Source organism: Gymnoscopelus microlampas, assembly GCF_963454915.1.
Source record: "Gymnoscopelus microlampas genome assembly, chromosome: 14".
NCBI lineage: Eukaryota > Metazoa > Chordata > Actinopteri > Myctophiformes > Myctophidae > Gymnoscopelus > Gymnoscopelus microlampas.
Genome location: NC_139951.1, coordinates 15,792,821 through 15,936,999, shown reverse-complemented (window position 1 = coordinate 15,936,999; position 144,179 = coordinate 15,792,821). Strand labels below are relative to the sequence as shown.

Here is a 144,179-nt window from a genome sequence, read left to right as displayed (position 1 = left end):
GTATTCTTTGTTTGTAAAAATGTGTGATGCTGTCGTCCAGTGTAAGAGTGACGTTAAGTACATACAAATACAGTACACAAACAGATGGATAGATAAACAAAGGGGGCGGCAGTGGCTCAGCTGTGGGAAACGGATTGATCCCTGGCTACCTCATTGTTTCATGTGAAAGTCTATTAGCAGGATTCTGAACCCCTAGCTGCTCCCGTGGAGCAGGTGGATGGACGGGTGGTTGGTTGGAGCTGGGGAGACCTCTGTTACTGAACAAACACTCTATAGCAGTAATTATAGAGTTTTGACTTTTTTTTTACAAAAGACTTTAACCGAGCAAGACCTGGAACGCATCTGTGTCACTTTTTGATTTGAGCTAAAAAGCATGATTTCACACTTTGGCTATTCAGAAATAGCAGATCTACAAGCTCGTAGCGCGGCACCCGCTACAAGCTTGCACATCTGCTATTTTTGAAAAATCATGAAAATGTGTGCAAATCTTTGAATATATATATTTTTAAAGCGAACATTTTTAACTCAAATATTTGCTCCTGGAGGTCCCTGGAACAAAATATTTTGAGATGGGGGTCGGCAGCCAAATACTTGGGGGTCCTTGACATGAAAAGGTTTGAGCACCACACTGATAGAGAAACATATGTTTTTCAGAAAAGTGTTGAGATTTAGAAGACATTTGTAGAATCGGCTTCAGGTCTTAATGGGTTAATGATTATAGAGCTTGAACTTTTGAACAAAGGACTTTTTACAAAAGGAATTCACCAGGATAGATTATTCTCCCATTGCCGCTGTGTTTGTTCGTCCATCTGTCTGTCTGTGTACCACCATGTTAAATATAGGCATAATTACTGTATCAGTGTACAATCGATCACCAGTAATATGGACATACAGTATGGGTAATAATGATGTGAGGCTGATATATGTACAGTATAGTGTCAGCCAGCTGCACAGTGGGAGTATGGAATATATTTACAGTCAATCTACAGTGAATATAATGAGGAAAATGAAATCGATTACGGCAATTAATTAACCGGGAGCTGGCCCCTGGTTAATTGATGTTTCGGATGTTAATTAAAAGATTAGGACGTTTGCTTATTTTATGTATTATTTATGTTCTGGCTTGTGACTCGCATGCCTACTCATTCTGCACTTTTTCTAGCCATCTGGTTTAAACCCCAACCCCACTAGCTCATCATAGAGGGGCTGGGAGGATAGCTTACATCTTCTGTCCACTTCAACTTTTGTGTGTGTGCGTGTGTGCGTGCGTGTGTGTGACCCGCATTGTAAAGCGCTTTGGATAAACTAGAAGCTCGGCCCTGCTACGCAGGGCCTCGCGTCTAGCCCGCCGCCACGCCCACGTAGCGCCCGCGGCCACTTGGCAGCGCATATAAGTGGCGTAGCGTCATGAGAGCCAGTGGGGCCGTGGCTCGGTCAGTGAAGACCCTGTAGCGCGGATGATATGTGGCATAGAGGGATAGATTTTAAATCTCCAGAGGAAACATCCGTGGGCTACTATTGGTTCAGCGATGTGTGCGGTCGCCCTGCGGCCCCTCCTCCTCCACCAATGTGCAGTATTGAGAGCCCTGACGTTGGCCTCCTGGTGGCGCTATAAAAGGTAGATGTGAAAAATGCAGTGCAAAGGTTTTTCCTTGACCTGTAGAGAGTGCACATACAAAGTTTTACACAGATTGGTGATGTTATAGGTAAAAAGACAAATCGGGCTGTTATAGCGCCACCATGAGGCTGATTAGAAAAATCTCAAGTGGAATTTCTTCCTCGGCATACAGGGAATGTGGGTGCAAAGTTGCACGGAAAGTGCATGCTGTGTTCATAATGTGAGGCATTTTGGTCAAAACGGAGCAGTCCTGCAAACTTTGGAAGCCATTTTTAGCCAATCAGGATGGAATATGAAAAATCTGAAAGACCCGTTTTTTGTAATGACTATAGAGATACTGTGTACCGATTTGCGTGATGTTTGGACAAAATATGTAGGAGTACAGTGAGAAAATGTGTTTTGCAAAAAGCGGCCTCCTAGTGGCACTATAACAGGGCCATGTGGAAAAAATGGGGCAGAGGTTCTGAATTGGCATCCAAGGAGTGTGTGTGCACAGTTTGGCTGCGATCAAGCCAACGATGTGGGAGATTAGCTATCCACAGACGCACGGACGGACGGACGGACAGGGGGTAAAACATACTCTCGCGCCATGCCTTTCGGCCTGTCGGAGACAATAAAAATACGAAAGTAAAGGAAAAGACCATTACTGCAACAAAAGTAGTCAACAAACTATACTATAAAACAGGGTTCTTCAACGTGTTCAGGCCAAGGACCCCCTAGCTGTGAGAGAGATGAAGCAGGGACCCCCTCTATATTGTATGAAATTGTGTTTCAGATAAACGTTTGCTGCTCTTTTTTCCCTCTACACCTATAACTGTATGCCAAAAATAGCCGATCTACAAGCTCACAACGTCTTGCAGCGCGAGGCGTTGTGAGCTTGTAGATCTGTTATTTTTGGCTAAAGTTCTCCTCAGAGAAGGGATGCTTGGGTTGAAATGGTTAATGTAAAAAAAAAAAATCATATCACAAAGATTTGGCGGACCCCTGTAGTAACTCTGAGGACCCCCTAGGGGTCCCGGATCCCCTGTTGAAGACCCCTGCTATAAAACATTGGCCAAATTGTCAAATAATATAAGAGAGAGGGCAACATGTTGAAAATAGCCGATCTACAAGCTTACAACGCCTCTCAACGTGAGGCATTTTGAGCTTGTAGATCTGCTATGTTTACAATATTGACTTGTGGAACGGAGTGAAACAAAATGTGGGGATCCCCAGTTCAAATATGATTATTTTGGGGGGGGGGGGGGGCGGGCTGAAAAGGTTGATAACCACTGCCCTAATCGGGCCGAAATTATCTGAAATTACTATACCATAATGCAGCCTAAAGATGCGTTGCACAGGGCGGTCCTGCCATTACGTTAGTTACTGGAGTTGCTGTGGAGCTACACAGTTCTCCAGAAGACACACAAGGCCACAATATACACCATCTACAATGGACTAACTGAGCAGCAATAATAATTCACCACACGAACGTGCATTGTTGACAAAGTGATTGCACAGCCGCTGCAGGCATGACAACAACCACGTTAGCGTTAGCTACATGCCAACTATCACAGCGCCCTGTCCGTCGTCACCGCGACTGACTCTGATGGCTACAGCAAGCTCTCTGCGATGCCATTGTCTGTAAGCTGCTCCTGGCATGACACGACCAATGAGAGTGAGCGCTGTCGTTGTTGCTAAGATACGGTGGCGTCTCCGCCCCATAGCTTGTAGATCTCTCACGCATGATTGGCGTAGGCTGCGTTGCCAGGTCTGACTGTTTGTATAAGCGATTTTGGGCTTATTTGGGTGCACTTTTGGGCTCGTTTCCATAGACCACGGCAGTGCTTATTTCTTTCCCGTGACCGATGTGGCAAAAAAAGGTGCAAAACGAACCATCCGGAAGTAAATTGCGAGATGAAATATATAGCACTTTTTGATTATTAGAGAAGGAGACACATGTGAAGGTGGAAAATGAAATGTAGGAGATTATATAGTTTTTCATGAGGGATTTTTGTAGCAAGTTGTGAGAGAATTGGGCCACTCTTGTGGGCGGGGGGCTGATTAGAACCATTGGGGTTTGGGAAGGAGACGCTCTCTGTTTGAGTGGTAGGATGTACTATAGAAATGCAGACCTCCAAACAGCCTCATTACAATCGCTTTGCATGAGCTTTGTGCGGCTCAGCTAATACATTAAAATGTGTTTGTGTGTGCACGGCTGCGCACACGTGTGTATGTGTGCGCACACACGCCGGTTCCGCAGGTGCCACTATTCCCTATTCTATTTAACAATAATGACATGGCAAACACCTTTCCATATAGCAGATGGTTTCAGTAAACCGATAATGAAAGGTGCCTGCTGGATTAGTTGATGGCACAGTGTTGTTTTCATTACACACGCACGCGCACGCACACACACACACACACACACACACACACACACACACACACACACACACACACACACACACACACACACACACACACACACACAGAGACACACACCAGACATGAATCGGTGTCTCTTTAGTAGACTCTCTGTTGCAGTCAGATAAACAGTATAATGGGCCTGTGTGCATGTGTCTCGATCAGAGCTCTCTGTTCAAGGGTGATTTATACTTGACTGCGCGCCGTGTCACACACACGCCGCAAATAGCAGATCTGTAAGCTCACGGCGCCTTGCGCTGCGACGTGTTGTGCGTTTGTAGATCTGCTATTTGCGGTGTGTGACAAAGGTGTGCAACAACTAGGTATAAATCATCCTTGAACAGAGAGCAGACAATGTGTCCTGGAAGGACAGATGCCCACTTTTCTAATAAAAGAGACTTGCTCACACACAAACACACACACACACACACTCTCTAACCGTACATGAACTTTGTTCGGCTAGGGCAGGTCAATAAGGACAAAATTACGTCATTCAGAACTCCGTAGTTCCTGCACCTCCAAGATGTTCTAACCAGCCGAACAAAGTTCAGACAGAACATTGTGTCTGATCGATCGGACACTCGATGCGCTTGTGATTTATATTGTTTTATTTCTGCAGTCTTGTCAGCAACGTACCATTTACTGTTTTGAAGAATGGTTGGCTGTCTGGCTGAGGATAATCCCTCTGTGTGACTGCAAATTGTTATTTTCGTTGTATTTTTTCATAAATTAATGCCCTACTTGTCATACTACAGTGTCACACAAATGCAGCAAAAATAGTCGATCTACAAGCTCAAAATCCGTCGCACTTGTCGATTGGCAATTTTCGCTATTTTTGAAATGTTTTGAAAATAAAAGTGTTTAAGTGTGTCTGTGGCTTTTATAAATATTTAACCGATGCTATTAACAAGAGCTTGTGACTAAGTAAAAACTACATTTGATCCATCGGAACACTTCCATTTTCCATTTCCTGAAAAGGTACGCTTTTGGGCATAGGAGGTATCCACCCGACAGCCACGAACGGTCACGTTATGTGGTTTTGCTTTTTGTATTGAGCATCCGTACATATACAGATGTGTCTGTAATTGTCCCTCGTTGCTCTTCCGCCCCGTTGTTACACAATCAGAAAATAAACAGTGTACTCTTCTCATCTGTGTCACTATTACATAATACATAAATGACAACAAACACAACCAGATGGCCAAGTAACTAATGGAGAGGGATAGCACACACTTTGACCACTGTATCTGTCGCCAGAAATTCAGAGACAGATTATGTCAAAGCACGTCAGAGACTGATGAAAATAAACAGCAGAGATCCAGCCAGATGATGCTGAGTTGGCGGGGTCGGAGGCATTTGAGTGAGCATTCTTGGTGTGCGTGTTTGGTGTGTGTGTGTGTGTGTGTGCGCGCGTATGTGTGTATTATGACTATGCCAAATTCACACCATGTCCGGAATTCCGGTTACGCGTTCTGAGAAAATCTTCGAGGTTTCGTGCGTTGTCTACTTGTGTGTGGGAAAAGTTGAGGGAAGTTCAACGTTTTCACTGAGGTTTGTGGTGGAGTGAATGACTATGAATAGCTGACTATTTCCTCAGCAATTTCTCAACAATGACTTGCTCACCTTTCATTATCCCTCGCATTATATTCAGTTGTCTATTTTACATTACTGTAGAATTGGATTCTTTCCTGTTATTTATTCTGGCTGTAGAATGTCACTTTTCAATCTCATGGAGGGTTTTTAGGAAGTTCTCCTTCACATTCACTTGCAAATCATTTTGCATTTTTTTACATTTTAAGTAAAGGCATAAAATGAAGCTACGCACGCACACTCGCGCACACACACACACACACACACACACACACACACACACACACACACACACACACACACACACACACACACACACACACACACACACATACACACACACAGTACCTCCCTCTCTCATTCAGTATTTGATCGAATACACTTTTTCCACTTTTTATTCATTCCTTTGTTTTCCCTCTCCTCCACATTATCATCTCTCTCTTTCACTCTGCATTCCAACAATAATAATCTCCATCCTTGAAGCTGGAGTTTTATCTACAGGTTCAGACTTCTATTTGCAGACGAAATGTGTTGTCGGCTGGCATAAAAAAATCCGATATAATGTCACCCAATATAATATACTGGCCAAGTAACCGCAGTACCAAATCATTTTGTGTAAAAAAAGGGATCTTTAGTGCAAGACAGCATGACTGAGGTGTTTTGCTGTGAGTGATGAATCTTTAATGAACCTGACGATGCACTTAGAGAAACTCTTTTATCATGTCTGCTCACATTAATGGTTTTTGTTGCAGGTGCCAACACCTAGGCTATTGTCACAGTACATGATGTGCATTGTGCACTAAGCTTTTTAACACTGCGTGCGTGCGTGTGGGGGAGAGAGAATTTTCACTGAACTTAAATAGCTACTATATCGGATACGTGTGTGTGTGTGTGTGTGTGTGTGTGTGTGTGTGCGTGCGTGTGCGTGTGCGTGCACGTGCACGTGCACACCTCAGGGGGTTGATGACACCAAGGAAATTACCCATCAGTTCTTTCTGTCTGCATTTGCCATCACGTCTGATTGTGACCATTTATAGAGAGAGAGGTGCCACAGGAAGAAGAATAACAACGAGAGAGGAGAAAGGAAGAATGAGGAACTGTGTGTGTGTGTGTGTGTGTGTGTGTGTGTGTTAATGGCGGAACGTTGCGTCATGATGCAGGGTCTCTTAACTTGTGCCTTGGGGGTGTGTCCGCGACAATTTTACAATTTACAGGGCGCATTATGTGGGTGCGATGTGATGGCGGCTGGCTCAACACGCCCATTAATCAGAGTGTCGGCTGCCATCACCGAGCTGCGCCCGGTGTGAGGCACAGCGAGTGAGTAGCTTGCTCATTCTATTCACTGTTTCAAATGGGAATTTCTTTGATTGGAGGCCTGGCCTCGTGAGGCTGACAAGCTCTCAATGCACCACATGACGATGCGTTGCAAGATGGTCGATCAGCAGTGGAGGTGGGTGGGGGAGCGGAATGTCTACCCTGAAGTTTTCCAAGTGGACAGGAGCCCAAGTGTCCCGGATTTGAACTTCATCTCTCACACTCCGGGAGAGGAGTGTACATCTCCCGAAATGTTTACTTAAATCGTTATCGGATGTCTGCAAATCATCATCCATGACAGCTAAACTATGGCACCCAGTCCAACGACTCCCTCATCCTCAACCAATAATTTAGTGAATGTCTATACTCTCTTTTAGATTTGAAAATGAACGGGCGAGAGTGTGTCCATTATACAGTAGGCGGATCAAACCATGCCTTATCATAAATGTATTGTATGCATATTGCAAACTAGGGTGGACACTGTTTCAAGACTGGCTTTGTACGATATTGGGACCAAAAGTAAGGAGTTGGCAAATATCCAATGAGGTGTGCAGATTGTTTTATTTTCAACCCCCAAAAAGGAAAACAAGCAGATTTATCCAAAAGAGTAGCAGTCCACAAATGTGCAATAATATGAAGAACGTGTCTTATCACAAACAACAACTGTACATCCGTTAACAACTTAAAAAAAGGTTTTTGGTGTCTCCTACTCCTACACCTTTAATTTAAGTCGGAGGCAAGTTGTGAGTCAGAGACAGATACCTGTTGATGGGTAGATGAGAGAGAGAGAAAGAGAGAGAGCAAGAGAGGAAGAACAACTGTGGTAGACAGTGATAGGTGGGCGACTTCTTCTGTGAGAGCGTGGGGTGCAGTGAGAGTGAAGTGCAGCGGTTGTGCTTCCTTGATATGCACAATGAGTGAGTTTGTTTATCAGAATTGTTGATTTATCGTCCTGTTGTCTGTGAATATTTATTTTGGCCCTAGATAATGTGTTCTCTGTTGTCCACTGTTGTATACAGTATGATGTGTGCCGTCTTAATCGAGGTAAGAGTTTGACTCAATGGTGATATTGATATTCGTCGTATGTGTCCTGGATGGAGGACACATACGCACATCCACTGATGTTTTCATGACCTTCTGCAAAGCTTTGTGGTTGAGGTCAGTCCAATTCCCAGTGATGCAACCAGTGATGCTCTCCCTGATGCCTCTGTAGAAGGCCTGTAGAACCTTGGGCCCCATGCCAAGCTTTCAAAATGTCCTCACTTTCTGTCATTTTAATCATCTTTCTATCCTTGAGAGGACATTTAGTTCTCACACAAATGGCAGTACAAGTACACACACACGTTGGCCCGCACGTGCACACACACACACACCAGTGGTGTGTTCTAGATTTTTTTGGAGAGTATACTATAACTATTCCTCATAGTTCCTCCCACACGCATGGCACGCGTGTGCGTATATAATGAATTAATGTAAAAAAAATTGCACGCGCTCCGCATGCGTTTCTGGCCTGCACAAACTCGGCCAGGCCCACTCAGGCCCAGTTTCGCAGTAACACTGAGTACAATTACAATATGCTTTATACTGATTTCCTACTGTTTCTAATTTTAATCACCCTGTATCTCAACCACTTCGGAGCTGCTTTTAGCCTTAGATACATTTTCAATGCAGCGAGCAGTCCTGTATCTACTATTACAGAATAGTATTAACTGAAGCATTGAAGACACAAACAGTATTGAAGATTCAAGATGTTTTGCTGTGCTATGATGCGCAGTTTGAATACTAATGAAGTTCTCACTTCAGTGACCTGCCGTTCAATGAAGTGAACGGCAGGTCGTTGAGTTAATGTGTGAATTCCGTCGCCAGCAGCCATTCATTATCACCTCAAGAACAATAGCCACACACATGATAAGCCATCAACTCAGAGTTAGACTAGTCAGACCACATTCTTGCTGTTTGTATTGCTGTCCCCCCCCCCCCCCCCAGTCCAGCCACTCCTGGGTGCAGCGTATCATTGCGTATCAGATACGCCGTTTCGAACTGTTTTTGGATGTATACGGTGGCGACGGAAAAAATCCGCAGGCCACACGGCGTATACAGCGTACCACGGTAGAACACACCACTGATACACACACACACACACACACACACACACACACACACACACACACACACACACACACACACACACACACACACACACACACACACACACACACACACACACGCCTAAACACAGCTATCATGTTGTCTCATTTCAATGTGTAATTCCCTGCACTGTATATTTTATGTATTGCTTGTGTTGTGTTGCATGATGCCAGCTGCAAACTTTTAATTTCCCATTAGGGATAGGAATGTGTTGAACTTGAAGTTTGAAGAACGAGTCGACTTCGGTATCAACATACTGAGGGTTTGAGAGTTGCCACAGTGGGGGAGTGTAGTCACTGTCGGGTGGAAACCTTGTATGTCCAAGGCCTTGTGACTAAACACATTTCATTGGTTAAATATTTATAAACCCACATACACACTTACACTTTCACTTTGAAAATATTTTTAAAAATAGCAAAGATTTGCCATTTTTGCGTGACACTCTTGTACGACGAAGGGTATAAATTAGGGGGAAAAAACGTAAAAGTTAGTTGACATGTTTGTGCCTGACAGCAACGATACTGTAGGCTCAGCGCTGTGTGCATGATAAGTAACCCTGTGTGTGAGCTGTAGCCTTGCTTGTTAGAGTTTCAACTCAAAGAAACAATGCCTCAGGCTTATGGATGTGGGAGTCAAGACTTTTCTGTAGAGTCGAGACTCTTCTGTACTTCTGTACTTGAATCAGAGTCTTGTATACTTGACATCTAGGAAGAATTTGAACCCCATGAACCCTAGCATCCGTATTGTGGGCATGATGATACATTTTTTATAAGTGTGTGTGTGTGTGTGTGTGTGTGTGTGTGTGTGTGTGTGTGTGTGTGTGTGTGTGTGTGTGTGTGTGTGTGTGTGTGTGTGTGTGTGTGTGTGTGTGTGTGTGTGTGTGTGTGTGTGTGTGTGTGTGTGTGTGTGTCCGTCCATCCGTGTCCACAGTTAATCTTACAGACTACGAGGCCAATCTGCGTCATATCTTCATGACGTCAATCGTTGCCTTGCCTGTCTGGGATCTATACTACTGATTTCCCAATTACAACACGCCTGTACCTCCGGCTTATGGGAATTACCGGTACTAGCCAATCACAGACATGCAAATACGATAACGAAAAAGACAGTAATTAGATTAACACCAAAATGTATTAACATGACAACAAACCCCAAATCACAAGTCTTAATTTCTTTGCATATTCAAGTCAGTCCGGTCTCCGAGCTGTCTTAAATCAGTCTTTAGCCTCTTGACACAGTTTAGAGAAAATTGATACAGTAGCACCATCTTCAAATCATAGTAAAGCTGCCAAAATAACATGTTTTGGGTGATTTGATCTGAATCTAACGTTACATATGGGTTGAGAGACCAATCTGCCTGTCTTCTCTCACACAGGTCCGAGATCTCTTTCCTGACACCATGATGGCATGGTCTGCCACCTTTCTGATACAGTACATCATAGCTGTGTACATCTCATCCTACATGCCATGACAACATTTCTACACTAACTGTTGGAGGGGTTTCTGTCCACAGATTTGTCTCCATACAGCCTGTCTGCAGACAGTCTTTAATGTATTATATCCGTTCCCCCCATCTCCCCATGCCTTTTCATAGTCGTGCACAACCCCAAAACATTTTCATCACATGCACCACACAGACCGTAAGATGGAGGGAGGGAGGGCATGTCTCCTGCGCTCTACTGATCGCCCCTTTCTAGTTCCAGGTATGCAGTGTATAAAAACTGGACTTTACGCTTGAGTCTTAACTCTGGGTACGGAAAGCAGACTTGCCCCAGAAGATCAGAAATGTACTTTGGCCCTAAACCCATTCAGTCCTTTATAAACCAGCAGTAGTATTTTGAAAATCAATTATTTGACAAATAGGAAGCCAGTGTAAAGACCTGAGAACTGAATTGATATGATTCACTTTCTTGGCATTAGTAAGGACCCGATTATGAATCAACTGCAGCTGTCTGATCCGTTTTTTAAGGGAGACCCGTAAATATTCAAGATTCAAGAGGGTTTATTTATTGCCAACTTAAAAAATGAAGTTGGCAATAGTACAGGTAAAACCCATAGAGGTATAATATAACTAGAGGGCGGATTGCCCCGCCCCCAGCTATTCATTTCAATGAAATTGCTCAGTGGCGTTTTGAAGCACCCGGAAGCCTGCAGGAAGTAGAATTATTGAGACGTTTTTGAGGACATTTCGAGCAGCCATAGAGTTATGAGCATGCGCACTATTGTCCTTTTTGCGTCCTACGGCAGCCCGTGTGTCAAGGAATGATCGCGAGATATTTATTAAATACACTCGAGATGCATATTTATATGTAAATGCATATGTATTTATGTATAATATGTTTACATATTTATATTTATGAATATCTCTCAGTATGTTTTGCTCGTGCATGTATTTCTCCCCGCCTGCAGTTCCAGCTTTGGCCACTGGGGTGGCTGCTTCAATGTTTCTCAGCAACTCTGGGGGCTTTGTAAAACCTAGCCTGATTATCAGACTGAAGCTTGAGGAAGCAGTCCACTCAGTGGAGTGGGCGGGGTCCTTGGAGCCAGGCTAGGTAAACCCACTTTAGCAGCAATGGTGAATGTGCAGAACATGGGTGTATCTGGATTGATGCAGTAGAATGTGCAGTAAGGTATTACACATCTATAAATGCATTTACCGCATATACAGTCGGTGGCCAGTGACTTTGGGCAGTTTGACTTTCAAAACCTTTGCATCATGCATCTTGCGTTTTGTTGACAAGTTAATATGGAGTCCTGGCCACAAATCCACCATTTAACTTCCACAATCCACATTATCAAAACCATTGGTGTTGTGTGCTGGATTCGAACCAACATCATCTCTGGTCACACACTCCATGCAGGAGGTGTGGAAGGAAAATGGCCAAAGTCACTGGCCACCTATTGTAGCCTAATGTATGTCCATTAATACAAGTAACAGTGTGGGCAAAGGCTGCAATGCTGCATTTACATAGACACAGTTACAGCAGTCTCATTTACTGAAGATGAATGCATGGATACGTTTTCCAAATCCTGCTGAGACATAACTCCTTTAATCCTTGATATATTCTTAAAGTTGTCTCAATGTCGCTGTTGAAATTCAGGTCCATGACTACACCAGGACTTGGCTTGTGTTGTCAGCTTTCACTTCTCTGTTATCGAGAGAAAACAGACAGACAGACAGACAGACATAGAGAGAGAGATAAGGTCAAGCGAGGAAGGTTTTGACATCTAAATAGCTTGGGGTCAGAGGTGCTGTGCTTCTGTCACTTTCTGATATTCCAATGACGTGGCACCACTGTGGTCCCCATGGTAACCGACCGACCTGGTCAGATGACAGGTGACTACCTGGGGGGGGGGCCTATGTGTTTAAAAGTATGGGGTGAAAAGTGAATTTCAATATAGGGGATCAATGAAGGTTCAATTATACATTTTTCATGGGCTGCAAGCTGTGTGTGTGTGTGTGTGTGTGTGTGTGTGTGTGTGTGTATTCGTGCGTGTCTGTCTGTCTAATCTCACAAGTCTGGGCCCATGGATGGAGATTATTATTGTTGGAATAGAGAGTGAAAGAGGGCGATGAAAATGTGGTGGAGAGGAAAACAATGGAATGAATAACAAGAGGGGAAAAAAATGTATTCGAGGGCATACTGAAGGAGAGGTAACCTGTGTGTGTGTGTGTGGCACTAATCTCACAAACCTCTAGTTTGGACCCATCAACACCTCATTTCTTCTGCATGCCAGTAGACCAACTTGGGATATACTAATCTCTGGCCTGAATATTTGTGAATTCATAATCTCAGATCCACCTTCCTGCCATCCTGCAATATTTGGGCACGTCTGACGTCATCAACATGACATCATCAACATGAGGTCAGAGATCCACATTAAAGACATGCCGTTATTAGACTCTGTCTGCATAAAAAGAGATCATTTCTCTCAAACTATGATTTAGTCTTATAGATATCCTTGTCTGCAGTGGGCATTCAGGGCAAAGTGAAGATGCATTAAGGCAGATGGCAAGGCCATTATGAACAACAGGGGGAAATGATCTCTTTAGCGTCTCCCTTGATGACAGAGCAGTTGATGATTTACTAATTCAGTGATGCTCAGCCCTTTTCATTTCAAGGACCCCCAGTTTGATTTGCATATACGGTATATGTATACTGTAACATATATATCTCTGGGACCCCAATCTACACTGTAAAATCTTAAGTGTTTATTAAACTCTGAGAGTTTACAAATGGAACCAAATGGACCCGTGAGGGCCCATTTGGTTCCATTTGTACACTCTCAGAGTTCAGACCTATGGGTCGATTTGGTTACACCCGTGAGGGTCCATTTGGTTCCATCTGTACACTCTCAGAGTTCAGACCTATGGGTCGATTTGGTTACACCCGTGAGGGTCCATTTGGTTCCATCTGTACACTCTCAGAGTTCAGACCTATGGGTCGATTTGGACCCTTGGTGGTCCCCCGACCAGAGGTTGGGTACTAATTCACTCTTGAGAACGTGGTCACATTCGCTACACCTTGACGTACGTTTTCACCCCCTTATGCAGTACATGCTTGAGGGGCTGAGGACCCCATTGGTAACGAGTGTTTCACGATGCTAATGTATTATCCTGGGTTAATTATATTGTTATATATTGATATACTTGTATATCTTTTACCAAAATCAAATCAAATCAATTGTGCTGTTTTCTAAGAATAACAAAGTATTGCCCCCACACAACTCATCAAAAATAAATGAGATATAGCTATTTTTATAGCACCTATGGTACAGTACACTAGCCATTATGTAATCCTGCAATATTGGCTTCTGTAATAAAATGTTTTAATGGTATGCCAGCTGCCTTTTGGAAAGTTTGGCATTGCACCATGGCAGTTATTACAGAGGATAATGTCACATAGAGTCACATATTTTACAGCCAAGTCTTCTATCTAAGCCAAATGTTTTTTTTTGTTCCAAATTGTTCCATCATTTTCAAAATGTTATCTGGTTTGATCTATTCCAGCTTGGCTGAACCGCGGGGGTCCACATGGGCCTCTGAATGCCAAATCATCAATGCTTTTTCACACAGAATGGCTTATTTTCATCAAGCTTAAAAGGCTCCAAAAGGGCTCTGCTGACCAGACGTGCGCCGCTCTGCACCAGCTCGGCTCTCAGTATGCAAATTGCCATATAAAGTATTAATTCAAGTATCAATTCATTTTCAGAAGCAAGGACAAACATTAGCAGGTTGTCATACTGTACTCAGCTGTGATAATATATTTACTTAACATTGCCAGACGTTGAATTCCTCTTCCCCCCCGCTGACTGCAGAAAAGTCTCTCTCTAAAACATTTTAGAAATCTAGCTAAGTCTGTGGTTCTCAAAGTGGGATCCAAGGACTCACAAGATTCCTTGAGGAGGGGTTCTAATTTGACCCTTACAAGTCTGTAACTCTGAGTTACAGATAGGTCCTTGAAAATGTCAAGTTTGAGAACCACTGAGCTAGGTCAATTTAAATACACTGTGCTGTATGTCTGTAAATTCTGTGAATGTATGTACTCAACACTATCATCACACATGGAGTCTAAATATTTAGTCGGCTTGTACTGTCTGTCTCTTTCTCTATGTCTCTATGCTGTACATGGATACATTTATTTTGACAGGATGTTCAAGACACAGCTGAAACCTTTAATTGGGGGGCGTTTATGGGATACCTGGATATTGGATAGGGGGGTTCTCGCCCCCAAAAAGGTTGAGAACCATTGCTCTAGCGCAGCGGTTCTCAAACTATGGTCGCGACCCAAACTGATGGGGTCGCCAAAACAAAACACCCTCATAATATGGGGTCGTGGTTTGAGAACCCCTGCTCTAGCGTCACCCTTTGGCCAACATTTCCAGCTGGGTGTAAGGAACAGCACGGCATCTAGGGGTTGCTAGCGGGACTTTTAGATGCCTAGTCTTGTTTCCCCACCCACATTTACCCAGGATTCAGACTTTGCTTTCTTTCAGCCACCAACCCAACTTTTGTAGAGTTTAGGACACCGCAGGGAGCATAAAGCCCTTGATATGGCTATAGCAGCATCTGGCAGTTTTAGAGTGATGTTCTACAGCCATTGTTTAATACTTATGGTGTTAAATTAGGCAGAAGATGTGAATTGTTCAACAGCCACTGTCTGCAGTAAAACGTTATTTTTTAACCGCAATTAAAATGCAGCTGTTGAAAGAGGGACAGGAGTACTTGTCCAGCTGCAGCCTAATTTACAACATTGCAGACCTACAAGCTCGTAGGTCGGGGGGGAAAAGAGCTTTTAGGTTGTCCATTATTCAAATAAGTACCGAAAATACACAACTTTACATTGGTTGCACCGTCGCAGGGATGTCAACCATTAACAATCATACAGTACGTACGTACAGTACATACATACACACATACAGTTCTGTATACCACGTTATAGTGGCTGCTGTGGAGATACTTGTTGTGGAGACATCAGTTTGGTTGAATGTATCTATTTATCAGCCTAAGGGAAACCACAGTATTGCACCTACAGTATTTATTTACAACTAAATAGAGGCAGCAGTGGCTCAGGAGGCAGAGCGGCTGCTTTGATCCCTAGCTCTGCCTTATGGATTAGTGTTGAAGTGTCCTTGAGCAAGACACTGAACCCCTCAATGCACCCGATGAGCAGGTCGGTGCCTTGCATGGTTTTCCTCCGGCACCGTTGTGTGTAGGTTTGTGCGTATGTGATAATAGCGTAACAATCATTTTAACCACTTTAACCATAATTTAATTTTGGCTATTCAAAAATTGCAGATTTACAAGCTATAACTTTGTGCCGCGCTATGAGCAATGAAAAGGTTTTGTGCCAGGAACAATATGGACAAAGTGGTTGAAAGGATTGTGTTGCTATGTTAACTACTTCGGCTGGGGACCCCCTCAAGGACCCATACGTCTTTGTGCCTGTTGGTGATTGGATGATCGCTTTCGTGGGTGTGTGTGTGTGTGTGTGTGTGTGTTGGTGATTGGATGATCGCTTTCGTGTGTGTGTGTGTGTGTGTGTGTGTGTGTGTGTGTGTGTGTGTGTGTGTGTGTGTGTGTGTGTGTGTGTGTGTGTGTGTGTGTGTGTGTGTGTGTGTGTGTGTGTGTGTGTGTGTGTGTGTGTGTGAGTGTGAGACACGCGTGCGCAAAGTAAAAATCAATGCAGTTCATTTAAGAGTGTAGGTAGGATAATGTCCAAGCCCAGTAAGGGTCCGAGGACTGAGACACAAGTGTCTCAGTCCTCGTTGAAGAAGCTTCATAGTCTTGTCTTTTTTCTGTCTTCATACTTCTTCTTGTCTCTGTAGACCTACGTTTACATATTGAAGCAGGTAAGACATATTTTTTGTGTTAAATATTTCTATATTTTGATAGGCAAGGCGATTTTATTTGTATAGCACATTTCAGCAACAAGGCAATTCAATGTGCTTTACACAGAACATCAAGCAAAGGAAACACAATTAACAAATGACATTAGGATGCGTATAATTAGGACATTAGGATGCGACGGCACAAAAGAAGTAAAAATAACGGATACTGTACACTTACAGTGCAGAAGAGAAAGAAAAAGGGAAAAAGAAAAGTAACTTGATCAAAAGCAACAGAAAGGTCTTTAGTTGTGTTTGTAAAGAAATAAGAGCGTCAGCAGACCTGCAGTTTTCTGGGAGTTTGTTCCAGATATGTGGTGCATAAAAACTAAACGCTGCTTCCCCATGTTTATTGTTGGTCTTAGGAACAGAAAGCAGACCTTTCCCAGATGACCTGAGAGATCTGGATGGTTCATGATATCGCACTCTATTGATATTAATCAATAACAGTGTTTGTTCAGTAACAGGGGTCTTCCTGTTTCTACAGCTCTTGAGTAACTGTTACTTGACCTTATGAGCCTATATACAATGCGTATAATCTGTTTTGATTATTGTTATAAAGCATTATGGGTTTTTATGCATGCTTAACTATATATATTTTATTCTATATCTCTCTCTTATAATATAGACATAGGCTTCATAGAAAGTGTTAAATACATTTGAAATTGGTATGTAAAGTTGTTGTTGGCTGTTGACAAAGCACATTTGTTTGTTTGACACAAACTGTCGTGCCAATAATTTCACTCATAACTTAGTTATGAGTCAGTATTATGTCACACCAGAGTCTAAATGAAATGATCCAGTTTCCTTTTTGCATGATCAATGCTTTTGTGGAGGGGAATACAAATCATGTCGGGTGGGATGGGTGGGGGGGTGGGGGTTGTCCCCGATATCTTGAAATGGATTTGAATTGTTCCTTCCCAAAATAAATTGGACCGTCTGAGGTCAAATTTATTACCTGCGTGGTACAAATCACTTTACTTTACTAGTCTGTCAATTTTCACAAAGGGTTTCTTATAGGAATTATGATGAGATAATAAATCTATAGCTACTCTGCGTGCATGGTGCTCAATTAACTTTTCCAACTTACTAAAGATCAGACTGACAGTGATTTGTTGCCGTTAGCTAATCAAGTACGAGGTAGTCATGATGCCAAAGGGTTATGGGCCATTTTTGTTGCATCATACTGGGATAACTAATGTTGTTCCCTTTAGTTGTTGTTGGGGGGTTTATCTCTGTACATTTGCACATACCTGTACGTGAAATAAGTCCACCGTTACGAATTAGTCTTGCTCAGGGACACATAGAGGGGGAGGCGGGGGGGGGACGTCACCCCCCGGGGACCAGGGATTCCCAGGCTGTGTGTGTGTGTGTGTGTGTGTGTGTGTGTGTGGTATTTGAAATGATCTTATATATTTTGTTTGCAAACCTTATGCCACAACAATTCAAAGCACACTACTTTTTATTCTTTTGGACTCTATAAATAATATGATGGGAATGGATCTACCACTCATCCAAAAATGATGGTGTTGAGAGTAAATTAGGTGAGACAATGTTGTCCTCCCACTGAGTTACATCAGGCTTATGACGGTGCTGTGTGCCACAAATACCCGATCTACAAGCTCACAATGCATTGTGTCGCAGCCCGCCGTGAGCTTGTAGATTGGCCATTTTCTTTGGATCAATAGACCTTCATTCGAGCATGTCTTTGATGAAGGTCTATTGATCCAAAGCGAGGTGTATTGACCCATAGCTAGGTAAGATATTTTGAACCACAGTTAGGTAAGACACATTGACCCACAGTTAGGTAAGATACATTGACCCACAGTTAGGTAAGATACATTGACCCACAGTTAGGTAAGATACATTGACCCACAGTTAAGTAAATTAATTCACTGACAGGTAAGATATATTGACCCATAGCTATGTAACATTTCTATTGACCCACAGTTAGTTCATATATATTGGCCTACAGTTAAGTAAGATAATGAACCTACAGTTAGGTAAGATATATTTATACACGGCTAGTTATCCCATTCAATCTGGGAACGCATCTACAAATGTCTTCTAAATCTGGTTTCTGAAAAACGTATGTTGCTATATCAGTGGTGCTCAAGCTTTTTCATGTCAAGGACCCCCAAAATGATATGTATTTGGCCACGGACCCCATCTCAAAATATTTTGTTCCAGGGACCCCCCAGAAGCAAAGATTTGAGTTACAAATGTTTGCTTTAAAAAAATATATATATTGAAAGATTTGCACAACTTTTCATGATTTAAAAAAAATAGCAGATCTACAACCTCATAGCACAGCACTCGGTGCCGCGCTATGAGCTTGTATATCTGCTATTTTTGAATATCCAAAGAAATCTAAAATGACACGGATGTGTTCCTGGATTGAATGGATTAAGATATATTGACCCACAGCTGTGGTAAATAAATGTTAAATGGGCTGCATTTATATAGAGCCTTTCTGACCCTTCAAAGCTCTTTACAATGTACTTCACATTCACCCGTTCACACAACCGATGCCGGGGGAAACCATGCAAGGCACCAACCTACTCATCGGGGGCAGTTAGGGGTTCAGTGTCTTCGACACGTAGATTGATCGATTGATTTTTTTATTGACAACAAGCATAATATGCACAAAATAGATGATTGCACATTTTGGTTAAAAGGATAACACAAAAAAGCCTGAAGGCTTATTTATATTGGTCCCATCTGTCCCACCTTTGGATTCGGATTCCAAGACGGCCGCTCTACCTCCTGAGCCACTGCCGCTCCTAAGTAAGGTGTACTGACACAGAGATGGGTTTATTAACCCAACATGTTGCATCGTGATGCGCTTTGAGCCTCTATTTTTCTTTAGGTCAGTAGACCGTCTTCAAAGCATGTCTCTGATGGAGGTCTATTGACCCATTGGTCAATGGGCCATTACTTGGAATTTAGCATTTGATGGAACTCTGCAGACAGCATCACATTTTTCCTTTCTGCAAGACCTTGACTGACTAAGATGGAGGTTTTTCATGCAAAGCTTTAAAAAAACAGAGGAGAGCAGCCAGAGGTCAAGGCGGGTCAGGGTCCATAAAGGCCGAAGCTCGGTATAACCAGCCCCTAGGGTGATCCATGGCAAATTAATGGATTGTGTTTATAATATCATATATAATTGATATGCTATGGAACGCAAAAAAGGAAAAACAGGTCCCAATAAAGGACTTGAAGGATTTTGACTGACACTTAGAATTAAATATTTAGATTTTGGTAGAATTTATGGGAAAGTCTGTTCTTTTCTTCTCTCTCTTCTTTATAATGTTCATAAATAATGTATTATTATTATTATTATTATTATTTATTCATACTCACGTCTCAGGTAATATTATGCGTTGTGTGTGATGTTCTTAGGTCTTATATCTGTAAGTTATCGTTCAGCTTTTATGATTATTAATTATTATTTGCGTCTTTTGTGTGACAGTTTATGTCATTATGTTTGTCATTATGTGTGTTAGTTTGTACTATACTTTTTAGAAAAAGGTGAAAGTGCTTTATAAGCCAGAGAGAAGTTAGTTGGAATGAGTATCTGAGGCTTGATTTAGGCTCAAACCTTTTGAAAAACGTTTGAGGGACATAAACAATATGATATTAAATATTATTTTTTTAATTCATGGTGTAGATCCTTTAAAGTAGATACAAGGTTTATAAGGGAAAAAACTAAACCGCAAACATGTTTTCATTAGTTTCGAGAACATAGTGTCGCGCTTGTTTTTTTGCCGCGTGGGATGGCATTTAGTACATACAGTATGTACGTGTATACGGTCAAAGAGAATGGCTCCCTAAAGCTTATGGAAATGCATTTTCCTGCTTTCTTTTCATATTACCCCCCCCCCCCCCCCCCACACACACACACACACACACACACACACACACACACACACACACACACACACACACACACACACTTTCACTTGTCTCATCCACTATGAAAGGAAACTTCTGCCTCCATTCTGCCTTCCATCACCCACACTGCTTTTATTTATTCATTCATCTTTAACCCCCCCATCTCACACACACACACACACACACACACACACACACACACACACACACACACACACACACACACACACACACACACACACACACACACACACACACACACACACACATCTCACTCCCTTTTTCTTGCTCTCTCCAGTCAGTGCATTCCGAGCCCATTTCTCTCTCTCTCTCCCCCCCCCCCTCCCAACCCCCCTGCACAATAGAGGAATGAAAGTGTATGACTTTGATATCTTTTATGTAAACCTGGCACACTTCACCTGAGCCCTGTCACTTGGCGTATATGCTCCTTCTATTTATAGTTCCATTTGGCAGCCCCGCGGCTTCAGAGTCAGCAGTCTCACCAGAAGAGAGGATATGCTGTGAGACTGACCATGGACTCATTCCCGGCCAAATACTAAACCTTTTGTGAAAGGTCATTTAATGAGGAGGGTTTTAATTTATTTTATTATTGACATTTTATACTGACATTTTAGACATTTAGGCTGATGTTCCAATGAGAGCAATTTGGAATTGAAAGTGGTTCTGTTGGGGTTTTTAGCGTTTTTCATCAATTTAGTCAACCATAGTCCAATATGAGGTTCATGATGATCATGCATGAATTCTTAGAAGCCTGTAAAGAAATGTGATATTTTGATATTGATCATTCTCTTTGTTCTCTTGTTAATCCCTTCCCATCCCTTCAAATAATTGTATCTGTTCCATTTAATTTAACAAAACAATGTTGGATTATTGGTCAATTATTATTATTTTAATTTTTCTAGATATCTAGGACTCACTCACTTGTTACTGCCTGCTTGCTGTGGACATAATACAGTCCTTGATATCATTCCCACTGTGAGAAAAGCCTTCATCGCTGAAATGCCACACGATTCATTTTCTTATCATAAGAGATTGCATTGTTGACATATGGAAACATGTCAAACTATTGCTCGACCCGAGTAGGAAATGTCCCTTGTCCCTTGTTACAGATAACAAGTATAATCTAGTCCGCTGAGAGATATGTTCTGTGTTCTGTTAATTTTACACAAGTGCATAAAATAATCTGTTACTGCAGTACGAACCATGGATTCAGGATTTACCCACTGTATGATAACTCCCAATATACTTTTACAATACTGTATTAAAGTCTGTCATCTGCCTATTCTCCAGGAATGTTTATTTAACTGGACACAAGGAAATGGTACAATCCATGGGTGGTTTAAGGTTAGCCATAAGGTAATTCTCTAACTTGACAGAGCGGACTTGTGTGTTTATTGTATGTTACTTAACTGTACGTCCATAACACTAACTCCAACTTTAATGTGCCAGCTCCACCACTTACACGTTCACCACTTGTCGTGTTACATTGCGACAGATGTTCTTCTACAACAATTACAAAAGCAATAATTAAGAATAACAAGTGGTAAGGTAAATTATGTGCATTCATTATAGCACACTTTGCTTTGAAGTTACTGTGTGCATGGGTCCTACTTCTAAATATGATATACATGTGTGCGCAGTAAGCATCCATTTACAGCATATTGCATTTGTGTATTTTCCAAATGAGATACACGGATGTATAGAAAAATCAATTTCAAATGCTTGTGGTGAATCATATTCTGCACAGGTTCATGTATAACACTGTAGCATACCTCTGTCCATGAATTATTACTGTGTGAATTAATGCTGTGCTGATGTGTGGAAATATAAGCACACGCTAAGCTCACTATTTCAAGAGGAAGAGTCACACATGAAGGAACACGGCGTGTCAGTGTTCAATTTAAAACACAGCATCCCTTGAGTGCTCCAATGTCAAACTTTGGAGCAAACATATGTCTGGAAAATGCATTGGCTTTGCGGCACAAGCTTTACATAATGTGTACGTCCGATCCACATGAGTGAAGATGCACAAATCCTTTTGTATTCCCTAAATTCTCCTCTCGCCTCTTCTCATCTTGTCTTCTCTCGTCTTGTCTCCTCTCATCTCCTTGTGTCTCCTCTCCTCCCCCTTTTCTCTCTTCTCCTTTTCTCTCCTCAGATATCTTCCTGGACTATGCCTTTTGGCCACCATGAGCCTCAACTCCAGCTCTGAGCCCGGCCTTTTCCTCTCCAACAGCTCTCCAGGAATGAGAGTTCACCCTGACACTGCCATCTTAGCTGTGGGCAACCACCCGGAGTCTGCCATCTTAGGTACAACTAGGCGCGTCGCAATTCTGGGAAATTGCAACGTGTGGTAGCGCCGACGCCGGTCGCGGGTCGTGGCCGCCGGGACTCGAGGAATACGCTGGGACGGCGGAGGCTGCGGAAAATGACATTGTCACGTCACTCCTGAGATCACTTGCGTTTCATTTTGAGAGGATTGATCCCCACAAAATGAGTTTTTTGCATCAGACGGTTACGTTTTGAGCATTTGTGGCGCCCCCTATGGATCAAAGTGGAAATGCTTTTGGTGATTTGTTGAGCCACCCTTGACATGTGATCTAAATTTGGGATTGACCGGACGTTTCGTTCGTGATTTTTGGCCTTTTTTGTAAAACGGGCCCCTCCCGCTAACTTTGAAAGCCATTTACGGACGAACGGTATGGACTATCATCTCCGCTTGGAGATGCTTATCGCATGGGTCCAGAGATCATGTGTATCGATTTTTATGAGATTTGGAAGAAATATGTGGGAGGAGGAGCCTAAAAGTGTGTTTTGAAGAAAATTCAAAATGGCGGAAAATCTATCCTGACGCAAATGGGCGTGGCCTATATGTGGAGTTGCGTCGTGACCCAAGGAATCCAGGGAAAAATCAAAAAGATTTTGATTCTACGACCTACGGTTCAAGAGTCATAGGCCAAAACGTAAAGTGGGCGTTTATAGCGCCACCATGAGGCTGCCTGGTATAATTATTTTTCAAATAATTTTGCAATAATGTATGAACCTCCCCTCCAAGTCTTGTAACTCTAGCCCCTAGGGTGTCTGAGAAAAAAATACTTGAATGGGAGTTTTTTCATTTTACCATTAAAGTGGATGGGGAAATTTAATGCACTAATAAATCAATATCAATTAAACTATGTTACCAATCTCTTATCAAAATGATAGCACACTATTCCCGGTGAGGCCGGTCATTTTGACATGTGGCACAAAATTGGGGGGGGAAAAACTGTGGGAGGAGTAGCGTGCCAAAATAAAGTTTATCTAGAAAGAATAATAAAGTGTATAGAGTACTATTAGTCTGGTTGCCCTGGGGTCGCGCCGCCGGGACTCGAGGGATACACCGGTCGGAATACCGGTTAGGGCAACCACACTAATTAAAGGAAATCTCTCTCTAGGATTCAATTATGTTAAGAGAAGTGCTACACAGTAAAATCCTCAGTATTCATTTAACATTGACGGGTCCATTTGTTAACATTTACACGTTACAAATGGATATGTAAAATGTTGTATAGACAGTGTATAGACAGTTATTATCACTACATTTAAAAACGCAATATACCCAAACATGTTCACATAATGGCTAATAGAACTGCATATTTAATAGATTTATTTTTGCATGTTAAACACGTGTAATCTAATGAGAACACAATTACCATTATTTCAGTACATCTTATTAAAGGTGGTTGATTTTCCTGTTTAATTTCTCATCTGAACATAATTTCGTTCACAATTTTAGGCAGCCCATTCCAGGAGTCCGCCATTTTATCCAGTAGTTCGGGTGGATGGCAGCAGTACAATGACAGCCATGTACCAGGGCAACGAGGGAACTTCACAATATCGCCAGTCAACGGGACTCTAATGCCACCAACAAAAGAGTACGACCCTTTGGGAGGACACACTATATGGCAGGTAACAGTAAGACTACCATGCTGCTTTGAAATGGCTTCATCAGAAAGTGCTTTAAATCCATGATTTTTATGTCCTATCCGGTGTGATTTGAACCTGAGCCTCCCACCAAATTTCATCCACTCAGTCAAGACATTCCCTGCTTGATCAGGGACGATATTGCACTTCCATTTTGACCATACTGTATGTCTTAAAATATTGAACATATGACCACCATACTGATTGATTCAAAGTATGTTTTATTTAGTACTTTTTTGTGTTATCCTGTTCCCCTAAATATTTCACTGTACCTACTGGTACCACTGTACCATTTAAATTGTTGTACTTATAAAGTATTCAGTCAATTCAAATTGTTTTAACAGAGAACAAGCATTGCACATTTTCTTATCCGTGTGTGTGCATGCATGTTTAATTCTCTACATTGCATTGCATTTAAAAAATATCTAAAATGTCCCAACATCCCATCTCCTGCATTATGATACTCTCTTTTTCTTCCTCCCTCAGGTGATAATCATCATCTTCCTCACCGGCTCTCTCTCCCTGGTCACCGTCGTGGGCAACATCCTGGTCTTGGTGTCGTTCAAGGTCAACAAGGCGCTGAAAACCGTCAACAACTACTACCTGCTCAGCCTGGCGTTTGCCGACCTGACCATCGGCACGCTCTCCATGAACCTGTACACCACCTACATCATCATGGACCAGTGGGCCCTGGGCCCGGTGGTGTGTGACCTGTGGCTGGCTATCGATTATGTGGCCAGTAACGCCTCGGTGATGAACCTGCTGGTCATCAGCTTCGACAGGTATTTTACTTTGCTGCTTGTCGACTAATACAGTGGTTCTCAAACCTTTTCATGTCAAGGACCCCCAAATTGAGACTTATTAGCCCGCGGACCCCCTATTTGAAAAGATATGCCAGGGACCCCCATAAGAGAATGTTTTTTACGGCTCTAGCAGTGATTCTCAACCTTGTAAATTTCAAGGACCCCCAGTTTGACATGTATTAGGGCTACAGACCCCCATTTAATGGCATTTCTATCTCTTGGACCCCAATTTATATAGTAAAATCTATGTTAATTTAACTCTGAGAGTGTACAAATGGAACCAAATGGACCCGTTAGGGTCCATTTGGTTCCATTTCTACACTCTCAGAGTGGAATGGAACCAAATGGACCCACAAGGGTCCATTTGGTTCCTAATCTATCATTTAGCTGGGGACCCCCTGGAACTCCCCCGGACCCCACTTTGAGAACCAATGGACTAATATACTGTGGAGCCGCTATGCATCAGACAGCACAGCATCATAGTTTGTTCTGTAACAGTGATTCAGTGGTGGAAGAAGTACTCAGATATTTAAAAGTAGCAATACCACAATATAAAAATACCCTGTTACAAGTAAAAGGCATGTGTTCAAAATGTTACTTGAGTAAAAGTGCAAAAGTATTGGCGTCAAAAAATACTAAAATGTTTGAAAAAAGCAGATCTACAAGCTCACAACGTGTCGTGATGCGACGCGTTGTGAGCTTGTAGATCGGGTATTTTCAAATAGCCTACGTATAAAATATGGCTGAAGTGGTTAATGTATGTTTTATAATATAATAATTTATATCTGCAAAGTAACTAGTGACTATTAAAAAACAAAGTTTTCAAATAATTGTAGTGGAGCAAAAGTACAAAATTTGCCTCTGAGATGTAGTGCAGTAGAAGTAAAAGTATTGAAAATAGGCCACGGACCCCCATTTGAAGCAGTATTTTTTTTATCTCTGGGACTCAAAACTACACTGTAAAATCCTCAGTGTTTATTAAACTCGAAGAGTGACAAATAAGATAAGAGTCCATTTGGTTCCATTTGTACTCTCTCCGAGTTACAGACCCTGTAAGGGAACCAGTGCTCTTTAAGACAAAAGTTAGTAACCTTTTTAATGTATACAAATTCATAATTCATGTATTAATGAATTAGTGTCTTTGCCATCTGCTGGTTTTAACTCTTTTATTTTGGGTGGCCCCAGGACAGTGAGATGACCTGCTCATCTCATCTCCGTCTTGTCTCCTTAGATACTTCTCTGTGACCAGGCCGTTGACCTACCGCGCCAAGCGGACAACCAAACGGGCCATGACCATGATCGCTTTGGCCTGGTCCATCTCGTTCATCCTCTGGGCCCCCGCCATCCTGTTCTGGCAGTACTTTGTGGGCAAGCGGACGGTGCCGCCCGACGACTGCTACATCCAGTTCCTGTCGGAGCCCATCATCACGTTCTGCACGGCCATCGCCGCCTTCTACCTGCCGGTGACCATCATGACCGTTTTATACTGGAAGATATACCAGGAGACGGAGAACCGCTCCAAAGACTTGGCGGGACTCCGGGGATCCGGGTCGAGCAACCGACACCAGTGTCAGAACCAGGCCAGCGGAGGCAGTCAGGCGGAGTCTTCGGCCATGCTCCCCCAGGCCGCCAGCCCCCGCCGCTGCAGCAGCTACGAACTGAGCCAGGCGGCCGCGGGGAAGAGCCACAAGTCCAAGGCGGAGCTGGTGGGCGGAGGTGGCGGCGGGGGAAGGTGGGGAGGTCTCTGGCTCCGCCTCTCGTCGCTGCTGCCAGGCCGGCATTCGTCCAAGAGGTCTGTTGCCACGATGGCGACGACGGTCGGGGAGGCGGAGCACAGCAGCAGCGACAGTTGGAACAACAATGAGACGGGCGCCTCCCTGGACCAGCTGGACTCGGAGGATGAAGCCGAGGGGTCCACCAAGGCCATCTACTCGATCGGTGGGAAAAGTCAAATGTCAGGGGACGAGCCACAGCTGACCTCACCGGGGGACCGGGATGTAACAGAAGAAGACCTGTTACGGCCGTCTATAGGTTGAAATAATAATACAAATAATAATGCCCTGTCTGTGTAATATTGTGTTCAGTAGGCCATATTGTATGTCAGTGGTTCTCAAACTTTTTCATTTCAAGGACCCCCAGTTTGATATGCATTAGGCCACAGACCCCCATTTGACACCATTTGTATCTATGGAACCTCCATCTACATAGTAAAATCCTTAGTGTTATTTTAACTCTGGGAGTGTACAAATGGAACCAAATGGACACCTAAGGGTCCATTTGTACACTCTCACAGTTAAAGGCCTGAAAGGGTCCATTTGGTTCCGAACTATCAATAATTTAACTGGGGACCCCCTGGAACAACCTCAAGGACCCCTGGGGGTCTTTGAGAACCACATTGATATGTAAGAAAATACCTATCTATGTCTACGTCTGTTTGTTTTTGTCTAGATGGGAAGAGGTCCGGAAAGGTGAAGAGGAACCGGGACAAAGCCCCGTCGCCGTCCAGCAGAACTCCAACGGGCTCCAAACTGAACACCACCGCCTCCTCAGCCTCCTCCTCCTGGTCCGCCGAGGCCGCCGCCGCGGCCACCGGGGACACCGCCGCGGCCAAGCGGCTCGCCTACAAGACCAAGACGCACGCCGTCAACAAGCGCAAGAACGAGAAGAAGGTGAACGAGAAGAAAGCGGCGCAGACGCTCAGCGCCATCCTCCTGGCGTTCATCATCACGTGGACGCCGTACAACATCATGGTGCTGGTGAACGCCTTCTGCCAGAACTGCATACCCGCCAAGCTGTGGATGCTGGGCTACTGGCTGTGCTACGTCAACAGCACCATCAACCCCATGTGCTACGCCCTGTGCAACCAGAACTTCCGCACCACCTTCAGGGACATCCTGATGTGCCAGTGGGACAAGAACAAGAAGAAGAACCTTCAGAAGAACGTTCAGTTCCAGCAGAGGCAGGCCGTGGCCTTCCGCAAGAAGGACCCGCTGTAGTGGAGAGAGAGGGGAGATCATGGGATGGATTTAAGCTTTAAAAGGTGGATTATTTCCTGATCAGAACTGTGTGGAGCTTGTAGTATGCTCGTTTGCAGGAAATGCTGGAAGTACAGTATACTGTATGTTTATTCAGGAAAAGGATGCTGAGCTGCAGTGAATGGAAAGCACCCCTAAATAGTGTGATAGCCTTTCAGGATTTTGTCATAAGGACAAATAAGGGGCTTGGGCAGAGCTTTTATTAGTCCGAGTTTGGTGTCACCCATCGTGTTTCAGCCTCTTGTCTTGTCCTTGTCTTGAAAGGTCTTATGATAGGGTGCTGCAGTAGCCTTTTGTCAGTCAGTGAAAATGACTGTCTTTACACTTACAGGAGCCTTATCATGTTATAATATGACACTAAAACGTAATCAAACTGATCTACACTGAAAGTGAATGCGTCGACTTCAACTGCGGCGTATTCAGTTGAGTTCACACAATCCCACGTTACACAAACGCTGTGACTCCTGGGGATTTTTTTAAATGAGCTGAGCTTGCGGAACTGATTTGATCCAGGCTCACCTTAAATGTCAAGTGGACATGAACTGAGATGACTGCGACGGAACTAAAGAAAATCTCTTGTGGTGAATAAAGAATTTTCTGGCAGCACTTCAGTGCAGGTCGGGGTTGGTATTATAGCACTATAAGAACAATGCTATCTGAATTTGTCTAAAAGTGTTTCTTTGTGTTTCTACAGAACTATGAACAAATCGTATTGTATCTGTGTAATGCTGGTATTGTAAGTCATTAGGACAGTTGAAAAAAAAAAAAAAGCAAGCCTGAATTTCTTCTGTCATTTCAACACTTCAGTGAGGTTAAATTTCCGTGAGAACTGTTGTTACCGTTGCTACACATCCACTATTTAAAAGAAGAACGCCAGCCGCATGAAATCAATGGAAAGTGGGGAGTCTCCTAACACATGAGAATATCATTATACTGTCGACGTGGTGCAGATCTGCTCGGTTTCTGATGTGAGGATTACACGGTGGAGCAGTGGTTCTCCAACTTTTTCTACAAGGGATACAGAGGGAGAGGATTAAGTCTCTGTACCTCGGTCTGTAGGTTAAGAAGCACTGCTCTAAAGGTCAGGGATTCAACTTTTAAAACCCCACAGATGATTCAGCCCTTTCCTTAGCACATACTCTAATAGCCTACTTCATCCCAGACAGTGATGAAGGGACAAAACTGATGAAAAACAACGATTTATCCCTATGGACTTAGTATAGTATTAATAGTATTTCGTTAAGTTTATGATCAGAGATGAAAGGGCTATTGAAAGTATGGTACATTTGTGTTATTAAGCCCAGTTTGTTAAATATTCATTTGTTACATAGCTGTCGTGTGGGGGGTGCATGTGTGTATAGGTCGGCACACATAAAGGGCCCATGTGCAGTTATTTTTACACACGAGGACCATCATAATGGTCTTATACGGTCTTTGCAGCTACAGGTCCCTAGTGCTTCTTTAAGTCCTTTCCATTTTCGTGCTCTGCTGATTTTGCCTAATTGAACAAAAGGCAAAAATCCCTCATGCAGTAGTAGATAACTCAACCTGGATGGCTCTGCTGCCATGTGACATCACACACAACTGTCCATATAACCATGACCAGTGACCACAGCCCCTATTTTCTACTTTGTTAGATACGATGGCATCACATGAAAGTAGCAGGTTTACAAGCTCGGCTGTTCGCTTGTAGAGCTGCTATTTTTTTTGTGCTATTTTAGAACAATTTTGAAAAATGAATGCTCATCTACTGCTAGATGGCGTTGTGAGCACTGACATTGTGATGAGAACCAATTCTATCCTTTGACAGAGGGAGTTTGTACTTATAAGTATAGTACATGTTATTAAATATGTTTATTAAAGTGTGTGCACTTTGAATTGATGTGTTTATCATGCGTGTGACTCAGTGTTTCAATAGAAAATGATTGTCATTTTTTAAAATCAATTGTGTCTTTGAAAGTTTCACATGCAGATGAGTTGAATTGCAATAAAAATGTATAGCCTTGAATATCATTTTATCCAGGGATGAAGGTATCATATTGAAATGTTGAAACAAGAAAAATGTTTGAATCTAATATTGAGATCAATTAAACAGAGCTTTGCTCTGTGGAAACAGTGATGGTATGATAGCGCCATCAAGTGGCAGAAAAATAAAAGTGCAAACCCAGATAGATTTTTGATATTTCTTTATTCAGGTATTTCAATGACTTATGAGAACCTGGTGGTTTATTTACATTTTTGAAACACGACAACCTATGAAGTGCATTGATATGATTTGGGTCCAGACCAGAACAAATTTGCACAAAGGTGTGTCTCTCACACACACACACACACACACACACACACACACACACACACACACACACACACACACACACACACACACACACACACAGCTTAAATGATATACATACTGTAGGTTATAAACACAATACTGATTTCCAACATAGGTCACACATTCTCATGAACTGGACATAGTTCTCAGCCTCCTCAGCTTTGAGATTGGCATTAGCCCGTTTTATTTCAAACGTCTTTTACATTTTGAACACATTTATGGTTAACTTTGCGTTTCTAAAGGCAAGTTCAGTTTGTATTGCTTTATCACATACAGCTGACTGACACAGACTGCATGATGGATTTGAGGGAATTATGATTTTACTGTTGACAGAACAAAGGGAGTTTTTAGAAGTGTTGTGTATTAAAGGAAGAATAAATAAATGTCTCATTCGATATTATTCCTGTGTGGTGTTTTAACTGGCTATTTGGCATCTCTCTATAGTATCTCTTTTTCACTCTCTCACTCTCTCAACACAAGACACGTAGTTCCAATAAGTGGTCCTGCTGATTTACCTCCAAAATAAAGATGTGATATTATAGCTGCACTCTGTAACTTTCACTGATCCTACCTGAAATTCAAATCCAGGTCCACCACTTTAGTGGTCAGACTCAGATGCTATCACAGGATCTAGCCTAAATGTCTCAGTAGAAGAGCAGGGAGGGAGACAAAATACAACCATTGCATGATTCGTGGTAGTTATATTAACATACTCTACCATACAGATTGGTCAAAATAACAATTTATTCACTCAAAAAAGTTACATAGTGTAGCTTTGAATTGATAGTCACTTGACAGCAGGTTGTAATTTGAAGTTTGAACAGCTTTTTCAAACCTGTCATCATGTCAACCAATTCATGGAAGATGTAAAATGTCTATAATGTCCTATCATTTTCAAAAATGCCTGTTATCTAGAGACTGCAGACTCAGAGATTGTAGATCCGTTACCATGGTTACCACCACAATAATGGTTCAGACAGAATGCATTCTGTCTAACTGTCGCTAGATGTCGCTGTTCTTTAAAAAATGATGAGCATAATCGTTCTGATTTAGCAAGTAATTTCTCTTGGAACTGTGTTACTTCGACCATATTCATTTACAGCCAACATGTGTAATTAGACAACAAGCATACTATTTCAGGTTAATAACCTGTCAGACTAAACGATATGTCCAGTGTAATATGGATAAATAAACAAACTACCGAGTTGATAATACATTGAATATTCAAGATGTTAGACACAGGGTTCAAAGTTTGGTACATAGAGCTACAGTAATATCTGGGGATGATGACATACTTTGTTGCGTGAAAATAGCAAATCCACAGGCTCACACGTGGTAGTAGTGTAAATAAGTAAATGTACAGAAGTACCGTCCTTGTTCTAAGGTACTTTTAGTTTACTGGAGTATTTCCAATTTTCAGTACTTTTACTTCTATTCCACTACATCTCAGAGGCAAATATTGTACTTACTCTACAACAATTATTTGAGAACTTTAGTAGTTACTTACTACTATGCATAATAGCTTTAAGTACATTTTGATGCCAATACTTTTCTACTTTTACTGAAGTACATTTTGAATTCCGGACTTTTCCTTGTACCAGAGTATTTCTACATCGCAGGCAGTATTGATACTTTTACTTAAATAAGTAAAACATTTGAGTACTTTTTCCACCACTGGATAAACTTTGTTGCGCAAAAATAGCAAATCTACAAGCTCACAACATGTCAAGGAGGTGCAACGCCGTGTGAACTAAGCTGAAATGTCTCATTAGATATTATTCCTGTGTGGTGTTTTAACTGGCTTACATATCTGCAATTTTTTTCTACTAGTTTAATGTGATGCGATCATTGGGTGTGTGACACAACGCTCTGGTCCATCGCGTTATCAGGTGCGGCTTGGCCTTTAGAAGGAGTTCTCCTTAACGCCGTGTTACTTTCGATCCGTTGCCGCACACCCCCGGTAGCACAGGCTGCGCAGCTTCTCGTCTGTAGTCAAAATAAAAAATACACTTTCGCTACTCACCAAAACAAAGACGGTTTTAAGATTTTGAAAGCCTACTTCTCTTAGTGGGAACACTCTGACCCCCCCACCTCACGTCTAAAATACACTTTTTGGCCAGAAAAGAAAATATTTCACCGGATGGAAAAATGTTTTAGTTACTCCACTGCGCCCCCTACAGATCTGGTCAATGTTTTTTAGAGCTCACACAGCACGCGCGCACACACACTCCTATTTCCGGCCTCACTAGGAAGACCAGGTGCGTTCAATGAACGCCACGAACCGTGTAAGTGTTAGAATATATCGGTAAGTATCCACACACGAGTTATACCTAACACACTAGAAACTTCAAAAGTGAATAATAAAAGACCATACTAATAGGCGAACGGCATGCACTGAATATTCTTTGTCATAATGGAGGAATCGTTTGTTGTCATAATACTTGTTGCAGGAGCTACACAGCTTTCTGGTTAATTGACAACAAAATACTAAACCACTGAGGCCTGGTTTCATCTAGTGCAGTGGTTCTCAACCTTGTTCAAGTTGTAGGAGGCAAATGTCATGTGCACTCTAAGGCTAGCTGGTTTGACCATGGAGGTAGGGTGAGCTGGGAGAGCTATATTTTGTTGACTGCATTTGTATTATTGGTTATAGGCTCTATCTATGCACAGCAGCCATACTGGAAAGAAATCGGGCCTCTTCTTACTTCCTTCACAGCCGTTACCAATGATACTAATGAAGGCTCTGTTCCATTCTGGTCAAACAGAGTCAGGATGCTGATATTGTGCATGTTGGCTCACTAGAAACACTCTGCTACCCCAGTGGGTCTGAAAGTGTGGTCCAGGGACGCTCATGGTTCCTTGAGGGGGTTCCAAATGGCCCCTTACGGATGTGTAACTCTTAAGAGTGTACAAATGTAACCAACTGGACCCTTACGGGTCCATTTGGTTCCATTTGTACGCTCTCAGAGTTATGGGGGTCCTTGAAATTAAAATGTTTGAGAACCACTGTGCTACATTAAATGGAGCAGAGCCTTCATTAGAATCATACTCCTGTGAAGGAAGAGGCCCAATTTCTTTCCAATATAGCTGCTGTGCATAGAGCCTATTGCTCACTGTTTAACTTATTCGATTTCTTGGCACATATTTATTACATTATTTATTTATTGTAATACTTGGTGACACTGAACTTGAAAGTAAAGCATTTTAAACTTGAGCATTCGTTTGGAACGGAATCTTTTAATGCGCGTCATACAGTTTTAAATCTCCCAGGCTTAGCCTGCCGGCTGAACTTTCATTGGGACTGTTATCAGCCGCAACACAAGTCAACTCAAGGACCCCCAAATTGATACGTATTTGACGGCAGACCTCCATAAGAGAAGATTTTTACCATTTTAATTTCAAGGACCCCCAGTTTGACATGCATTGGGCTACGGACCCCAATTTAATGGCATTTCTATCTCTCGGACCCCAATTGTTATTGTTAATTTAACTCAAGAGTGTGTACAAATGGAACCAAATGGACCCTATACTCTGAGTTACAGACCCATAAGAGTCCATTTGGTTCATAACTATCTATCATTTAGCTGGGGACCCCCTGGAACTCCCTGAAGGACCCCTGGGGGTCCCCGGACCCCACTTTGAGAACCACAGCTGTAGAGGATGTTATGTTATGTCATAAGGTCAAAAACTCAGAAAGCTTCAGTTATGGATTGAAAACTTAATATTTCCAATGCTCCCATCCAGTTAAAGTTTGACCTGACATAATGTTATGTGTATAATAAAGCCAATTATTGTAGTAGTAGCTTACTTTATTAAATACATAACGTACAATATCATGTAGAGCAGTAGTCTTTACTCTGTGACACACACAAGTTATCTAAATAGTCTACAGGTCAGTCTGTAGGTCAGATTTCCAAAAATGTTAACCCTGAAGGCAAATCATGTTAATTGAGGGCTTACATGTTTTTAAGGGGTATCAAGGGGTGCTGAATTAAATATAAGTTGGGCATGAAGCAGGTTTGGATTTTTGAGCTGGACCCCAGCTCAAAAATGGCTGATAATGCCTCAGAATTGACCATTTAAAGATGGTGGCCGCACACCGCTATGCTGAAATATATTAAAAACATATACTTTTGACTACAAGGTAGAAACTTCATAGAATTCTGCCCTCAGGTTTTCATGTACAGTATGGGGAATCCAATGCCATATTCTGATTTGACATCAAATGTGAGGAAAGTGCTTAAAACATTGTGAAAATGGTCATTTACAGGGGATATTACAAAGAACTTGGGACAATGTCTTCACTAATACAGAAGATTTCAGCACTCTAAATAAGCACATTTTCTGAAATTCTGCCTAGACTAAAGGTAATCTACCAGCATCTCTAAGAGAATTTGATTTTGTTTGCAGCATGATACTGATGTTGGTATAAAACAATTTAGTTATGGGTTTAAATTTGTAATAAAAAAACAAAAGTGAATGGACCTGCAATACCTTCCATTGTTGTTAGCCACTCTGCGGTTTTATCCACTTAAGCCCTATTTGTCACTTCTCAAAAATATCTGCAAGCTCACAGCGTCTTCCGACACAATGTGAGATTGTAGATGGGCTCATAATTGTAGATCGCCCATTAATGACATGCCCAAAATAGGGACGCCAGTGTCCAGGGTGAAAGTGGTTAAACAACCAGCTTATGTCACATGACTAGTGTTAACTGTTAATGTAGTATTCTCTTTCTAAATGACAGATTTGACAGATTATCAGCCCTGATGTCAGAAGATGAAGACGTTTCATACAATCGAGACCCCCAAGGCTTGTTTGAAGGAGACCTCCGTCCATACTCCTTTTACACACAGGGCGTCCTTCAGAGACCGAGCGATAAAGGGGGCGCTCCACACCACAACACGTGCTCTGGGAGGTGTAAGCAAGAGCCTAAAGTTCATGGGAGATGCGGTGAGGAAACATATCCTTGAAAGCTGCAGCAGCCCCAAGGATGACAGCAGCGGCACGCACTCCCAAGAGAACGATCCACAGCCACTGTCGAGCCCCCACCCCCACCCCTGGGTCGCCTCGCGGCCCCCTCCCCAGCCCCACCCCCTGCCACAGCCACACACGCATCACAATAGCGGCGGTAATCATTATTCCTATCAGCCCCTGATGTCTCCCTTTGAGCCTCTGTCTCCCTGTCAGCCTCGGCCCCAGTACCAGCCAGGCTTCTCTCCTCTCTGTCAGTCCATGGCAAACATGTCTATGTTTTTCCCTGAGCCTCAGTCCACACGATTGAGCTTGCCCCAGCATCATCAGCCCCTGCCACTGTCATCCCAGCCCCCCTCCATCTCTCCCTCTGTGTCACGCGCAGCCGCACACGGCCCCTGTCCGCCGGAGAGCTCTACTGAGCATGCCCCGGAGGCACGCGCTGCAGCCTGCGTCACACCTCCAGGAGGAGGAGGAGGGGAGGAGAGCGAGACAGACCAGTGGAGGAGGAGGAGGAGTAGAGAGACCAGGGCTCCGAGGCGTAGTAGGGTAATCAAAGCATTTTGCATTAGAAAAAACAAGCAGGAGCGGCAGCCGTACGTCTCGTACGCATCGGCGTCCCCATCACTGCTGCTCGGGCCCCCGTCACAGGAAAGCGACAGCGGGGGAGAGCAGGAATTGCTGCGCGTTGCACACAAAGCCAAACGACAACAAGAGCATCATCATCATCCTCCCCCCCACCTCCTTGACTCCTGTGCACAGAAGCGGCGATTAGAGCACAGCGATACAGGCTTCTGCGGGCACAAGCGCCTGCGAGCTTGCCCAGACAGCGGCACATCGGCCAGCCATGGCCTGAGAGGAAGGGGAGGCACCTCTCACAAATCCTCCGCCGACATGGGCAACCAGGAGGCTAAGCTAAGGAAGGCTGCAGCCGCCGCTGCAGCGGCGTCGGGGGACGGGAGCAGCGCCGACGAGGGATGGAGAGATGGGGCGATGGAGAGCACGAAGAAAGGAGGGAAGAAGTCCCACGGTAAGCACGGGGGCAAAGGGGACGACGCCGGGCCACTGCCGACCAAGAAGAAGAACAAGTCTGAGTCCAAGTCCTCGGTCTTCTCCTCTATACGGAAGCGAAAGAGCAACCTCAAGGGGAAGGCGGGCGCCTGTTCCTCCACCAACGGCTCCAAGGAGGATGTCCTGGCGCCTTCTCAGCGCGACGAGCTGGACAGCACGCACTCGCAGTCTATGGGAACCAAGACGCCGGATCTGTCCGCCGACGAGCTGGGCCAGTCGGACACGGAGGCCGACAAGCTGACGAGGAGACGGAAGAAGACGGACGGAGAGAAACAGAACGGAGGAGGGTTGAGAAGAGGCGAGGGCCGGCCGCAGCTTCCGGTGCCGGTGGCAGCCACCGCCACGTCCCCCGCAGAGTCAGGAGGTCACAAGGGAGGCAGCTCGGGGTCGGACACGGACATATACAGCTTCCACTCGGCGGCGGACCATGAGGACCTGCTGGCGGACATCCAGCTGGCCATCAGGCTTCAGCACCAGCAGCAGGGAGGTATTGTTAACTCCATCACGGGAGGAGCAGCACCAGGGGTGAAGTTGACCCCTCCTGAGCCACTGCCGCTGACCCCGGAACTGGAAGAACTGGAGCTGGGATCGGACGCGCTGTCATTCCTGGAGACCGGGCAGCAGTCCGGCTCGTCTCGGCAGAACGGCCTGGCCCCGGCCCTGCGTCTCTCCCTCGGTGGAACAGAGGAGGTGAGGGGCAGAGAGACGAAACAGGAGGAGGAGGTGGGCGCGCGCGTGAAGCAGCTAAACGGAGCGAGGGAGCAGGGCCAGCACGGAGGGCCAGAGGAGCACACTTCCGAGGCCTCTCTTTGTGTTGCCACGGGGACAAAGGACCAGCATGCTCCGGTGCTGCAGCGGCCCCTATCACCACCACCTCCTCATGCGGCCATTACCACGGTGACCAATGGGGTGTTGGTGGCTGTTAGTCCTGTTGCCACGACGACCAGCATTAACAGCTTCCCCACAGCTTCCCTCTCAGGCTCGTTCGAGAGTGCCGTGGAGCCCCCTGACGAGGAGGAGAAAGGAGGTGAAGAAGAGGGGGAGACGGAGGGAGGAGCTCCTGCTCCTTCTATAGACAGCCCCATCGGGAGTTCCGGGGGTCATGAACCGAGAGTGGAGGTGATCTCGCAGACGTCTGAAGAAGGTGAGGGCGGGCTGGACGACGGCACCAGCGCCGAGTCCCTGGAGGACTGCCTGAGTGCCGAGTCGGAACCGGACCACTCGAGCGCCACCAGTGCCTCCCTCGCCGTCCCCCCGCACAGGAGGAACAGCGTCACGTTCAACCAGTGGCCGCCCCAGGACAGCCCCACACTGGCCACGCGCCGCCTCAAGTCTGCCCTGTCCTCCACGGCCTCCACCTCTTCCTCCAGCCCCACGGTGAAGCCCTACCCGCCCATCTTCCCAACCTACATCAAGACCACCACGCGGCAGCTGAGCTCGCCCGGACACTCCCCTTCTCTCTCCCCCTCACTGAGCCCCCGTTCCCACCACAGGGTGCACGAGCAGGTTTACAGGTAAGAGTGTACCGACATAGAACATTTTCATTTTACTGAATCATAAAACTTACATTCGTGAGGGCAAAGGGCATGTTGGAATAATGCTTGACCTTTTTTAACCCATTAAGACCGGGAATGCATCTGTGTCATTTTAAGATTTCTTTGGGCTATTCAAAAATAGTAGATATACAAACTCATAGCTTGTAGATCTGCTATTTTTTGAAAAATTGTGAAAATGTGTGCAAATCTTTGAATGTATATATTTTTATAGTGAATATTTGTAACTCAAATCTTTGCTTCTGGCGGTCCCTAGAACAAAATATTTTGAGATGGGGGTACGCGGCCAAATGCATATCATTTTAGGGGTCCTTGACATGAAAAAGTTTGAGAACCATTGATATAGCAACATAGGTTTTTTCGTTAAAAGACATTTTCTAGAATCGGCCTCAGGCCTTAATGGGTTAAACATAATTTTAATCATTCCTATTCTCGACTTTCTTCTGTGATGCACATTTACTGTACAATGCGCTTAGTAAAGAAACCAAACATTTTATTTTTAATCCGTCAGAACCGTCGCCGAACATCGGCGGCGGGCGCGGAGACATCGGTCTCAGAGCCTCGGCGGGTCCCTGGTCCGGCCCCTGAGCCGCTCCGCCGACTGGACGGACGAGCTCGAGCCGGAGAGGAGGCTGCGGCGCAGCAAGGAAGAGGACGACGGAGGATGGTCGGGGGGCGAGTCGAGGGAGTTCCTTGGAGGCTCCGAGGACAGGTTGAGAGGAGGCAGTCAGCCCATCTCTGCCACCAGGAGATCCTCCTGTGGCTTTCAAGACGTCTTCACCGGTGAGTAGAGAGAGCACGCTCATCTCCCGGCTCACTCTAAACGATAACTGCAGTTTACGTGTTAGGGTTATTGGAAATCTGCCTCCTGTGACTGGGGTCCCCCAGGGCTCTATACCAGTGGTTCCCAAACGTTTACATTTCAAGGTCTCCCCTTAACTCTGACGGTGTACAAATGGAACCAAATGGATCCGTTAGGGTCCATTTGTTAGGGTCCATTTGGTTCCATTTGTACACCGTTAGAGTTACATACCTCTAAGGGCCAATTTAGACCCCCCTAAAGGAACCCACAGAGTCCCTGGAATCCACTTGGAGAACCACTGCTCTATACCACTCTCCTCCTCTCCGCTCATTTTTTCCCTCTACACCAAATATCTTCTAAAAAAATGCTTGTAGATCTGCTATTTTCACCAAATGTTCGTCCCAGAATAGGGACGCCTGGGTTCATGTGGTTACATTGAAACTGAGGTAACCCCAGCCCCAGTGGCGAGGTGGAGGACCATCCTCATGTTCATCACATCATAGTTGAAGTGAAGGTGATAATGGCTGGAATTTTTACTACAATGTGTGAAAAGGGGCAGCAGCACCATGGCATTCTTTTGTATAAGGCAACCTGGACAAGAGCTATGATAGTACTGTAGCATGATTGCATAGTTAGCACCAGCTGTGCAAGGTGAGGCCATAACAGTATGTAAAACAGTAACACTTGTTAAGTAACACTCTGTGGCCTTGGTCTTGTTATTGCCCACTTTGCAGTTTGACAACAGAGCAAGACCTTGTCCCTGTCTTTCCGTCTTTGTTGTGCTCTCTCTTTGTCTCTGTCTGTCTTGTGTCAAACGTGTGCCACCAAACTGATTCAGTCTCTTAATGTTGTATTCCATTGTAGAATTAGCACTGTGTTTGACATGGGGCTGTCTATTTCTTTTAACTTCCCATGTACTATCTGTGGCATTTCACTTTAGTTTCTTGCTGTTTTAGAAACGTACTGTATTATCTTCACAACTCTGATCAAGAGTGAACCTGGCAGTTTCTTTACCCAACTCGGCCCATAACAAGTTATACGAGAAAACAGAGTTACTTAGCTTGTGAGGAGAGTTTCTGGCTCGTTTTTTAATAGCGAGCATAATCAGTCGACATTAGTCAGCAGTGATGTTTATTGAGCTTAGCGTGAACTGGCTGAAAAAGAATGCACTGTTTTGTTTCAAAGCCTCTCACACCAAGCGAGACAGAACAGCTTTTCTCTCTCATGGACAGAAAGAGAAACAAACACATTGACTGACTCATGAGTTAACAGTGGCCGACTTACTTCTGAAAGAGGGACAAAAGACAAGGGGCATGGGGTGCAGGAAATGCAAAGGAGGCAAGAAAAAGATGGAAGGCTATGGGGGAAAAAACAAACCAGTTAGGAATAGAACCATGTGAATATTATTTTCACATATTTGTCAGAGAGAATGAAGGAGATGGATAAGAGATACAGTAGATAGAAAGACAGCTATAGTGATGGCATAGACACAGAATGAAAGGCACAGAGGGCAGAGAACAGCTGTTTCAGCTTTCAGGTCCATACTCTATTCAGCATTGTCTTCTGTGAAACAAGCCTAATTTATACTTAGTTGCGTGCCGGTGTCATGCTCAGGAAATGGCAGATCTACAAGCGTAGATCTGCTATTTACGGCACGCAACACCATTGTGCAACTAAGGATGAATCAGGCTTAAGAAGACTGTTTTGGGCCTAACAAGTATGGTACAGTACACATACTATACACACAAATTGAGATGTACAAATGCGTACATAGTGTGTGAGACGTGAGAGGAAAGAGAAGAGAAAGACACTGAGGGAGTAAAGATTGTGGGAGATACACAGTAAAACAAAGGAGAGCCAGAGGACAGATAACGGCTCCCAGACACTCAACATTCAGACAGGCCACAGCTAAGAAACACAGAGTGGACTAATAGCCTGATTTATACTTAGTTGCACGCCGGTGTTGCATGATGTTAATAGCAGATCTACAAGCTCACAAGGCATTGATTCACAAGGCACAAGAATGTGCATGCAAAAATAAATAAATAAATCAAGCTAAGCAGTCCCATAAACCTTTATATTTAGTCGTAAAGTGGCGTTGCTCACCAAAAATCTGACGCATTGTGATCCTGTAGATAGCTATTTGTGCATCTTTAGACTTGCAATATAGTATACATTAAACATTACATTAGTTCATTTCTTTCTTTCCTCCGTATCATGCATCTCTAATAGAAGTATGTTAACTGTTCCTGTATTTGTTGTGATTCCTTCTCTGTGCAGTAGCCGTTCCTTCCCCATCTCTCGCTGTCTGGCAGGCTAATAGTAGAAGCAGGTTGGAAATCTATAGAACAGCGTTTTTATTTTTAGTAGCAGCTCCAAGAGTGGCATTGCTGAACTGTGCACGCAAGACCTGCCAAAGGATAGTGTTTTCTGGAAACAGAAAACGGAAATCTGCTAACCAGAGATGAGTTAAGGGATGGGTGCTACAGAAAATATAGATTGTTACATGTATTATATAATCTTCTAGAGATGTGTATAATCATTGCTGTGTATAGATTTAATTAAATCTAAATCTAGTTAACTTGCAGAGTAATAACCTCCACTCAACTCAAATGGAAAATCAATGAAAATATCAATGTTAGGAAAAAGATGAAATAACTTAGGAAAAATGCATAATGACAAAAAACAAACGAACTACAGCACTGGAAATTAACATTTAAATGAATTTGAATTAGATTTTGTTTAGAGGTGACTTTAAAACGCATTGCCTACTGATTTTGTAGTTAGTTTTGGTGTCATTCAGCTGTTCATTGAGATGCTGACCTCAGGCAGTGCTGTCTGATTGGGTTTGGCTTGACAGTGATGTAACAGTCGATTGTACTGTAACTGTCCTGTCTGTGTACTTGGGTGTTGACAGCCCATCACGACCATGAGGTCAGACAGACACAGTGCAGAGCACACATGATACACCCCCCCCCCCCCTACAGAGCGAGAGAGTCGCTCCATTGCTCTACCCCTGTCAGATGGCCGTTTTCTGAGCATGCTCAGCGGATCTCCTCTCTTTAAGCCTAATTACACTTCATACAATGGTGTCGCTTGCCGAAAGCAGCTGATCCTGTGTAGCTGATGTTTTCGGCGCACAATAAATTAACCAATCCTACTATAATTCTAGTAACCTCTGTCTGTAGTGGGTCTGTAGTGGGAGTAGGTGAAGCTACCCGTTTCTCCTCAGTGGCTGGACCAATTGCTCTGATTTTGCACACAGCCATTGACCATTACCATCTGAACTTAACTGTGAAGCCCGTTTTTCGATTTCAACAAATCTCAGCTTCTTATTAGCGTTTATGTGTAAAACACTGTCGCCATGGTTACGGGGCTGCCCAGCTATGGGACGAACTGCCTCCCGGGTTGCCAGATCATGTGCGCATATCCCCCCACGGATGCGTCGACCGGGTATGGTCTAGTTATTTATAATTAACCAAGCATTACAGTAGATCCTTTCTTTTCCTTTTTTTCCCCCGTTCTGTATCTGTTGTGATTCCATCTCTGTATTAGCCATCTCTTCCCCATCTCTCGCCGTCCTGCAGGCTAATGGTTGCAATAATAATAGTACACTCTTGTGTACTATAACCGTGCTGTCTGAGTACTTGGTGTTGAGAGCACAGCAGGGCCATGAGGTCAGACAGACACAGTACAGCACAGACACACAACCCCCGAGAGGGAGGGGGAGGAAGGGAGAGACGCGCCATTCCGCTACCTCTGTCAGATGGCCTCTTCTGAGCATGCTCGGTGGATCTTTAGGTATTGATTCTAATTCCCCAGCCACCCATGAGAGGTGGGACACGTTAATATTTCAGAGGGGATCCACGGGTAGAAAGGCATTAGTGTCTGCGTTGGTTTTGGACAAGGATATGCTGCTACTAGGCAAGAGGCAGGATGCTGTGGGAAGATTGCCATGGAAACCTGCTTAATGCAGAGAGGTTGTGATGGGGGAGGGGTGCCAAACACACAGCATCTCATCAATAGACATTGAGCTTAACCTTACACACAAACACCCTCTCTCTTGCACGTACGCGTGCACTTAACTCAATAGCATAACAAATAGATTAGATACTGTACGTTAGTACACTGTGAAAGTGTTGAGGTTTCACATCTAGACAGCCAGGCTGCTTTGAAGGCTGCCAGGCTGTGAATCTGTATACACAATGAAAGCACATGTCACGTTTAATTTAAAACTACTAATGTAAAATGTGTCTGCGTATAATTTGGTTGTAAGATAACATTTTAGTATTACTGTGCATGGAGTAAAACTTCTATTAAACGTTATAAGAACCACTAAGAATAACCCAAATGAGAAATGTTGCATTATCTTGCACTTGGGCTGTTTATTATGTTGATACTTTGAAAAGAGAAAACCAGGAACTTGATGGTCAATGAAGGGGATTTAAAAACTTTTTTTTTTCAACCAATATACAGTAGAGGCAAAAGAGCTGTTCAGTGAAAATAGGAAATGCATATTCCCTCAGGGTGCTGATTTTCTGTTTTTCCTATAACACCCTGTTGGCAGGTATGCTGTGGTCTTTATGCCTACACTCTGCAGAAAACCGCTTCCCTGGAAAGGAACAACATCTTTGTGCATGATTGTCTCATTATAAGTGTGCGTGAGGGTGAGAGACAGTGAGTCACTTCCCTCCAGGGCCTGATATAAAACTGGCCACATGGAATCATTGAGATGCTTTTCACCTCATTTCAACTCATTTAATCTCAAATGCCCTTTTTTTTTTTAGGTAAATAAGGATCCTGTGATCTCGACTTTTGACATTGATTCCTTGTGTATCTGATCTTTTGTAATCAATATAATGTGAGCAGCAGTATACTGCATTATATACCAACGAACAAGCGTTTGCACCAAGATAAGTGCACTTCACGCCACGTTGCATTGCACTTGTCATATGGCCGTGGCCAAGCCCCACTCGGTTTGCAGTGGTGTTCAGATTATAACGACTGTTAATACTAATCTCCTGCCTAGTGAGCCGCTTAACTCCACTTCTCAGCAGATAGAGGAAATTGACACCATTTTAGTTTTTTGCTATTTGGCTGAGAGCGAGACTGTTTGGGAGATGTTAACAGATGTTACATATTTCAGACTTTAATCGTCACTGGGATCCCAATAGGCGTGCAACAGTTACTAATCAATTTAATTGAATATATAATATATATCATTTTAATAAAAGAATACATTTTGGGGGAAAGAGATTGATAATTTTTCAGATATTTTCACAAATCTTTAAAAATACTGAAAATAGCAGATCTAAAAGCTCAATACGTCACTGAGAGCAATACGGTTGAGTAGGCTATAAAATAGGGCGTAAGTGGTTAATCAGACTTGATAAGTATATTACTTTTTTTAAACTTTAAAAAAAAGCGCTTTAAGATTATTTGATTGAAAAAGTAATCGATAGAATATGTAAATAAAATAATTGGTAGTTGCAGCCCTAGAAGCCAATCAGTCTCCTTAAAAAGCATACATTCCTAAGTAATGTTTGGTGCTTGATAACTAATGCAGTTGTTTCCCCTCATTTTCAGGCCCTTTCCTGACATTGTCCTCTCAAACTCTCATCAATAAAATCTGACCTGCTTCGCTCCACTGATCCTTGTTAACTCGTATCGACTAATGATACCAATGGAGCGAAAGCCTGTTCAACTGAACACTGTTCAGTTGAACGGGCTTACGGTTTTAATTCTATTGGCTAGGAATGGAGGTGTCACACACAGTGTAATGGGGGAGAGAGAGGCTTCAACTAGGAATGGGGTTACTCAATTACCTAGAGGGTACAGTTAATTGAGTAACTCAGTAACTCAATTACCTACACTGGGCATTTGACAGCTATAAGTGACCTCTGCCAAGAAGGCTATGTTTTTGTCCATATACATTTACCCACTTAGACACTGGAGTAGTATTTTGGTGCCATCGGCATTACACTAAATTACAATATAGTAATGATCAGTGGTGTGTAAAGTAACAAGTACATTTACTCAAGTACTGTACTTAAGTACAGTTGTGAGGTATTTTGATTTACTGGAGTATTTCCAATTTCCAGCACTTTTACTTACTTAGTTATTAGTTACTTTCAGATATAAATTAACCACTTTAGCCCTATTTTATACCTAGGCTATTTGAAAATAGTAGATCTACAAGCTCACAACGCGTCGCGATGCGTATTTTCAAACATTTTAGTACTTTTACTTTTGGTACTTTAAGTACATTTTGATACCAATACTTTTGTACTTTTACTCAAATACATTTCGAATTCCGGACTTTTACTTGTAACAGAGTACTTCTACATAGCAGTATTGATACTTTTACTTAAGTAAAACATTTGAGTAATTTTCCCACCACTGGTAATGATGAATTGATAATAACACAAAGCATTTCTGCAAAAGCGCTGCAAGCAAGCGGAGTAGGAAAACAATCCCTCTAGGTAATTGAGTGTTTCACAGGGATATTTAAAACCCCTCGTCTGACAGTACTACTGTAGACCACATCAGTCTGTTGCAGTTGCCTTAAAATAGTCTATTGAAACCTTTCACACGGCAGTCCGTGTCTGGCCCTACGGCCTATGGCCCAACGCCTCATCCAGACTGTAGACCGCACACTTATACTCCAGTTAACCACCTGTCAAGTTGATGGCTCACAGGATGGAACAGAGTGTGCGTATGCAAGGGGGAGATGATGGACAGGGAATGAGAGATGGAGAGAGGAGGGTGGAAAGGAAAAGCAAGTGGATAAAGCCACGGTCATTAAGGAAGCGTCAAGCCCGATTTATACCAATAAGTAATAACATAAGATGTTTATTGTCATTGTATTCAGAATACAACAACATTTTGTTTAGTGCACCCACCTCAAATAGCAGCATTATGCAATAAACTGTTAGGACCGTCATAAGTCATGCCACAAGTCATAAAAGTCTGTTGTCAAAGATAAGAACATCATAATACATACAATACATCTAAACTAAGAAGTTAGAAAACCAACCAAAGAAACCAACCACTGGATGTGTGTGTGTGTGTGTGTGTGTGTGTGTGTGTGTGTGTGTGTGTGTGTGTGTGTGTGTGTGTGTGTGTGTGTGTGTGTGTGTGTGTGTGTGTGTGTGTGTGTGTGTGTGTGTGTGTGTGTGTGTGTGTGTGTGGTGGGGGGGGGTTTGAGTCCACCAATGCTGTCACAGTTCTTGCAAATATTAAGCTGTTTTTCAGTCTCTTAGTCCTGGTGCGTATCCGGTGAGAATAGGATTCTGAATCCAATGATATGTGTCTGTGTGTGCATACGTATGTATATATGGGTGTATGTGTAATTAGTATGACGGCATCACAAACCGAAAATAACCAATCTATAAGTACACGAAAGGTTGTGAGCATTATAGATTGGCTATTTTTGGTCCACAACGCCATCATACAGTGGTGCAAAATAGGCCATTGGAGTGGTTGTGAGAAGATTCAGTGTGATTCTGTATTACTGTTGGATAGGGTCCTGTTAACACATTAACAGAATCTACAAAGATGCTTGCAATGTTAACACAGTTAATTACAGTACCTCGCTGGCTTGTACCGTCTCCAGGGCAATGCTTTATAAATGTGCCATTTCTGTGTGTCCAAAGCACCACTTTGCATGAGATAATTGCATAGCTGGACAGTATGACTTGATGCTATTTCTGGACTGGACAGTGATATTCATTATTTCACAATATTTTCATATTTTAACATTTAATATTTTGCAGCAGAGGCAGGGCAGGAGTGGCATGTAAAAGAATACAAAAAAGCTAAGAAAAAAGAGCGATGTGAGAACTAGAGAGAGAGAGATGGGAGAAAGATAAGACTATGACTCATCAGTGGTGTCAAAAGAAACCAAAAGACTGTTAATACTAACACTCAAGAGACAGAAAGACAAACAGACATGCACATACACATGCAATGGAATACCAACATAAATAGATTGAAGTGGTTGCGGTTTATCTTCTATAATGGTTAGAATGAATTGCTTCATTTAGCCAAAGGGTCGTAAAAAAAAAAATCTAGTCTAATTTTACCCACCACAGACCAGGAGCCATCAGAGAGTTCTTTATGTTTAGAATGAATTACTTTATGTCCCAAAAGGTCATGAAAATGTAGTGTAACTTTACCCACCACAGACCTGGAGCCGTCAGTGACATCTGCTGTTCAACGACTGGCTTAGAGGCTGCAGTAATAAACTCAAATGCAGTGGTGATGAATGGGAAGTAGGAGGCTGTGACGTACCTCACTGCAGTGGAGAGGATTCTACTCCGTGCACAGTATCAAGACTACTGAGCCAAGTTTAAGCCTGATTTATACTTATACACCAAAAATAGACCATCTATAAGATTCATAATGCATGTAGATCAGGGTTCCGTGTTCTATATTGTTTTTACATCTTGTGTGCACAGGTACTAGTAAAAGTTGTTTATCGCTGCTGTCTGTCAGAAAACTCTTATCTCCATATTTTAATTAATGCCCTACTTACCTTACCTATCACAATTCAGCGTCACACAAAAGCATCAAAAGTAGCCGATCCACAAGCTCGAAACACGGCGCGGCGCGTTTTGAGCTTGTAGATCTGCTACTTTGCCATTTTTGAATTTTAATCCTGAAAAGAAAACGTTTCATTTGCATTATGAGGTTTCCACCCGACAGACGATATGTAGATGGGCTATTTTCAGTGCGTGACACGATGCACAACAAAGTATAAATCAGGCACACCTCTCTATTTACATGCTCTGTGGACGGGTAGCTGAAAGGGTAACACACTGACCAGATACTTATTACCTTTACTGGAAAATATATATATACTGTACATGCAGAAGATGAATGCATATCTTGGAAGTTTATTCAGAAGAGTATCAAGCACACCAACAGCATTTCTTTCTCCCTCGCAAGGCGAGATATTCTGTTGCTTGTTGATATCTTCTTCTAAAAATAGATACCAGTCCACGTAAGAGCAGCCCATTCCATCCAAAGATCTCTCCATGTCTCTTACAGTGAACGAATGAATGAATTTATTTGGTGATGAAGAAGAAAGAGCACTTCCCACAACATATACAGACACAATATCACAGAGGATAAAAACACAATAAAGCCCTAAGGCGTATTTCTATTTTTGTCCTCTAAAAGTCACTTTATATTATATACATTTCTTACCAGCAGGAAACAACGTGGGCTATGCAGACACCCTCGCTAGGCCAGGACAGTTTTGTCGCCAACATCTTGGTCAGAACAAAGGAATCACCTAAGGCCGTTAATCAAAAGGGTTTTCAGTTGATTGAGTTATGTAGCTGATGTTTTTAGATTAAGCTTGATTCAAAAACTTGAATCAAGTCGTAATCAAAAATACAGATGTCGTCAGAAATAGCCCACCTAGAGCGAAATGGTGGAGCTTGTTGATCTGCAAGAGTGAATATAACCTAAATTGGGAATGCCAGTGCAAACGTTTTTGAAATTAGCTTAGATATTTTTCCCACAATCTCGGTCAAAACATCGGTGAACAGTGGGCTTACGACTATCCAAAATCAGGATCAGCATCGGTGTTAAGTAAGAGACATCTGGCTCTAGTATAAATTAGTCATCTGTCAGCTCACACAGCTTGAATAATGCCGTGTTGACATCCCTAACATCTAGTATCTCTCCTCCCTCCGTGTCTTGGCCCAGGTCGCACCCTGTTGGAGAAGCTCTTCCTGCAGCAGGAGGAGACGGAGCCAGAGGAGGCGGAGAGGTTGTGTGGCAGGATTCTGGCCATGGGCCTTCTGCTGCCGTTCACTGACTGCTTCAGAGAACAGCTGGGAGGCAGCGCCGCCCAGATCACCAACACAGCAGCTACAGCTAAGTTTGACGTAAGTATCAAACTATACTTATATCACCAGCAGTGGTGGAAAAAGTACTCAAATTCTTTACTTAAGTAAAAGTACCAATACTGCAATATAGAGATACTCTGTTACAAGTAAAAGTCCAGAATTCAGTGGAGTAAAAATACAATATTTGTCTCTGAGATGTAGTTGAGTAGAAGTAAAAGTATTGGAAATACTCAAGCAAATACCTCAACATTTTATTTAAGTACAGTACTCAAGTAAATGTACTTGGTTACTGTCCACCACTGATCACCAGTCCTTATGTTGTTGGTTTGCGACAGCACTGCAGCAGAGAGTTCTCTTTGTTTTGTACTACAGTAGCAGGTTTGTCAGTTTGTTAAGTTATTTAGATGGATGCTAAGCATGGTATTTAGTCAGATGCTAGGTTTATGTCTACTTGCTATCCTAGGTACCACTCAGCCCATTGTTGGTTGACTTGGGGTCATGGAGCTTATTCTGACCTTGCACTTTGTACAGTAAGTTGCTCTGGATAAGTTCATGGTGTTTGTTATGAGACACCCCATAAAAGAAGATTTGTGTTAATCATTTTCCAAAAAATGTAAAAATAAATAAATTGCAGATCTATAAGCCTGCTGTGCATCACATCACAATGCATTTTGAACTTGTGTGAACTTTCTGTATAAATCCCTCTCTTTCAGCATGCTCTGTAATGGTACGTTTCCATGGAAATAGGGTACTGATGTGAGAGATGTTTGAGATCACATGATGCTTGTTTCAGGAGATGATTGGTCAATCTGTTGTTAGGTGATGAGTGGCTCTTTTGGCTTGATGTAATTTGCTTCTTGGCAACACACCCCTCAGTTGTGTGTGCTCCATTGCATGTGCGTCTCCCAGTGTGAGTTGGCCATCTGTGCATTGTGCAAGATTCTGTCCAGTTTGCATAGTACCTTTCCCATTAGCCCTCACTGTGTTGTCATACTGTAGCTGGAACTGGTCTTACAGACTAGCGTCAGGGATTTTAAATCAGTGGGTTTCAAAGTGGGGCCCAGGGACCCCCATGGGTCCTTGAGGGGGTTCTACAGGGTCCCCAGCAAAATCAGTTCAGTGTGTTCCCTTAAAGAGAACCACTCATGCTGTTGTGTTGATGTGCATTTCAATTCATTGTTGATGATAATCGTAGTCTATAGCAGGGGTCTTCAACATTTTTCAGGCCAAGGACCCCTTAGCTGAGAGAGAGATGAAGCAGGGACCCCCACTACATATTGTATAAAATTGTGTTGCAAATTAAACTTTTTCATAGATTCCATACATACGGTAGCTTCATAGACTTGTTTGACAGTTCAGACATGTATTTCTTTAGTGTGTGTCGATAGAGCTCTCGCCTTTGGACCATAAGGTCATGGGTTCGATCGCGGGCATCACCAACTCAGCTTATGAGTAGGGGGGGCGAAATGGGGGGGTGTGACACGCAGCAAAGGTCGTCGGGATCGGGAGTCGAACCCGCGACAGGCTGGATTACGAGCCTAGGTGCCCCGATGGTTACGCCAACCGTCCGGGCCCGTACAACCCATATTGACAGAGAATATTTCCCCTTTCTGGCTATTTTGGGAACAAGGACAATATCAGGCAAATTAGGCTAGCAGGTAAAACCAGAAAGTAAAGAGTTATTTTCACATTCTCAAATTTCACCCCAGGGAGTTCACTGTATCACTGCGATACATCTTTCAGCACAACTTGGGTGTAGTTTCAGAGATGCACAGGAAACCGCTCAAACGTTTTCTGGGACATAATAGGCGAACATTTGGCAGCTTGTAGATCGGCTATTTTCGGCGAAGATTGTTGAGGCGGGGGGGGGGGGGGGGGGGCTCGATCATATGTTTGTGGTTAAAACTCTTTCCTGTATTCCCATGTCGGATCACTGTCTGCAGGAACAGTAGCCCAACTCTGAGAGGTGTACAGTATGGCAGTGGTTCTCAAAGTGGATTCCATCGACTCTCTGGGTTCTTTGATGGGGTTCTAAATTGACCATTTCAAGTCTGTAACTCTGACAGTGTACAAACCGAACCAAATGGACCCGTTAGGGGACCGTAGAATTTTAAAGTTAGTGAACCACTGCAGTATGGTGTTGGAATTTGATAAAGTCATGTAAATGCAGGATTGAAGATCCAGCATAAATGTTGCAGGCCTCTGGGCTGAGGTTAAAACTGTTGACTTCAGCACCTTTCTGGTGTCACCTGCGTCACATGACAGCCCACGGAGAGAGAAACCTGAGACGGTGCATGTGTGTTTGGAGCTAAAACAAGCTGCAGACGTTCTACAAGGCAGACTAGCCCTGCCAGCCATCGACCTGACTGTCCTCTGCCACGGACATATTCTCTCATCTATATCACGTACCACCTGCTCACTTATACATTCTAGCCCAAACTCTCTCTCTCGCTTATAGGTTCTACCCTAAATGCACTCATTCTCTCTCTCGCTCTCGTGCTCGCTCTCACACAAACACACACACACACACACACACACACACATTCTGATTATAGATTCTAACCCAAACCCACTCATTCTCTCGAACGCAGTCAACGCACACAGACACAGTGGTCCCAACACAAACTCTCACCTGGCCTACACCCAAGTTTGCCTGCACACATACACACACATGTGCACACACTTTTCCCTCCATCCTCCTCTCTCTCTCTCTAGCATCTCTGTCCCCACCCGGAGCCTGTTCCTCGTCACCACAGCAGAACCCGATCTGACTGCATACTGCAGCCTGTTAGAGAAAGCTGCAACCCCAGCATAGAGAGAGAGGGAGAGAGAGAGAGACAGAGAAAGAGAGAGAGAGAGGGAGGGGGGGAGAGAGATGCAGGCGGAGCAAGGGCTGAAGAAGAGGAGGAGTCGGTATCATGGGATGAAGGCTTTCAGGACATGCAGGACCGGACAGGGCTGATGGCTCGGTGAAGGCCTGAGGAAGAGGAGCAGGGGACACAGTTGTGATCATTTTTGTGACGAAGGACGCAGTGAGTGGCGGAGGGAATTTAAGCTCTTTTCACACAGGACACAGGATATCAGTGCTCAGATCAAGGATAGATGAATGGACAGGATGAAAGAAAAGATGAATGAGTGATGGAGACATAATTCACAGAGGGCCAGGAGAAATGGAACAAATCACGGGAAGACGTCCCGCTACAGAGAGGCTGAGTGACGAGCCTCAACAACCATGAGACATCTGCATGGATACAGGACTTTTAATTTGATAGAAAAGATGTATCAATCATTTAAAGAGGCGGAGCAGGGAAGAGAGAGAGGAAGAGACGGGGAGAAGTATCAATATCTGAAGTCGAGACACTACATGCATACTGTAACTATGGAGAAATCTTGGATGCTATTTTGCTGCTTTGTCTACCCCTACAGTATAATGGATTATTTGTTGACTGCCTTGATGTGTTTAAATTAATTTGACTCGCCAATGGATACGCGTATAGACACAAAAACACCGCTGATGCATAACGGAACAAATCTACATCTGCATACATCTTATGCTCTGAGTCTGTATCTCTTTTTGTGGGGAATGTGACAAGACATAATGCATGGAAATGAACTAACCACTGAATTCTGCATGGAGTCAATGGAATATATAATGCAGTGTTTTCAGTGTAAGGGGCTACCATACATACCGGGGTTCATCAGCATGGGAAATCATGCAGCATCGGTCAGCCAAAAGCGGACCTGCCTGGACAGAGGAAGATATCTGGATAATTTCACACTAGTGAAAGCCACATAGCTGAGATGTCAGTTCCCTCCTTTTAATGCGTTTTCGCGTGTACGAACATGGCATCATTTGGTGGGTGGAGCCCCGCTTTTCGTTTCATGTTGAGCATTTCATTCACTGATACAAATATAATTCAGTGTACAGTGTGGTCACACCCTTTAGATTTTGAAGATACAGTATCCAGATATACACAGGGTTTCAGTCCAGCCCTATGTCTTGACTAAGTTCCAAGAAACGACTGCAAAGCAATGAATCTTCCTTGACATTATTGCGGAGGTCTGGCGACTGTTGGCCCCGACACTGGAACTGGAATTATTGTCCCTTGAATGAGTAAAACTTCAGTGTAGCTGCTACTCTATCATGTGGACTATAGTCCACAGCAGCTGAGAGTGCTTATTTCATGTGATTCCATTTACTTTGCAAAAAAAGAAAATCTCATAATCATTGGACCTAGAGACATGTTTTCAGCCTTTAAAACGGCTATTGCAATGAGGCTACAGCATATTTCCACTATAGTAGGCCAGTCACGATGATGCACGTAATCTAAAGGTGCCGTGCCAAATCTAACCGAACCATGGATACGTCTGAATCAGATTCGGACACAGACCCAGACACTGAGTCATCCACCACGTTGATGGAAGCCACATCACCGGACGATGTGCCCACACCCACAGCTGCGTGCACCACCGGCATCCTGACGGCGGCAGCGGCGGTGGCCGGCACCGCGTCCTGCTTGCTTTCACAGCTGCATGTGGATTGCATCTCCAGGCTGCTGCCGGCGCAGGAGCTGGCTCCCACCGGTGCGTCACAGGCAGAGGAGGACATGGTGCAGAGAGGCGGGAGTGTAACCGTGGCAACGGGGCATAACACCACCGCCGCTGCTGCTAACTTGGCACCAGACCGCGGTGTGAAAGACTCTGCAGGCTTCGAAAATGGCTGGGATGCGTTTGTGGGTTACGGGCACAGTTGCACGGAGAAGGGAGATGACGAGGAGGAGGAGCGGGAGAAGGGGAGAGACCAGGAGCGGGAGAAGAGGGGAGACCAGGAGGAGGGGAGGAGGGACGGAGGCAGGCGGAAGAGCGACGGTCGAGGAGAAGTAAAGGAAAAGAGGGTGGACGGATGGGACGTCACCGACAAGCAGACGGACATGGTGCCCCAGTTTGTCCAGGAGCTGCTGGAAGTGATCGGTCACTGTCACGACGAGGACAGAGAGAAGCTGTTGGACCTGGCCTGGCTTAAACTTACACAGACTGTCCGCAGGAATTGCAATCTCTTTGAATACCTGCAGGTGGACATCTTCTCATTTAGTCAAACGCTTTAGTGCCTCTTTGAACAGTTGCAGGTACACACACTGAACGCCACTGTCATAGAATTAGGCCTGATTTATACTTTGTCTTGTGCCGAAAATAGCCGATCTACAAGCTCACAATGCGTTGCAATGCGATAAGTTGTGAGCTTGTAAGTTGGCTATTTTCGGCATGGGACTCTATATCGTACGATTGAGTATAAATTAGGCATTAGAGTAGACATAAATGGAAGTGTTTGTGGCAATCTCACTCACAGTTCTGTATATCCATAGTTAATCCTATAACTGGTATCGTGATTATGTTTTTGTACATTTCAATGTTCTTTGTACTGTTCCTCAAAATCAAGACTTAAGCCTAACCCTAACCCTAGGTTTAAGAGCTGAGATTCATCAGTACTTTAGTGACCTATCAACAGATAGAAATTTATGTCGGTGCAAGTAAGATTGAAAATAAAACCATTTAACAGACTCCTCTCTTTTTCCTCATCTGTCCATTTCTTCCTCTATTTCTCTCTCTCAATTCCTGCCTATTATCTGTCTCTCTCTTCTGTTCCTGTCATCCCCCCTCGCTCCCTCTGTCTCCGCAGCAAGATCAGCTGTACACATGGGCAGCAGTCAGCCAGCCTCCCCACTCCCTGGAGCCATTTGAGGGCAGACTGCCAGGGCAGATCAGGGGCCTCTGGCCTCCAACGAAGGTTGGAGTAGAGGACCGGTCTGGACTCAAATACACTGAGGCTGGTAAGAACAGAACCACAGGTGCAGTAGAAAGACAGAGGGACACAGACACACACACATAGAATTCTGTTAACGTAAACATAAGCATGAATGAGTCCCTGCATCCAGGCTGGTAATAAAGGTGATAGATAGATGGATAAATACACAAACACTGGACAAATGGACACATTTTTTTGTTTACAGGAACACATTTAGAGGCACACAAATCCACTGACATTACGCATAAATACATGATGTGAAAATATGATAGACATGCAAATATGTGCACACAAAGTGACATAACAGGGAGACTGCCCACTTTTTGGTTGTTGATGTTCAGAGTTTTGCTTGGGTCTTAAAGGCCAAGTTATAGTACATGTACGTTGTCCAATTACCCTTTAGACTAAATGTTCAGGAGCTCTATCGTTACACTACAGAATGGATTGGCCCAGTTACCACTTCTCCTCTGTGCTCTCCCTGGAAAACAATTGGAGATTGTTGGGATTTATATCCACTTAAACTGTATGTCGTACCATATCCTTGTGATTAGAACGCACTGGAGTCTGGAAGGTAAGGGGCGAGGATGAGAGGCTTTAAAAGGCATTTAATAGTCTATGGATGTCTTCCACTATAGACCTTTTCACACCGTTTCCTGTTGCAGTGTTTGCGTCGATACTGTAGAGGGCAGGAAATATAGTTGGACTGAAGCGGTTTCCTGGCAATGCAATTCTACTGACAAGGTCTATGGGATTTCAATCTATAGTCGATCCTACACATGGAATGAAGGGCTTTGTGCAAGAATCCTATTGGATTTAGAGACTGAGCTTGACTTGCTTTATCATTAAATGTATTAACAAATCCTATTGGATTTAGACTGAGCTTGACTTGCTTTATCATTAAATGTATTAACAAGACGAGTATAACTTATATGGTTTCTAATTTTCACATGGGGACATATAATAGAATGAATAATAGAATTATGAGTCATTCTTATTTATCAGGAAAGCTGCAGAAATCTGTGAACTTAGAGTGTGATCAAACTTAAATATAATAATATTTTTTAACATGTAACAATGTATGTTGGCCTTGACAAATTAACAAACGAATAATAATAGTACAGAAATAGTAAGGGCGTAACTACCAGATACCTGGGGAAAGACTTTCAGTGTTAAGAGTTCTTTAGGATTATTTATTTTCCTCTGCCTTGAACAGAACTCTTTTTCAAAACATCCACACAAGCCCATGGCAACCCAGAACTGCCTTCTGTTTGATGAGTTGTTCATTATAGTCCTTAATCTTTCATAACTTCCCTTTTCATTACTATTACTAAGCAGCTTAATACATTTGTGCCTGAAATACCAAGATAAGATGTTATATTGACTTTTTATTCCATTTCCAATGTGGAATTTATTCCAACTTGTTCAAATGAATCCAGTTTATCAAGCGTAAAGCATGCATTAAGCAAACTATCATTAAAGGAAATGTACTTGGGAATATTTCAAATGTTGTCAAACCTGCTTGTATCTTCACTAAACAAAGGTGCGAGTTGATATTCCAAATAGCGTAGAATTTAGCAGTAAAGTGGCCGAGAGATTTCCATAACTTTCTAATTTGGTGAACAAACCTAAAAGCACAGCCATGATGTCACCCAGTCCCAGCTACAGTACTGCTGAGCATGGCATCAGGCTGTGTGGGAAAAACATCCCCTCTCGCTGTCGTCAATGTGCTTTCTCTCTCTGGCCGTTTGTTTTTTGCTTTGATGTCTTCCTTTTCTTCCTACTCGATTAACCTTGTTCTCTGGAGCCCAAGAGAGTCCGGGGCGCCCTGGCCCTTTTTTTGTTTCCTCCTAGATTTATGCACAAAAGGGAGAACATGGTGCTAATATATGCAGGGACTGTTGTACCTCGTCTTCTCTAAAGCAAAGGACTTAGAACCAGGATGCAGGCAGGCTTCAGGCTGGATGAGATGTGCAGATGCTTCATTTTTTTGCTACACATATGTTATGCATCCTCCTGGTTTAGGATGGTCTACAGGGAAAAGGAAAGGGCAATTAATGACGGCACACACATACGCTCCCTTTTTTTAAATCAAAACAAGTCGTGGCTTGGCATCAAAGACAACATAATATGGAGACTAGAAACTGTAATGATCACTGACTTCCAGTGAATGTTGTGCAAGGACTTTTATTTATTCACACGTTTTCTTTTTCTTTTGTTCTGAATGGAATCTCTCTTTCTTTATGCTGTGACATGTTTAGAGGACAGTGAAGGTGAGTAATAATTTGTGTTTGCTTTTGTTTGTTTGAATTTTTACTCCATTGAGCTTTGGATATCTCATCTTTATCATTCATTCAAACTGTGTGTGTGTGTGTGTGTGTGTGTTCAAGTGTCTGCCTTGTGCCACAACATTGTATAAAAGTGGGCATGGTCGCATAGCAACAGTGAATGAGTCACCAACAGGGCAGCTAAAGATGGGTTCAAACACTCGACAACATTTTGTTCCCTCATTATCCCCCCCTGCTGTTGTCAGTGAGATCCTAACATCCATCCGTCTGTCTGCTAAAAGCAAATAGCTCTGGCATGCCATCTCATTTTAAGATATCTTAACTGTTTTAACCAGCCAAATACATTACATTTTTTTGTACTCTGTGAAATCATGAAACATTGCAGTTCGGTTTCTTTCTGTGAGTGAAGCATGATCTGTTCGCTGTTAACAGTGTCTCACCAGAGTTTTTCCTCAGTAAATCATGTTCATTGTCAACTAGGACTTGTCAGCATCAAATGTATTCAGCATTAGTGATTAGGTGTTAGGCAATCATACATTTGATTTGATGCTGCTGAGCAAAAAGGAAATTGCATTTGAGAGTGTATAAATGGATCCAAATGGACAGGTCCATTTGGTTCCATTTGTACACTCTGGTGATGGTGCAAAACCTAACAAGAATCCTGGGTGTTCAGAATGGTGCCTGTGTTACTGTCCTTACACAGTCTCTCCATATATTTATCTAGAACACCAGTCAGCCATCCTGGGTCTTAAACGGCAACAGAAAGAAGACATCAAAGAACTACAGGTCAGTCTTTTTTTTCATTTATTTGTTTATGAAGATGGCAGAGGGATACACTAGTGATCAATTTGCGAGGGGGGGGGGGGGGGGGCTTTTTGATGGATGAAATTGGTATCCCGACCAGAAAATCTATTATTTTCTGTTTATTAAAGAGCTGGGGAGATGGGAAGACCCCTGTTACTGAAGAACACTCGATACCAATGATTGCTCTCCGAATATAGGACTATTTATCACATATTAAATTCATTTTAATTTGTAAATTTACAAATAATATGTATATATCACTTACAGGACTTTAAGTGGTTAATACAATGTGTTCTGTGTGATTTGCGGTCCTTTATACTTACTCCTACTAAAATGTAAAGTCTACCATGTGTCGTCCACTGTCTAACCAGCAGGTGGCAGCATAGGCACATATTTGTTAAGCGAGGTGGTGGGCTGATAAGCAGTCATGTTGTAGATCAAGTGCTGTGGAAAAATGTAGTCACACCACCATGACCCCAGCTTGTAAATCAACACCAGCGCTTTATTGGCAACACAAATTATGACCCAAGTGTTATTGATCTTCCTGTTTTTAAACCTTATTTAAGCGGACAAGTTGACCTAACATACCATGGTATTTATTTATCCAACAGCCTGGAGGCATGGCTTTGTGATTGATTCAAATCAAACATCACAATATTCTTTAGCGATTGCCTATAATATCGATAATGTTACAAATGTTTTTTAATGACTGTTGGGGTTTTCCAAAGATATTCATCAGGCACACTATCATAAGTAATCATTCATGTGGATCTGATGAGCCAACAGACATTTGTTGTTTCACTCAGGTAGGCCTACAAGTCTAATATGAGTTAAGGAAATAATATAACTTAACTTTAAGATCAGTTAAAGACATAAGATCAATTAAGCCATCACAATATTATTATAGCCAAAGTCCAAGATGATCGAGTGTAGGGCTGCAACTATTGTTTATATTTTAGCGATTAAGCTATTGATTACTTTTTTATTAATCGATTAATGGAGAAGCGCGGAATTTTCAATAAATCGTTTAACCACTTAAGCGTGGTTTTATGCTTCGTTGCACGTCTTTGTCAAGTACAAATTGTGAAAATAGCAGATCTACAAGTTCACAACGCCTTGCATTGTGATCTTGTAGATCGGCTATTTTCACTATTTTTTAAATATTTTTTAAAGCTTTTCGCCTATAGTGACATGCCCACAAAAGGGATAAATTATTTTATTAAAGTATTGATTTTCGAAGATTTCTTTTATTGATTAATCGATCAGATTGATTAATTCGATTAACTGTTGCCCCCTATATTAAGATAGTAGTATAGATCACCCAGCTCTAGTTGCAGGATGAGGATTTTACAGGTCCAGATTTTCCAAGCCGCTGTGAAGGATTCAAACTGGTGACCAGGGTTGAATTCAGCTTGTATTCCTGTGAAACGTCATGTTTGGACGGATTTAAAGAACAGAGGGGTATTTTTTTTCAAAATGGCAGAAAGAGCAAGAACGTTTTTATGACTGATTACTTAGTTTGTTCCTCGTTGTACCCCAGTGCTTCTCACGTTATGAGTCTACGTCCAAAATTTGTCACAGCACGCTTGTTTGCTGATGAATGCGGATGTAAAAAAAAAATGTAAGACTTAACGATTTGGTTCATGGTTCATGGTTTTCATTATGTTGAGCCCCAGAATTAAGGAATACATTTATAAAAGTTTGGTCCTGGACTGAAGAAACCATGGAATGCCCCCTTTTCAGATTAGCTTCATGGTTGCAAAGTGAAATTTCATAGTCTTGCAAAAATGTAGTTGATTTTCCCATAAATCCTTTGGGATGTTCTACAAGTACGGTACATTTGTATTCCAGTGGCTTGGCCCTTGGGCCTTAAAGCGTTTCTTACAACTTTCCAAAAAGGCAAAATTCAAGATCATATTATCCGTTTTTTTGTCTGCTCATGTTATTCCTTTTGAAGAGGTTATTGTTATATGTATTACGTAAGGTTTTAAATAAACTTTTCTTATGCAAGTTCTAGGGCTAAGAAATAAAAAAAATCAAAACCGATAAACCGACGATCAACATGAAAACATTTTAATAGATTTTTTATAATCAAATAAATCGATTAGTCTGATTGACCACTTATACCTGTATTAAACTTTGTTGTACAACGGTAGTGTAGTAGTGCAATTAGCCGATCTACAAGCTCTCAATGCATTGCGATGTGACATGTTGTTGTTGACAACTTGTAGATCTGATATTTTCACAATTTTTCTTTTTAACAATTGTTCACCAACTGTAATCGAGGCAAAATATTTGAAATAGTGATATCTTTCAGCCCTAGCAACTTGTCTCTTTTTCTGACGATGTCTCTCAACATCCCCTCTTTCTTCTCTCCTTGGCGTCTCTCTCGCTTTCTCTCTCTCTCTCCATTTCCAGGACGACTGCTCGCTAAAGACGGTCAAACTGAAAGTGGAACACATCAACGTCATCCAGCAGCTAGAGCAAACCATAGAAGACCTGAGGACCAAGATCGCCGAGCTCGAGACTCTGCCCCCTCTGCTGGACAGGGAAAGCGCTGCGACCGCCAGCACCCGGGACCAGGAGTGCGGCGGCGAGGATGGCCTCCTCAGGGTCGTGTGTGACGTGCACCTGCAGACGGAAACGGCCGCGGCGGACTGCCTGGAAGCCAAGTCGGTCCAGACCTCGCCCATGGACGAGCGCTTCATGTTCAGAGTGCCTTGCGCGGACGCGGCGGATCGGACCGGCGAGCTGAGCGTCCCCGTGCCCGTTCCCACCTCGCCCAAAGCGGTGCAGGCGGAGTTTAAATGCGCGTGCCAACAGCAGCCGCAGACTTATGCGACTCCGCCCTTCCCGGGAGGGATGCCACCTCCTCCCCCGCCACCACCGCTCCCCGGAGGAGCGATGATGCCACCTCCCCCTCCTCCGCCACCGCTTCCAGGACACGCGTTACCACCTCCTCCTCCTCCATTACCAGGAGGTGCGATGCCTCCCCCTCCTCCGCCGCCCCCCTTGCCCCCGGGCTCGGCCCTGCCGCCTCCTCCTCCTCCTCTGCCAGGCATGCCGGGACCTCCTCCTCCACCCCCGCTACCTGGGATGGGGGGCCCGCCGCCTCCTCCCCCGCTACCTGGGATGGGGGGCCCACCGCCTCCACCCCCGCTACCTGGGATGGGGGGCCCGCCGCCTCCCCCCCCGCTACCTGGAATGGGGGGCCCGCCGCCTCCTCCCCCGCCGCCTGGCTGTGGGCCCCCGCCGCCCCCTCCTCCCCCGGGGGGTGCCTTCGGAGCGCCCGCTCCACCCGGGGCCCTGGGCTTCCTGGTTCCTCCTCTGCCGCTGGGCCTCTATGCTCTGGGCGGCGCGGCGCACGAGAAGCCCCCCAGGAAGGCCGTGGTGGAGCCGCCCAGGCCCATGAAACCACTGTACTGGACCAGGATACAGCTGCACACCAAGAGGTGAGCATCATGTATGCAGTGTTGATTTTGACAGTAGATTTTGATTTAGTTATAGTCATAGTCTTTTGAATAAAATTCCATTTTGTTTTAGTCATATTTTAGTCATCTGAAAAAAAAATGTTTTAGTTGTTGTCTAGTTTTAGTGAACTAAATATCATAAGATTTGAGTCGACTAAATCTACAGTTGATTTAGTCGACTAAAATTTATTTTGGCTGATTTTACACTTGGTTGCATGCTGAAAATAGCCGATCTACAAGCTCACAACGTGTCACAGCACGACGTGTTGTGAGCTTGTAGATCTGCTATTTTCAGAGCGCAACACCTGAGCGCAACCAAAGATAAAATTACTTCTTTTAGTTCTACCGGATCTCTTCTCCACTCGTCCCTCACTAACATTTTTGTCTAGTTTTTATTTGTTGACGAAATTGTCAATATATTTAGTCTTAGTTTTAGTCATCGTAGCTTAGTTTTTATTTAGTTTTTGTCAGTGAAAAAAGGTGATCGACAAATATGTTTTGTTATAGTTTTAGTTGACGAAATCAACACTGACTGTATGCACACGCACCATGTTGCTGTGTCTGGGGACATGTGACGTCCGCACTGATTGATAATATTATGCCGTGTTCAACTACACGTCAGAACTGGGGCGACGATGGCCAGTGGTTACCCGTTGAAGTCATGGAATTTGTTTTTGTCGGATTCCTGAGCCAATAATTCTATATTTGCGGTGTCTGCTGCGGTAGGAGATCAATGCAAAACTATATTAAAGAATAATATAAACTCCAAAACAACTCTCTCAGTGTAATCACTGTTGAGCCTACTGGTGATCCAGGTTCAAACAAAGAGAATGTTTTAAAGATTTTGCTCTTGTTAAGATTGGTCTCCTATTAACTTCAATTAGTCAAATATTGGATCATTGGCTCAGGAATGCGACAAAAAAAATGTCTATGAAATCAAGGCTTCATGAGGTGAGTAATTGATAGGAAAAAAGTAATTTATTTATTTAAGGTGCGTACCGCTTAGGCTTTGACGCCTGACAGCGTGTCCCGGTTTCGATTCTCGAGCCTGTCGGTGGATTTGCTGTGTTTCTCTCCCCAACTCTCTCCCCCGTTTCCTGTCTCTCTACACTGTGCTATCCACCAAAGGCAATAAGACAAATCTTAAAAGAAAGCTATAATTCAGAACTTGGGTTTCACCTCTTCAAACTAGGAAAAATGACATAAAACAGTCCTGTAGATCGGAGATCTCAGTTTGTGACTCAGAAAGTCATCAGATTTTTATAACGATTAAATTGATTATCTCAATTAACTGTTGCACCCCTAATAAATTATTATTAATAATATAGTAATAATTATTACTGCTCCTACTACTATTTGAATGATATGTGGCCCAATCCTCATCCATAATTATTACATAGCATGTTCTGTCTATCATGGCTACTTTTAACTTCTATTTCTGCTTGTGAATGCTTTGCTTTGTCTCAGGGAGGTGTCGTCTTCGTTGGTGTGGGAGGCCATTGACGAGCCAACGGACATGGACTTCCAGGAGTTTGCGGAGTTGTTCTCCAAGACGGCGGTGAAGGAGAAGAAGAAGCCGCTCTCGGACACCATCACCAAGTCCAAGGCCAAGCAGGTCCGCATGTGTGAGAACTTGCTCTCTGTTCCAACTCCTTTCAACTTCAACTTCCCTCTTCCCTTTCTCCTCATTCTTTCTTATTCCCTTAATTCAGAAGGGAATAAGAAATTCCCTTCCCCTCTTTCCCCTCTCCTCCCTTTCCATCTCCATCCTTTGTCAGCCTCTCGTTGACTCTATTGACATGATGTGCATATTGTTGCTGTCGGGTGGAAACCTTATCTCCAAAACCGTTCATTTTTTATTATCGTTTTAAAAACATTTAAAAGTATAAGCTCACGACGCGTGGTGTTTTTTACTCTTGTATGATGAAGTGGGGCATTAATTTACGAAAACGCAAGTTAAAGAGGGAATAACAAGCGTTTAGGCTGAGGGGCAGAATCTTGAAGGAAGGTAATTTATGCCCAATAAGATATGAACTTGGACTTTGCAAAGATTTTAATGCATCTAATGTCTATCCTGCTCTCGAAGGATCCTGTGAAACGCCACAGCAGTGTTGAATCCCGTTATTGTAAAGGAAAATCTCCCAATAGAAAATAATATTTATATGGTCTCTGTGACCTGAGTTGTTCTGGTTGTATAGATGAACTAGACTGAACTTGCAAACGTATATATTTTCAACCTATTTCATGTCACGTGTGTGTGGGGTTTTTGTGTATGGATGCACTTTTGCAGGTCTCCTATTTGTCTGCTTTTCTCTGTGTATGTCCGCATGTCTGTGACCGAGCAACAGGAGGAGGGGGGGGGGGGGATGCTGGCTGTTTCGGAGGTGTTTTGGCGTCTATGGCTTTTTGCTACACAGAAGAAAGTCTTCCATCCGTCCCGACACCCCCCCGCCCCCCTCCCCCTCGCTCTACAGCTGCATCCTCTCTCGCTCGCACAGGGACGCACATCAACATGCACGCATTGGCATAAACTCTGAAACATTGCTTTCATATCAGCCATGCACTCCTAATGGAAACAATATAACGGTTATGGGTTTTGAAGATGGGATCGCTCTAGTGACACTGTGACTCCGGACAGTTTTTTACTTTAGCCTCTCACCTATCTACCTAGCGTGTTAACACTTTCAACCTGGTGTCTTCCTAATTTTGGGCATGTCATAAATTAGGCGAAACCTCTTTCAGAAATGTTCAAAAATGGTACCAAACATGTTTACAGATCTACATACTGCGATGCATTGTGAGCGTCTATTTTCGCTGCACAACACCATTGTGTGACAAAAGATAAAATAGGTCTCAAGTGGGTAAACTACTCTCTATGAAAGGCTGCACTGTGCGATGGTACTTTTTTTTTTCAGTGTATGTGATTATTTATTTTTCCCCTTCTTTTTTGGAGTGGGTGGTGGGGGTCGTACGGGAGGTTTTCAACTTTGAAGTCGATTTCATAATATTTGTGAGTCCTTAAGTGAAACGGGGCCAGAGAGGCACATTTAAAAGCGCTCTCCCCCTCCCCCCATGATGCATTGCGGTGGGAGATGGCAGACAGACCAGGGTCTCCACTAATGTAGAGCTTATTTATTTTACAAGGCTCTCCTAAACACGACGCGGTTTCACTGGATTCCTCCCAACACGTGCACCTCTAAAATTGCCCTAATTCATGCTCCGTTGGAAGGCGGTGTCACGCGGCCGAAAATAGCCGCCCGGCAAGCTCACACTATGTTGCATTCGCGACGCATCGTGAGCTTGTAGGTCGGCTATATTCCGCCCGGGGACACCGTCTACCAACAAAATATGAATTAGGCTTAAGTCACTTGCGCTCTCACTTTCTGCTGATCCCTCACTTTTGCCTTCTCTTTCTTTCTCTCCCCTCTCTCTTTGTTCCTCTGTCCATTTTCCCTTTGTATTTTTCTATGTATTATCTCTTTACCCCCCACACACACCCCTACCATATTTTTCTCTCTTCTCTTCTCTTGCTCAGTCATCAATTCTCTGCTTGTCTCTCTCGCCCCCTTGCCTTCTTCACTATGCATCTTATAATCTCCCTCTCTCTCTCTCTCTCTCCATCTCTCCATCCCACTCTCTGTATTGTTTCCTGCATGATTATTATCTGATTATGGGGCTATTTGGCTGCAGTTAACTTTTATAACATTTCATTAAGTCGGCGGTTTAGCGTGTCGCGTGCGTTTCAGAGCATTCTTTTGTGTCTCCTTTGAACTATCGCTGTCCCACCGCCGGAGTCTTTTTATGCCGACTGGTGTTTTTTGCTCTTTTTTTTTGTGTGTGGTAAATCTGGATGCAATTTTGAGTTGCCAAATAGTGTTTTAGGAATTTCTAGTTGTTTCGGCGATTAACCTTGTGAATAGCCTGGTGGAGAGGCTCTCCTTTTGATGTGAAATGCTTACTTTGAGCACTGTGTCTTTGTGTGTGTGTGTGGGTGTGTGCGTCCATGCGCACACGCGTGTGCATGCGTGGGCACACATGCATTTCCTTTTTCCCTCTGACACTAACTGATTGAAATAATTGGAAATCCTTTTTCCCCCCCCGAAATTACTCCTACCAGGAAGGCTTTTATTTTGATAGTGGAAAATAATGCTGTTTTTCTTTGTTGTCATTGTACAGGGCACTGCGGCCATAGGAAACGGGTTAACCTAGAGGAAATATGTCATAACAATTAATAGCCGCCTAGGAGTCTGTGATGTGGGAGTCTTAGATGGGTGGGAAGGTGGAAGATTGGTCAAATTCCTGTTGCTGTGCTAGCGAAAGGTCCTCGATCAGATTCCCCACAGCCGGTTGTTGTAGAGACCGTGGTGTAACCCATTCCAACCAGATTGACAATTCAAAGTGATTATGATTTTTCTCATATAAATATTTTTATCCGGTGCTACGGTCCAACTGTTTATCAGTTGGATTGGGTCAAGCATACAGCTGTGGTCTGTGTATATAAACACAACTCACAATTAATCCAGATTTTGTGATGATGTAGTGTATTCTAAATGTTCTTAATCTTTCCAACCACTCACAATGTACTCACCCATTCACACGCCACAACGGCAGAACACACCGTCACACACTACGTCACGCGTGGTACAAATTCACACACCGACGGCAGCCGAAGCCATGCAAGGCACCAACCAGCCTGCTCAACAGGAGTAGTTAGTGGTTCAGTGTCTTAACTCCATGATACCTCGACACTCAGCCAGGAGGAGCCACGGTTCAAACCAGGAACCAAATCCCTATTTGCTAATTTTTTTTCCGAAAACAGCTAATCTACAAGCTCAAAACGCGCCAGTAGCGCCCCCCAGAATTGTACTAAACCCATTGTGGTTGTGATGAAGATCTGGTTGTACTGTGTCAGAATGACCATTGGCCAGAGCTTTGAAAGACATCAGAAAACATGACTGGACCCAGAGAGAATAGGTTTTGTTCTGTACACCAAGAGAGGAAGGTTATGCTTATGTAGTACACACACACACACACACACACACACACACACACACACACATACTGTAGCAGCCTGTCAGTCACATGCGATTTTTACAGTACACGTTACGTCCGTGACCCACGCAAGCACAAAAGTACGCACACGCGCCGCGGCCAAACACGACTGCACGCATAGATGCACTCATGCCAACATACACACGATGCTTCACTCAGCATGCACTGCACACACTGCAGCTCAGTTGACCTTATGTTCCCCTTTCCATTCGGTCTGTCCGGCCCTGACATGGAAATCCAAGCTAATTATTTAATCAAGCAGAAACACTCTCATTCTCACTCATTCACAGACAGGAGATCTAACAGCTGCTGGCTGATGTGCGAATGGACTCTATTAAAACTCGCAATCATATGATCGCAAGACGTAAGTCTTGAGTTTCCAGCTGTCATCTCTGTTTACATTTTAATTAAGTTTTTTTGTTGTGTCCATGTTTTTAATGATCGGCCAACACTGACCTCAGCTTTGATCTGCGCTGGGTCACTGGTTCGGGACATGGGAACGCAACGCGTCCCGCTCCCTTCGGCAGTGTTGCACTGCATTTCAGGTATTGAGATTGAACGCCCATACAGAAAATAAAGCCCTGATTTAGGCTTGGTTGTGAAATGTGTCTCGCACTAATAAAAGCAGAACAGAGGCTGTTTTCTGTGCAAAACACTGCCTCGCAACCAAGTATAAATAAGGCGTAAGAAGTGTGGCTTCAGTATCTTACTCGGCCTCACTGGGAGACGCCTCTTGACGCATACTGACCGTTGCAAGGATTAGGGTTGGGATCCAGAAGCGGTGTGGCGTGGAGGTAATTAACAGTTGAGGTGTTATGGAAGACCAGGTTGCTTTGATAGTGGCCTTCAGCTCATCACCGTTTTGAGGTCTGGTGTCTCATCTTCCTCTTTATAGATGCTCTATGGGGTTCAGGTCAGGCGAGTTGGCTGACCAGTCAAGCCCAGTAATACCATGGTCAACAAACCGGTTACTAGTAGTTTTGGCACTGTGGACAGGTGGCGCCAAGATCTGCTGGAAAAGCAAGTCAGCATCTCATATAAAGCTTTTCAGCAGACGGAAGCATGAAGTTCGAAGTTCTAAATTCTCGTGGTAGACGACTGCTGTGAATCTTTCCACAGTCAGTGGTGTTTTGGGGTGCCATGTCATCTGCTGGTGTTGGTTGGTGTCCACTGTGTTTCATAAGTCCAGAGAGATTGTAGAGCACTTCATACTCCTGTCTGCTGAAAAGCTTTATGGCCAATGGACCTGGTCTATGCGCCAAATATTGAGTGCATAAACATAATTGTCAGACGGTCGACATTCCTGTATTATATTTTGAGATACTGGATCTTTTTTCTTTCCACGCACTGTATGCCGTAATCATCCAGATTAAAACAAAAAAAGACTTGAAATATTTCACTTTGTGTAATGAAGTTATTTGTGTTATGAAGTATAATAAGAACATTACGGAAATAAATGCACTTTACCACAATATTAAAATAGTTTGGAATGTGCCTGTATGTACAGTATATGACATTTTGAAGTATGACTTATGCACACAGCACCTACAAGAACCTCAAAGGAAACAAATCTAGAATTGTGAAAAGGCCTAGGTGCTAGTTTGTTTGTTGAGGGGATCCCATGTTTTCTCCTCCTGATCACTGCTTCCCTCCCAAATGTCTTGTGCACGACCCTGCTATGAGGTCACCCTTTGGAACAGTTTCCTTACAGGAAATTCAGAGCTTAAAATATTTCACTTTTATTACATTTTCAAAGAATTGTTTTGAAATGACAAGGTCGGTTGCGCAACATGCGAGTGCGTTTGCTGTTTTCACATGTAATTGACTACATCAGTACCTTGTGTGCATTCATTTCAGTACAAAGGCAAATTCTCGTTTTTTTCTCTCTACAAAATGTTCAAACACAAAGCTCACAATGCGTCGCATCACAACCCGTTGTAAGCTTGTAGAGCGGCTGTTTTCGCTATGAACATAGGTGCGTCTTGAGATTTTTACTCAAACTTTGGCACAAACGGTTTGAAAAGCACTGCATTAAAGCTCCTAGTTCAGTGGTTCCCAAACAGTGGGTCGGTACCCATTTTGGGGTTTCCTACATTTTGTTTTCAATTATTATTTCAAAAGATTTTGAAAAAACATTTTCATACATTAAATATGAATAGATAAATAAATGAAATAAATTCCATAAATAAAAAATAAATACAACTTTTAAGATGTAGTGATAATATCCGATCTACAGTACAAGCTCACAACGCGTTGTGAGCTTGTAGATCGGATATGTTCCTCAGTTTGGGTCCCGGTTTGAACTAAAGTTTCAATTCTGGATCTCGAGCTTAAACGTTCGGGAACCCATGCCTTATAGTTGACTTGTTCTAGAAAGCATTCTCTTGGCTTCTCCGCAGTTTGGCTTGGCCAGGTTGTGATAATCCTGTTTCCTGTGTCTCTCCTTGTCATTCTCTCTCACCATACTGTATACAGCTGTGAAAAAGATGAGGTTATTCCTCAGGACGGCCAACGTAGAATGTAATGAAGATGTTCCTTTTTGTTTATTTTTATTAGGATCCCCATTAGCCAACCCAATGCCGCCGTGACATCTGGTCCATTTGGTTCCATGTTTTAATCCACTTAGACCGGGAACGCATCCATGTCATTTTAAGATTTCTTTGGCTATTCAAAAATAGTAGATATACAAGCTCATAGTGCGGCACCGAGTGCCACGCTATGAGCTTGTAGATCTGCTATTTTAGAAAAATCTAGAAAATGGGTGCAAATCTTTGAATATATATATTTTAAAGTGAAAATGTGTAAAATATTTTGTTCCAGGGACCCCCAGAAGCAAAGATGTTTTGTTTCTTTAAAAATATATAATAATAATAATGTAAAAGTTTTGCACACATTTTCACGATTTTTCAAAAATAGTAGATCTCATAGCTCAGAGATATAGATATAAATAGATCTGCAATATTTTTTAATAGCCAAAGAAATCTAAAAATGTCTTAATGGGTTAACAGTTAAAAACGAACACTCAGGATTTTACTCGTGTTGTAGTCTTTCCTGGGGTCGTGACGTGATGGCGGACGTTCCTGACAATGATTTCCACTGTTGTGTGTTTTTTTTTCGCAGGTTGTGAAGCTTCTTAACAACAAGCGCTCTCAGGCAGTGGGAATCCTCATGTCCTCCCTGCACCTGGACATGAAAGACATTCAGCATGGTAAGGAACGGCACATTTTTAATGACTTAGATCTGTTAGCGGCTATTTATTGGCTAATTATTGAACAGACGAGTACATTCCATGATGCACTCGTTGGCTGCAGGGTGTCCTTGCGTGTCGCCCCTGCAACCTCCTCGGCGCGGAGCGAAACGCGAAATGGGGTCGGAAATTAAATGTACTGAAAGTGGGGCTTTCCCCTCAGATTAGAGTTTTTTTTGTTTTGTTTTTACATCTCGTCTCTGTTGGGGTGCAAACCTCATATGTCCACAACTGTTACTTTTCAGGATTCAAATTCAAAAGTATCAAAAGTAGCAGATTTTCTAGCTTGCAGATCTGCTACTTTTTGATGCTTTTGTGTGACGCTGTAGTATGATCAATTAGGGTGTTAATTTACGAAAAAAAACTTGAATTTACGAAAAAACACCACGTTAAAGTATGGAGATAAGAGGTTTCTGCCCGACCGCGACGATATGTTTATTGATTTTTTTGTGCATTATAATATTTGTTTTTCCAAATAAACAGATTAGACGAAAATGGCAGCACATGACTATAGCACTCTGATCAGAGTTTTAATGGATTGGATCTGTTAGGCTATTTATGGGCGTATTACTCAACAGATGAAACATTCCATGCACTCGTGGCTGCAGGCTGTCCTCATGTCATCCCCTGCACCTCGACGTGAGACCAAACCGAGAGAGAGAGAGAGGGTTGAAATGAAATGTGTGAAACCGGGGCTTTCCTCTCAGATCTTGTCTTAACCCATTCAATTCGGGAACGCATATACTGTCATTTTATATTTTTTGCTATAACCATTATTTTATATCAAAAAATAGCACATCTACAAGCTCATAGCATGAGCTTGTAGATCTGCAATTTTTTTGTTGTTGAAAAATCGTGAACATTTGAGCAAATCTTTGAATATATATATATATTTTTCATTTTTATCTCAAATCTTTGCTTCTGGGGGTCCCTGGAACAACATATTTTGAGATGGGGGTCCGCTGCCAAATAAATATAATTCTGGGGGCCCTTGACATGAAAAAGTTTGAGAACCACTGATTATAGTAACATGCGTTTTTTTTTTAAACTGTTAGGATTTAGAAGACATTTGTTGAATCCCCAGAAGCAAAGATTTGAGTTACAAATGTTCGCTTTAAAAATATATATATTCAAAGTTTAGCAAAAATGTTTTTTTCAGATCTAGAAGCTCGTATGAGCTTGCAGATCTGCTATAGCCAAAGAAATCTTTAAAATGACACAGATGCGTTCCCGGATTGAATGGGTTAAGCATTCTGTTTTCATTCTTCTCCTTCTCACCCTCGTTGTTGTTTGCGGTCTTGTTTTGTCTGCCCCGTTGGCACTTCATGCAGACAGTATTGTTTTTAGCGCCAGTTCGTGACCCGAAGTCACATTAATCGCACAGCTATCGTAACCGCAAACGTCATATCCTCAGACTCTCTCTTCTGATGGCTTTTAGTGCAGGGGTCTTCAACAGAGGGTCCGGGACTCCTAGGGGGGGTCCTCAGAGTTACTACAGGGGGGCCGCCAAATCTTTGTGTGATATGATTTGTTTTTAACATTAATCACTTGAACCCTAGCATCCCTTTTCTGACGGGAACATTAGCCAAAAATAGCCGATCTACAAGCTCACAACTGCAGCTTGTAGATCGTCTATTTTCGGCAAAGAGGTTTGGTGTAGAGGGAAAAAGGAGCAGATCAAGTACAGAGACAAAGGTCAAAGTATTGCCGGTTTAGATGTCTGAAAACAAAACGAAAGACATTAATTTACACAACACTGATGATAGTGCTGTCAAACAAGTCGCATTGAAATCTATGAAAAGGTTTAATCTGCAACACAATTTTACACAATATGTAGTGGGGGTCCCTGCTTCATCTCTCTCTCAGCTAAGCGGGGTCCATTGAAGACCCCTGCTTTAGTGGAAAGACTGACTGCACACTGTAAACTAACTGCCCACATGCCTGCCATCCAAAGCTGGCGTCCCTATTTTGGGCCTGGAAAAAAAATGTAATTGAATACAAATTTTACAAATAAGAACAAAATCTAATAATGTGGATCTCGGATTCCGCATGGGAACGCTGTGTTCCAATGTGGATCTGGGACATCTATGACAGATTTATTGTGTATGACTCCACATTTTCAGCCCAATCGGAGCCCAATTGATTTCCATTATAGAATTAATATTTCAAAAAGTATAAAACATAAGGTACTTCTGTGTTCTACTGACACTGAGGCCAAGGCATTTGGTGCCGATGGGCCCAGTGGTTTGCAAGGTTCTGGACACGCAGACAGACACGGACAAACGGATCGACTCATTTGTAGACCTCTAGACTCCTGCAGAGCAACGTTGTAAAAGTTGCGAGTACAGCCGATTGAAAAGCTCACAACTCGTAGCACTTTAACTAAGCTTGAAGTTCAGCTATTTTACCTATTCCTGAACAGTTTTTAAAGTATAAAATAGGACTTGACAGGTTAACAAGGGAACGATAGGAAAAACCATTCCTGTCAATTTGAAATGCACGCAGCTGTTATTTTAACATTTCTGTTTAGCAGACACATTACATTAAAGGCCTGTCCTGTCACATATAAGTTGAGGACCCTGGAACCGTATACAGTAGTAGCTTACAGCGATTAGACAGACTGTTGCGTCAAAATGTCACAGGTTTGAGCCCTGTAACGGCTAAAGTGTCCATGCCTGCCAAGACGCACGTCACCGAGATCTCACAAATACAGAACAAATATTCATGCTTTGTTGATCACCCTGAATGAGTATGGTTCTCAAACATTTTCATGTCAAAGACCCCCAAATTGATATGTATTTGGCCGAGGACCCCCATTAAAAAAATTAAAAATTGCCCGGGAGAGGATAAGGTTTTGTCGACATTTCAATTCTTTAAAAAGAAAATAGAGCTGACAACATGTCTTTGAGATTGTAGATCGGCTATTTTATAATGATAATGGGTGTGTTTAAACTATTCCTCATTTCACTGGGCACCCCCTGGAACCCCTCCTAAGGACCGGAAAGCATCTGTGCCATTTTAGATTTTTGCTTTTCAAAAATAGCAGATATACAAGCTCACAGCGCTTTACTTCGTGTCGTGCTGTGAGTTTGTACATCTGCTATTTTTTAACATTTTTGAAAAATCTTGAAAGTGTGAGAACTACTGATTTTAGAAGGAATTTGTAGAGTCGGCCTCAGGTCTTAATGAGTTAACCAATACCCCTCCATAAGGTGATGGTGGGCATATAGCGGTGTAGTTGAGCACGCACGCACGCACGCACGCACGCACGCACGCACGCGCGCGAGAAGGACCGACTCTGTCGATCCTATGTGCTGGTAGCCATACAGTGAAACTATACAGTGACACTTGTGGACGTTCCTCCACCAGGCCTTCCGCCTTGTCCTCAGATTAATGACTCATGCTCTCTCTCTCATGTCTCTGGCGCCTTTGCTCAGGGACTACTGGGACTTCTAGCATTATCATAATTAGAGGCCTGCCAAGGCAAACTGCAGTAAATGCTTTTCACTGTAGATAGATTGTACATTTCTCTTTTTACTCACTGTAGATTACGCGGTCCATATTTATGATGACAGTGTGTGTGTGCGCACACACACACACACACACACACACACACACACACACACACACACACACACACACACACACACACACACACACACTGATTTGACTGTTCCACAATACTGGGGATAGATTGTTTATGTACACTTATACACATTCCTAACCTTAAATACGTTTATGCACATATATTTTATACCAGTTAATAGCTCATACAACATGCAAATCCCGGGTGGTCCAAATGCGGAGGGCCAAGCCAGGACCCGCATCTCCTCTTGGATTTTGGTATCCTATTCCTAATCCCTGTACGTTACTACAAGTTCAGTCTTATTCTTTACTATTTATCTTAGTTACATAGTTGCATTTCTTTTTTTCTTTTTTTTTTTTATGTATCTGTCCTATGTTTCATATTATAGTGCTGGCATGATAACATAATTTAAAGCCATAACCATATAAGGAGTTCCCAATGCAGCTACTATACGCCCAAATATGGAGTGTGTTGTCTAACCTCAATGTGTCGTCATGGCATCAGCCGCAAACAATCAAGTCGGCTCCATATATGGGCACAAGTGGGCATGCCCATATATGGGCATATATTGATGACATCAGGGCTCTCCATATATGGGCATTAAAGGGACAAGGGCTGACAGATGGAGATCTCCATATAAGGGTATATCGGTCGGATCGGCGGTGCAACGTAGGTGTGAGGGCCTCTAGTAGTCTATTATGCCTTAAAAGACAAATATTGCACTGAAATAGAAGTAGACAGAATATCATTGCGTAATTGTAACAGCACCCCTGGAACTTGACACAGGACACGTTTTCAGAATATGCAGCGATATCGTTGCTGTCTGGCAGAAACCTTATATCTCCATACAGTATTTCATCTTTTGATGTTTTTCATACATTAACACATTGACCGCCAGAGGTTAATCTCATTATGTACTCACCAGTGGCAACGTTTTATTGTTGTTTTTTTGTTTTTTTCACGTCGCCATAGACCTTGTTAAAATCCGTAAGATTGAGCTGTGCACTGTTTGTTTACATCGCGGACATCTGCCTGGTTCGAGCAGTGAAGACCACGTGTCAAACGGGGCATCCATGTTGTAGTTAGAACGGTTTATGTTAAACGGTGATCACCGAGGAGAAAAAACTACAGGGAGAAAATGGGGTTTCAGTTTCGTCATTAGAACGAGGGCTGACGGGATCGGCAAAACCGGATCCCAAATAATTCTGTTTCCGGTGGTGTTACAATGAAATGGTCCGTGTCGAAAATTGAAAAAAGTTTTTTTTTCGAAAAAAAGGAAAAAGCACCACAGCCCGTAGGCTACGGGATCGGCGCTTTACGGTTGGATTTATCGGCCCGTAGGCTACGGGCCCGGCGGTCAGAGTGTTAACGCCCTACTTCATCATACAAGAACGCCCTACTTCATCATAAAAGTAGTGAAAATAGCTGATCTACAAGTGCACAACGCGTTGTGGGTGTAGATTGATATTTCCACTATCCTTCTATATATTAAGGAAACCTCAGTCAGTCAGTTCCGCATTGTTCTCCTCAGTGGGGTGAGCAATTGATCTGAACTCTGAATGCTTGACTAAAACTTGAATGTAAATCCAGGGACCTCAACTTTTACATGACACGACAGCCTACACATGTTTGGCACAACGCAGCAACTATATGGTAATTGAAAGGTTTTGCTTTTTATTTGATTTTGTATTCTTTTCATTTCATAGGAAAGTAGACAATCCGAGGTACAAAATGAGCTGACACTTGCTTGGATTCACCCAGCAGTTTGGGAAATACAGCTTAAAGAAACATGTTTTAAAAAAATGCACTTTTGAGAAAACACTCGTTCAATGTTTTGGCACAGATTCGTGCACTTTTCAGCTCAAAATAACATTGTTATAAAGATAATTTATGCTTTATTATGAAATATTTATTTAATAGTAGGATGGTGTTAATTGCTGAGGACATATTTCCCGTATGTGCAAATATACACTGACAATTATCAACAACAACTTTATCCAACAAATGAATAATGGTGAATGTGGTACACCAAAATGTATTCTAATTTACTATCATTTAATTTGAGCTTAATTTGGATTATGACATTATTTTTTGAGTTAAATTCTTCCACATACTGTCCTAACACTTTCCGTAATCAGTTTGAAACTTTTAGTTTTAATCAGTAACAGCTGCTCTCCCTGTTGAGCAATCAAAATGTGTCAAATAGGTAATTATCACCTCAACCAACCACTGCTGAGCTGTGTCAAATTTCTCTTTTTTTTTGTGCATCGATGAGACCGAAATATAAAAAGAGGGAATACAGACAGATCCTTTACCCACATGAACCCTAGCATCCCAATTCTGAGCATGTCATAATTAGCAAACATTTGGCAAAAATATCTCGCCTACAAGCTCACACCGCGTTGCGTTTCGATGCGTTCTGAGCTTGTAGATCGGCTATTTTTGGCAAAGAGATTTGATATAGAGGGGCCAAGCATAGACGACTGGGGACCCTGGTCAACTTAGTATATAATATAGGGCTGAATGGGTTAAATGGAAATATTGTTCCTTTCGGGCAGAAACCTCTCATATCCATATTTTAACTTTTTGTTTTTCTTGATCATTCTACAGCGTCACACAAAAGCATCAAAAATAGTAGATCCACAAGCTCAAACGCGCCACGTATTGAGCTTGTAGATCTGCTATTTTTCATATTTTTCTATTTAAATCCTAAAAAGTAACAGTTTTGGACATGCTGTATGAGGTTTCCACCCGACAGAGACGATATAAGACAAAGATGCAATTGGCCAGCAAAGTGAACCGTGGCACAAAAATAACTTTTTTTACAAAGCGACTGGTCAGGATGGGGTTAACCTTCCAGTGACCGCATCAATTATTTGAGAACAACTATTCTAACAAAACCCCAAAATGTAAATAGTTCCTTTTCAACGCAAAACAGGGATACGAACTGATCCAAGCACAGCTGCGCATCAAACGTTACATTGCGAGCGTACAGTCTTCATGTGGTAAGATCATTGTACAGCGACAGATTGGGGAAACAGCCCATCCCCAGTTTTATGTGACAGTTATTTGACAGGTTCCCAGCGAGGAACAATGGTTTTCAGGTTCCCAGCGGGGAACAATGGTTTTCAGACGCTCAACATGAAGAAGCAGAGAAAAAAAACTATCCTCCAATTTGTTTTTACACAATACAGAAAAGGACACGACAATGTACTGTATGAATAAAGTTATGATTAATGTTCCATAGGAGATATTAACCACTTTACAGTAAGCTCTAGTGTCGTGTGACGAATAGCGAAAATACAGTAGCCAATCTACAGTATAAGCTCTCAACAAGTCTCAACCTGACACGTGTTTTAAAAATCTTTTTTGTACATTTTATAACCGCATGCCCAAAATAGGGGCGACAGGTTTGAAAGTGATCTACTTTTTAATCTGTATTGTCTTTTTACATGCAACATCAACTCAAATATAAGGAGATTACAGGACCACATTGCAAGATGATAACATTTAATTATAGCAGTGTGGCCCACAGATGCCCTCAAGGGCATCCCAGGAAATCCACAGGAAAAAAGAAAACAAATTCAGTCTAGTTTTTAGGAACTCTTGGCGGCACAATGAATAAGAAAATAACCTAATGAGGCCTTTGATACAGCTTTGTTACTTTATGTAGAACAGGAGAATTGTCCCACAGCATGAAATCCTGAGGTTTTTCGGTCCATATTCAGTGTGAACCCCTCTGTGACAAAAAAGTTTGTTTTATATATATCATTCTTCAGTAAACATTGTCCAAAATATAGTAAATTTGTTGGAGAGGTTGTGAAATGACCTGGTGTAGTTGCATGAACACACCACATTTGAAGCTCATTGTTTATCACAGCCCAGTGAAGAGAGCAATCTGTAAACAGCATTGTCGTGGAAATATTATCCCAGAACAATTGTGAGCATAGACCAGAACAGAAAACGATTGTCATGAACACAAAATTAGGGGGAAAATAATAGTATAAATGACTATATTAGATTTGAACTTGAACAGTGCGACATGGTAGAACAAATCTTAATTAGATTGTATGTTGAGTTTTTCCATGTTTTCAGGCTCTGTCTCACACGTTGCGTATTGGCTCACAAAATAACCTCAAGTGGGGAGAATATTCTCCGACATATTTCTCAAGGCCTTGCCTGTCGTGGCTTTGTTTGCCCTCCATATTTAAATTATAAACAGAGAAAGACGAATCGCTTGCAGATTTCCGTACAATTTGCATGAGTAACGTGGGCTATCCCTTTGAGACTGGTCCTCTTCCCTGCAACCCTTTACCACTTCACATTTACATAGCCCCCGCTCTCATTTTCCATGTGCTGGAGTGTACATTAGTGATTGTTTGAGGTTGCACAAATCCCTATAGAGACTGCATGTTTTGACTTTACTCAACCAGTAAAAATGCTGTCAAATTCACAGGAACAGGCGGACTGGGTGATTGTATTATTGTGTTCCCATGTACTGTGTACCCTTAGGACTTTTTGTTTTTCTTAAGAAGCTTTGAGAAACGAATATTGTTTCTACTGTACCTGTACAATCATTACTGTGGTCGAAAAAAAAGTTGTTTAAGTTTTAAATATTTAAACAATGACGAGTATTAAAAAGAGCTTCTAACTGAATAACTAAATTGGATCCATTGGAATACACATTATTTTTAAGATTTCCTATAAAGTAGCGTTTTTTTGGACATACATGGTTTCCACCGGACAGCGACGGTATTCATATGTATAGGGCATTCTACCATAACTAGCAACTAACAATTGTTCATAGCTTATGACCACTTAAACCAAAGCTCCCGTATTGTGGGGAAAGCTTTATGCCCTTTTCACAGCAGACATTTTGACGGGTAGACGGCTGAAGGTAATAACATTAATGGGTGGTGTGTTTCGTTTAGGTGTTGCTGTGTGTGCCAGCATGAACAGCACCTGTACAGTTAACTTCTTGCTGGCACACAGAAAAACTTAAATGAAACACACCCGCCATTAATGTTATTACCTTCAGCTGCATTTATATGTGAAAGGGCCAAGGGAAATCTCCTCTGGTGTAATCATGCAGTTTACAGTAGCCAGGAATCATTTTTCTTATGTTTCTACTTTCTACAGATATTCATGGGAAAATCTGTCTGATAAATTAATTTATCAGACAAACTAAAATGAAAAAGATACTGTAACTAAAGCCTGATAAGTTAGCAATTATTTACATCTTGTTTTATCTACAATAAGCATTCTATGTTATTGCATATAGTAATATATATTATATTTTTCACAAAATGGGAACCCTTTGCTCAAAACGTTCTGCAGTTATTTGCCCATTAATTTAATTCAACTGTCCGGGGGAGCAGCACGTCTCTCACTTTTCCTTGTAACGAGTAATATACTCTAGGGGTTCCCAAACGTGTCCATGCCAGGCTCCCCCAAATAGCCATAGCCTCCGGCTGCAGTCCCCCTAGCCTAATCCGAAATGGTTTAAAAATAAAATAAAAAATTAGATAGCTAATTTACAAGCTCACAATGTGTGTATTAATTAGCATAGGCATTTAATTAGAATTTTAATTAAACATTATTTTTACCGTGTGCATATACAATAAAAGCTGCACGTCCCCCATTTTGATAACCTGTGTTGGAAGCTGTTTATCAAGCCGTGTGTGGCAGTTAGCAAACTTATGATGGTTTCTATATTTTTGTCCAACTCTGACCTCCATCCTGTAGACTGAATTTAGTCCAAGCAACGGATGAAGGGATGAGAGAGAGAGAGGGAGAGAAGTAGGGGTGGAGGGAGCGAGGGAGGGTTGGGTGGCTGAGAGAGGCTTTCTCTCCATTTATCTTAGCTCAGCCAAGCCCCATAGGGGCCTATTGAGGTGGAATGTCGGTGTATATTTTATGCCAGGGCCAGAAGAATTTGTACTTAATTTTCGTGTAATCAATGTGTTTATACGTTTTGCTAGGCTCCGCAGACACGGGGTCTGAACACACTGGATTTGTGTGTCCGTTACGGGGGGATTAGGAGGTTCCTTTTGTTAAACATCCAGTCGCAGATTTGCAGGGAGATTGAGCGTTTCAGTCCCACGTACTGGGATGCAGTTTGCAGGTTGGCAGGTTGAGTTTGGGATCTCCCAGCATGTACAGTACGCGACTTTAAGGATGATCATGTACTGTGTGATAGCACTGCACTATTGACCTGACTAATAACATTTAAAAAAAAATCCTTCCCTCTCTGTCCCTTCCTCCCCTCCTTCTCTCTTCTTTCTGCCTGGCTTGTTTCCCTCCCTTCATAATTTCCTTCCTCGAAAACAAAAACGTATTGGCATTTGTGTTTTGAACCACCAGAGGTGGGCCTGAGGCTAGAGGCCTGTTTAGGATCACATTCTGTAATGCCATGCTGTGTTCACGCAGCATTAGAAGATCTAACCCCACTTTCTATTCTATACAGCATCCGGCTTTTGTTTTGTAAAACGTTATTTACCCAGGAGACGGCACAGCTCAACTTGATGTTACTGTAGGCTCACACATTGACACCTTGGAGCTGCCCAGTACAGTCTTTGCACTTGACCTGAACTGCTTAAATGGAGCAATAGACGCCTTGTAGCGACGTCATCAAAACACAGGCACTGCTCATGCATTTGAATCTAGAGGACAAGGACCTTTATGTAAACAAATTATTATTTTGAAGAGTAAAATAATTAGATAATTAAAATGTATGCTGTACACTAGGTACTTATTTGGTGTAGCAGTATACACAGACGAGGCCGGATGAACACACATCCCTCTCACACACACACACACACACACACACACACACACACACACACACACACACACACACAATTATAGATGGCTAGCCTCTTGCAGAGCCATGCTGTAAAATCAAGCTCAAATTCACAATCTTTGGCTCACTTTGTTAACTTGTCCTCCAAAAGGAACTTGATCCTACGCTCAATCGCTCATGTGACTTGTACTGTAATTTAAGTGCCTCTTCCCTGGCAACTGACTAGTTGCTGACCTAGGTGAAGAGCATTGGCCATTCGCTGCTTTTTGCAGTGATTATGGGTTTTTCTAAATCAGTTGGAGCTGTCACTTTCTTTTGGAGTAGGAGGTGGGGAAAGCATGATGCTCTTATGGAAACCTCATCGAAATCTTTGTACTGGTGGTCTGAGGCAACGTTTCTATTTATTTATTTATTTTTAAATCTGGAAGTTGTTTGCATTTCCAATAAAATCTCTTATCTAAACACTTCCAGTCAACAGTGAGACTTTCATCAAGTCTCACACTTGAAGAATGCGGCATTACTCATTTCAGCATGAATCCCATATCCTGCACTGAATATCATTATTGGTTCTCACAACCCAATTGAAAAAAAAATGTTTCCAGCATGTTTATGGATGGATATATTCATTACAGATATATTCCATCAATCAGTTTTCAACACACTATCAGAGCAATGTTTTTTTTTCATGTTGTCTTAACCGCATGAACCTATTCTGAGCATGTCATACAACACTTTCGGTAAAAATGGATGAACATTTGGCAAAAATAGATTGCAGAACTCATCCCGTCACACTAGCGCCGCAGTCGCTCAGGAGTTGGAGCTGCCGCTTGGGAATCGGAAGGTTCCTAGTTCGATCCCCATCCCCTCTTGGCTTACTGTCGGAAGAGTCCTTGAGCAAGATGATGAACCCCTAACTGCTCTCCAGTGGTAATTGGAAAAACAATTCTTCGGACCGCTCGCCCCCCAGCGGTTTCACTGAGGTTAAGGTTAGGAATACGTTTAGGGTTGGCCATAGTTTTACTGAGGTTAAGGTTAAGAATAAGGTTAGGTTTAGGCATAGTTTTACTGAGGTTACGTTTAGGAATAAGGCAGAGGAGGCCGATGTACAGTATACAACTATGTTCCATGCTGCAGTCAAAGCAGGCATTTCTCCATTTCTTCCATAATGATGCTTACGTTATGTTAGTGATTCTCAAAGTGGTGTCGGGGGACCCCCAGGGGTCCTTCGTGGGGTACCAGGGGGTTCCCCAGCAAAATTAGTTAAAATAGCGTCACAATAATTTTAACCATATTTTATACTTTGGCTATTCAAAGATAGCAGATATACAAGTTCATAGCTCACTTTGTGCTTTCGAGCTCCTAGATCTGCTATTTTTGAAAAATTGTGAAAATGTATGCAAATCTTTGAATATATATATATATATATATATATATATATATATATATATATATATATATATATATATATATATATATATATATATATATATATATATATATATATATATATATATATATATATATATACGCACGCACGCACACACATACATTTTAAAGTTATTTTTTAAACTCAAATCTTTGCCTCTAGAAGTCCCCGGCACAAAACATTTTCAGATGGGGGCGTGCGGCCAAATATATATCAATTTGGGGGTCATTGGCACGGAAACGTTTGAGAACCACTGCGTTATGTCACTTACCGTATGTTACATCATCAGGATGTGTTGCACTGCGAGTGATGTATTGTGCAGTTTGATTGTTGACTCTAAGCCAACCTGAGTGGCTAGAGCATCCAGACAGAGACACAACTTTACAAATCAAATTTGAATCACATTTCAAACCACCTAGGAATGTGTTTCAAATCTGATTTGCAAAAAAATCAGTTTCCGTGTGTTTTTTTGCTGTCAGACTAAATAAAAAACAATCTGATTGCAGTCCGGATAAGCCAAAATTCAGACTGGAGCCATTAAAATAACTTGTCACAATAGCTTCTACGCCCTTGTGTTTGTCTGCTGCATCGAGGGGTTTTGGCCACAGCTTTGTGTTTGTGTTGTTGGGCAGTTTGAAGTTGTCAATTATGTACACTTGTTCTCAACAAATGCATTGGGAGCTTGTAGATCTGCTATTTTTCAACAATCTGGACACATTTTTGAAAATAAATAAATAAATAAGGACACCAGGGTTAATGTGGTTAATGGGGTCATATTCTGCTGACTAGACTATATAGGGAACCCAAGGAAAAAAAGAAAAATAACCATTTCCAGTGATTGTTTATGGGATATTGCTTTTCCCAACACTTTGGTTCTTTGGTGTGCAGAATGTGCTGTAAACATACGTACTGTCTAATATGGAGGTTTGATTACACTGCAAATCGCAAAGAATGATAAACATGGATTTCCTTAGTTAGAGCAAATATGCCTGGATTAGGTCCTAATGACGTCCTAATGGCGCACTGTACTGTAGCCTGTACTCCATGCACATACAGAGTCTGGTTTCCTTAATTCACACCTCTTGTCTGCTGTGTTTTTTGTTGCTGCTACTGGTGCGGTCGGAAATAAACACATTTTATTGCAGATAAATGGGGACACTAAACACAAGGTCCAGTTTTTGGCCTGAAGGGTTTAGATTTCAAAACCTCTGTTTACCAGTGGTTCAAAACTCAACAGTAAAACAATATAGCAACTACTTCTTAAATCGGTATGTATCAGCTCGGATTTTCCAGTGTTGACACTTTAGCCAGCACATAACAAGTATACCTACACACACACCCGCACGCTCGTACACACAGCTGTCTTACTATACTTGTGACATCGCAACCAATTTTCTATTCTTAAACCTGCTGCTGCAACCTAACACTATCCCTAAACCTTAACAGCCTAACCCAATCCTAACCATAATCTCCAAATCCCCGAACATATCACTAGAACTAATGCTAGCCACTCCCCCTAACCCTAAACCTTTGTAACTTTAACTCTAAATATCCTTTTTTTAAATCGCCATGAAATTGGTGATTGTTGACCAGGAAAATTGTCCTGGCAAACCTCAGTAGATCAAATTCTGCTATACTTGTAGGGTTATTCAGTTCTTACAAATATACTAAGAACTGAACACACACACACACACACACACACACACACACACACACACACACACACACACACACACACACACACACACACACACACACACACACAGAGAACATGTGCACATGTGAAGTACAACCACACACAAGACCAATTACATACTGTATACACCCCACGTGCACAAACAGTCGTGCTCACACACTCTTACACACATACAATAAAACATGTATTTACAGTAAAGGAATTGGAGTGCACAACCTCAAAGTGAATGTATCCAATATCCAGTTTATTTTTCTGATGGGGGGGATTCCCAAGGGCAATCCTTTTTAATGGCTTTTCATGCATAAAGACAACACAGCAACAGGCCTGAGAGATCTGGCCTTCTTACAAATGGAGAAAAACAAATATTTGAGTGCTGCGGGCACGATAAGGTGCCAGTTGAACGGTTTAGACTAGGACCAGTTTTTCTCAGTTCGTAGTAAACATTTTCTTTCTGTCAAGATACGATGTTAATGTTGGACACAGAGACAAACTGATGTTTCAGAGTCTGAAGATGATACATCAAAATCCTATCTATGTTTTAGCAAGCAGTATCAGAGCTCTTGATTGTCCTTGATAAGAGGCTTTTCAGCTTTTCAGATACACAAGGCCTATGCACTGCATATTGATATATTTGGTGTAAGTTAACTCGAGCTTAATTTCTACTCCAACGAATGATGGTGTGAGGCGTTGTTACCTTGAAAATAAGATCTTGTTGATAAGCGACACTGTCCTACTACGGCCTATAAATTAAACCTGATTTATACTTGGTTGCGCGACACCCGCGCGCAGCTCAAGTATAACTCAGGCTTTGGGCTTTTGTTTCACAAATTACTGACACAGCTTTAATGGCTTAAGACAGTTATTGGAACACAGAACGTTGTGAGGGCAAACCTCACATACCTCTGAACTGGCGCACACATAGATAGCCGCACTAACACACACAAACACGCACACACACACAAACCATTATGTTACATACATACAGACGTATGTACGCGCCTCCACTCTGTCCTGTTCTGTTCCTCTCGGCTCGGCTCTGTGTAACACTATAGCTTAAATTAAACAATCGACAACTCGCTCAGTGTTTGTGTTCAAACATTGACTTTTTAAGGATTACAGAGTTAGGCGCCAGATCTCAGCGCTGAGGCCGAGACAAGAAGGCGACATGAGGAATTTAAGCCACAACTCCTTCTCTTTGTTCTCTGACTGATTTGAGGTATATTGCTTTCATCCCAGTGCTAAGCAATGTGTTGCGTGCGTGTGCATGTGTGTGTGTGTGTTGCCAATCGTGTGCGCATGGCGCATGCATACAGTATACTGTATGTGGGTGCATACAGCAGTGTGATTTTGTGTGTAATCCACCAATGAGTTACCACTTAAAAATGTATGCAGGTTTCTATACAGTAGAGGCAGGTGAAATTGAAGCAGTTCAGGTGTGTGTGTGTGAGAGATAGTTAGTGGTGGAGAGGTGTGTGCTTTCAGTCGATCATTGTACCACTCGATAAGAAAAGAAAAACGTTCTTCCTAATCAGTTGTGTATGCACACGCGTAGCTTTGATATGGTTGTGTGTTGATGATGGTCTGTCTGGATGGTTCAAAGTCATTCTGGTCTCTACAGAATCGAGAGTATGATGTCACAGATGAAACCATAAACCAAGAGGTTTATTCAAGGTTCGACTCTTAAAAAAAGAAGTCAAGTAAAGTCAACATTTTACTGAAAAAAGAGAGAGAGAGAGAGACTGTGTCTGTCTTGTCCGTCTGTCTGTCTAAGCGGAGGTCCCATCACCCAACAAACCAATGCAGTTAATTGGCTGTCATTCTCATCTCACGTCGCATTAAGCGGCTTAATGCCACGGGTGTCAGGCTTGGCTAACCTCAAGTGTGTGTGTGTGTGTGTGTGTGTGTGTGTGTGTGTGTGTGTGTGTCAGGGAGAGCAAGGCAGGGAGTCAGGTGGTGGGATTGCACGTCGCCAAAAAAGCAGTCTTGTATTCATCAGATAAGTAGGATAACAGTTGTCTCCCATTAGAGACACTCGAACACCTCAAACAAGAAATGGCTTCCTGGAACTCTGGAGAAAAGCTCTTCTGACTAAAAGATTCCCAGTTTGTACAAAATCTAATGCAGTCATTCATTCACAAAATCACACAGTTGTCCTCTCACTCACAAAGCCTAGATGTTGTGAGAAAGGACAGGAATCTGTTGCGTGTGTGCGTGCGTGTGTGTGTGAGCTGTGGGTGGCATGGTAGACATTTAAGGTGTGTGAACAGGAAAGAAATCTGTCCCAAATCTGTTCTTAAACCGTCAGCTTTACACACTCAGGGTTTGACCCCATGTTGGGGTCGCTAGTTAGGGTTAATTCTGCTGGCGGGAGAGAGTTGTAGGGGATTAGATTAGAACTGTGTGTGTGTGTGAGAGAGAGAGAGAGAGAGAGAGAGAGAGAGAGAGAGAGAGAGAGAGAGAGAGAGAGAGAGAGAGAGAGAGAGAGAGAGAGAGAGAGAGAGAGAGAGAGAGAGAGAGAGAGAGAGAGAGAGAGAGAGAGAGAGAGAGAGAGAGAGAGAGAGAGAGAGAGAGAGAGAGAGAGAGAGAGAGAGAGAGAGAGAGAGAGAGAGAGAGAGAGAGAGAGAGAGAGAGAGTATTAGTTGTTTGCTCGCTCTATGGACTGAGCACCTATCAGTAGAGCTTATTGGATGCCTTACCATTACTGCCTTCTTTGTTTCCCGCCTCCCTCTCACACTCTCGCTCTTTCTCTCTCTCACTCTTTTCCAGTTTTCTGTGAAGAAAATGTGTTTTAATCAGCACGACTGTCGAAAAAAATCATACAAAAAATGACAATGTAGGACAGTATTTTAAAATCTCTACCTCATACGTCTCTCCCCCCCCCCCCCCCCCCTCTCTCTCTAACCCCCTCCGCCCCTTTGGCCGTTCACACAAACACCTCACTCTCTCTCTCTCGCCACCCATGTCCGCTAAGCCTCCTGGCAGGGCGACTCTCCGGCGTCACAGGGGCTTGGCGCCTCACGGTCTCGCTTGGCACGGCGCGGCATGGCCCGGCTTTGACCGGGTCTGCGTTATTTCTTTTTCATTTTTTTGGAGTGGACTGGCGCCACGTCCCTCCATGGCCCTGTGACGCTGTGATGAGCACACGAATAAAGCCCCCGTCACATCAACCTCTAACCCTGTGACCAGGGGCTAGCACTTCTAGCAGAAACCATCAGCCTTATCCCTTTAGGTACACGGTGGCCAGTTCAACCTATGACTGACCCCCTCCTCCTCTCTCTCTCTGTCCATCTCACTGTGGCTCGCGCAAGCTTTCACTCGTTTATTTTTTACAACTGTCTTTTATTTTCCCCTCTTTCTCTCTGAATATTCTCGCCGCCAGCACGCCGGTATGGCCTTAGGCGAGGGATTATGTTTTCGCTCCTGTGAGTCTATTTGTCCGTCTGTCTGTGGACAGCTAATCTACGACACTGTTGGAGCGATCACCGTGAAAGTTTGCACGCACACTGCCAGTAGACCAAGGAAGAACCTCTTCCCCAAATATTTCAAGTTGTAAAACTAAAAGACAAATGTAGGGTAAATTAATGATGATAAAAAAACATCGGGCACATCAGTGGCAAAACTATCTCTCGCTCTCTCTCTGTGTCAAAAGCGTTGCTTGGCTTCCGCAGCATTTTATGGTGGAATGGGCTAGAAAAAAATCAAACCTACCACTGGTTATATGTGCAGCGTTTTACTTGATGTTGTCCAAGAAGAATTTAAAATCTCAACCAGACAACTGGTGGTGTCTACCGTATTATTGACAGGAAGATAGCCGATGAGAAATCAGCTGGGGCAGTGAAGGGGGGGCATCAAGGCCACTGTGGCCGTAGGGCATATAATTTCTCGAGGGCCACGCGGCCAAAGAGAGGGGCAGCGATGGCCGTGGCCGCCGTGAAATTCTTGCCCTGCTTACAGGTCTGTAACTCTTAGAGTGTACAAATTGAACCAAATGGACACTTACGGGTCCTTTTGCTTCCATTTGTACACTCACAGTTATGGGGGTCCTTGAAATAAAAAAAGTCTGAGAACCAACTGCTTTAAGAGAGTCAAACGATGAAATGACAAAACTGTGCCCTGACAGCAAAGGCATGGCCATCCTTACTCCAGCCTCCACACTAGCAGGTTCCTGCCCGGGGACCTCAGGCTGTGCAGAGACTCGCAAGGGGTTAATAACTTCAAAAATGTAGTTAGGGGCCAGGCTCATGAAGTGCATTAAATTCAGCCGAGCAGCAGTGTTCTCTATGATTTGGAGCAGATTTTGATGTATGTGACACATTTAAATGCATGTCTTCTTGTCTCTCTCCCCATCTCTCTACAGCCATTCTGAACCTGGACAACACGGTGGTAGATCTGGAGACCCTACAGGCCCTCTATGAGAATGTAAGCCCCTCACTCACTTGCACGCACACACACACACACACACACACACACACACACACACACACACACACACACACACACACACACACACACACACACTTTACTACACTTTTGTATAATTTCTCAAATTCTACTATGCTGAATATGATGGTAAAATCAATTGTGATGACCTTCTCAGAGGGTCATGAGGTAGACTAATGACTGAGCTCTACTTAGAGATGTGACCTTTCACAAGTTCAAACATTGAGTGGAAACATTTGTCTGATATTTTCTTTTGAAGATCTCATTTTCAGGCATGTTATTCCCTATTTATTTGTAATTAGGATTTTCCCTTCTCAGCTTTGTTGCTTCTCCGAAATTTTTCACGTTGCGTCGTCCCGCTGGGATCTCTGGTCATTGTCCATGTTACACAGGTGATAAGAACTGATAAGGGTTTGTTTCGCAATCCAGTTTACATTCTCTCCATAACAAATTCCTCTAAAAAAGGTGGCACGGAAAAATGAGACTGTATTCTCTCTGAGCATTACCCATTTGGTTCCACTCAGAGCTAATAAAAGAGAGGGGCTGTTTATGATCAAACCTTTCAATGTGGGTTTGTTCTATTAGTCAGATGAAAACCTACTGTATTTTCTATGTCGAATTGAATAATTAAATTTTCTTGTTATTTAATCCCTCAGTAATCACATTGATTTAGAAATAACAGCCTCAGATATATCAATTAGTAAGGGCTGTGTGTGTGTGCCGCGCACGTGCAGACATGCCTGCATGCACCTAAGTGAGTGAATGTCAACATGCAAAAACATGCACTTACTGTATATAGCTGTGTGTGCTTGTATGCACGCTTACATGTGCGTGTGTTCCGCTTGGAAGGTTCTTCCAGTGAATCTGGACTTCAAATATAAAAAATGTCTGGCAGATAAAAAAAATGAATATGGAAACCGCAAAACTGAAAGAATGTTCTCTGTTTACTTGAGGAACAAGTCTTGTAAAAGCTTAAATTGCCCTCATTTGACGTTGCTGAATAAGCGCTGCGCTTCTCGTTTCGTGTAGAATAACATTTATAAGAAGGCTCGCGGTCGATGCATGTCTTTGTTGTATTTTTCATAATGTCATACGTAGGCATATTATGCTATATAAAGTCGTGCCGTTATTAATGCTGCTGACTTTGATATATAACTCATGAAATGACATTTTGGGCTGTACGTTTGGTACCTGATGTTGTTTATTAACCCATTAAGACCGGTAACGTATCTGTGTCATTTTTTGATTTCTTTGGCTATTCCAAAATGGCAGATATACAAGCTCATAGTGCGAGTGCCGCGCTATGAGCTTGTAGATCTGCTATGTTTTGAAAAACAGTGAAAATTTGTGAAAATCTTTGAATATGTATTTTTTAAAGCCAACATTTGTAAAATATTTTGTTCCAGGAACCCCCAGAAGCAAAGATTTGAGTTATAAATCGCTTTAAAAAGCATATATTCAAAGCGCACAAATTTTCACGATTTTTCAAAAAATAGCAGCTATACAAGCTCATAGCGCGGCACTCGGTGCCGTGCTATGAGCTTGTATAGCTGCTATTTTTGAATAGCCAAAGAAATCAAAAAACGACACAGATGTTCCTGGTCTTCTTAATGGGTTAAAAGTCTGCAGAGCGTGGGGTATATCCTCCTCAGTGCTCAGCGTGTTGCAGTGTAGCGACCAGTGATGACATGGGTCTGGTTCTGGTTCAGACCGTGGGCATCCTCTGCTGCTCGGCGCGTTGCAGTGTAGCGCTGGTGATGACATGGGTTTGGTTCTGGTTCAGAGCGCGGTCATCCTCGCCATTCAGCGCCGTTCCGGTGGATAGCGCTGGTGAATGACGTGGGTTTGGTTCCAGCTCGGAGCGCGGCCATCCTTTACGGCGTAGCACTGTCGAGGACGTGAGTTTAGTTGATCTTTAAACATGTTTTCTTTAAATGTAAAAACAGCACAAGTACAGTTAAAACACTTTGTCTAAAATGTCCGTCCAAAAAAATGTCCTTGCGGTCTTGTTTCCATTGAGGTCCTTGGTATTCAATTCATAAACATATAAAGTAGCACCAAACAGTTTAATATCATCACAAAATACAGACAAAAACACTATGTACAGAGTCGTAAAAACTATTGGGGGGGGGGGGGGGGGGGGTGAGAGTCAAAGGAAGGGGGGGGTCGTGTGTCTAAGGGAGAAGTGGTACTACCTCCCCCTTTGGCAATCACGGTATAATAACGTGGTAACGTTGAAATGTTGAATTTCTGTTTATCGAGCCTTCAAATTTCTTCCAAATACTTTAAGATCAGTGTGGATCATAAGATCTGAGAGATTTTGGTCAACACAAACTTGTTAGATAAAAAATATCTAATAATTCAACTGCAAGCCTGTGTTTTGAGACATACTGTCTTTTATTTGTTGACTACACTGTTGATTAAATCGTCATTTTAGCCTGTTAATATGCATTTGTCCTGACTGAACTTTGAACTTGATGGTATCTCTTGCCAGTTCTTGAGTGTCCTCTAGAGGCCACTTTTGTCTTTTATTTTTGCTTTCAACGCTGGTGTTAAGAATAGCTACTTTTATTGCTACACAATAAATAGTAAATAAATAAATAAACAACTTAGTTCTTTAAGTAGAAATATCGCCCTCCCACATGATGGGATCGGTGATTGATTTCGGTCGATTTGGCTTCAGGTTATCGGTGATCGGGCCCACGAAACCTGATCGGAGTATCCCTAACTTCGGGTGCTCCCGAGTGTGATCTTAGAGAGAGAAATGCCCACCAATCCCAAGAGATGAAGATACGAGGTGTGTTTTTCAACCTCAGCATGATTGGCACAGACCCTGATCCAACATACTGCCAGTTAAATGCAGAACAAAGGAGAAAATAATCATGTTTTTGCCGTAAAAATAACTCCAAATCAAGGAGGAGGCCCAAGCGTTGCTGTAATCCAGCAAGCATGCAGTGAAAAGTGGGTCGCTTTGCAGGGCCTTAAATGGTTATGTCTAGGTAGCCGAGACCACCGCCACCACACAACAACAACAAAGAAGACCCCTCGGTCATGTGAGCTGTGAACGGGACAGAATTGGACATGTTGCATTACATTCTGTACGTCAGGGTCAAACAGGGGAGGCCCTCATGTCTGCTCTGGTCTACTTCTCTCTCTCTCTCTCGCTCCCCCTCTCTCTCCGTTTTGCCTGAGGTGCTGTTTCAAGACTTCCACATTTGTTTTTTCTATATTGTCTTGTTTTGGCTCCTTCGTGTTCTCGACTCCATCCTGTCGCCTCCCCTCTTAATTTGAGTGTGAAGGGGGGGGGGGGGGAGTGAAACACAATACGGAGAGATGGCGGTCCACACCGCTGGGATGAAGGAAAAGAGAGGGAGAAGAGGTCCAGAGTAGGAGAGAAACATGGAGGGAGGGAGAGGGATTGAAATGTGATGGGAAAAATGGTCATGCACACACATAAATTCATAATAATACTAATAATAACAACCTTATGTACAACTGAGAAGGTGCTCAAGATGTACTAAATTATAAAGGACAGTTAAGTTCAAGCAGTTGACAAGATTGTACAAGGAGAGCATGAAATATTAAAGTGTGTGCTTACTATACTACAGTATATATGTCATAATGTGTACTAGTAGTATACTAGATCATGACATACTCATCACAGGTTCAGTAGAAACATCTGTAGTTGGTAAACACAAGTGTTTATATAAGAGAAACACCTATGCTCGGCAAAGCCGTTGTACACAAATACAACTAAGACCAAGGGATGGAAAAGCTAGAGAACAAATGAACGAGGGAATGAATGGAAGAGGGAGCCATTAAGATGTTTTGTCTAGCCAGCTTGGAGTCAGTCGTTAACAGTATAGGGTCTCTCTTTCAGCTTTCAACAGGATTTCTTACTGATCAAAAATGATCACAAAATGCACGTGTGTGCGTGTCTGCGCATGATTTTAGATTTTAGGTTTCCATGAACTATAGTGTCAGGATTATAATAAGCTCTTAATTTTGAGTTGTTGTCGACAGAAAATATATTAAATAAATGAAGTATTTTAGATAAAAAGCTGATGCAGCATTAAAGCACATGCGTACTGTATGTACACACACACACACACACACACACACACACACACACACACACACACACACACACACACACACACACACACACACACACACACACACGTGTATGTTCGTGTGTATTCCTTGCGGCCTTTCATTTTCTTGTTCCCATGGTTTTCGGTTCATATATTACTTCCTTCGGATCATTTCTAACTGTCCCGTGTGAGCAGCTTTTTGAATATTTAAAAAAAATCTGATACGTTGTTTCATCCATGTGTGTCTTCCCCCGATTTCGATGCCTGTTGATGTTTATCGCTGGCAGATATCAGCGATGCCCCAAGGCCTCAGGAATACATTCCAGCAGAGACATGTTGTCCTTTTGATTGCCTTCTTGCTTTTTCCAATTAAGCATTTCACCATTGCACAGCGTGCGCTCGAACGTCCACGCACTCACCCACCCCACCGGCTCGGCTTTGGGAACAGGCTGCTTTCTATTAAAACTATTTACACTTTAAAAGCGATGTAGACTCTTCTAAATGAGAAGCAGAGAGTTGGGAGTGTGTGTGTGTGTACGTACGTGAGTGAGTGCTCTCTCTCACACACACGCACGCACGCGCGCGCGCCCTTGTAGACAGCTGGTGAAGCCAATAGAATACTAATCACTGTGTTTGATGCCCCGGTGTTTGAAGTGTTGAAGAAGTATGCAAGTATGCAAGAGAGGAGAAAGGGGAACAGAAGGAGAAAGGCCTTGAAGAACCCCCCCCCCACACACACACACACACACACACACACACACACACACACACACACACACACACACACACACACACACACACACACACACACACACACACACACTCTACTTTCCCGCGTTTCATTGATTGATCCTTGTGATGGATGGCTCGATGGACAGAGAGGTTTTTCCAATGCATGGAGACGGGGTTTTTTTTTTTACCCCAAAGTTTACATTTTTTTCCGTACAGAGGAGCGTGCTCTTGCAAACCTACCCCAGGCCATGTCACTCTAGAGGCGGTAATTGGCAGCAGCCAGGGGGGTTCCCGTACCTCCTGCACAGTTCAAAAATCTTGGCATTCCTGTATTTACACCTAGGAGTATTACCTAACATTTCCTGGTCTAAGCTGTGTGAATGTGACCGCAACATGTGAATAAAAGAACATCTATTCAGAGGCGAGACTATAAGGCTTTCTTGAAATGATCTGAATTCAACTTGATGGGTTCACAGTAAGCACACAGCCAAATCAGTCAAATGTATTTCTGTGAGTGAAAAAATTGACTCAAATGGATCCGTACAGCTCTCAGATTGTGAGTGTTGGCGCTGAGGATTTTTCTCTGTACAGGCCATTGTTAAGTTGATGCTTATCTCTTGCAAGCATCGTCTTGAATTCACATAACAGAAGAGACAATTTCTTAGAATGTATGACTACATGCAATATAAGAAATATTGATTGATTGATTGAGCACTTTATTGAACATGAATTCAAAAGGGTAAATACACAAGAAAGCCCGAAGGCTTGTTTCCATTGTGGTCCTTTTTGGGAAAGGGGGGCAGAGAGCAACAATACAAATCCAAAACAGGGACAAAAACAAAACGACTGAAAAATGACAAAATAAATAAATTAATTAATTAATTAATTTAAATGATCAGTACTTGGTTTAAATTTGAGTCATATTATTGGACAACCATCTTTTTAATGAGAATTTAAAGTTTTCAAAGGAACTGATCAACTTATGGTTGGAAGGTAAACCATTCCACTGAACTGCTGCCGAGTATAGGAAAGAGGTTTGTCCCATATTGCTGTTAAAACGGCAGGGCACAAAATCAGCCTCTATACTATAATAGATAACAAGACCTTCTTGTCGCTCACTAAAATAAAGGTTTAGAGGTATTGTTCCTTCCTTTGTTCCTTTTCTGTTCGACGACTTCATCAAATAATAGAAAATGTTATTCGTCGATCTCAAAAAGGGCAAAGTCATTTAAACTTTTAGAAAGCAAACGATAATTGCTTACAGAGCTCTGATACTTGTGATTCTCATGGGCAGCCTGGGATCCCTTGTAGTTGCGACATATTGTACGTTAACATACAGGACTGTGTACCCATGTCTCCGTGTCCCCACGTCTCCCAACGGGACAGCCCATACTGTCATCTCCTCATTGACATTGTTTCTCAACCCGGGCCTTAAACATTTTTCCATGGTTTCGAGGTTAACCGCGTTCCTCTGTTATGCTAAAACGCGTCGAGGTGGAGGAAACGTTTTAGACAGTGTGGTTTTTCTCCTGGTTTTAACTGCCACGGGTTTCCCCCACACACGCCCCCCCCCCCCCTCCCCCTGCAAACACCCCCCCCCCCCCCCCTCCGCCCGTCACTGCCTGCGTGCACAATGGCCTGGTTGCGTGCTTCCAGGACAAGACGGCCGCTACCAAAGCAGCACTTTATGATGGTGAAACACGAAACCGCAAGTGTTGTCGTGTGTGATTACTGTACCCTAAGACAATGTTTATCTGAATGCGGTGAAGGCTAAAGCAGGTGATGTCGGGCGATTATGTTTGCCAGTCACACATTAAATCACTGACGGGTGGGGAGACGAGATGATGGCATCTTGAATCATTTTCATTTCATTTCCAAAGCGGAAAATACCTGTGACGAAAAGGGAAACAGTTTGGTTTAGTTCGGCACTGCCGAACACAATACCCTCATTATATAAGCTCTTATACTATAGCTACAATGCTGACAGTAGTGGTTACACATGAGTAACCCGCTTCCAGCACTGTGATTTTAATAGAAGCTTGAGGTTCTTCCATGCACTGAGGCGCCAGGTCTGGATGAAATCCAGGAAGTGGATGAAAAGTGGTTAAAAAAAAAAACGTTTGATCCTTTATAAATCCTTGTGACATCTAAAATAAATAATCCTCTGATGGTCTAAACCATGATTCTTTTCATATCATTTTAGCCAAATTAAGTAATCCTAAAGGTAACTGGTCCTGTGTTTCTCTACGTGATTTAGCGTAAACACTTACAGTAAGCTAAATTACAACTTTGCTGTACAACGGATAGCAAAAAAATGTGAATCTTCAAGCTTCAGTTGAGCTTGTGGATTTGCTATTTTTAAAAATGTGTTTAAAAAAAATGTGGAAAAAGGTTTTTAAAATAGGGATGCCAGGGTTAATGTGATTATGATTAATTACATGTATCTCTTTGTTCCAGAGAGCACAACAAGATGAAATGGACAAGATCGAGAAGCACATCAAGTCCTCGAAAGATAAGGACAGCGCCAAGCCTTTGGACAAACCAGAGCAGTGAGTCACTCTGGGTTTAATTACTGCTCCTGAACTCACTTTACATCCAATTAACAACAGAGGGGCCATAATTAACCCTCATTGAAAAATCCTGCAAAATCCTTTTAACTCTTAAGTTAAATTAACACTATCTGCATATAGTGTTTTTTTTTTTATAGAGCGAACACCGTACTTTATTACTTCATTAGTTCTGCACACACTGCTAGATCATCACACTCGGGGGCGCTCCGGTGGCACAGCTGCACACTACAGAGTCATCTAAATCAGTGGTTCTCAAATGTTTTAACTTCAATGACGCCCATAACTCTTGAGAGTATACAAATGGAACCAAATGGAGCCTTCTGGGTCTGTTTGGTTCCATTTGTATGCTCTCAGTCTCAGAGATGCTTCCGGTTTGCCGGGCGTCTACACGAATACAATCGGCCGTCTTTGTCACTGCACTAGCTACGGGCTGGGGCGGCAGGGGTCGTTGAATGGGAGGAGTAGGGTGGATTTGAGGTGCTACATCTTCCCGGTGGGGGCTCCTCGCTGGCAGGTGAGCCAGTAGGGTACAATAGTAGTGGCCAACCACAGAAATCTCCAGGGGTCTTTGAGGGGGTTCCAGGGGGTCCCCAGCTAAATTATTGATAGTTAGGAACAAAAGGGACCCCTACAGTTCTGTAACTCTGAGAGTGTACAAATGGAACCTTATGGTCCATTTGGTTCCATTTGTACACAGAGTTATGGGGGTTCTGTGGCTTAATGCATACCAAACTTGGGGTCCTTGAAATTAAAAGGTTTGAACCACAAGTTAACCCATTAAAACCGGGAAAGCATCTGTCATTTTAGACTTTTCCGTTGGCTATTCAAAAATAGCAGATATACAAGCTGACCGGGAGATGCTCAGGAGCTGCCCACTAAGACCTGAGGCACGTCACTTCATGCCAGGCTGCGAGCTTGTACATCTGCTTTTTTTTTAACATTTTTGAAAAATCTTGAAAGTGTGCAAACTACAGATTTAGAAGACATTTGTAAAATTGTCCTCAGGTCTTAATGGGCAGCGCCCGGTAAGCAGAACTATGCCGGGTGGACCCGGGATCAAACTGAATCTTTCCCATTTCCAGGCACTGTCACTGCCACCAAAAAACACATGAGCCTAACCCTATAACTACAGCTTTCTGCTCTGTTTTTTCTTCCCCCTGTTAGATTCCTCTACCAGCTCTCCCAGATCCCCAACTTCTCTGGCCGAGTCTTCTGCATCCTGTTCCAGTCCACCTTCCATGAGTGCATCTCGTCCCTACAGAGGAAGCTGGACATCCTGCAGAGAGTCTGCAAGGTGATCCCCTCTCAACACAGTCTGTCTATGGTTTTCACATTAGTTAATTTGTAGAATATACGTAGATGCATGACGGTCAAAAAACAGTGGGGGTAAAAAACAAGCACCACAATGATTGCAATGTGTCAAACACACAAGGGAGAGCGTATAAAAACAGGATCGGCCTGGCGGAGACTGTTTTGTCCCCTGTCTGTCCGTCCGTCCGTCCATCCATGTGTCCGTTGGCCCGATCGACGTGAAACTGTGCACACACACTCCCTACAGGCCAGGGAAAAACCTCTGCCCTGCATTTTTCACATCGGCCTCTTATAGCGCTTTTTTTTTTATATTACTGCTTCGTCACTCGCAAATTGGTACACATTATCCCTATAATCATGTGATCACAACGGATCTGTCCACTTTTTCATATTCCATCCTGATTGGCTAAGATTGGCATCTAAAGGAGTGAGGAGTTTTGAACAAAATACCTCAAATCATGAACGCAGCGTCCGATTGCCATGAATGTTCACACACGCCTGTTGTAGCGCCACCAGGAGGCCAAGTTTTGCTACCTGACCTGGTGGAGACCTATGCTCAGGGGTGCACATAACTTTTTAGGTCTGGTGCTCAGAAGAGCACCTGGAGATGTGACTTGGTGCGCAATGCATGGTCCCGTCCCGTTTTGTCAACGGGGGGGGGGGGGGGGGGGGTTCAGCACGGTGCCCACCGGACAGTTTTGTCAACGAGGGGGGGGGGGGGGGGGGCGAGGAAAAAAAGGACGCTCTGCTTCTACATTCCGCCGATTTTCGCCGTTTTTTTTTCTCACGCTGTTAGGTAAAGCCCCCAAGGTTGGTGCCCTGTGCTGCTGCGCTGATTTTATCCGCCAGATTGGGACGTTCACGGCATATTTGCACCATTACGGTGCGTTCATCATCGGTGACGAGTGCCTTTAACAGCCGCTGCTGGCTGCGTGCACGCAACGAAGCGATGCGAGACGATGCGAGGCGACGCGAGTCCTACAATCACGTGCAGCATGCGTCCTCTACCCCTGTGCCTAATGGCTGTACATGGGGCCGACGGGTGCTTTAGAGTGATTGTGTGAGTGTGGCTTCAGGAAGTAAATTCCTAGCCTCGATCTCCAAGCTTTTATTTTTTAGTTTTGCTAAAAAATAAAAGCTTGGAAATTCCTGTCCCAGCTGTTGGTGCGCAAAAGCGCCTCGCGTCGTCTGATGTGGTGCGCATTTTTTATTTTGGGTGCGCATGCGCACCTGCGCACCAGTTATGTGCACCCTTGCCTATGCTCCAAGGAGCACTTTTCCTAGTTTATTCATTTGTGTATTTACAATTTAGGAGACTACCTTAATCCAGAGAGATTTGCAGTAAGCAAGGTAAACACAAGGTTATACATCAAATGTTATAGTAATCTAAGATCATAGGTAAACCAAGAACCTATCATCATTTTACACAGTTTAATATAAAAAAAAGAATCTGTACATTGAAACTATACACACTATAGGATTCCAGGTCTACACATTAATCTGGCATCTGGCATCTGTACATAACATACTATCTAAATTACATTTTAGCCTTTGCATAAGCCTGCAAGGTCATCAAGGCTAGGGGAAGTGCTACAGGCTAAGGTGGAGTCTGAAGAGGTGAGTCTTCAGAATACAGCGAAGATTTGGAGTGAGTCTGCAGTTCTAAATGCAATGAGGTGTTCGTTCCACATTTTGGGAGCCAGAAGGGAGAAGAGTCTGGGACGTTTGGAGCGTTGTCCCGGATGATTTAGGGAAGGTTCTGACAGCTTCCCTGTGTTAGCTGATCTGAGTGAGCGGGAGGGGTTGTAGGGTTGGATCAGGCTTTGGAGATATGGGTGTGACATACCTTTTGTTGCTTTGTAGGCCAAAGTATGTTGTACTCTGGGCAGCAACTGGGAGCCAATAGAGGGGGAGGAGAAGAGTCATGTGAAAATGTTGGCTGGTTGGAGGTGCTTCAGTGCACATGCCGGGAGGCCAGTAAGGAGCGAGTTACAGTAGTCAAGTTTTGATACGACTGATGTCTAGATAAGACTCCTGGGTGAGGAAGGGTCTGATCCTTCGAATGTTATAGAGTGTAAACCTACTGGATCAAGTTACCGCTGCAATGTGTGGCTTGAATTAGAGCTCACTGTCCAGGATAACACCAAGGTTCTTGGCTGTTGGAACCAAAGTCACCAGGGCGTTGTCTATGGAAATAGTTAGATCCTGCGTGGGACAGGTGGCTTGAGGTGGTGAGAAGACATCCACTGTGAGATGTCAGCCAGACATGCAGCGATGCGCTCTTCCACCTGAGTGGCAGAGGGGGTGGGGGGGGGGGGGGGGGGGTAGAAATGGGTGTCATCGGCCTAGCAGTGATAAGATAGACTGTGAGCAGAGATGACAGAGCCAAGAGATTTAGTGTACATGGAGAAAAGGAGGGGGCCAAGTACAGGTCCCTGGGGGACCCCGGTTAGGAGGCACCCTCCTAACCGGGGGGATGAAAGCAAACTTTTCAAAGAAACCTAGTAGGTCCGGTCAGTCAGCTAGGAGGAGAAGGACTTCAGTTACGTCCCAGCGATGCCTACAGTAGGTCAGCAAGGGTGTCCAGGAGCAGCTGGTGGTTCACTGTGTGAAATGCTGCTGAAGTCACAGATGTGTTGATGACGGAGGCAATGAAGGGGAGCAGATCAGGTGCCATGGTCTGGAAGATTGGGGAAGGGATGGGGTCAAGAGGACAGGTGGTAGGTCTAGTGGAGGTCACTAGATTTAGGACCTCATCTGGAGAGAGAGGAGAGAAGGAGGACAGGCATGATATGTTGGGGTTAGCATTGGGTGAGTCAGACACTTGAGTTAGTGGGAAGATAGGGAAAAGGAGCTTCTAATGTCATCAACCACCTTCTCAAAGTGGGTGACAAAAAAAGAGGGATGAAGGTGGGATGGGAGAGGGGGTTTAAGGAGGTAGGAGAAAGTGGAAAAGAGCTAACTTGGGTTAGAGGCACCTTTCTTTACAAGGTTACAAAATGCAAATGAACGATAAGAGAAAAGGCAGGTGTATATAGCATAGTAATAATAATACTATGCTAAAAGCATATATAATGGAATAATAATGGAAAAACGGACACAAACTAAAACTCTATACCTGACTTTGTCCGTGTTCACCGTCAACGCTCTGATTGGTCAGACCCGTCAACGCTCTGATTGGTCAGACCCGTCAACGCTCTGATTGGTCAGACCCGTCAATGCTCTGATTGGTCAGACCCGTCAACAAAGTGATTGGTCAAGCTTCACGTGACACATGGCTATAAACACATTATAAACGCATATCGATGACAAAATGTATCAAAGGCGCCGCTACCTTCACACAGGGTGTGATTTTTTTAGTTTTATTCGCATTTCTGAGCCAATAAAAATCTCCATGAATTCAAGGCTTCATGGGGTTTGTAATTGATAGGAAGTAAGTACTCTTTTGGGTGAACTACTCCTTTAAATGGTTAAATATTGAGATAGGTGTGTGCGGGAGGGCTATGTGTGATTGTATGTCACTCACACTCTTTTCTCTCCACATTCATCTATACCAGTGGTTCGTTCTCAAAGTCCTTTGTTCCATTTGTGCTCTCTGAGTTACTATATTAACACCAGAAATTGTACAATATAGATTGGGCTCCCATAGAATAAAAAAAAAAAAGTATATCAATGAGGGTACGCCTAATGCGTATCAAACTGGGGGTCCTTTACACGAAAAAATGTGAGAACCACTGATCTAAACACCCCCCCCCTCTCTCTCCTCTCCATCTTGTCTCTCCTCCACCTCACACTGCAGACCCTGGATAGCGGTGAGGCGGTGAAGCGGGTGCTGGGTCTGGTTCTGGCCTTCGGTAACTTCATGAACGGCGGGAACAGAACCCGGGGCCAGGCGGACGGCTTCACCCTGGACATCCTGCCCAAACTAAAAGACGTCAAGAGCGCTGTGAGTATGTGCAGGGAGAGAGGGAGGTTGGAAAGAAGAGAGGGGGAGTGTCAGGGGTCATGTCCACTGAAAGTGTTTTTTGAGCTGCCTAGCGCCTTTGTGTCATGAATTTCTATGGTGAAGACGCCCTGGAGAGCTCCTCTTCCCAGTGCCGAGCATCGTGTTTCAGTGCACTCGACGTCCAGTGTTTTCTCTTTTTTTTTGGGAGGGGGGCAAAATTAGTAAATATCAAAATATATCAAAATCAGCTTACCCACTTTAACCCTATATATAGTGGCTATTTGAAAATAGCCCATCTACAAGCTCTGCTATTTTCTAACAATCTTGGGGGATTTTCTGTTTTTTTTTTTTTACTTTTTACCGACATGGGGGTCCCTCAAGATATTTTCTGAAGGGGGGTCCACAGCCGAATACATTAATTTGGGGGTTCTTGACATGAACACGTTTGAGAACCAGTGCCTCAGAGGGGTTAATTTCAATTCAATTCAGAGAGGGCCTTATTTTTTCCCTTTGTGAAAAGACGATAATGTCAGCCAATATGTAAAGGAACAGACAGGCCTACTGCCGGGCCTCATTTCAACTGTCCCTATCACCTTTGAGTGTAATTTATATTGATCCATCATATTGTACAGCCTTCATGTAGACGCACCACGGCAGTTTTGTTTGGGAGAAGCAGAAGTCGTCGAGAATTGGTTATGAAAGCAGAACGTTATTTAATTTCAAACATTTGTTTGAAATGGATGACTTATCTGGGCAGGTCCTTGTAAACCAGTGTTGTCAGCTCTTCCTTCCTCATGTCCCACAATAAAAACTTTCACGCTGCTTGACTTGTCCCTGGAGAACGTTGTGTACAGCTGGCTGTGACAGACTGAGGCAATTAGTGATGGGAATGTGAATTATTGTTCTTATTAAACGAATGATTAGTTCACCAGTTGCTTCATTGCCTGGCTGGATATCCACCTGCGTTGCGTCGTCACTCTCTGAACTGAAACACAGGCAGTTCTGCCATGACCTGATCATTCAGCACGACATGTTCACCCCAACATCCTCTCAGGCTATGGGATCTACTGTAAGGCCAGGCAGGCACTCGCGTCGTGCTTTGCATATAGAGGGAAATGTGCGTTGTGGTTCAATAATGTAAACATATATTTTTGTGTCAAGTTTGAAGGACATTTTGACAACTGGTCTGCTGGGAGAACTTAGGGTACTAGACACATATAATCATGGCTGTCCCTTGGGTTACATTAGTGAAGATTGCAGCTATTAGTGAGTTGTTGATTTTACGATTTTGCTCCAGGATATCAAGATTGGGAATAAATTGAATGATTTTTTCCTACATTGAAGTACTAATATCCAGAGCAATGCCATAGTGATATTCTTTTTTTTTACTCTTAAAAAGGCCATCCTAGTCCTCTCATACAAATCTGATTTCATGGTTTGTTTTTCTCCACTCTTCTTCCGCAGGATAACACGAGGAGTCTTCTGTCTTATATCGTTGCTTACTATCTCCGACACTACGATGAGGTAGGCTTATCCAAACACCACACGCATTCTTACTCTGTTGGCAGAGGAGCAACCACGAGAACTGAGACTGTTCTTATTTACATATCTGTCATCCTGTTTGTTTCTCACAATTTAACCGAGATTAAACAATCAACCTTAACATGATTTTCTATTTTAACATGGATTCATCTATCTGTAAATTCATTTCATTTCCTGTTTTGCTGTATCCCATGGAACAATTCTTACACATGGAGCTAAACAATTGTTATGAAATGCAATACTTTTTTTTTTTTTTTACCTCTATGAATACAAATATTGTAATTTTCATTCATTTTTATGCCGTGGCTCTGCGGAGTTTAGCTGCCTAGAAAAGGGTCTGTGTGTCCCGAGCTAATCTCGCAAACAGCCTGACCGGTCAGTGCCAATTATTTCGTGCACACTGCCAGTAGCTTACAGGAGTACCCCCACATTTCACATAGTTGTGTACTTTTGTATGATGACTTTTGTAAGATTTTAATTTACCACTTTTTTAATATATCAACAAATCGATTAAACACTTATGTGTTAGTTTATACTTTGTCACAGAATGATGTCTTGCAAAAATAGTGAAAATAGCAGATCTACAAGCTCACAAAGCGTCACAAGCCATTTAAATAATCTCATCAGATCTCAGACAGATTATTTGCCTGAAAATGTGATGCTGACCAAACCTATAATACTCTCTACTGTACGGATGCAAATAAATGCATGGGATAATTGCTTCTTTGTGTTTGTTTTAAACACCAACAGAAAGCCAGACATTTGACAGTAATGGTGCTTTTCAAACCCAAAGTCTTGAGTTGCAGCCAACATTCAGCCTCTGTTGAAAGTTCAAAATGTTTAATAAAGTGATCGAATGATTTACCCCTCTAAAACGAGACCACAATTAAAATTCTTGTTAAAGTCTAGGGAAGTGTACTAATTAACAACATGAACCCTCTGTTATGGGGTGAGCAGTTGGCGAAACTAGCAGATCTTTTTCACAACAGTTTACAGCAGTTCACAAGTTCACAACAGGCCGCGTTGCGACGAGTGGCGAGCTTGTAGATCGATTATATTCAGCGGAAGAGATTTGGTGTAGAGCGAAATACGGCCAGACCTAATATGGAGCCCTGGGGGACTCCTGTCAACTAAGTGTATAGGGTTTAAGTGGGTTAATTTGATATTTGAAATGAACTCAGTTATGCTTGGTTTGTGAGTTGAGTGATAGTTTGTGCTGTGGAGGCACAGAATTCGATACACACAACTCTGCCAGGCATTTTCAGTCAATTACAGAAACGTTCAATGTCTTCAGCGAGCCAGGACTTTACACATCGGGAATGGACAGTTAGGCAATCAGAGACAATCGCTGACATTTTTTGTCAATCTCAGAAAAGTGAATGAGACGACTGTACAAAGCTCCCCGATATTTGCCAAGTCATGCTGAAGCACTTGGACCAGTGTTGAACGTGTTCCTTGTGGGCTCACACGGCGATACGACCCACGCCTGACCTTTAGCAATAGAAAACGGCATTCCATGTAATATTTAAAAGGCCTTTAATTCGTTCATAAGCGGTTAAAACCCCAGTACATTCCTAACCCATGGCTTCAACATGACGAACATATAGAGGGAAAAGGGAGAGAATGTAGCATGGGTAGTGGGCACATTGACAATTCTCTTATTACCCCCATTTTTGTTATAGGCCTCGGACGAATATTGGCTCAGAATCTTTCTTCAGATACTGTGCTGAGTTCCAGGCAACAATAGCCGAAACAGAACATTCAACAGGTCTGGAAACATTCCGGAAGGCCAAAGATTAAATTTGCGGGATACTTTGGGCAGCCCTGCTCTAATGCCTGCGTATGGCCTCTCTGTCCATTCATGATGTGTAAAGTCCTGGCTCGCTGGCCAGGCCTAAGCCCACAGGACAAGCCCAGAGATCAACAGCCCAGAACCAGCAGATCAACACTTTGTTTGATGTCGACGTGTCTCTTTGATCTGCCGTGTTGCATTCAAGGTTGTTTACGTCGCGTGAAGCCGCCGCGACTGAGCCAAACCTGAGTCTGTACATTCTCACCCTCACATGTTGCTGGCCTCTAACTAGGTGTTTTTGGTTGCGCATTGTGCTTTTGTTTGTATGTGTGGGTGTGTGCGGCATGTGTGCGTTTATTCCGCAGTGCGAGACTAATGAAAAATGGAATGAATTGCCCCAAGATGTTCTTTTGTTTTCTTTGATTTTGTTTCCTTTGCGTTGCAACTTTTTCTTCTTTTCTTAATATGTTGTTGTGTCTCACTGGCATTTCTCCAAAATAGCGCTGGAACAATTTGGTGTCAGTGGGGTTTCACTCAAGTAAGTGTGTGTGTGCGTGTCTCCATCTGTCTTATCGGTGTTCACCCTCAGGACGCGGGTAGAGAGACGTGTGTATATCCAATACCGGAGCCTCAGGACCTGTTTCAGGCCTCTCAGATGAAGTTTGAAGACTTTACGAGGGACCTGAATCGACTAAGGAAGGACCTGAGAGGTACAGTAATGAACCTCTGACACAAACACACAAGAACACGACTTGAGACTGTGTTAGGGGCCGTGCCCACAGAAAGTGTTTTTTGAGCAGAGGAGCGCGCTGTGCCAAAAAACACTGGACGCAGAGAGAGCGCTGAAACGCGATGCTCAGTGCTGGGAAGGGGAAGTGCTCTTGTGCTTCTTCTCCATAGAAAGGAATGGCAGAAAAGTGCTGGCAGCACAAAAAAACACCTTTTGTGGACACAGACCTTACACACACACACGCACACGCCTCATGCTTCAGGGCAGTGGTGAAAAGTAACTAAATACATTTACTCAAGTACTGTATTAAGTACAATTTTGAGGTATTTGTACTTTACTTGAGTATTTACAATTTCCAATACTTTTACTTCTACTCCACTACATCTCAGAGGCAAATATTGTACTTTTACTCCACTGCAATTATTTGAAAATTGTAAATGAATTGTTACTAGTTACTTTGCAGATATACATTTTTACATTATAAAACATACATTAACCACTTTAGCCTATTTTATACCTAGGCTATTTGAAAATATCAGATCTACAAGCTCACAACGCGTCGCAAGCTTGTAGATCGGCTATTTGCAAACATTTTAGTACTTTTACTTTTGGTACTTTAAGTACATTTTGATATCAATACTTTTGTACTTTTTCTTGTAACAGAGTACTTCTACATTGCAGTATTGATATTTTTACTGAAGTAAAACATTAGAGTACTTTTTCCATCCACTGCTTCAGGGTAACAGGAGCCCTGCTGAGCCTCTGCTGTTGATAAGCATCAGTTAGACATGCCCAGCCCATAGACGGGACTGATAATGGCCCCCGCCTGTTTCTGGAAATAAGGCTCTGTGAAAGGTGAACAGGCACGGTCTGGATTCCAATTTATAGTTTTATTACAAGGGTTCAGCCAGGCCTACCAGTTGGGGTCAGATATTGGCACCAGGCACTAACCAAAATGCTGGCTGATGATAAACCTGTCTCTCTGTTGCAGTGGTGTAAAGTAACTAAGTACATTTACTCAAGTGCTGTACTTAAGTACAGTTTTGAGGTATTTTTACTTTACTGGAGTACAGTATTTCCAATTTTCAGTACTTTTACTTCTACTCCACTACATCTCAGAGGCAAATGCTGTACTTTTACTCCACTACAATGATTTGAAACTTGAAATGAAATTATATCTGCAAAGCTACTAGTACTAGTTGCTTTGCAGATATAAATGATTATATTATGAAACATACATTAACCACTTAAGCCCTATTTTGTACATGGGTTATTTGAAAATATAACGTGTCGCATTGCGACGCGTTGTGAGCTTGTAGATCGGCTATTTTCAAACATTTTAGTACTTTTACTTTTGGTACTTATGTATATTTTGATGCCAATCAAAGTAGCCTTTTGAACACAGGCCTTTTACTTGTAACAGGGTCTTTTTATATTGTGGTATTGCTACTTTAACTTAAGTAAAATATCTGAGTACTTCTTCCACCACTGCTCTGTTGTGAGTACCATTCAATCTCTGTAAAGGCCTTGACACGGTGTACATGGATTAAAGTTCTCAGTCGCCACAAACTGATGTCAGTCACTTGGATTCCATAGAAGCCAGCATTTCTTCTATGAACGCATGTTGTGCAGAGAGCTTGTAAACGGGCTATTTTCGGTTATTACTTTCTGATTAGGGCATTTGAAGTCGTCAAACTAGCAATATGTCCGGAAGCATCTTCCATAACCCATTTTGGGCGGGAACCCATATTTGTAACTACTGTATACCTTTCTGGACGGGAACCCCTTTAGGGGTTCCTGTTGCTATGTACAGTATATAACAACATACAGTGGTCACCTATTCACATACGCACGCATTTGTTGTAATTTTTGAATACATATTTGAAGTTTTTCAGAAAACTTAGGTCAGGATTTAGAAGGCGTTTTTAGAATCCGGTCTAAATGGGATAAGACCCTAATGGTCTGTAATATTTCATAAAAGCAAAGGATAAAGCCTCAATCTGTGATTTACATATTGTGTCAATTGTTTAGTGAACGCTTCAGTCAGTTCACTTTCACTCTGTCTCACAAATTGCACATTAGGACTGGGCCTGACAAAACATTTCAGTCGTGAGATTTTATTTTGCTGCAATCCATGTGTGTAAGCATGTCCGCCTGTTCACGTCATCTATTTAATAAAAAAAAATAGACTTGTGTTTCTAGGACGGTCCAACCAAGTGAAAAACAAACATACAGACACTGCAATACAAGTTTGAAATAAAAAGAGGTTACGTTTCTGCTTTGCTCAAACTCATTTCGGACCGTCTGTGCTGCGGGTCTTTCAGAGCCAAGCTCTGAAAGACACGCCAACCGGTTTTGACGTGTCCAATTGACGCCTCCAGTGTGGCGCGCCGTTGTAAACGATGATGATGGCCTGCCACTTTCAGTGTGTTAGGGCCTTTATGCAGAGAGTTTGACATGTCATGTGGGAGCCAGGTTGCTAAACATGCCATAACCATTGTTTACCAACAGCAACTTGGAAAATTCAAATAAGACATTCAAGATAACGGGTGACGAATAACAAAGTATATGACATTAGAAATTGCCTTAGGATAAACATAAAGTTACTTTTCAATGAACTAAAGCAGTTAGTGGAACCACTGGACACATGTTTCTTGTTCCCCCAAAAGATTGTTATATTTAAAGACATGTTGTTTTTAAGGATAGCATGCACTGTAGCAATGTTAGTTTAAATAACTGTTAATACTGTAAAATGTTTACATTGTGTATTCATTTAGAACAGTGATAAGGCCGCTCCCTCAACAGTGCGTTGCTATCTGAAAATAATGCATACCCTCCGGCCAATCAGAATAGAGTATTCACCGTAGCCAAAAGAGATAAAGTTGAAGATTTATTATCTTCAATGACAAAGTCAACCTTTTCTTAAACCCTTGACAGTGTTGCGTATTTAAAAACATACGGTAATGATTTTACATGCATGTGTCTTGCTGCTCAATTTGTCTTCAACGCCAACAATAGTAGATCTTCAAGCTCACGACGCGTTGGCACCATGACTCATCGCGTTTTGGTGCACGACACTGGCACACAACCAAGCATAAATCAGGCTTAAGTCCTTATTGAAGACAAGTGGTAGAGTGGGGGGGGGGGGAGTAGCATGAATGGAAAGAAATGAATGGGGGGGGCAGGTTTGACAGTGAAAATGTGACCAAGAGAGAGCGAGCGCGAATATAAGTGGTGGCCCTGGTCAAACTCATATGTGTTGCTATCTCCAGGATCTTAAGGTCTTTGTATTCAGGCTTCTGAAGCAAGCCTGTGCATCCTGGTTGTACTTAAGTTCTGTGTCGAGTCTGATCCAAACCATCTGGCCGCAAGGAGGTAGAAGGCTTTCTCAAGCATTTTTCAAAGGGAAAGTCACAACTCCTGACTATTTTTCAAACCGCACCAAACAGGGGCTGACACACGTTAGTTATCCGGGAATGTTGTATGTGCACAAAAGGCAGAATGCGTCCTGTCCTGTACACCACAGACCGGGGGGCTCTTCAGCGTGTCCTGCCTGGGAGATGTAGTCATTTTTTCGTTTCATTGTCGTGCCGTTTTGAACGGGCTCTCCCATGTTGCACTCATGATTACATTTGTTTGAGAAGCATGCTACAGATAAAAGTCATATTCTGGACAGTTGTCCGCCTACCCCTGCCGCATTCCAGACTCATTAAAATCATTTTTATTGTATGAAATTAACCAAATGCATGTCCACAGCCCATTTAGTTCTTGGTCAATCGTTTAAGTTATGATGCACTGGCCTGGCCTTTGACTGAATCTACTGTAGGTTTAGGGTCAATTAGACTGGACAGTTATGGTGACAGGCGACTGTAAAATGTTTACGAGCATTTTCCTGTGTATATAAAATGTTTGTAGGGATTATAGCCACTCTTATCCAGATCGACTAGAAGTGCAAGGTCAGAGTAAATGCTAGAAACCTTAAGGAACCAACGGTGTAAAAGGCCGCTGATCGCAACACCGATAACAGTAACAAAGTATAAATTATGTCTTTTTAGAAATTCATTCAGAAAAACTCATGGCCACACCACAACGTTAGTGGAGAACAATATTGTTGGGGTCACTTTCACAGCAATTTGCGTCACTGACAATCAAAATCCATCTGAATTATCAGGGCGTCACATTCAACACATCACTCAAGTTCAACATGTTTAACAGAGCGTTATAGTTCATCAGTGACTCAGTGTGGATGCTCACATCATTATCAGTATTATGGTCATTTTTATAGTTATCATTTGTAGTGCTCAATGAATTAAAGCGTTAAGAGATGATGTGCTGCAAAGCTACAGAATAACAAGTCTACATCAATGCTGGTACAGTGTATCTACAGTAAATAACATTCCCTGAAAGGGTAATTTGGTCAATCATTTAAAACATAATTATGATGAATACATTTTATACAGTATTTATAGGTATTTTATAGACGACATTCATTTCACCAAATTGGGGACGTAAATGTGGTTAATTTAATTCTGACTTTGTTATGCTGAATATATCCTGTGAGTCCCTGTTGTAGCTCCTAATTACCAGGCTTTACGCTGACAGTAGCTTTGCCGTCCAGTAAAAACGCATTTAAATATGACGGCTGAGTATCTGTATTGGGATAGTTTGGCAGTGAAGTGCCTTGCTCAAGCCGATAGAGCGTTTCTCATTCACTCCTACCCTATAGCCTTTCCCAGTCAGGACCAGGGATTGCACTGGCAGCCATCCAATGACAACCCCCCCCCCTCCTTTAGACAACCAGTGCCCCCTCCTATCGTGTGACAACGAATGAATGAATGCACTCGCATGTGTAAATATTGACATAGACGCGGAGTCCTTAGGCAACTCTTTGAACACAGAAGTTAAAACTACTAGGTCATTTCTCAAGGTCATACGCTGCCTTGCAAGGTTAAATGTCTGACTAGACTGGATGTTGTGAATGCTCCAGAAATGGCAAGCAGACCCATGCTCTCTAGTTTTTGTTCTTTCTCTTTGACTTGATCTCTCTCTCTCTCTCTCTCTCACACACATGCCCTTGCTTCTCCTGTTTCTCACTTGTCTGTTGTGTCTGCCTTAAGTGAATTCATTTTTGAATTCCTGGTATCCCACCGTTATCTTTGACACACACACACACACACACACACACACACACACACACACACACACACACACACACACACACACACACACACACACACACACACACACACACACACACACACACACAATGCCCACCCTTGCCCTCTCAAAGGTCAACCCGTTTCCATGGATGGGGGGCGTAATTGGTGCGACCAATTATCCTCTCCCCCTGCCCCCTGCTGACCTGCCAAGTGGTTCCTAGCTGCTCAGATAATAATGATGATGATGAGACCAGGAAGCAGGGAGAGAGTTGGGTAAACAAGAGCCCCCCCAGCCCCGGCAGCAAATCTGTTTTTATTTCCCCCCGTCTTCTATTCTTTCTTCCGACACTTTCTGTCTTTTTCATCTCCGTTTTTGCTTTCTCCCTGACCCACCCTGTATCGCCCACACCCACCCCACCATCACTTCCGCTCCTCCCCGTCTGCTGTCTTTTTTTCTTTTCTTTTTTCCTTTTCTTTTTTAGGCCTTCGTCTGGCACCATCTCTCTCTGTCTTTGTCTCTGTCTGTCTCTCTGTTTCAGATATTGGCAGACTACACTCAGCTGTATAGGTTGTGGAAGGTCAAATATTTGCATGCTTGTATGTGAATTTCAAAAAGATTCCCTTCACATTATCTCTCTCGCTCCCCCTCCCTCCTTATTTCTCTTGCCATCTCCCCCTTTCTCTCTCCAGGCTCTCCTCTCTCCCCTTTCTCTGCCCTTATCTCGCTCTCCCCTTTTAATTCACTCCTTTATCTCTCACACTCCACTTCTTTGTCTTCTTTACTCTCTCCTGTTCTCCCCCTTTTTCTATCCTTTCTCCCCCCTCATCTTCCTCCCCCTTTGGCTCCCTCCTCTCTCCCTTCACTTTTGTATCTCTTCTCGCTCTTCCCTTTTCCCTCTCTTCCCCTTGCTATCCTTCTCTGACTATTCCCCTTTCACTCCTTCATTTATCTTTTTCTCTTTCTGCCTTTCTCTCCTTTTCTCTCTTTATTTTGCGATTTTTCTATCGCTTCTCCTTTTTCTGTCTTTCCCCCTCCTTTTTTCTGTCTTTATCGTTCTCTCTTCTCTCTCCCGTTTTCTCTCCTTTCTCTCTCTCCTTCTCTTGTCTTATCTCTACTATAATTCACCAAATCTGTGTGTGGGTGTGCAGTGCCGAATGGCAATTCGGGCGGGCCAACGTTTTCCAAGAACCGATAAACCACGAATATCTGTATCTGTCTGACCGCGGGTCTGAGAACGGGTTCAGGAGATTGTAGGCTTTGGATTTCCTGAGTGGCCAACCTGACCCGTCGGCTTAACTGATTGACTGAGTTTCCGCGTAACATTTGTGCCGCACAGCCAATATAAGTGACAGCGTATGCAATGGAACAGAAAGTGGGGAAAGGCCATAATATGGAAGAATGTGATGGCAGCAATGTTGGGATGGAGGAGAAGGAAAGCATCTTTATAAAACTCAAAGAAAAGAAAAGTGGGTGAGAACAGAAGGTACAGCATGGGAGAAACACCCCTTGCCTCCTACCTATGTTCTCTCTCTCTCTCTCTCTCTCTCTCTCTCTATATTTTTCTCTCCATCTGTCTGTCTCTCTGTTTCTGTGTCCCCCCCCTAGTATTTTTTTGTCAGTCTCTCCTCTCACCCCTGCCATCTTGGTCACCCAGGGTCAGGTAAATGCCCCTAATAGACCAGATGGTTATTACATTGGTATGAAGGCAGAGTGTGGTGGGGCAGCTCGCCTGCCTATCCATCTTCATCCACTGATTGGCCTACGTGACTCTGGGCACTTCACGGACATTTTTTAAGAGTTCCACTGGATTCCTTACAATGGGAGGGCCGTGTGTGCGTGCGTGTGCGTGTGTGTGTGTGTGTGTGTGTGTGTGTGTGAGAGAGAGACATAGAGGGCTCACATGTGATTGCAGTGCCATTTTTACCCCAATTCTGAATGCCCTCTCTGACTGATTAGCCCATACAGACTGACAGATAAATGAGCTTACGTTTACAGAAGTATAACATATCGTCACTGTCGGGCAGAAACCTTGTGCTGTATCCCTAGTATTCTTTTTTTTAAATCAATTAATGCCCTATTTTATATTTTGTCATATTACAGTATATCTAACAGCTGCCTTGTGCATATCTTGGACAAATAAAGTCCCTGAAATGATTCAATGTGCAATTACCGTTATTTCTCTTAATATTGTTGCATATTAATGGGACCGAATGTTGCCTCTTTCACCCCTTCTTGACTCTGTTCTTGAGAATTTTTGGAGTCCTCCTTTTATAGCTTTAAAACCCATCTGTACCAGCGGAAAGGTTGATCTCTCAATAAATCAAGTTCTGTGAGATTCTGTCCTGTGCAGGTTTCATATCTTTTATTAATGTTATATTCTCCAAACCTCAACAACGATTTTGAGCCTCCTGCTCTGTTTGTTGCTTCGCTCGATCTCCTTTTCTCAGCCTTTGTCTCTCGCTTCTATGTCCCATTCTCTCTCTCTCTCTTTCCTTCTCTCTCCTTTGTCTCCTCTTCTCTCTCCCCTTTCTCCTCCTCTCTCCCCTTTTAATCATTTTTCTTGCTTGCTCACTTTCTCCCCCCTTTTCTAGTGCCTCTTACACGTGGTGTTCTCTTGTTGAAGACCTCCTGGTGTGTCTGGTGCTTCAGAGAGTCTAACCTGTTCTGTTGTTTGACTCGTCTTTTCATGACTCTGCATAAAAAGCTCCGGCTACTTGTCTGACCTGCCGTAACAGTGTTGTGTTTAATCTCTTGGCAGCGTGCACGTCGGAGGTGGAGAAGGTGTGTAAGGTGTCAGAGGAGGAACATCTGCAACCCTTCAAAGACAACATGGACCAATTTCTGAGCCAAGGTGAAGCAAAAAGCACACACACACACAGACACTCTCTCTCTCTCATACACAGACACACACACACACACTCTCACAGTACTAATCACTGACTGATATTTGCATTAAATCTTGTTGTCTTTCTGAGTTCAATTACCCCACAGAACATGTGGACATGTTTCAGAAAGATCTTTTGGATTAGGTTCATATGTTAGCAGTTCAAATAACATGAATGATTTTCATGTGTGACATGCGACTTAATTGAATGACTTGAGCCCTCGCCCTGTAACTAGTCGTACGACAAATAGGTGATCTACAAAGCGACACGTTGTGAGCTTTTACATCTGCTGTTTTATCTACTTTAGATTTTAGTTTTTTTAAGTGCTCGTCTTTGATTTTTGATTTTTGCTCAAAATAGGGACACCAGGTTGAAAGTGCTTAAGCCTAGGATTGTACACATTTGAAAACAAAACAAAACAAAAATCAGCCTCCCGCTATTTCAGTATTCTGTCAATGTATGAATACACTTTGCTGTAGTACTTAAAACATACACACACACACACACATTAAAACACCTGGCTATTAAGCCAATAGATTTCCTCCCAACATACACATGCAATTAACGCTTCAAACCCACAGGGCGCGCAAGCGTGCGGACACCTTTTTTTCCAGCTCCCATGTTAACGAATGACTGGCCACGCACGGACACAGACTTTTGTATTATCATTTTGTTCCCTTCCGAAAAAAACATTTTTCCACCCGCATTCTCATTGAAACTCATTGACCAGGCGTCCCGCTGCCACCAGGTTTGGCGAGAACAGTCGCGCACAAACCTCTGCGCACTATAAAGCCCGCGAGCGGGTGGGTTTCAAGCGTAACACTGTAAAGACATACATACACATACAGTCACGACCCAATTAACACTGGTAAAGACACGCATACACGTACAGTCACGACCCAACCTCGGATCAAAGACGGAAACACGCAAGCATTCTCTCGTTTACATTTGTAAGCCATCACTCCTGGGAAGCAGAACAGAAGGAGGACATTTCTGTCACGCCCTTTTGGTAGACAAACAAACAGACAGACACCAGTGTGTACTGTACAGAAATGCACACGCAGAACAACACAAAATCAGACGTGCCGTTTTCTGCAACACACCCACGCACGCTGAAACACACGCACACACGCACACACACACACACACACACACACACACACACACACACACACACACACACACACACACACACACACACACACACACACACACACACACACACACGCGTTTGTGTTATTATACTTCTGAGGACTTCCACACTTTAGGATGGCCATTTCTTTTGGGACACTTTTAATCCTAAAGCTAAAAATAGCTGATCTACAAGCTCACAATGCATCACAGTGTGACCCATTGTGAGCTTGTAGGTTGCTATTTTCAGTGCCTGACCACGGCTAATAATAAATCAGGCCTAACTCCAACCCTAAACCCTCTAAATGCCTAATCCTAACCCTAACACCAACCTCAATCTGTTCCTAATTGTAAGTCTAACTGCCCCTAACCTTTGTGACCATAAAACAACCATTTTTCTTGTGAGGACCAGGAAAATGTTCTTATTTCTCAAATTCTACTATACATGTGACATTTTGGCCCTCACAAGTATAGTCATGCAAGTACACAAACACACGCACACAGTCTCACACTCTCACACAGTGGTGCTTGTGGTCTGAAACCATATGACACCAGCACCAGGGCTTGAAGATTTGTGGCGAAGCTGCTCTCACTTAGCCAGGGCTGCAGACTTTTGATGTTGCGAACCCCATTGATGTTGCCATCCATGTGTTGTTACATAAAAAGTCTGTACAGTACGTTTACTATAGGGTACCTTGGTTAGGAATTTCAGCTTTTCCCTCTGTTGTCCTGCCAGACGCTCGGCCCAAAGTCTGATGTATCAGGGGTTTACTTTTAGGGCTTGTGTATGGATTCGTGATATTTATTAGGTTATGTTTGGTTCGGTGGCAGCTTGATTGATTGATTGGCCGCCTGATTGATTGTGTTTCTGCTTTGCTGTTATTGTATCACTGTTTTGCGTTTGTTGGAGACGTGGCTGAAGATTGAAGGCTCCTTATGCACATCCACATTCATAAGAATTGTATTTAATCCGTTTCTTTTAGCTTTCATTTATTTTCCCTTGTAACAAGAGACATGCCGTCAGTGTGATATGTATTTATTGATACATTCATGCCGAATGTATCAATAAATACATATCACCCTGGCGGACTATGTTATTTATTTTGGTTATGATTTGCAATGGTCTTATTCCATTTTGTACGTCATGCTGTGGATGTAGTGTTGGATACATTTCTGTATCCTGTCCCTGTATGCACGTTCAAATGGGGGAAATGCTCATTCTATTCTCTTTATTTCACTTGAGTTGAACCACTTGCACACCATATATCGTCTCTGTCGAGCAGAAACCTCATATCTCCATATTTGAACTTTTTATGTTTCTTTGTAAATGAATGCCCTAGTTTTTCACACTACAGTGTCATACAGAGGTAGCAAAACTAGCTCGCTCACTAGCAAAAATAGCAGATCTAGATCAGCTATTTTTGAGTTTGAAAAGTAACAGCTTCGGAAACCCAACAGCAACAATACATTTATACATTTATTTAGTCCCCCAAGGGTCTATACTTGGCCCTCCTCCTTTTTTTTCCCCTCTACGCTAAATCTCTTCGACGAAGATATCGGATTTACAAGCTCGCAAATGCTTCACAAGCTTGTAGATCTGCTATTTTCATCCAAACGTTCGCCCCCTGAAGAGGGCCGCTATAGGCTTCGTGTGGTTAACGTCTTAGTGTCTTTTCCCTTTTCGTTCTTTTTTTCCCCCAGCTTAATTGCAGGAATTCTGAAAAAAAAATTCCTGGCATTCTCTTCCACTTGTTTCCTCGAAGGAATTTCCACCTCTTTAACCATCAAGGAATCAACTTGAGATGAATGCCACCCATTGGCACGAATGTCACCTATTTGGGCGGCATTATAAATCAACATGACAGATGCATCCTGGGCAAATTGTTGCTGTGTTGCTGCCTGCCTGGGAAAAGCGGAGCGGTCTGGTTGCCATTAGCCACTCAACAGGACGCGGTGCCGCTTAATGTGATTGTTGGTCGGATCCGTGGGGATATGCACACACAGGGCATTTGTAAAGAGAAGAGACGTGTGTACACACACACACACACACAGACTCAATCACACAGGTGTAAACACACGGACACACGTTTGGATAATAAGACGTGTGTGCGCGTACAATCCTCAGGGCAAATTAAACTCTGAGAATGTAAAAAACGGAATGTATATGTTTAACCATTGAAACACATTCACTTCCTCTTATTCAAAGATTACTATACTTTCCAAACTCATACACCCCCCGACCTCAAATACCCCTGCCTTGACCCTTGGGAGACCCTGTATCATTCCCACTATGTCCATCAACCTCAAAAGCTGTTGCACAGGCTGAGCACCGCCGGTTTCGTATTGGACGAGAGGAGATGGGCTCTGCTGACTGTCAGAGTGTGAGAGAACCAATACGATTAAAACGTGGAAAGGGAACAACCAATTAGGCCCTTCAACTATTGATTATTTTCTTTCGTGATTACTCTGTTCGAATCTTTTGCATTTTTATACATCCACAAATTAGTCTATTAACACCTTGACTAAAAGCTTAATATCACCATTTCTTTTTAACGTGGTGGAAGTGAGCCGTTTTCGATCGGCGATCACTCTGCAATGGAGGATCGCGTTAGAAATATTATTGTTCCAGGCGTTAGTCGGGACCCTCCGCCGTCTCGCACGCACGCTTTGTTTACATGCACTTCCGTGTAGGGGCTTCTACAGCACGAAACGTATCAACGTAAGTGGATGGAAGAAATGCAGGCACTGAACGTATAATATTTTAATAAACCTCTGGCACCCGATGTGTTAACCCATCCAAGACCTGGAACGCATCTGTGTCACTTTAGATTTCTTTGGCTATTAAAAAATAGCAGATGTACAAGCTCATTGCGCGGCACCGAGTGCCGCGCTATGAGCTTGTAGATCTGCTATTTTTGAAAAATCGTGATTATTATTTATTTTTTATTTTTTTCAAAAAACTGTTAGGATTTAAAAAACATTTTTAATAATCGCCTCAGGTCTTAATGGGTTAATACTTAAGCGAGTCGCATGGGTAAACGGCTCCAGCGGAGAGTTCCAGACTTCGGGTCACATTAGCCAGTTAGGCACTCCATACTGAGTGATCCCGAGGCGTCCCAAAGGCCACTAGGCCAGCGTATAGTGATATAATGCTCCCATCTGGTCCTTGGTCCGCCCCGTGGCCTCCTCCCCAGCGGGACGTGCCCAGAGGATCTCCCTAGGGAGATGCCCCAGAGGGAAAACAGGATGGGACCAAGTATAGACCCCTGAGGGGACCCTGTTAGTTAAGTGTATACTGTATAGTGTTGTATTCCTTCATGGTGAAAGAATAAAACAAAGAGCCTAACCCCATTTTCTCCAATTCATCAAGTATTCTCTTCGTGTTTGGATTCCTCCTCACTCACCGTGAAGGAATGCAACACAAACAAAGATTCTCCATGCATTCAAGGCTTCATGCGCTGAGTAATTGATGGCGGGGGAAAAAACTCATCTTGGGTGTGAAGTATTTATTTAAGTGGTTAACGTCCACTGCTTTAAGTTCCACAATCCTGTACAAGTTCATCTTAAAACCACACTGTAATTGGTCATTTTCATCAACAATAATGAACCATATTTATGTTCTTTATCCATTTTGACCCATCTGCTAGTCCTTGTCTCTGCAGATTGGAGTACTGTACACGACAGTAAGGAGGACAGTAATGAAGTACATTTACTGAATACTGTATTTATGTAAATTGTTTGAGTATTTGTATTTTGGGATATTTATTACTTGCACTCCACTACATTTCAAAGTCACGGCCGGGAAAAGGTGCATTATGAATTAACCATTTGAGCCCTAGTTAAAATATTGTGAATATAGCACATCTACAAGCTCACAACACGTCGCAATGCATTGTGAGCTTGTAGTTATTGTAGCTATTTCACGACAAAAAAAATCGGAAAATCTTTCAATTTGGGGTGTAATGTCTTAATACAGCAATGTATCATTGATATTAAAAAGAAATGTACTTTGTAATTTGTACGTCTGAAAACTTATGAGTATTTTTAAAAGCAAGTACTCCAATATTTGTACTAATATAAAGTACAAATTTGATAGAACAACTTTCACTTGCAGTTGAGTAATATTTGACCTGGAGTATCTCTACATTGGCCTTCTGGGTTTGAGTACTTTATCCAGTATGTATGATAACTGTTGGTAACACTAACACATTTTGGAAACGGGCTGATAAAGAACAGAGGAAATGGGCAGAGTGAGAAGGGGACAAATTCAACACATTTTCACTTGAAAATCAAGCAATTTCCCCTGGAAACGACGTGGTCGTACAGTACGACAGACCACGAGTCCGACTTTACACGCTCTGCTGCTTAGACACGACAAGGCGACAGGCTGCGAAATGAAACACAGACCTCATTTGACAGCCGGCCTCATATTTCTCTGCCAATCCGTCACCACAGCCTTCGTTTAAGCGGCTAATTTCATATTCTGAGGTCACGGTTAACTGTCGTCACAGTTGTTGTCAGCTGGCCGTGAAACCCCGCCGCACAAATTTAGTTAACCCATTGATACCTGGAACGCATCTGTGTCACTTTAGATGTCTTTGGCTATTCAAAAATAGCAGATATACAAGCTCATAGCGCGGCACCGAGTGCCGCGCTATGAGCTTGTAGATCTGCTATTTTTGAAAAATCGTAAAAAATATTTTTTAAATATTTTTTTCCGATTTTTTTTTTTAGGATTTTGAAAATGTTTAGAAGCGGCCTCAGGTCTCAATGGGTTAAATTAGTCAAATCTAGTTAGTTACTCATTTTTACATCCCTTTCTGCATGTCTGCCTCTCTCACTATCTCCAACACATTCTCTCACATGCCTGCGTGCAGAGAACTGCCTTCTTTTCTTTCCTTTTTTTTTTGGTGGAGACGGATCTCTTTATGTATACCCAAAAGAAGTTCCCCGGTCGCAGCGAACCCACCGTGAAACCCACCATGCTACACCAAAGTGAAAGCAGATTCACAGCAGAGCCTCTGCTTTGGCCGGGACGATTTTTGTTTTTTAATGTTTTGATGATTTCCCCTTTTATCCGTCTCTGTGTACCCAAATGTTGAAAGATGTTACATTGGCACACGGCTGTCAAAAATTCAATTTCACCTCATGCTGTACGTTTACAACAAATATATCGTCGGTGTCCAGGACGAACCAGCTAACTTTTTTTTTCATAAATCAACGCTATTGAACACCCTTTAGGTCTGTGTAAAAAATCAAAACATTTGAACCAATGAAAAGTATTAAAAAGCGCCTCTGACGAAAACTCCCAACTCCATTGGATCCTCAAACTGTCCGTCAAAAACAAACAACTCCCCCCTCTCCTCTACAGCGCTGCCTTTTAACAGCATGAGTAGAGCGTGCTGCGCAGTGAACGAGGAACACGTAAACAAACTCCCCGTAGTCTGTTAAAACTATGCAGTGTACATGTTTATCAAACTTAGCACTGACGCTAATGTTATGAAAACAAGTAATTGTATTTCTAAAATCTATGAAGTGTTTAATGAGGAGAGCAATGTGACAAGAAGAAAGGCGTTCATATAATTTCTGTTGCGCTAGTTCTACTACCTCTTTGCAGAAGTTATTTTACTATTTAAAGTCCTGTTTATTATTATAGGCCTACAATAAGTGGCATGAAGCATCAGGGCATTAATTCACACGTTGTTGTGATGCATTGTGAGCTTGGAGATCCATTGTTAGCTTTGGAGAATTTGTACCCTTTTGAAACCTCTCCCTCAGCAGCAAGTGGAGCTATTGTTGTTTGGACACCTAACTCCACTTCAGCTTGATTTCTGCTCGTCTGAAACTACTAACTCCACTTGCGCTGGGTAAAGTGTTGATTTACCCGCAATTTGGTTAAAGTGTTGATAATATAATGACACATGCAAGTATCTGACAATATATAAAGTCACTATACCAACTTTGATGGGGCAGTATTGCTTTGTTTAAAAAATATAAGGTTTTCTTCATTTCCTGAAAAACGTATATTTTGTTTTTTCGTTTCCTGAACAATGAGCGTTTTGGAGTTAGCAGTTTCGCGCTGGACAGCAGAGATATGCTCATAGTATCCATCAGGCGGAAACCTTGGCTTGTATGTCATAAACCGTTAATCTTTTTGAAAGTGATCCATTGGGAAACCATTTTTTTGTATAAAATCACAAGCTTGTGTTAATACTTTTCATTCAACCTAACCACAGAAAGACACTTTGAACCTGGCATCCCTATTTTGGGCATAACCCTATTTGGGGCATATCATATCCAAATGTTTCCAAATTCCTTTAAAAACGCTCACAACGCGGCACAAGCTCGTAGGTCAGCTATTGTGGCTACGTTTGTGCGACATTGTCAAATGACCAAGTATAAAATAAAGCATGCATTCATGACGACATAAAAAGATTGGATATAGATTACAAGGTTTCTGCCCAACAGCGACAATATCCACACCACACAGGGAACCGATGAGCGTAATATTGGTATGACTATAATTGATCATAGTTTTTTTTAATAATATATCTACAGTATGTCTCTTTTTCTCTCCTCCAATACATTCCTTCATGTGCCCTGGTGTGCACATTTCTCCACAACACTTTTTTTTTTTTTTTTTGGGTGGTGTTTATTATTCAGCTCAGGGTCTGTTTCTGATTGAAGCCTAGGCCTTTATAATGTAATACTTCCACTGTTGTTATTGTTTCTCCCTGGCTCCGGGACTCTCACGTACATGGCACTGTGCTGTAACTGTACGTATGCACTGCACAGACGTTTCTACCAGCGTTGCCATATTTTAGAAACAAGCAACCAGGTCTATGAAAACAGGCCCAAAAGAATCGACTAACACATGAGCACTTTAAACCCATATACATCGGCAATTTGAAAATAGCCGGTCTACAAGCTCACAACGTGTCGGGATGCAACTACCAATATTTACCCGCAACTACCAATGTTTACGAGCGACTTTAGAGAAAAACTAGCCCAGCGTCGCTTATAATAAGCGGACATGGCAACCCCTTCTCTCTGCTTCACTGCGAGCGCTGCAGACAGCACAATAATTATAATTATATATACTGTATATAACTATATCATTATGTAGTTCCAAAGGGCCCGCTAATCCAACGTGACAATGTTTTATCCAGTTTCGTGGTCCTGTCAGTGGAAAGTACTTCACCAACATCCCATGGTTCAGATGGATATTATTTAGATCAGGGGTTCTCAAACTTTTGAATTTCAAGGATCCCCCAGTTTGATATGCACGAGGACAAAGACCCTCATTTCATCCATTTTCTATCGCTGGGACCCCAATCTACACTCTGAGAGTGTGCAAATGGAACCAAATGGACCCCATGTGGTTCCATTTGCCCACTCTCAGAGCTAGACCCCTGTTTCCTCAAGGTCCCCACTTTGAGAAACACTGCTTTAGATCAGGCAGTACTAAACTTTGTATGTAGTTCTATAAAATGAAGACAAAGTTGTTGCAGTAATGTTTATGTTTATTACTAGGGCTCAATAATTCACTTAGGGCAATAGAGCATGATTGCCTTGTTCCTTAACTACTTAAACCCTGTATCCTAAAAATAGCAGCAATAGCTCATCTACAAGCTCATAATGTGACGTTTTGTGAGCTTGTAGATCAATCTTTTGATGAATGTTGGCCTATTTTCACCTCCTGTTCGCATAATGTTGGCCTATTATCACATGCCAAGCATTCATGTGGTTAAAATATTTTTGGTTGGAAGCTTGTGTCTGTAAAGTAAACATAAATCAAGGCTTTTGAACAATGATATTACCAAATCATTAACTAAAGAAATATTATCCCGTTGTTGTTCTGACTATGTAGTTTGATTAAAGAACTCCAATCGTTAAGGAAATTAAGCTGTAGGAATGTATATCTCCCGTCGTCCTTTAAAGATTAGCATGAAATCAGTTAATGATTTTTATTTTAATCAGTAGACTCTTTTACAAATTCCATGAAGCCAAAAAAAACTGAAACAAATGTTGGTAATTATATCTCCCCTCTGTGAACTATGAACACGAAATTGTCTTAATGAATACTGATTTTAAACAATCCAGGGGAAGGAATCGGTGGTTGAACAAATTCTCTTTAAACCCAAAGACCAATAATTAGCTACCAACATTCCTGGCATGGTTTCACTGCCTGTGATGTCTGATTAATTACCTTGTACCAACAACAGACAACACATGGCCTTAAGTGTGTGTGTGTGTGTGTGTGTGTGTGTGTGTGTGTGTGTGTGTGTGTGTGTGTGTGTGTGTGTGTGTGTGTGTGTGTGTGTGTGTGTGTGTGTGTGTGAGAACTTGTGGGTGTCTGTACACACATGCATGTCATCACAAGAGAGAGTTCAGAAGGTGCAAACGATACGGGCACCCGTATCATCATTGCTCTTGGTCCGCTGTAATACCTAGAAAGTTCTTCTGTAAGTGTTGTGTGTAAGATGGTGGAAGAAGCACTCTGGTGTTTTTATGTTGTGGTATTGCTACTTGGAGAGAAATAAATAATTGGAAAGAAATCCCTTCTCCAGACTCCCCTGATTCTCTGACAGGAATCTAGTCCATATTCGCCGCCTCAACCAGTATATCTATTTTAAAGTAATCGGAGGTCTCCCCCTTCGTTACACTACTGTAACACAGTAGCAATACCACAATATAAGAATACGGTTACAATTAAAATAAATAAATATATATATATATATTACAAAAGTATTGAGTAAATATACTTAACCCATTAAGTCATTCACTGCCAGACTTATTTCTGGCTGCGTTTGCCCACTGCCAGCAATTAAAAAAAAAAAAAACTTTCAACTGGATACAGACAATCTATATTCATTATGATCACTTGTCTGATCGTTTGTAAACACACACGCTATGTGTATGCGTGCCCAGAGAAAAAAAACTATAACCGCGATGGCTGCCTTGCTGTCTGTGAATATACAATTTCTTGCCAAAAATGGACGAATCTTTTCCATTTTCAACTGGCCACAGAAAATGTATATCCCTTATGATCCCTTGTCCGACTGTTTGTAAACACACGCTACGTCGCCCAGAGAAAGATAATCCAACCAGGACATTTCCTTCGGCTGCAGCAGCATGTTGAAAACAGGATGTCACATAAATCAAGGTCATAGTTTTGTTAAGAGGTGGTTATTGGCACAGTAGCTGCTTGAGAAACGTGTAAAACTATAGGTTACTGGACGTAACCCCGGTTTTATGATAATATAAGCGAGATGTCTCGCTATGGGAGAGCGCCCTCCGGCGTGATCACACAGAAGTACACCTTCATAAACTTCCAGACAATTCTATTGGCTGGACTGACCTTCCTCTGACTGGAGGTCCCGCCCTCATCCTATATCAGTCAGTGGAGGGTCATTTTCCCTAATTCAAGATAACCTTTCTCTTCTCGTTCGTAAACAAGAAGGGTGTCTTTCGAGACATCTCGCTTATATTATCATAAAACCGGGGTTACGTCCAGTAACCTATAGTTTTATTTCAAATATTTCACTCGATGTCTCGCTATGGGAGATATAATACACTCCCTGATTGTTATCTCGAAGTCCAGAGTAACCAGCCTAGGGGCTTGATCCCCGTGTCTGGAGGCTACACTAAGGACCGTACTGTATGCGCCACAGGGGCTGCAGTTACGTCCAAACTGTAGAACCTGGCAAATGTCAAGGCCTAACCCAACATGCCACACTGCAGACATCTCAGATGGAGACCCCCCCGAAGAGGGCCCATGATGTCGCTATTTCCCTTGTAGAATGTGCCCACAGTCCCACTGGGGCAGCATCCCACCACTGTAATAGGCTAACTGAATAGCCTCTAAAATCCAGTGGGAAAGTGTCTGTTATGCAATGGGCTAGTCCACTATCCGTGGAGCCCATGACACAAATAGCTGATCTGACTTTCTCAAAGCCTTAGATCTGCCAATGCACATTTCCAAAGCCCGAACCGGACAAAGGCAATGTAACCTTTCATCCTCTCATGAGGCGAAAGGAGGCGGATGAAAACGCATTAAAAGGTCACAAGGACACTTGGTACCAAGGGGTTCTTTAGCCCACACCCAGGTCTGGGTCTGACAACCACCCTTGTAGTCCCTTCCTTGAACTGTGTACACTCCCCGTGTACTGACAGTACATGAAGATCACTGAGCTCTACAGTAGTCACTGAAGCCATCAGTAACACAGTCTTGATTTACAGTTGTTCTGTCAATCTGACACAGAGGCTCGGGAAGAGACGTTTGGTCCCTTCATGAACCGACAAATCAGGCAGTGCTGACCCACCGTCTCGGCCTCAAGCAATACGGCAGGCTGAGATAGCCTCCAAGTAGACTTTTATTGTGGAAAAGGCTCTGCCCTTATCCACTAAGTCCTACAGAAGGATTTAATGGACATGGGTTTGGAACGGCACAGTGCGAGACGCCTATATAGGGTGCGATTTCTCGCACCTCATCTCAAACCGTTCTGGGGTGACCCCTCTGTACTCAGATTCATCCCCTCATGGGCTGAGCCCAGAGAGTCAGATGTTCTGGTCATGGACAAATTAACTCGTCCCCTACTAGCGTTAGCATGTTTCTGCGTAACGGAAGTAGCCACGAGCGGTCGTACAGGACAGGTTCGACTGACACCCAGTGACCCCATTCTGGGGCCACCAGTATCACCATCAGCCCCTGGTCCCTTACTCTCATGAGTGTGGGAGCCAACAGGGACAGCGGAGGAAAACGTAAAAAGAGTTCCGAGCCATTTGTGCACTAGTGCATTTCGACCCAGAGGCACCGCACCCTCCACTGAGAAGAACAACGGACATCCCGTGTCTTCCAGTGAGGCAAAAGATCCACCAGGGGGCGATCAAACGATCCCAGATCCGTCCTGGTATCTCCGGGTGCAGAGACCTGTCGTCTTGAGAGGAATCACAGATTCCTCCAGCGACACAGCGCTGTCACACATTCCTTTGTGACCAACACACGACCGCAACTGCCCAGCCGTCTTAGCGATACGGCTGAGGCCATCATACCTGTCATTCTCATGCACATTTTGAAGGAGACCCTCCGGCCCGTGCAAAATTGTGCCAGGCAGGACAAAAAGGACTGATCCTTTTCAGTGGCGGGCTGGCTTTGAACAATAGTGAGTTCAGAGTCCTGCCTGTGAAATTCGCTGTTTGTGCAACACGCAGTTGATCCTGAAAACTTGATTTCAGTAGGTGAGACACCACTTTCTGAGTATGCTGCCTTGCCGCTGATCCTTGAGTCGGCTTGTAGCAGCCCATCATCTTATGTAAGACGCTATGCGAGTGCCTGCTCTCCTCAGAGGGCCAATCGCAACCTGCGTGATTTCGACAAATACTCTGGGCTGAGGACGTTCCAAACGGTAGCACCGTGTATTCGTAATTTTAACCTCAGAACCCTAACAACAGAGATTTCTGTGTGGTGGGTAAAAAGAGCATAAAAATAGGCGTCTTTCAGGTCTATCGATGTGAAACAGTCTCTCTGACGCACCATGCGGAGAGACGGATTTGATAACATCCTGAATTTGAACGCCATTAGATACTGATTGAGGGCTCTTAGGTCCAGTATCGGACGCAGCCCCCCCCCTTCTTTTTGACCAGGAATAGCACGAGTAGAGCCGCTGTTAGCTTGGTCTCTGGGTATTTCCTGTACAGTTCGTTTTCTTAACAGGGAGAATTATCTTCCTGTAGAAAATCGCCCGCCTGTCCCCTGCTTAAGAGAAGATCGCTTCCACTAGCCTGGGGAGGTCTCGAGGCGAACTGTAGTATACATCCCTGGATATAGAGTGCAGCACCTACTGTGGTGTGTTGCACCTTATCCATTCCGATATCATACAGTGGGGTTCCTACAACACTGGTTAGGCTCGATTGTGGTGCTGTGGCGCCATATAGTGGTTGAACAGAGTCGACCGTGAGCCGTTCCCTTGGGGACAGGGCGTAATCGTCCTCTCTTCATGGCGAGTATTCGCCCCGCTACCCTGAAGTGTCTGTGAGACCTCTGTGGTAGCGAGCGTGTGTCCCTTATGTTCTGGTTTTGTCCTGTTTCATTTCTTTTTGCCGTGCCCCTGAAATTCAGGCTGTAACGGTTTGAATGTTATTGGAGAAACAGGTAGAGGGTTCAATTTCTAATAACCACTCCGATGTCTTGCCAAGGAGACATCTTGGTCATAGTATCAGCGAACCTGGGTTACAGTCGTAACTCATGTTTATACTTACACAACATTATCCACATAATGTATAGTGTGTAAAGTCATTCTCCTTTCCATCGGGCGGTGGAGCGTGTTCGCCCCGCCCGGTCACCAGAACTCCAGGACCACCAGAGAGAGAGGGGGAGGCGGTGTCCACCGTCTCCTCCTGACATAGTCCCAGCCATGTCCCTCTCCTTTCTGTATTTCACTCTTGTAGAGTAGCTACCCGAGGCCTGCCTCTGGCTGGCTAGGGTGCTCCTCCTGGCCTGTAAACTGCAAGCAAGAACGCCTGCCATTTAGGCGACGCGTGCTTCGCAATGGATTTGGGCTCTCGTGTCAGAGCCGTGGCTTCTGACGTGAGGTGTGTGGCAACCCCTTCTTCCACGGGTAGCGGAAGAGTAGGGCTCAGCCCAGGACACGTCAACTGTTGCCCCAGTGCTGGTTGCCAACAGGAGTAGGCATTAAAACCGTTCTCTCATACTGGCTGCGGCTTGTGGCTATAGGCTACGCCGCTGGCAACTCGAGGTCGAGTATGAGTCGTGGGGAGAGGCTCGTTTTACTGGCCAGTCGCCTGCTCAATGACCTGGTTATAGGGGACATATTCTGTACCCCGGAGTAACTTTTGGGCCTCGTCCGTGTCCTCTTCCTAACTTGGTGTAGAAGGGACTGGAAATGTTTGGCCCGCTTTTCTGACGAACCTAGGTACGGACCTTCCTCACACGGCCCTCGGGCTGCGTGGGTTGGTCCCAGGCAAATAACACATGAGTTGTGTTCGTCGTGACCCGACATTCTATTCCCGCAGACCCCGCACTCTTTCGAGGGACAGGGGTCCCTTCGTTGCTGGACTGCAGCGGTCATTGTTCACAACACGCGTGGAGCCTGTTTGTGGCAAGGTCTGTAAACAGGGGAGTCGTGTATGGGAGAAAAAACTTTCTAAGCTTTTATTGTCCCAGAGAAATAACACGATGTCGGTGTTAGCGTGTAGCTAACTGTAGCCTGCCCAGCTGGTAGTTTATGATGCTAGCTGGTGGCTTGCAGAGCTGAAAGAGAAACACTAGGAGCGTTTAACGCTAGTGTGTTTGCTCGGTTTTAGCTCGTGGCTACGAGGCCACTTTAGAGACGAAAACACGATGTGGAGCAGCGATGCTGTCGTGTTTTTACTCGGTGATAGCACGTCGTGTGCAAAGCGTGTTGCTAGTGGGAGCTCTAAGCTTACCGATGGCAACGTGCTAAGCAAGCCGGTAGCATATTATGCTAGCTGGCGGCGTACAGGGCTGTCTCTGAAGGAATACAGTAGGAGCGTACTACGCTGGTGTTTGCCCGGTGTTTAGCTCGTGGCTAAAACCACCTCTGGGAGAAAACACGATGTGAAGCAGGTTATGCTGTCGTGTTTACTCTGTGTCAGCACGCAGTGTGTAACGTGTTGCTGGTAGGAGCTTGTTAAGCTTCACCGATGGCAACGCACTAAGCTAGCTGGTAGCGTATTAAGCTGGTCAGAGAAAAGACACATTTAAGAGTGTAAACGCTGGTGTGTTTGTTCAGTGTTTTAGCTCTTGGCTAAGAACCACCTCGGAGAAAAACCACAATGTAAAGCAGGGACGCTGTCGTGTTTGCTATAGCTTGCCACACGTGTTGTTAGTGGGAGTTTATTAAGCTCACTGGTGACAACATGCTAAAAACTAGCTGGTTTCTTATGGCGCTAGCTGGTGGCGTGCAGAGCTGACCCGGAGAAAGCACATTAAGAGCGGACGACGCTGGTGTGTTTACTCGGTGTCAGCTTGTGGGTGAGAAGTCACCCTGGAGAAAAACACGATGTTAAGATGTCGTGTTTACCCTGTGTTAGCATGGTAGCCTGCAAGAAGTGTCGCTAGTGGGAGCTTGTTAAGCTCTCGGTGACGACATGCTACGCTAGCCGGTAGTATTATGATACTACCCGGTGGCGTCCCGCACTCTTTTCTGCGGGACCGGGGCTCTTGGACCCGGTCCTGCTCCTCAGAGTTGTGGAGGCCACGTTCACGTTAAGCGTTTTAAGCTTTAGGGAACAGAACAGGGAGGAGGGAAAAAACGAAAACACAGGGGTTGAGCGGACTATGCTCACATGTTTGTTTTTCCCTAGCTAGCTCGTGGCTAACTGTGGCTAGCAGTCTGTGGGGCTGAGGAGAGCTCAGGGCTCTCCCTCTGGCAACCTGCTGCTAGGCTTGAAAGAAACAAACACTGGGGCCGAGTATATTATACTGGCGTGTTGTTCTTTACAGCTAGCTCAGGGCTAGCTGTGGCTAGTAATCAGGGTGAGACTAGGGAGAGTGTATTAAACTCGTCCTTCGAATCACGATTACTATGTAAGCAGACTATGCTTTCTTTTTAGCTTATTAAGCTTGGCTATGGAACGTATTAAGTTCCTAGCAGGTTTTGTAAAGAAAGTCAACACCTACCATCAGTAGCGTCTCGCGGTCCGGGATATTATCCTGTCCTGTTGAGACTTTCGCCGTACTGACTTCATAAGGTGGACTGAGAAGGTGCTTCCTCGATCGCGAACGAGAAGAGAAACTGAATTAGGGAAAATGACCCTCCACTGACTGATATAGGATGAGGGCGGGACCTCCAGTCAGAGGAAGGTCAGTCCAGCCAATAGAATTGTCTGGAAGTTTATGAAGGTGTACTTCTGTGTGATCACGCCGGAGGGCGCTCTCCCATAGCGAGACATCGAGTGAAATATTTGAAATAAAACAATTATTATGTTCTATGTTTATTTCATCTTGTTGTTTTTCTTCTTCCAGCTAAGACTGATATGGAGACGCATGACACTCAACTCAGCAGCACTCACAAGACGTAAGAACGCCTTCTATTTTTCAGACTTTGTCAGCTCGAGACCCAAAAGAGAAGTTTGGCGTGTCCCCGGGACCAAGACGTACAAAATATATAATTCTAATAAGCCACTTAAGCCCAAAAGCTCACAATGAGACATGTCGTAATCATGTAAGATCTACTATGTCCAAAACAATTGTAACATATGTTTTAACACTGTTTTTTTTCCTGAAAACTTTTTTGATAAATGTTTTGAGGAAAGGTATAGAACACAAAAACGGGCCCGCGACCCAAATTGGGTCACCACTCGAATTTTGGGAAACACTGCCCTAAGCTGTTTGAAGGGGCACTTACACAGTTACAACTTAATAGATTGCAATGGTGGTAATATATCTGTCGCGCAGACAAAACACCCTCTAGCTGTTAAATTGTGTTTAAGAAAAGCAGTGTATAGCGCCATGGAGCCAGAGTGTGTGGGGTTAAATGAATGAAACTGGGGAATTGAGGTGGGCCCCAAAAAGTCTGGACTGAGGTCTTGCTGAGGTTCCTGCACAGATCTGGGAAGTCTGAGAATGTCTGAAAGCATTAATTGGGTCATGACGGGATAATTGGATGGGAATTTGCACTAAAAAGGTCTGGAAAACACGTTTAATACACAGTTTATAGACACGGGTCCATGTTTTACATGTCAACATTGTTATAAAGACCCCCGGCATGAGGTACACCAACTACTGCTCAACTGGAAAAGTTTGACTTGTAATTTATATGGGGCGGCAGTGGCTCAGGGGTAGAGTGGCCGGGTAGAGTGAACTGGAAAACCGCAAGGTTCCCAGTTCGATCCCGGGCTGGGGCGCTCCCCTAGAGTTAGTGTCGAAGTGTCCTTGAGCAAGACGCTGAACCCCTAATTGCTCCCGATGAGCAGGTTGGTGCCTTGCATGGTTTCCTCCGCCATCGGTGTATGAATGTGTGTATGAATGGGTTAATGGCATAATCAATGTAAAGCGCTTTGGATAGAAGCGCTATATAAATGCACCATTTACCATTTACCATTTAAAGTCTCTCCCCTTGTCTCCCACCCAGGTTCCTGGAGCTGACCGTGTTCTTCTCGGTGAAGCCCAAGGGTGGGGAGAAGGAGGTCTCCCCCAACACCTTCTTCACGGTCTGGCACGAGTTCTCCACCGACTTCAAGGACCTGTGGAAGAAGGAAAACAAGGTCATTCTCCAGGAGAGGTACGTCAAATGTGCTGTACTCTACATTTGGGTTCGTTCAATTGCCCCCCCCCCAATAAAGCATTTACAAGTGGTGTACAAACAATAAATAAATGGTTTGTAACTCACTAGAGTTTAGTTGTAAGCACTTTAACCCAATAAGACCTGAGACCGATTCTACAAAATGTCTTCTAAATCCTAACAATGTTGCTGTCAGTGGTTCTCAAACTTGTTCATGTCAGAAGCAAAGATTTGAGTTACAAATGTTGGCTTAAAAATATATATATATTCAAAGATTTGCAAAAATGTTCACGATTTTCAAAAATAGCAGATTTACAGTACAAGCTCGTAGCGCGGCACGCTATGAGCTTGTATATCTGCTATTTTTGAATATCCAAAGAAATCTTAAAATGACAGATGCGTTCCCGGTCTTAATAGGTTAAATGATATACGTTCTCTATGTCCTTTCATCTACTGTACCTTTTGCGGTCTTAACACACAAAATACGGTCTGATCATGTGTAAATAACAGTGTAGACAGTCAGTCCTAAAGATCGTATCTGAGAAACAAAAAGGATTTGCCTAAGTCTGAACAAAACCTTGAATTATTCAGGGAGTGTGGAAAGTGGATTCATCTTCTGCGCTGTTTCAAGGTGTTCTTTATTGTTATGACCTGTGTACAGGACAGGTACATAAGAGTCAAATTATTTTATATTATCAGACGTTGCGGCTGCATGAATAATCATAAAAGGAAACGGTTTGACCGTTGTCCAAGAGCTTAAGGTGCTGTGCATAATGTTCTCACTCCTAGGTTATAAACATCTGTCTGCATGACCTGAGCCTTGGCATTGTTCAACACACTGCCTCTGACCCCAGACAGGCAGTGCGTGTAGAAGCTGTAAAGTGACCCGTGCCAGTGTCCTTGGCATTTTGCAGTGTCCATAATGAAAAGCATGAACTCCACACGTTGTCAATCATATCCAACATTGCTACAATGTACGTCGGGGCCGCTGGCACGGAGCCGTCCAGGTTTTTCGTTTGAATCCAGGCCCTTTGTCTACAATTCAACAATCCAGCAGGGCAGGATTCATCGCTCTTGAGAAGGTTCACGGAAACCAGATCGCTATCTTGGCTCTGCCTGTAGATCTAGCATCCCATCCATTTGTAACATGCAGTCAAAGGGTTCAGTATGTGCTGCTTTTTATCTCTGGCACATGATCATGTTTTCACCCCTGTGTGTGTCCGTCTGTCCACAGCTAATCTTGCGTACGACTCGTATTTCTTGTGCAGCGGGCCAAGCACCTGAATTCTCTAATATTTCACTGATAACGGATCACAATATCATTTCTTTATGCCGTGGTTCTGCAGGAGGCTAGCTCTCCATGACAGGGTGTGTGTGCCTTTCCAGAGCGGATCATGAAAACTCCTGGATGGATCAGTGCCAATTGCTTGTGCACGCTGCCCCGTAAACCACAGAAATACCTCCACTCATTATTCTTCACAAATGTTTTATACTTTTTGAAAAAGAAAATTGATTTTACGTCATACTGTACAGTAGATGACTGATGCCACGGGCACACAGGCTGCTCACATGAAGTCTGAGTTCCACATTGGAGCCACACCGTTTCTACCGTCCCTCCAGGCAATGGGATGTATCCTGCCACCAACTAGCCAATTATTGGACCAATTGCAGACATTTAAGCTGATGACCACATACCCCCGTACCCCGACATTACTCGAGTCTTAACTCATTCACTGCCAGATATAAATAGATCACCCACTGACAGCGATTTTTCGTTTTACTTACCTTTTCAACTAGTCACAGAATATTTATCTCCAGTATGATCGATCCCCCGATCGTTGCTAATCATGGAGGGTTTCACTGTTTTTCACTGAAAAAAAATGAAAAAGTAATCGCGACCCGCCGTTCGCTTGTTATAGGCCGTTGAAAATAGCATGTCTCGCCAAAAATGCTTAGTAGAACACAGGAGGCAAGATACAGTCGTTTTCCCAAATACGTTAACCAAGAAGTGAATGGAGGAATAAATCTTGTGATCATGTGATCTCCTATGACAGAATGTGTGTGTGCCTATATGTATATGTAACTCAAATCTTTGCTTCTGGGAACAGTTTTCTGAAAAACGTATGTTGCTATATGAGAGGTTCTCAAGCTTTTCCATGTCAAGGACCACCCAAAATTATATGTATTTGGCCGCGGACCCCCATCTCGAAATATGTTGTTCCAGGGACCCCCAGAAGCACAGATCGGAGTTAGAAATGTTTATTTTAAAACGTATATTTCAAAGATTTGCACAAAGTTTCCACGATTTTTCAAAAAATAGCCAAAGGAATCTAAAAATGACACAGATGCGTTCCCGTCTTAATGGGTCAATGTCCATGCACAGACAACTGAGTGAAGACAGAGAGAACGATGGAGAGTGGTTGACAATGAATGTGTACAGTGGAAGGAAGAGGGTAGATGACGTACAACTGGGTAATCCTGTGCTAGTCCTTCATAATCTTTATGTCAACACACATTCAACTCAGTCCGAGCTTCCTCAAGTCAGACAGATGGATTGAAGGAGGTATGAGTTCACGCCTCCTGGCAGAGACATGTGCTCTACTGAGTGCAGTGCAGCGCACCTTCTCTTGTTTTTATTTTAATGGGATTGGGTGATGAATATTTTTCTGTGCACTTTATGAGGAGTTGTGTATTATAAGACTGAGATTTAATAGCAGTACATGGTTGCAGATTCCCTTTAGTTTTTACAGTGTGGCCGAATACCAAGCCGTCTAGAACAGGGTGGGTTGGTCTGTACGATGTCCCAGCTTGTGTCGCTATGGGCTTGACATCATGAAACAGATACAACTCTGGGCCATAATTCTTGTTGTGTGTACCGTATATACGTTTATCATATATATACAGTATATAAAAGACTTGATTCAATAAATCAAAAAAAAATCAGTGATGCTCTCAACATTATTCTTGTGAAGCACTTTTGTTGTTATACTGTAAGTGAAATATTTCTATTTCCAGTTAGACAAATAAGGTGTAAACCGTCACTCTAGGACATGCACACAAGCATCCAGCCTGTATAGCTGTACAGCTTCACCACTGAACACCACATAGTGATATGGCTTAACCCATTCAATCCGGGAACGCATCTGTGTCATTTTAGATTTCTTTGGCTATTCAAAAATGCAGATCTACAAGCTCACAGCACGGCACTTGACATGAAAAAGTTTGAGCACCACCGATATAGCAACATAAGTGTTTCAGAAACCTGTTAGAATTTAGAAGACATTTGTAGATGCTTTCCCGGATTGAATAGCAGGAATAACGGCCCACATTGAACCAAAATGTATTCTGCCCCCTCGTGAGAGTCTTCAGGCACCAAATACATGGCGGTGAGCAACGCCTGCTTTTTTGCCAGACGTTGTCGAGGTCGCTCATCAGCTGGAGCTAAATCACTTTGAGTTCACTCACTTCCTCCCTCATAAGTTATCATCCCCACTCCAACCCCCTGCTGTCTTTACCCTCCCTCCATCTCCGTTCGCTTCCAGAAAGTTATCTGTCAAGCACTATTGGAAACAGACACACGCACATACTTTATCGCAGCATACGTCAAGTCATCCAAGAAATTCTGCCGAAGACTTGAAATGAGTTACCTTTTTGTTTTGTTTGAAGTTTGTGTGTTTTATTTTCTAATCCTACCACCCAACACACAGCACAAAGACACACGCATGCCACCGTGTGTGTGTGTGTGTGTGTGTGTGTCCACAGTGCTGAGTGTGGTTAGATTTGTTACACCTCGGTGAGTGATGGCCCGAGTCTTTGTAGTGACAGAGGGAGGCAGAGAAAGGCAGGATTCCATACATTAGTTAGTAACGTAGCATGGCGAGATCAGCGCCACACAAGCAGCCTAAACACACATACGATCAATCAGTCGCTCCTAAATACACACTGAGTAAAGAAACAGATCACCACAAAAGAGCTGAGTACATGTGCAGTGCACGCACACATACACGTGTGCACCCATTATTTTAGTCTTATACACCTTCTTCATTAAACATCCCATTAATAGAAGAAGGCGGATTTGCAGACGAAAATAAATTATTGATTGATTACTTTATTGAAAATGAATTTGAAAGGATAAAAGCACAAAAAACTTAAATTTGATCAGACCAGTGAGGTGGTTTAAGGCTACTATGTTGGGAACATTTTCTTAGAACACTGGACTCTTTTTTTTCCCCCCATTGTTTTTTATGGAAATTACATATATTTCAGCATTTGCAATGAGAGTTGAGCACATTGTTAGTAGTGACGTTTTTTTTTCTTTTGTTAGTTTTATTTTTTTTTGCTCCCTAAATGATTTAATGGTACAACGCTTGACCACAAGCCATGAGCAGCCATCTTTTCAGAGCAATAAGACAATAAACAGAGACGTGCCGTGCATCCACAGACTAATCCACTTTGACACGTTTGGAATAGTCAGATTTATTCGGCTATTGTATTGAATGAACGTATTGTAATGCTGTGGCTGTATCGAGCGCCACACAAGATGAGCCAGCGAGCTCTCCTCAAAAAATGTGAAACCACATTCAGATGTATCCCCGCTCATGTGATTAGTATTCAGTCACTGTCACTGCTTTAGTATTCTGTCACTGCAGTTACATGCTTCCCTGAGTGCCACTCTCCCGTAACGTGGCTCCATATGTTTGACATTAGATGCTATCTGTTCTCATTTAGATGCCTTCAGACGGGGGGGGGGACGGGGGACGGGGGGGGGGGGCGGACTGGCCACTGAACCCACTGGGGTTTACTAGTTACTGCACTGCAGGAGGAGAAAAAAAAATGGCCTGCGGACTGCAGGTTTTAATTGTGCAATCAGGCTTTTCGACAGTAGATAAAACGAGCGCCGTTGGTTTTAGAAATTTACCGGCCAATTTAATACCTCGGTTGGCCAGGGAAGTTTTCAAAACATAATAAAAGACAACTTGAAACACACCAGAGGACACACTTTGGCAGATGAACTAGTATAAATGTTATTACTTAGCTTGTTTCTAAATTGTTTCGATGCTTGGTTTAATGTTTACCTGGTTTCCTATTGTCTTTTCTTGTTTATTGAATACTTCTTAATATATGAGTGAATTTCATGCATGTGCAAGAATGCCCATGCTTTAAAACACGTTGATCTCAAAATAAGTGTGAGACAAAGAGACAAACCCATTTTAATCCTAATTTATACTTCCTCGTACGACGTTGTCTCGTACCGAAAACGGCAGCTCTACAAGAACCCGTCGTGGATGCATTGTGAGCTTGTTGATCTGCTATTTTGGGAATGCGACACCATCATACAACGGAGCATAAATTAAGCATTAGAACGTTGCGGAGAAAGATCGGTCTGACTTATCACGGTGGTTCTCAAAATGGGGACGTTTCCTTGAGGGGGTTCCAAATGGACCCTTACAGGTCTGTAACTCTGTGCGTTATGGGCGGTCCTGCAAAGAATTGCAACGGTCTGAATTGCTACCTCTTAAGCCAAATTCCAATGCTCAAATTTCTGCCTTCTTGCCTCCTTCGTCGTCCTTCTCTGTACAAACGGTTGTGATTTACATCCGGATGTTGATGTCGTGTGAAGTCCACAAGACGGTCACGTATTTCAGAAGGTCACCAATTTTACTGTAACAGTAAACACGGCCATGCTGGAGAACCAGGCGGCAAGGAAGCTCTGCTGGATATGAAGGAAGTGCTTTTCAGCACTGCAGTTCTTATTAATGGCCTAGAAGGTGTCGCTATTTCCCCCCTGCTGACTGCAGAATAATTACCACGCCATTAATTACAATGGTGATTTGACCGGCGGACTTTACACTTGATTTTATTACCGTAGTAATACTCATGGTCATAAATACGCTATGCTTTCAGTCGCTAGTTTAAAGTCTTCTTTCAATTACCATGATATGCGTTTTTGTAAACTATGGTCCCATTAATTAGAAGATTTATAATAAAGTAGGGTATGCTTCTACTGGCTCTACTGAGTGAAGACCCGCCCTCGCTGCCCTTCCAGCCAATAGCATTTGTTTCCCGTTGCTTTTCGGGACCGGAAATTCCAAGATGGTGGATTTGAATTCGCTGAAAAAGCTGCCCTCAAAACTGGTCTGTAGAAACCAATGGGTGACGTCACCGTTCCCTTCATCCATATTGTTTTTACAGTCTATGATTCTGACATTGATGTCACGTGAAGTCCACAAGATGGTCACGCATTTCAGAAGGTCACCAATTTCACTGCAACACGGCCATGCAGGAGGACGGATGGAGGAGGCTGGGGGGCAGAAACTGAGAGTATTGGAATTTGGCTTCAGAGTGCAATCCCCTCTGTGGCAGTATGAGAGCTTGTACCGCCACGGTTAGCTTAGCATGTGCTCAAGATGCGGTTTCCTGATTAGAGTCAATGAATACAAATAGCAGACACGCAGATAAAACACAGTCACTCATACATTTATTCATTCATTCCCCCTAACCGCAAAGCAAAGCAGTGTGTCTATCTCAAGTCTGGGTTTAGGGCTCTTAATGCACTGGATGTTTGGCTCACACAGAGTTTGTCCTTGGCCATTATGGGTATACTCCCACGCATGTTTAAATTATTTATTAAAAATCTATTTTTATTTGACATTAATTGATTTTAACCCATTTAGACCTGGAACGCATCTGTGTCACTTTAGATTTCTTTAGCTATTCAAAAATAGCAGATATACAAGCTCATAGCGCGGCACCGAGTGCCGCACTATGAGCTTGTACTGTAGATCTGCTATTTTTGAATAATCTTGGGAAAAAAATGTTTCGATTTTTTTCCAAAAAACTGTTAGGATTTAGAAAACATTTTAAAGAATCGCCTGTTAAATGTTCTTATATGTTCTGTCCAAAGTAGATACAATGTAATTAAAAGGATATACTGTACAGTAAAATGTTCTGCAGGTATACAGTCCTATAACACATGGCACATGTACACACTTTTGAGAAAATGCTGCATGTATTAAATACATATTTCAAAGCCAACTCTTCATAGTTATATTGCTCCGATCTGCATAATATAATTCTGGTTCTGATCTATTCTAGTCTACCATCGCATGTTTTTTTTCCCCTAGAAACATGAACATGAGCTTCCATGCTAAAGTATGGACAGGATGGTGACTCGTGCTGTTAGTGGGTCGTGACACCTTTTACATTGAGTTTGAACCCTGGGTCTTATCTGAATGAATATTTTTCACATTGAGTTTGAACCCTGGTCGTATTTGAATGAATATATGTGTTCTATTGGAAGCAGCTGGAGATGTTGTTCATCTTGTCTACTGTTCAGATGTGCCAACTCAGGAATCTTAATCTTCCTCCCTCTTGATCTCTCTCTCCCTTCCTCCTTTTCTCTCTTTCACTACCTCTTGCGCTCTCTCTCCCCCTCTCCCTATGTCTCCTTTTCTTTGTCTTATTCCCTTTCTTTTTCTCTCTCCCTGCCTCGTTCTTTCATTCTCTCTTCTCTCTGACACGCAGACACACACACACACACACACACACACGCACAGTAATCATGTTCATGTGTGTGTCCAGTCATCTCTTGTCTCTTCATCCTCTCCCTGCTCTGTCGTTCTCTTTGATTTCTCATGCCAGTCCTCCATGGTCTACAAACTCATCCTGTCTGTCTCCACTCCTCTGTGTGTGTGTGTGTGTGTGTGTGTGTGTGTGTGTGTGTGTGTGTGTGTTACATCTCATGCTAAACCTTCACAGTCGAGTGAGTCCACCCTGCGTGTGTGATTGTGTGTGTGACCTAGCATACAGCAGCAGACCTTATTTGGACCCCTCTGCTGACACCTACACACACACACACACACACACACACACACACACACACACACGTACGTTTGTTCTCTCGTGATGACTAACTTACTCCATATTTAGCCATGCGCTGTTATCCTGGAGTCAGAGTCACTATCATTGTAATATGTATTATTATTCATGACTACATTTTTACTATGTTTAGTTTGACTTTTCTCTCCTCGTGTTTGGATGAACCCCCTGCACCCCCCCGCCCCTGCTCTGCTTCTTCCTCTTGTGGTCCTTAATGTTTATTGGAGCCTGTTGGCTACTGTTGCGCTGATGTGCTCTCAACACCTACCTCGGTGTGTGTGTGTGTGTATGTATACAGTACTGTACATGTATGGCTAAATCTTCCTCATTTCCTGTGTGTGTATATAGTATAGTACAATTTGAGAAATAGACCTTGTGAGGACCATTGTGTCTGTCTGTCTCTCCCATTCTTGTGTCTCTGGTCTGTGCATGTGTGTGTCCATGGTGTGGGTGTGTGAGTGAGTGTTTGTCGGTCTCCAAGGGGTGAGCTTTCAGTGGTCAACTCATAACTCTGTCATGTAAACTAGCCCAACAGCTACAGCACAGCACGCTATGGTGAAGAGGAGGGGGGGGGGCACATTGTAGCATAATACAGAACAAGAGGACAGAGACCACAGCCTGACTTGAGTTAGAGGGAGTTCTCCTTGTCGAGAAGAACCACGGTATGGCTGCTTGTAGCATTCTCAGAAACTATCCCATCGATGTAACACTTTTTTTTACTTGTTCTCCAGGTTAAAAGCAGCAGAGGAGTGCTTCCGTCAAGCGAAGGAGAAGGCCACCTACAGTGTTAAGCCCAAACACGCTTCTGGCATCGTACGTTCACTTGAACCTTATTTTATCCTGTTTTATTCAAGTATGCAGTACTACGGTATGTTATATAGTTTTCGATAATCTGAAGGTCGGAGAAATGTGTTTGAGGCTAGGAGGTCAGCAGTTGGAGGGGCACGCAGATGGCCGAGTGGTTAAGGCGCATACCACATAGGCTCTAATGTGAGTCGTGGGTTTGATTCCAGAGCCTGATGACCTTTGCCGAGTGTCACTCCCTGTCTCCACTACTATCCAAATAAAGGCAGAAAAGACCAAAAAATATCTTGGGAAAAAATAAACCTGGGCAGAGAGGTACAGAATGCTCTACCAAATCTCTACATCTTTCTACAAATTCACAACTGGTTGTATTGCGATGCGTTGTGAGCTTGTAGAACTGGTATTTTTGTTGAATTTCCCCCCCTCCCCGTTTTCTGCAGCAGTCTGAAAACTCACCTCTTCAGACTCTACCTCATCTCCTACATGTAGCTCTAATCCTTCCTTGAATCACTTCTTGTTGCCTATGTTCTGGTAGATGCTTGTTACACTATGCAGATGCATATTGGTTACTTGTTTGTGGTGTTTGTATATTATTTTATTTTGGCAGACTCATTGTTTGACCTCAAATAACAGCACCTAGGTTAATTGTTTTCTTGGCACTCTATTTACTTGACTATTTGTTCGTTGACTAGGGTTTATTCCGTTCATTGAACTGTGTAAGTCACTCTGGATAAGATCATCTGTTAAATGTCTAAATTGAAAAGCGTAGGAAATGGTAAAGTCAGCTTTAGTCAGTAATTTTAGACTTCAAGCGTTCAACATGTTCAACTGTCATTCTGTTGTGTTACGGTTCAGCAAATACTTGGCGTTTATGAATGTGTGAGCGTTTTGTTTTGTTTTCTTCTTTTTAATGTTTTTTTTCTCTGTTTCACAGAAAGCCAAGCTGGGAATGAAGATCTGAGGACTTATATGTGTTTGTGACCTCACACAAGTGATTGCACTTGGACACACAAAATAAAAAGAAAGCTCACAAGATGAAACGCAGGGACACAGAACAAGTATGGACTGCATGTACACCGTACAGTATAAGCAGATGACTATTACACTTGAACCAGAGCCCCCTCTATTTTATTTTTAACTTTGTCCAGTCCCCTGTCCAACTTTGTCCAACCCCTGCCTGCTCTCTGGACCCATTGCCTTACGTTGCACCACCCCTCCAGCCATCTGACAACGTTATACCCAACGCACCTGAGGATGAATTCTGCGATTCTAGACTCGGCAGGTGCGCTTGTTTTGGTTGAACCGTCTCCTGATAGGGTGCGCCTCGATCCGGCAATCATGTAAGTTATGGATCCACCGCAACTTGCCTAAACGTGACGGACGAAGAGTGTTATTTGAAAGGAATGACCACATGCACCATCTCTGCAGGCTGCCACTTACTTACTGTACACTTTGTGAATTGCCCGACGTCTCTCTCTTTATTCAAGCTTGTCCACACATCCATAACTGCACACGAGTGAGTCTAAAGTGTTTCAAAAGCAATATATTTGTGTATAATTTATCTGGACAATGTGTCTTTTCCAGAACTCCCTTTTAAACGTTTTTTTTATTTTAATTTGTTTTTCCTTGTTTAAAATAAAAACTTATGTACAGTACCATACATTTGTGGTGTGACGGTACACATTGTGTTCAATATTTGGTGTCGGCGGTTCCATTCACGATTCGACGGGGCCATAGCAAAACTCTAAAAAACTCACATTTACACCTGCGAAAATAAATCGGGTAGATTTGACTAGACAAAATGCACTCTTAAAAACTGTCATTTTCATTGTACATCAGTAATACCGTCTGTCGGGTGGAAACCTCAGTCCAAAACTGTTACTTTTCAGGATTCAAATTCAAAAGTAGCAGATATACAAGCTCAAACCGCGTCGCTTCGTGCTGCATTTCGAGCTTGTGAATCTGCTACTTTTGATACTTTTGTGTGACGCTGTAGTATGATCAAGTAGGGCGTAAATTTACGGAAAAAACACAAAGTTAAAACATGGAGATATACAGTAATATGATTTCTGCCCGACAGCGCCCATATCAGTGCATTGAAGTCTCCCCAATAGGACTATGGAGTCCCCTGTTGGGGGCGCCATGCAGGACTCACACCTTGGGCAACTCCGGAGAAGAATTGTGTCCAGCCTCTCTCTTCCAGGAGTTTGTTTGCGGAGCCTATGCTGTGCGTAGAGGTAAGCCCCCCCCTTTTTGTGGACGTTCCACATCACAAACCCAGGGCCTGGTCCATCGAGGACCCTCCACCTTCACTGCCAGCTTTCTGGCAGCACAACCGACCCCCGATATAGCTCTTGGTGGTGGACCTGCAGGATGGAAAGACATCCACGTCGCCCTTTTCAGGCTGTACCCGTCCGGGCTCACCTCTTGGGCCTGGATCCAGACCAGGCTTCCTCTGGGTTAGGGTAGCTATAGAGGATATGCGCATGCTTAAAGTGAATGGCACATCGAGTGGCAAAGAAACATGCAAAATGAGTTTAACATTGTTTAATGTTGTTTAATGCAATCAGATATGACTTTTCTGTTTGGATTCATGGGCTGTCAAGGCCAGAAAGTATTTTTTTGACACTCAGTAGGCATTCCTGCATAACTTCCGGGTTTGATGATGATGTCACACGCATATCCTCTATACTAGTGGTTCTCCAACTTTTTCATGTCAAGGACCCCCAAATTTAGCCGCGGACCCCCATCTCAAAAATAGTTTGCGAGTGACCCTCCAAAAGCTGAGAAGATTTGCACACATTTTCACGATTTTTCTAAAATGGCAGATCTACAAGCTCCAAGCGGCACTCGATGAGCTTGTATATCTGCTATTTTTGAATAGCCAAAGTATATAAACTATGGTTTGAGTGGTTAAAAAAATTATTGTGACGCTATATGAACACATTTTGCTGGGGACCCCCTGGTACCCCCCAAGGACCCCACTTTGAGAACCAATGAGCTATACTACTTAGGCCATTAAGACCTGGGGCCGAGTCTACAAATGCCTTCTAAATCAGTAGTTTCAGTAATCAGTAGGGACCCCCAGAAGAGAAGATGAAACATTTTGAATTTTTTAACACAAATCTTTTCTTCTGGTCGTCTTATTCAACGTTTTTGAAACACTTTCAAGATTTTTCAAAGATGTGTAAAAAATAGCAGATGTACAAGCTCGCGGCCCGGCACAAAGTGACGCACAAAATGTGTGCAAATCTTTGAATATATATTTTTTATGCGAAACGTTTGTAAAACATTTTTGTTCCAGGGACCCCTCCCAGAAGCAAAGATTTGAGTTACAAATGTTCGCTTTAAAAAAAAAATATATATATATTCAAAGATTTGCAAAAATGGCAGATCTACAAGCACATATCGCGGCACTCGGTGCCGCGCTATGAGCTTGTAGATCTGCTATTTTTGAATAGGCTTTCAGGTATGGGGCATTGAAAGCAGGTACAGTACTGTATATGTGCTTGTACAGACTTTATTTTGGAGGGAAAGAATATTAAATTAAACATACATGTGTAAGTTAATGTGAGATGTCATGCCTATTGCATGAGTGACGGCCATCATAAAATAGCATTGTGTGTGTGTGTGTGTGTGTGTGTGTGTGTGTGTGTGTGTGTGTGTGTGTGTGTGTGTGTGTGTGTGTGTGTGTGTGTGTGTGTGTCTCGTCGCTGTCGGGCAGATACTTATGTCCATATTTCAACTTTTTGTTTTGTTGTAAATGAATGCCCAACTTTACCATAGAAGAGTGTTGAACAAAAGTAGTGAAAATAGCAGATCTACAAGCTCACAATGCCTCGCAAAGTGAGGCATTGAAGAGCTTGTAGATCGGCTATTTTAAATTGTTTTAAAAACAATAATAAGGGAACGTTTTGAATGGTTTTCCACCCGACAGCGACGATTATGTGAGGAGTAACTCATATGGAAGACCACCACCTGAAGAAATGTCTAATTTGCATCAAGGTACGACTTCACGTTGGATGCAAAGTATTGTATTTAAATCTCTAATTCAAATATTTTTTTTAAATCAGTGTAAAGAAGTATTTCTACTGTTGGAAACGGTAGCCTTTGTTGATGTCATGAATGTTCCCCAGCATGATGGTCAGTCACAGTAGGTTAAGGATGGGAGGTTCAACAGCTTCACGTGCAATAAGTGTGTTTCTACAGTACCTGTGTCATCTGCACAACATGTCTGCTTTGGGTTCGAGAGCAGTGTTATTTATGTACAATAAAAGGATGAATTCATTCATTAATACATACTGCATTGTATCTGGTTTCTGCCGCCGTGTTTGTTTTTGACACATTTTAACCACTTAAACCCTTTGTACCAGGGGTCTTCAACGTTCTTTCTGGCCAAGGACCCCTTAGCTGAGAGAGAGATGAAGCAGGGACCTAGCCTGGTTCCAGACGAATCTGCCTTTGCAAAATTGCATGCACTTTAGCCCTCGGCAGATTAGGTCTGGCCCCCCTCATAGAGAATTTATTACTCTCCCGCAGAGGTTGTGCGGGACCAACCAGGGCCAGGGACCAAATCTATCGTTGATAGGGACCAGACTAATATCCACGCAGTGTGTCGTGTGATATTGTCTGGCCACGCGAGGCTAGCAGGGACCCCCACTACATATTGTATTCATGTTAAATGTGTTTACTGACATTTAACGACTTAAACCCTCAATACTTTGTAGACTTAATCTTTAGCTCGGTACTTTGTCTGCGCTTTTTCCCCTGTGCACCAAACCTCTTTGCCAAAAATATCTGATCTACAAGCTCTAGATTTGGCGGCCACTCTGAAGTATCTCTGAAGACCCCCTATTGAAGACCCTTGCTCTATACTTAGTAAACGTGACCTGAATTGGCTCTGTACTTGGTCTGCTTAACTCCTTTTCATCACCCAAGCTATGTTTTTTCTTTCTGAATGATACTGTGATATTATTGTCATTGTTAAATGCAGTAGACCAGTGGTTATCAAACTTTTTCGTGCCAAGGACCCCCAAATGATTCGACCGCGGACCCCCACCTGAAAATATGTTGTGCCAGGGACCCCCAGAAGCAAAGATTTGAGTTCAAAATGTTCGCCTTCTAAAAAAAAAGAGCCAAGTATAAAACATGGATAAAGTGGTTGAAATAACATAAAAAACATAACTCGACACATGCAGCACTCGCACGCTAAAAAAGGGTTTACACAAAACAGTTGAGTACTTGAATGAATTTAGTACAGTGTATATAATTTATTAATTTTTTTAAAGGTATATACAGTATATATGTACACGTTTTCTTGTAATGTACCATCGTTTGACATATCTATATGTGTTCTAACATTTAATATAATGCATTCATTCAAATTATAAATCTTCACACATGGTATCAGAAAAGTCTTAAAAGAGATAATGTTATGTGGATGTATGTGGCTTTAGTCAATGGTTACGTGGGAGGTGACAGGTTATACACCACAATGAGACAATGGGAGCAGTTACTGTAGCTTAAACATTTTCATTTGTTGTCACGGGATCTAGTAAAGCAAAAATATTCAGATGCTCAATGTCACAGCGTCCCTTTAACTGGCCTTGAAAGAGAAAACTATTTGAACAAAATATCCTAGCAAACTACTTGCATTGTTTTCATTGTATTATTGCTAGCCATTTGTCATGTGCTGATCGAAACATAACCTCTGCAGGAACCCAATGAAATGTCACAAGATTTGTGAATACAATTTACTTCAAACATCATCAGCTTTTAAGAGGAAAAACTGTGATGTCAGATTATGCAAACCTGTCTTTTCAAAAATATTCTAGTAGCCTATATACCCACCATTTCCGTTCCTAGACAGGTTCTATATACACTCGCCCTCACTGATTCTAAGTGCAGACTCAGGCTCCATAGTCAGTCAGACGTGTAAGTCAGTGGTTC

The 144,179-nt window shown here is 43.0% G+C and overlaps 2 protein-coding genes across 3 annotated transcripts; both read left to right on the top strand.

Annotated features, from left to right (window-relative positions):
* The first annotated feature begins 19,213 nt into the window (after window positions 1–19,213).
* Window positions 19,214–30,698, top strand: chrm3b (cholinergic receptor, muscarinic 3b). Of its 2 annotated transcripts, none has more exons than XM_084077482.1 (6): window positions 19,214–19,252; window positions 22,539–22,690; window positions 24,156–24,328; window positions 24,830–25,125; window positions 26,378–27,177; window positions 27,595–30,698. In XM_084077482.1, the coding sequence occupies exons 2-6, from the start codon at window positions 22,570–22,572 to the stop codon at window positions 28,140–28,142; spliced, it is 1,938 nt and encodes a 645-aa protein (XP_083933608.1). In that variant the 5' UTR covers window positions 19,214–19,252; window positions 22,539–22,569; the 3' UTR covers window positions 28,143–30,698. The 2 variants fall into 2 exon arrangements, with proteins under 2 accessions (XP_083933608.1, XP_083933607.1); XM_084077481.1 differs by lacking the exon at window positions 19,214–19,252 and adding an exon at window positions 21,673–21,736.
* Window positions 30,699–36,384: 5,686 nt separating this feature from the next.
* fmn2b (formin 2b) lies at window positions 36,385–139,275 on the top strand (the record flags this gene model as incomplete). The annotated part of the gene is made up of 19 exons (XM_084078199.1): window positions 36,385–38,075; window positions 38,626–38,897; window positions 48,634–48,815; window positions 54,454–54,604; window positions 57,589–57,650; window positions 60,087–61,120; window positions 62,606–62,753; window positions 69,311–69,398; window positions 87,305–87,366; window positions 94,671–94,762; window positions 95,948–96,077; window positions 99,894–100,040; window positions 101,505–101,564; window positions 103,964–104,084; window positions 112,023–112,115; window positions 128,291–128,342; window positions 129,399–129,548; window positions 138,158–138,239; window positions 139,165–139,275. 19 exons carry the CDS (start codon window positions 36,385–36,387, stop codon window positions 139,189–139,191), a joined length of 4,644 nt encoding a protein of 1,547 aa, XP_083934325.1. The 3' UTR covers window positions 139,192–139,275.
* Window positions 139,276–144,179: the final 4,904 nt, after the last annotated feature.

Excerpts from the sequence above, each read along its gene's own strand:
- chrm3b (XM_084077481.1), top strand. The coding sequence starts at position 21,699 with ATGGTACAATCCATGGGTGGTTTAAGGTTAGCCATAAG. Across the intron at positions 21,737-22,538 it reads GGTTTAAGGTTAGCCATAAG|ATATCTTCCTGGACTATGCC; the intron begins GTAATTCTCTAA and ends TTCTCTCCTCAG. Across the intron at positions 22,691-24,155 it reads CCCGGAGTCTGCCATCTTAG|GCAGCCCATTCCAGGAGTCC; the intron begins GTACAACTAGGC and ends TCACAATTTTAG.